This window comes from Stenella coeruleoalba, assembly GCF_951394435.1.
Source record: "Stenella coeruleoalba genome assembly, chromosome: 17".
NCBI classification, from domain to species: Eukaryota; Metazoa; Chordata; class Mammalia; order Artiodactyla; family Delphinidae; genus Stenella; species Stenella coeruleoalba.
Window position 1 is genome coordinate 44,263,234 of NC_137163.1, and position 144,179 is coordinate 44,407,412.

Here is a 144,179-nt window from a genome sequence, read left to right on the forward strand (position 1 = left end):
GGAACTCTACTCAGTACTCTGTAATGGCTTATGGGGAAAAGAATCTAAAAAAGAGTGGATATATGTCTATGTATAACAGATTCACTTTTCTGTATACCTGAAAATAACAGAACATTGTAAATCAATTATACCACAATAAATTTTTTTTAAAAAATTACAAATAGAACTATTACATGATCCAGCTCTTCTACTTCTGGGTATTCATCTGAAGAATATAAAAACACTGGTTTGAAAAGATATATACCCCCTATGCTCACTGCAGAATTATTTACAATAACATATATATATATATATATATATATATATATATATATATACTACTCAGTCATAAAATATAAGATGCAATCTTTCCATTTGCTACAACAATGATAGACCTTGAGCATATTATGCTAAGTGAAATAAGTCAGAGAAAGACAAATACCATATGATTTCACTCACATGTGGAATATAAAACAAGCAATAATAAAATAAAACAAGCAAAACAAAAACAAACACACAGATACAGAGAACATATTAGTGATTACCAGAAGGGAAGTGGGGTGGAAGAGGGTGAAATGGGTAAAGCGGGTTAACTGTATGGCAATGGATGGAAACTAAACTTTTGGTGGTGAGCACACAGCAGTGTATACAGAAGCTGAAATATAATGTTGTATACATGAAACTTAATGTTACAAACTGTTACCTTAATAAAAGAAAGAAAAAAAAGATGTTAGTGACACTTAGAAAATAAGAACTCAAATGAAATCATACAAATATAGTTGAACTATCTAGCACTAAAAAGTGATTCCTTTTCATTTGCAAAACATGCATAAAATAAACACTTGTCCCCATCAAAGTCCTTAATACTATTTAGAAATGGAGGGTGGTATTCATAAAATGACAGAAGAAAATAATACTCATTTTCCACATTGATCTTTATTTTTCCTTTTTTATTTTGTTTTTAAGTCAAAGAAGAAACAGCACACTTAGAGTCTAAACAATCTAAAGGTAGACTGTAATGCTTAAATTGGGACCTTCACAATTAAATTATTTTTCTTCCTTTACTCAAGGTACTGACAAAGAGAAGAGCATGGTATCCTAAGTAGGGCATAATCTGACTGTGCAGAGCTGATGCGGCAAGTCATGTGAGGCTCTAAATGAGCTTCTTACCTGCTCTACACTTGAGCAATTCCAAAGACATTAGGGTCACGTTGATTAAAACATTTGTAAGAACAAATTAATATTTGAAGTGGTACCAGCTGTAGATTTCTGCTTATTTTCCAGTTCTAAAAAGTAAAGATTAAAAATAAAATTAAGGCAGTACTCAATAAATATTTTTGAATAAAATAAATATTAACTATCTCAGAGATTTCAGAACATTGGTTTCTAAAGAACACACTAAAGTATTTATGCTTGATTTGCTCTTTTCCCACACACAAATAAACTTAACTAGCTAAGAAGGGCATACACAACACTAAACAAAATTCAATGATAAAAGATTATCTATGCTTTCATCCAAAGATATTATTACATTGCCTAGCTGTAAAGTGTTTGGGATGAAGGTGAAAAAATATACAGAATCCACACAAACCTGATTCTGATCTACAGGGATGTTAAGTTGATCAATCAGCAGAGACTAATTGAACACTCAGTAGACATCTCAGTTTTACCTGTCTAGCATCCATTTCTCATGGAAATTAATCTTGCTAATACTCTGTTCATTGTCTGCAATGTTCATTAAGATCTTCACTGGCTGGGTTTCAGGCAAGTTGACCAATATATGACTTAAGTTTTTGTACTTAAAATATCTCTGATCTTAACTTCTCAATGTACAAAAAAAAGACAGTCAAAAACCCTGTCAGCCAACTTAGTATACATGTCCTGACCACTATTTTGAAATAATGGCAACCTCAAAGCTTACTATTTATATGTTTTATAAACAACTTTTGAAGTTGTTTATAAACAACATAGCTCCCAGAGAGAGAATCCAAAACAGAGTCACAGTTTAATTTGTTGATAATGCTACTTAGTTTTATCATAACCCACTGGGCTATCATCATCACAATCCACAGTGAGAGATTTCATTATTGTTCTGTTCACTCTTCCATAAAAGAACTTTGAGGGCCTATTCAAAGGTTCAAGCACCTAAGCATAGTTATTAATCCATCCTTGAGAGAGTAATAACCTTTCAGCTCTGGTGATAAATCAATGGGGAGCCAAAGTCATACATCATATCACATTTACGCCCACCTCCAAAAGTGACTAGGAAGGGCTCAGAGAATACACGGCACTATTCTAACAAGTATTTTGGATGAAGGTGAAAAAATGGAATCTCTACAAATCTGACTTCTTTCCTAGAAGTTTATGTGATCAACCAGGAAACATTTACTGAAATTCCCAATGGGCATCTTGTTTTTGCCTGTCAGCATCCATTTCCCATCTGTCAGCACAAAAGCCCACCTTTTCCTTTAAGGAACTACCCATTCTCCAATTTCAGTGCAAATGTCATGAAAGAGAGAGGGCAACTGATCCCACCCCCCATCTCAAGACATAACCATGTAACTCAGGCCGAGCACATGACCCCAAACCAATAATCATCAGCCCCAAAGCTTTCCCTGAATCTACTGAGAGAAGGAAGCTCTTCCTCTACTACTAGAAGGCATACTTTAGGGAGCTCTCACCTGAGAGCAAAGCCAAGACAAAGGAAAGCAGGAGGACAAATTCTTGATGAAAAATTTGGATACCTGATCCAGCATGACTAAATATTTAGCCAGACCCATCCCTGGACCTTCTTCATTACTTGAATTAGTCTTCCATTTCTTTAACTTGCAACCAAGAGTTCTGAAAAATTACAAGCAACCAAAAACCTGCACCCTGTTAGACAAAGTGGCAAAGATACAAAGATATATAACAAACAATTCCTGCCTCTTAGAATCTTTCAGCATCTAGTTGGAAAGATAAGACATAAACACAAAAAATAACTAGAGGGCTTCCTTGGTAGCACAGTGGTTGAGAGTCTGCCTGCCGATGCAGGGGACACGGGTTCGTGCCCCAGTCCAGGAAGATCCCACATGCCACGGAGTGGCTGTTCCCGTGAGCCATGGCCGCTGGGCCTGCACGTCCGGAGCCTGTGCTCCTCAACAGGAGAGGCCACAACAGTGAGAGGCCCACATACCACAAAAAACAAACAAACAAAACAAACAAAAAAATAACTAGAAACATAAGGCTCAATACAATGATAGGTTCTATATGAGTACAGAGAAAGGAGACACCACCACAAGCTGCATATTAAGCAAGACTTTACAGTATAACAAAATGGTGAACTAGATGTTGAGGGATGTCCAGGATGTGGCTACCTGGAAAAGGTACGAAAGGACATTTAGAAAAGGTGAACTATGAGAGCAGTAATTCAAGAATGTGCTTTGGTAACTGGGGAAAAAATACAGTATAAACAATAAATGGATCATAAAATGTTGAGTCATGGGATATCAACAATAAACATATTAGTCCAGGGACAAAAAGAATTCATAAGTAGTTGTTCAATGATAGACACATTATGTATAATATTTCAGATCTACTTTATATGAGATCATATTGATTAATTAGATTATAATGGCTTAATGTTAAAATTGTGCTTGAAGAACTAGTGACAAAAGCCAAAACCTAAATGTGGCCTTTTCCTTTTCTGTATACATAGTAGATAACCCTCTCATCCAACAAGCTATTCTTGTCCACTACTGTAACCCATCTCATCTAGAACTAAAGGGCTATTAAAATAAACCATGCTACATGAACTTCACTCAACTTCTGTTTAAGAAACTAGGACAGAGGAGGTAAAAGACAAACATATACCAAGGAATTAAACGTGGCCATACAGCTATCAGATTTGCTTTGTCCAGTTTCTCCATGAGGTGAAAAGTTTATAATAGAAATTACTAAAGGCATTTTCTATTTCCACTGTGGTTTTAGCTATTTTCCCTTGGGTCATTAAGAAATTGTATGGGCAGTTTCCTTTGGCTCTTGTTGCAAGCAGAAACACAAAATGTCTGTGTCCCTCATTCTCCTACTTGAGGGTATTATTGTTTAGTTAATTAGAATACAATGTTTTATTAAACTTTTTTTAAATTTGTGGTACCAATCTGTATTTATAGTTGTCACATTCATGGTAATCTTTGTATAGGTTCAAACATTTTGACTGCTTCAAGCAGTCATTCACCAGTTACATTAATATTTTTTGAAACATCTTTATTGGAGTATAATTGCTTTACAACGTTGTGTTTCTGCTGTACAACAAATGAATCAGCTACATGTATACATATATCCCCATATCTCCTCCCTCTTGCATCTCCCTCCCACCTTCCCTATCCCACCCCTCTAGGTGGTCACAAAGTACCGAGCTGAATTCCCTGTGCTATGTGGTTGCTTCCCACCAGCTATCTATTTTACATTTGGTAGTGTATATATGTCAATGCTACTCTCTCACTTCGTCCCAGCTTACCCTTCCCCTTCTCTGTGTCCTCAAGTCCATTCTCTACAACTGTGTCTTTATTCTTGTCCTGTCACTAGTTCTTCAGAACCATTTTTTTTTAAGATTCCATATATATGTGTTAGCATACGGTACTTGTTTTTCTCTTTCTGACTTACTTCACTCTGTAGGACAGACTCTAGGTCCATCCACCTCACTACAAATAACTCAATTTCGTTTCTTTTTATGGCTGAGTATTACTCCATTGTATATATGTGCTCAATTTCTTTATCCATTCATCTGTCGATAGACACTTAGGTTGCTTCCATATCCTGGCGATTGTAAATAGTGCTGCAATGAACATTGTGGTACATGACTCTTTGAATTATGGTTTTCTCAGGGTATATGTCAAGTAGTGGGAGTGCTGGGTCATATAGTAGTTCTATTTTTAGTTTTTTAAGGAACCTTCATACTGTTTGCCTCAGTGGCTTTATCAATTTACATTCTCACCAACAGTGCAAGAGGGTTCCCTTTTCTCCACACCCTCTACAGCATTTATTGTTTGTAGAGTTTTTTCATGATGGCCATTCTGACAGGTGTGAGATGATACCTCACTGTACTTTTGATTTGCATTTCTCTAATGATTAGTGATGCTGAGCATCCTTTCATGTGTTTGTTGGCAATCTGTATATCTTCTTTGGAGAAATGTCTATTTAGGTCTTCTGCCCATTTTTGGATTGGGTTGTTTGTTTTTCTGATATTGAGCTACATGGGCTGCTTGTAAATTTTAGAGATCAATCCTTTGTCAGTTGCTTCATTTGCAAATATTTTCTCCCATTCTGAGGGTTGTCTTTTCGTCTTGTTTAAGGTTTCCTTTGCTGTGCAAAAGCTTTTAAGTTTCATTAGGTCCCATTTATTTATTTTTGTTTTTATTTCCATTTCTCTACGAGGTGGGTCAAAAAGGTTCCTGCTGTGATTTATGTCATAGAGTGTTCTTCCTATGTTTTCCTCTATGAGTTTTGTAGTGTCTGGCCTTACATTTAGGTCTTTAATCCATTTTGAGTTTATTTTTGTGTATGGTGTTAGGGAATGTTCTAATTTCATTCTTTCACATGTAGCAGTCCAGTTTTCCCAGCATCACTTATTGAAGAGGCTGTCTTCTCTCCATTGAATATTCTTGTTTCCTTTATCAAAGATAAGGTGACCATATGTGTGTGGGTTATCTCTGGGCTTTCTATCCTGTTCCATTGATCTATATTTCTGTTTTTGTGCCAATACCATACTGTCTTGATTACTGTAGCTTTGCAGTATAGTCTTAAGTCCATGAGCCTGTTCCTCCAGCTTTGTTTTTCTTTCTCAAGATTGCTTTGGCTATTCAGGGTCATTTTTTTTTTTAAGAAGATGTTGGGAATAGGAATATATTTATTTATTTATTTATGCTGTGCTGGGTCTTCATTTCTGTGCGAGGGCTTTCTCTAGTTGTGGCAAGAGGGGGCCACTCTTCATCATGGTGCACGGGCCTCTCACTATTGCGGCCTTTCTTGTTGCAGAGCACAGGCTCCAGACGCACAGGCTCAGTAGTTGTATCTCACGGGCCTAGTTGCTGTGTGGCATGTGGGATCCTCCCAGACCAGGGCTCAAACCTGTGTCCCCTGCATTAGCAGGCAGATTCTCAACCACTGTGCCACCAGGGAAGTCCTCAGGGTCTTTTGTGTTTCCATAAAAATTGTGAAATTTTTTGATCTAGTTCTATGAGAAATGCCATTGGTAGTTTGATAGGGATTGCACTAAATCTGTAGAATGCTTTGGGTAGTGTAGTCATTTTCACAATGTCGATTCTTCCAATCCAAGAACATGGTATATCTCTCCATCTGTTTGTGTAATCTTTAATTTCTTTCATCAGTGTCTTATAGTTTTCTGCACACAGGTCTTTTGCCTCCTTAGGTAGGTTTATTCCCAGATATTTTATTCTTTTTGTTGCAATGGTAAATGGGAGTGTTTCCTTAATTTCTCTTTCATATTTTTCGTCATTAGTGCATAGGAATGCATGAGATTTCTCTGCAGTGATTTTGTATTCTGCTTCTTTATCAAATTCATTGATCAGTCCTAGTAGTTTATGGTAGCATCTTTAGGAATCTCTGCATATAGTATCATGTCATCTGCAAACAGTGACAGTTTTACTTCTTTTTTTCTGATTTGGATTCCTTTTATTTCTTTTTCTTCTCTTATTGCCATAACTAAAACTTCCAAAGCTATGTTGAATAATAGTGGTGAGAGTGGGCAACCTTGTCTTGCTCCTGATCTTAGAGGAGATGGTTACCGTTTTTCACCATGGAGAATGATGTTGGCTGGGAACATATTTTACCAAAGGCCATTATCAGCTTTGTATTGAATAGGAAACTTTGCATGTGATTATTCTCTAACTTAATAATTACTATTTCTGATATAATATCTCTCATGGCTAGTAATTGTTTCCTGGAAATTTTACTGAGAAAAATGGACTCATCATAATTCCTTGGTAACATAGTTTTCCATCTAGAGTCATCGAACTCAATAATGTTATATGAGAAAAGAACGTCTCTAATACCTTGTCTCTTGATACCCATTTAAGTTTCTATTTTCATTTGTGGCATCATCTCCAGTATGACATATATTTCTACCAGTATAAAATATGTCCATTTGAAATAAGCTTTTACAAAGGAATTACAACACACATTCTTATAGTAGACATGTCTTCACAAACCTCAATTAACAAAACCTCACAACTCTGTCAAAGATAATTACTGCTTTGGTCATTGTTTACAGTTATAAACTGAAACACTAAAAGATCCTTTCTGTCAAGCGAAAGTCAGAGAAGAGGCAAAGGAGTTGGTCTATGATTAGACATACTTTTATATCTTTTTACCCAAAGCTTTAAAATGTGAAATGCTATATAAAGTCTAATTTTCATTCTTTACTCTTTACAGTGAAATGCATTATTTCCTGAAACAAATAAACATATGATTATAATCTTCTTGCTATTTTATGGAAAAGTAGTCTTGTGCTTTAAGTTTGAATATGCATGTTTACTAAGTTTTATATTTGTTGAATGGTGGAATTGAGAGATGTTTTTAAAATATGCCTAAGTGATAATCACTACCATATTTTAAACTTTGAGAAATCAAAAATTAACTACATATATATTTATATCATACAGTATATCATTTATATCATACAGTATAAAGTAAATCTTTGGATAAAGTTTCAATATTACATGAAGCACAAGGACTAGGAAAGAAGAGATAGATGGTTTCCTATTTTCTCAATAAAAGTTATAATGGTAGTCAGGATAAAGGCTCCCCAAAGATGTCTAGGTCCTGTGACTACATATGTTACCTTACATGGATAAAGTTAGTCACACTTTGCAGGTGTGATTGACATAACTTAAGTATCTTGAGAGCAGGGGGTTATCCTGAATTATCCAGCTGGACCCAATTTCATCACAAGGATCATTAAAAATGGAAGAGGGAGGCAGAAGAGAAGGTCCAAGGGATGGGGTCTGAGAAGAACTAGATCTGCCAATGTTGGCTTTGATAATGCAGGAAGGAGACCATGAGCCATAATGTGGGTAGCCTCTAAAAGCTGGAAAGAGTAAGAAAATGGATTCTCCCCTGGAGTCTCCAGAAAAGAATGCAGCCCTTTGATTTTAGCTTTGATTTTAGCTCAGTAAGACTCATATTGGACTTCTGACCTACTAAACTATAAGATAATAAATTTTGTTTTTAAGACTCCAAGATTATAGAAATTTGTTACAGCAGCAATAGAAAACTAATACTAGCATCATGTTCCAAATTAATACTAGCATCATGTTCCAAATTAACAGGACCAAGAAAGGCATGACTATGAGAGCCCCTCTTCCCATTATGGAATCAAGGCACTCTGGAGCTAGAAGAGACTTTGGTCTAATCACTTCATTGTCCAGATGAGGAAACTGGTCCAGATATAATGACAAGTAAGGTGACTTACCTTAGACCTCATAGTTCGAGGCAGAAACATGACTAGAATATAATTTCACTAAATTCTAGATTATTTTTAGTCATAGTATGCTTCCCAGCTTCTTTCACCAATGTAGTGTTTTGATTATAGTTTAATAATAATTTGCAGAACTGTTTGCAAGAATGAACAGTTATTGGAAAGTGCACATATTTTCAAATAAAGCATAGAAGAAGCATATTGCTTTGCTGTTCTGGTCTATCTCCAACTGATGGCTAAACATATTCACTTGAATTATCCACCCATCAATTGAAACTCAACAAGTCTAAAATGAAACTTGAGTTCCTGCCTCCCAAATCAGCTCCATGTGGAATCTTCTGGTTTTCTCCCTCACACCCTCTGAGGTTTCCCACATTCAATCAATCGCCAAGTTCTGCCATCCTTCCTCCCTCATGGTGCTTCCTTTCCTTGCATTTCTACTGCTACCCCTTATACCCCACTAGGCAAGCACTCTAACAGGTCTCTGTTCCTCAGTTTCTCTTCTCTTCAAACTACAATTAACCCAGCACAGTACGGCCAAATGATTCCTTCTAAAGTACATCTTTTTTTTTGTATCATTGACTTGTCCCCACACATTCAGGAGGACTCCGTTTCCAAACAGGATCAAGTTCAAACTCTTTATTCTATCCTTTGACAGGTTCATAGAATTTGACCCTAATTTTTTTTTTGTCTTTCTCCCACTCCCAGGCAAAAACAAACTTAATTGATTTACTTCCTTATGAACATGACTCATTCTCCAAATTGTTCTCTTCTCCTAAAATATTTTCTCAGCTTCCTTCTCCATGTATCTGAATTCTATCTATGTCAAGGCCCTGCACAAATTCCAGCACCTGCCTGGGCACTTCCTAGGCCTGACAACCTACAGCGATCTCACCTCACACTTTGAAGCCCTAAAGCAATTGGTCTCATTTTACATTTTGTTTTTATAACTAGTGTCTTTTACATCTTTACAGAGTTTAAACTCTTGGATTTTAGCCATGGGGACAAACTAGGTTCCCTATTTATTTGCATTGTACTTAGCACCCAGAGTTCCCTGCTTTAAACAGGTTCTCAAATATTTATGGAATGACTGAAAGTAATTTAAAAATACAAGATGAACATTCAGAATGACAATTCCTCTATTCCATCAGTGATAAGCGCCAGCAATGAGCACTCCTCTAAAGTTAACTGTTGCATTTAGGAAGTGTAGCCATACATTCAGGATTGCCTAGGACAGTCCTGGCTTCCTGATGATTTTCCAATTATTAATAATGTTGCCCACCTTCACTCTCAAACACCTCTTGACTTAGATGATACATTATATATGGTAATTCCACCCTTAGGGTAGTTTGGACTGTAGTAAGGGCAGAAACCAGAAAGAAAATCCTGCTCATGTTCCAGCCACCCATCCAGCTATGCAGCATTCACTCTACTACAAAGTGATCCTGCTCTTCATCGCCATCTTGGCATAATCAGTGTCCTCTGAATTTCACGTGGGAGGTTCAAACATTTTGGTTATGCACAGCTTCAGATAAATGCGCTGCAGTGAATACATCTTAAGATTCTTTAGCAGAAAAAAAAATCATATATACTGAATACAACTGTTAACTCTACCTAGCAGTTTAAGAACAAAAGGGAGAGTTCCCTAAAGGGAAAGGGGAATTCAGTGAATTCCCATAGAAGTAGAAGCAATCAAGAGACAGTGTGCGAGATCATTTATACTCTAATTGTTTTGCTGTTTTCTGAATAAAATGATAAGAATCATTCATGTCATCTCAATTTTTCTGAACAATAAATACACATTATTTTCAAGATTGTTTAGAATTAGAAATGTGATGCCTTCTGATCCTCTAGGTGTTCAATTTACATTAAATTAACTAACCATTGCATGTTTTAAGACCTACATTTATTTTCACAGTTGACTGGTTGAAATGATCAGTTTCATAAATGAATGTCAGTGGTATATAAACAGTAATAACTTTTTATTGCAAAGTAAGATTTTGCTCTGTAAGTAGTGAGTAAAATTATTAAATGTAATCTTATGTTTCATTACTGACAGCTTGTCATAAAAAAGGAATTAAGGCTGCAATTTTTCATTTATTTTCATAAAGTAGATCAGCTTTTTCACTCATTTATAGTGAAACCTACTCAGCCTAATCTCTTTTGAATGAAGTTTTAATTACATTACATCATTCAATACAGGGCTGAGAGTTCATGTTCCATACTGTTCCCTCCCTAAACAACTTTAAAGGAATCTAGGGAAATGTTACATTCAACTAGAGTAACTACGTGAAATGAAAATATCAAATTCATATATTGGGCACTGGATCACTCAAGTATTTGGAAAGAATTTTATGAGACTATTTAGTAACCTCTAAGTCACTGGTTCAATTATGACCCAAGTTGGTAGTAACTAAAAAGGATTAATTTTTGTTGCTGTTTTGAAGCATTATATCATTAGTAGTTAATACTTAAATATCAATTATATTGAAATTATTCACAATTCTGTAATTGCTAAGGACTAACTGAATGGCAAGGGCTATAACATTTGAAAAAGACAAAAGCATCTGAATGAATTATGGTAAAAGTTAATATTTGAGATTGTGTAAAATGTTTCATCAACTATTTCCAATCCTCTTCTCACTAATTCATAAGATAAGCATGGCATAATTTCACATTCACCTGAATAGAAGCAATTACAATTGGATATTTTGTTGTGTCTAGCCTTTTATATCGAGAACAAAGTCCCATTTGTCATCGTGTCTCCCTTCTTCAACTGTGCCCTCAGATAACAAACCCATCAGAGACAGAACATTCTGTAAAGCACAACAGGGTAACTAGATGTTGGCCTTATCAAATTGGGTTCTTCCTTCATGCTAAACTCTAAAGCTTAGCATCCTGAAAAGATAATAAAAAGCTGAATTTTTTTTAACAGAAAGGGAGGCTTCTAGACAAACTAGTCTTTGTATACTCTCCCTTTACTTAAATAGAAAAATAGCATAAAATCCTAAATGTATGTAAAAGCAACTTTTTAATAACATGGTTAATCTGATTATCATCTCTATGTATTTTCTGTATGTTCTCACTCTAGAAACAGGGAACTAAACAACTCCATTAAAATAATGTTTCACAGAAACAGACTCACAGACATGGAGAACAGACTTGTTGTTGCCAAGGGGGGTGGGGGCGAAGGATAGACTGGCAGTTTGGGATTAGCAGATGCAAACTATTATATATAGAATGGATAAACAACAAGATCCTACTGTATAGCATAGGGCACTATATTAAATATCCTCTGATAAACCATAATGGAAAAGAATATGAAAAATAAAAAAGAAATATACACATATATATATATATATATGTATATAACTGACTCACTTCACTGTACAGAAGAAATTAACACAGTATTGCAAATCAACTATACTTCAATAAAATAAGTTAATTAATTAAAAATAATTAAAAATAATATTTTGATTGCCAAGCATCTAGTAATATATATTCCAACCTAAATTTTTATCCAATTGTTAGCCATTTTTAAATATTCTTACATTTATTTAGCATAATTTATAAATTCATACTATACACTTATTCTAATTGTAATTCCATTGTCATGGAATTACATGACACATTTTTTCACTACATATACTTACTGTTACTTGTTTAACTTTTTCGATTATTTTAAAGGTTAGAATCAGTGATTGTTTCACAGCAATTTTCCTTTAGAAAATTTTCTTCTCCCCAATTTTCCAACACTTCCATGTACTCTGCCTGTCAACTTATCTAGGAATATAACTTTATATTTTGAACTATTTTCTCTTTCTACACTGAAGATATTATGCTATCTTTTTTCTGGAATCTGCTTTCAGTTCATTGTCATTTCTTTGTAGGTGATCTATTTTCTTAAAATTTTACCTTTTGCTCTAAATAGCTTCCCTTTGGTAGTGTACATTTTTACCAAAATGTGTCTAGGTATGGATTTATTCTTATTCTACCTGGCACTCAGTGTGCTTTTTCAATGTGAGGGATCAAGTCTTTCTTCAATATTTTAATATTTTATTCCATTAATAAGAATTCACACCCAGGTCTCTGTTTCTTTCTTTTTTTAATTGAAGTGTAGTTGATTTACAATGTTGTGTTAGTTTCAGGTATACAGCAAAGTGATTCAGTTATACAAACATAAATGTCCATCTTTTCAGATTCTTTTCCCTTATAGGTTATTACAAAATATTGAGTAAAGGTCCCTGTGCTATATAGTAGGTCCTTGTTGGTTATCTATTTTATATAGAGTAGTGTGCATATGTTAATCCCGAACTCCTGATTTATCACTCCCTTCACCGCCTATCCCCTTTGGAAATGATAAGTTTGTTTTCTGTGTCTGTGGGTCTGTTTCTGTTTTGTATATAAGTTCATTTGTATAATTGTCTTTTAGATCCCACATATAAGCAATATCACATGATATTTGTCTTTCTCTGGCTTACTTCACTTAGTATGATAATCTCTAGGTCCATCCATGTTGCTGCAAATGGCATTATTTCATTCTTTATTATGGCTGAGTAATATTCCATTGTATGAACATACCACATCTTCTTTATCCATTCATCTGTCGATGGATATTTAGGTTGCTTCCATGTCTTGGCTATTGTTAATAGTGCTGCAATCGATGCAAAAATACTCAGCAAAATACCAGCAAACCGAATCCAACAATACATTAAAATGATCCTACACCATGATCAAATGGGATTTAGCCCCAGGATGCAAGGATTTTTCAACATCTGCAAATCAGTCAGTGTGATATATCACATTAACAAATTGAAGAATAAAAAATATTTGATCATCTCAATAGATGCCAAAAAAGCTTTTGATAGAATTCAACATCCATTTATGATAAAAAAATACTCTCAAGAAAGTGAGCATAGAGAGAACATAATAAAGTCCATATATGACAAACCCACAGCTAGCATCATACTCAACAGTGAAAAGCTGAAAGCATGTCATCTAAGATCAAGAACAAGACAAGGATGTCCACTCTCACCACTTTTATTCGACATAGTTTTGGAAGATCTAGCCATGGCAATCAGAGAAGAAAAAGAAATAAAAGGAATCCAAATTGGCAAACAAAAAGTAAAACCATCACTATTTGCAGATGACATGGTACTATACACAGAAAATCCTAAAGATGCTACCAGAAAACTACTAGAGCTCATTAATGAATTCGGTAAAGTTGCAGGATACAAAATTAATACACAGAAATCTCCTGAATTCCTATACACTAACAACAAAAGATCAGAAATAAAATTCAAGGAAAAAATCCCATTTACCATCATATCAAATAGAATAAAATACCTAGGCATAAACCTACCTAAGGAAACAAAAGATCTGAACTCCAGAAACTATAACACACTGATGAAAGAAATCGAAGATGACACAAACAGATGGAAAGATATACCATGTTCTTGGACAGGAAGAATCAATATTGTCAAAATGACCATTGTATCCAAGGCAATGTACAGATTCAATGCAATCCCGATCAAATCGCCAATGGCATTTTTTATGGAACTAGAACAAAATTTTTTTTTAATTTGTATGGAAACATAAAAGACCCTGAATAGCCAAAGCAATCTTGAGAAAGAAAAATGGAACTGGAGGATTCAGGTTTCCTGACTTCAGACTATACTACAAAGCTACAGTAATCAAAACAGTATGGTACTGGCACAAAAACAGAAATATAGATCAATGGAACAGGACAGAAAGCCCAGAGATAAACCCACACACCTATGGTTAATTAATCTATGACAAAGGAGGTAAGAATAGACAATGGAGAAAAGACAGCCTCTTCAATAAGTGGTTCTAGGAAAACTGGACAGCTACATGTAAAAGAATGAAATTAGAACATTCCCTAATACCACACACAAAAATAAACTCAAGGGCTTCCCTGGCGGCGCAGTGGTTGAGAGTCCGCCTGCCGATGCAGGGGACACGGGTTCGTGCTCCGGTCTGGGAAGATCCCACATGCCACGGAGTGGCTTGGCCCGTGAGCCATGGCCGCTGAGCCTGCATGTCTGGAGCCTGTGCTCCGCAACAGGAGAGGCCACAACAGTGAGAGGGCCACGTACTGCAAAAAAAAAAAAAAAAAAAAAAACCTCAAAATGTATTAAAGACCTAAATGTAAGATCAGATGATATAAAACTCCTAGATGAAAACACAGGAAAAACACTCTTTGACATAAATCACAGCAATATCATTTTGGATACTTCTCCTAGAGTAACTGAAATAAAAACAAAAAATGGGATCTAATTAAACTTAAAAGCTTTTGCACAACAAAGGAAACCATAAACAAAATGAAAAGACAACCTACAGAATCTTTTGGGATTTTTTAACCATTATGTTTTTATCTCATGCTATATTCTTATGCCACTGTGTTGCAGTTTTTATAATGCACTCAGACATATTTAATTGATTAAAATGTATTCTTACTTTTAATTTTTAAAATGAAATTATGTAGATACAAAATCTCTTTATTCTCCTATTCTTTCTTCCATCCTTATTGTTTCTTCAGTGATGACTAATGTTAAGCTGTGCACACACTTGTGTGTGTGTGTGTGTGTGAGTGTGTGTGGGTGAAATCCTGAAGGAAAATTCTTCCATTTATGTGGTCTGAATACCAGTCAGTCTATGTTCCACTCCACAAGTCAAGAGAAGAAAAGCCTCATATCTCTTTCACATGATAGTCTTTTAAACATAAGAAGGCAGCTGTTTGAATAATTGTATTGATATCACCATCAATCAATGAATTTATTTACACTTTCTCTTATGGTTCAAAATAAAAACGTGCATGCAATCTACAGTGCAGCAAAAGTGACCTGAAGGTGGTATCAGGAGGTGTAAACTAAAGTTCTAATTCTGTTATTTCATAGATATTAAATTTGTGAAGAAACTATTTAACTAACTTAGTTGCCTCACCTGCGAACGGAGACAATGAAAAATAAGTCACAAAGTTAATAAAGAGGACCGGGACTCACATTACTCAAATGTCACCTTCTCAGGGAAGTTTCCCTTAAGCCTTCTGCTATAGGCTGAAGGTTTGTGTCCCCCACAAAATTCCTATATTGATATCGTCATGACTAATGTATTAGGAGGTGGGGCCTTTGGATCCAGCAGAAGAAAAATTAAAAATAATCTTATTTCTTGCACATCTGTCTTTGATAGCTTTAAAATTTGTGGGCACTCTACCTGGTTTTGCCCCTCCCCCACTGATTGCATTTTCTTATTCTCCTTTGCTGACTCCTGCTTCTGCCCACCCTTTAAATACTGTTGTTTTCAAGGGTTCTGTCCTTCTGGCCTTCTCACTTCACTGTGTAAATTTCCTCAGGCATGGCTTCAAGTGTCACACTTACATAAACAATCTTTTAATCCAAATCACCAGCTCCAACCATTCTTTGTCAAAAAACAAACAAAGCCTCATCTTGCTACTCCACTGCTTCGACAACTATAAGTAGCTGAATTGTATCCTCCCCAAAATTCATATGTTGTAGTCCTAACCCCCAGTACTTCGAAATGTGACTGCGCTTGGAGATCGTCTTTAAAATGGCAATTAAGTTAAGATGATGTCATTAGGGTGGGCCCTAATTCAATATGACTGCTGTACTTACAAGAAGAGGAAACTTGGACACACATTTGTAGAGAAGGGAGATAATATGAAGACAGAGGGAGAAGACAGCCATCAACAAGCCAAGGAGAGAGACCACAGAAGAAACCAAGCCTTCTGGCACATTGGTCTTGAACTTCTAGCTTTCAGAATTGTAAGAAAATAAATTTCTATTGTTTAAGCTACTCAGTCTATGGTACTTTGTTATGAGAACTGTAACAAACTAATATAGTAGCTTTTGAAATTAAGTTCAAACTTTACATACAAGAGCCATCCTGATTTCATACCTTTCTCTAACCTCATCTCCCATACTTCACACTCAGTGAGTTCCCTGTATTCACTGTACAATTTATTTGTACAATATTACCTTTGAACAGGCAGTTCCTGCACCTAAAATGCCTGTCCACTGGTTCTTTATCTATTCTTATGCCTCCCTGTCATTCAAAGCACATTTACAAGCAATGCCTATTAAAATAATTTTAATGTGTATTAGGTATTCTCCAAGTACCAAGCACAATCACTGTGCTAGGACTCAGGGATACACCAGAGAATGTTCCCATTTAATTGAGATTCCTTCTTCTCATGCACCCTGTGCACACCTCTATCACGATACCTATCACAAGAATATAATCATTCTATCTTGTCTAAAGGTATTGATTTTTAAGAATACCCTTATTAAGTAGCTACTATGTACTACCTTTATTAAGCACCTGCTGTACTAAGCACTGTCTACCTCATGTCTCACTCATAACAGCTCCGTGAGAGAGGTACTATTTTTATACCAATTTTAGAGATGAAAACTTAGCTTCAAAGAGGAAATTAAGGTGACACAGGTGGTAAATGGTAGGGCTGGTCATCAAGCCCAATTTGTCAGATTTCAATTACCTTACTATATCACTTCTCCTAGGAATATGTAAGTTCCTGGAGGGCCAGAGCTATTATAACATTGCAATTACCCTACTTGAAATGAGACTAGCAGCTCATCAGATGATTTTGACTTGGAATCTATCAGAGCAAGAACATCTTTCCCAAGAAAGATATTCATTGGGAAAAAATGAACATGGCAAGTTGTTGAAGGTGTTCATGTCATAGCCAGTGAAAAGTAGAGTGTTTTGGAAACTTTTGCCAAATAATATGACATGTTATACTCATTAGTGTAATAATTTACTCCAGAATATAGATTGGAATATAACAATCTATTCCAGAAGGTGATGTGAATAATTCACAGATAGGTTACATAAGCAATCAAGATTACAGATGTATTCCCATCTTGAGAACCAACATACATTTCAATTTTCATTTTCCACTGATGGTCTCTCTTATCTCGGTGTTTAATGTCCAACTGGTTTAACTTTTAAATTTCTCCTCAACCATTATCTCACTTTGACATTATCCCTCATTGGCAACAGCTCTGCCAGATTTTTCTCTACAATACATTTGATGTAACATATTAATAACCTAATAGAACACAGGAGCTGGTATTAAAATCCAGTTCTTGGGCTTCCCTGGTAGTGCAGTGGATAAGAATCTGCCTGCCAATGCAGGGGACATGGGTTTCATCCCTGGTCTGGAAAGATCCAACATGTCACAGAGCAACTAGGCCCATGTGCCACAACTACTGAGCCTGTGCTCTAGAGCCCATGAGCCACAACTACTGAGCCTGCACATCACAACTACTGAAGCCTCTGTGCCAGCCCACACTCTGCAACAAGAGAAGCCACCACAATTAGAATACTGTGCACTGCAATGAAGACTAGCCCCCACTCGTCACAACTAGTAAAAGCCCATGTGCATCAATGAAAACCCAACACAGCCAAAAATAAATAAATAAAAGAAAAAGTTAAAAAACAATTTTTTAAAATCCAGTTCTTGTGATTCATCAGTCATTCTTAGAAATAAAATATGTACCAAGCACTCTGCTAAGCTCTCTCTATATAATGGATGCCCATTCTAACCACTCCTATTCAACATACTACTTGAAATCCTAACCAGAACAGTCAGGCTAAAAAATAAAATAAAAGGCACCCAAACAGAAAAGAAAGAAGTAAAACTATCTTTGTTTGCAGATGATATGATCTTATATATACAAAGTCCTAAAGACTCCTCCAAAAAACTGTTAGAACTAATCAACAAATTCAGTAAAGTTGCAGAATACAAAATCAACATACAGAAAGTAGTTGCATTTCCATACACTAACAACAAAATATATGAAAAATAAATAAAGAAAACAATCCCATTCACAATAGCATCAAAAACAATAAAGTTCTTGGAATAAATCTGAGGAGTAAAAAAATCTGTACATGGAAAACTACAAGACTTTGGAGAAAGAAATTGAAGATGACACAAACAAATGGAAAGATATCCCATGTTCATGGATCAGAAGAATTAATATTGTCAAAATGTCCATATTATCAAAAGCTGTCTATAGATTCAATGCAATCTGTATCAAAATTCCAATGACATTTTTCAAAATTTCCAATGATATTTTCAAACATAGCAAATATAATCCTAAAATTTATATGGAGCCACAAAAGACCCCAAATAGCCAAAGCAATCCTGAGAAAGAAGAACAAAGCTGGACATATCATACTTCCTGGCTTCAAACTATACTACAAAGCTACAGTAATCAAAACAGCACAGTACTGGCATAAAAATAGACACATAGACCCATGGAAAAAAAATGAGAGTCCAGAAATAAACCCCTGCATATAAGGTCAACTAATATTTGACAAGGAAGCCAAGAATACACAATGAAGAAAGGATACTCTCTTCAATAAATGGGTTGGGAAAATTGGATAACTACATGCAGAAGAATGAAATCAGAGCCCTATCTTACACCATTCACAAAAAAAGAATTTGAAATGAATTATAGGCTCAAATTTAAGGACTGAAACCATAAAAGTTCTAGATGAAAACATAGGGGAAAAAACTCCTTGACATTGGTCTCAGCAGTGATTTCCTGGATATGACAGCAAAAGTACGAGCAAAGAAGCAAACATAAATAAGTAGGATTAAGCCAAACTACAAAGTTTCTGCACAGCAAAAGAAACTCAACAAAATTAAAAGGTAACCAATGGAATGGGAGAAAGTATTTGCAAATTATATACTTAACAAGGTGTTAATATCAAAATATAATAAGAACTCACACAACTCAATAGCAACAAATCTAACAACCCAATTTAAAAATAGGCAGAGGAACTGAATAGACATTTCTCCATAGAAGACATACAAATGGACAACAGGTATGTGAAAAAGTATGCAATATCACTAATCATCAGGGAAACGCAAATCCAAACCGTGATGAGGTATCACTTCACGCCAGCTAGAATGGCTATCATCAAAAAGACAGGAGATAACAAGTGTTAACAAGGATGGAGAAAAGGGAACCCTAGTGCACTGTTGGTGGAAATGCAAATTTGTACAGCTACTATGGAAAACAGTATGCAGGTCCCACAAAAAATTAAAAATAGAACTACCATATGATCCAGCAATCCCACTTCTTATTATATATCCAAAGAAACTGAAATTGGGATTTAGTAGACATATCTTCACTCTCATGTTCACTGCAGTATTACTCACAATAGCCAAGATATAGAAACAACCTAAGTGTCTGTTAACAGATGAATGGATAAAGAATATGTGGTATATATATATATATATATATATATATATATATATATATATATATATAACAATTGAATATTATTCAGCCAAGGAACATAAGGAAATCTTGCCATTTATGCCAACTTGGATGGACATTGAGGGAATTATACTAAGTGAAATAAATCAGACAGAGAAAGATAAACACTGCACAATAACACATATGTGGAATCTAAAAAAGACAAACTTAGAGAAATAGTAAAGTGGTAGTTACCAGGGGTTGGGGGCTGGGGGAAATGGAGATACTGGTCAAACTGTAAAAACTTCCAGTTATAAGATAACAAGTTAGAGGATCTAATGTACAGCATGGTGATTATGGCTAATAATACTGTATCACATATTTGAACATTGCTAAGAAAGTAGATCTTAAATGTCCTCACCACAAAAAAGAAATGATATCTATGTGACAGGATGGAGATAGTAGCTGATTCTACGGTGGTAATCGTTTTGCATTTATAAATGTATCAAATCAACACATTGTACACCTTAAACTTACACAATATTATCTGTCAATTATATCTCAATAAAGCTGGGAAAAAACCCATTATATCATCATAGAGGTCAATTCTTAGATACAAATGAAGTTAGTACTGGTCGACTTAGATAAGGACAAAGAATAAGAGGAGGTCTTATGCTCATATTCACACAAAAAACACCATTTACCTTTGATGGAGGAAAAAACTCAACACATTCCAGCCATGTGGTTAAAAAGGACTTTCCACATATTGCACATTTTCTTCCCTGCGAGATTATGTTCCTGACCTGTGGGTACCATTCTATGGCTTGCATTAGGAAAGGATCCTTTTCTGCTAGCTGATTCATTATAAATCTTGATGTTATTTCCTAGATTAAAAAAGAATATGGTTCCTCAGATTATTCTCAAAATAACTGGTTTATATTACATTGATTCCCATTTCACTAATTTATATTTTTGGCTTATTCCTCAGTTTCTGTTAAATTAGTTTTCAGTAGTATATATAATGAATTATATTGTCAATGACTGGCATTGTAAGTTTAGTGTTCAACATTATATGAAAAGGAAGTTACTTCCATTGTAATATCTCTATGTCTCTGACATACAGGAATTCAAGTTACAATAAATTTACATTATTAGATAAAGTTTAGGTTCAAATTTTGTACCTCTCATTATAATAGGCAAGGACAATACAAATATTCAGACTGGACCCAAAAACTGAGTCTGTCATATTTACTAAGTTCTAAACCCTTACTACTTAAACTGTAGATCATGGATCAGTAGAATCTGAATCACCTAGAAACTTATTAGAAATTCAGACTTTGCTGCACTTTCAGACCTACTGAACCAGAATCTGCAGTTTAGCAAGGTTCCCCGGGTATTCTGTATGTATTCTGTATGTATGTTAAAGTTTGAGAAGCACTGGACTAAGTTATCTACTGCATTGTCTGAATTGAGACAGACTGGTAAAGAGTACAGATTTCTATTACCCAAATCTCTGAATTCGGTATGTATTAAACCTACCCACATAAATATTTCCAGATACTTCACTTTAGATAATAATAATATTATAATATTAAATAATAAAAGGGGTGGTGAGGATGGTCACGATGACCATTAACATCATCAGCTTAAAGTAAAAATATATATATATATATATATATAATACATAACTATATCTTCACTGACCAAGCAAACAAAATAAACATTTGATTTACTCCATTAAATGCCCCTCATTGTTTGTGCCAATAGCATGAAGTTCTGTGTAAATGTTACAAAAACACTGCATGAATTTTAATAGTGTATAAGACTTTTTTCCTGGCCAAAGTGAAAGATTTCCCAGTGGTATTAAGGTAGTCCACATCAGGTTCTGATAGGAATCTTTGGAAATACATACCTACATACATACATATTGGGTTGGCCAGACCACTCATTTGTTTTTTTCTGTAAGATGGCTCTAGTAGTGCTTAGTTGTCTTTAACTTCATTCAAAACAGTTTTGTTAGATTGTATTGTGACAGCTGTCATATCAGCGTGCATTTAAAATAAAACTTACCAAAATTGGTGAGTTTTTGTGTAGCCATTTTAATACTGAAGATGGAAGAAAAAAAGCAACATTTTCAGCATCTAATGCTTTATTATTTCAAGAAAGGTAAAAATGCAACTGAAATGCAAAAAAAGATTTGTGCAGTGTATGGTGAAGGTGCTGTGATTGATCGAACATGTCAAAAGTGGTTTGCGAAGTTTCGTGCTGGAGATTTCTCGCTGGACGATGTTCCACGGTCAGGTAGACCAACTGAAGTTGATAGCGATCAAATCGAGACATTAATTGAGAACAATCAACGTTAAACCACATGGGAGATAGCTGACATACTCAAAATATCCAAATCAAGCATTGAAAATCATTTGCACCAGCTTGGTGTTGTTAATCGCTTTGATGTTTGGGTTCCACATCAGCTAAGTGAAAAAAACCTTCTTGACCATATTTCCGCATGTGATTCTCTACTTAAATGTAGCAAAACATTCCATTTTTAAAACAAATTTTGACAGGCAGTGAAAAATGGATACTGTACAATAATGTGGAATGGAAGAGATCACGGGGCAAGTGAAATGAACCACCACCAACCACACCAAAAACCAGTCTTCATCCAAAGAAGGTGATGTTTTGTATATGGTGGGATTGGAAGGGAGCTTCAAGAAAACCAAAGTATTAATACTAACAAGTACTCCTCCCAATTAGACGAACTGAAAGCTGCACTCAATGAAAAGGTCTGGAATTAGTCAACAGAAAACACATAATCTTCCATCAGGATAATGCAAGACTGCATGTTTCTTTGAAGACCAGGAAAAGACTGTTACAGCTTGGCTGGGAAGTTCTGATTCATCTGCTATAGTCACCAGACATTACACCTTCAGATTTCCATTTATTTCAGTCTTTACAAAATAGTCTTAATGGAAAAAATTTTAATTCCCTGGAAGACTGTAAAAGGCACCTGGAACAGTTCTTTGCTCAAAAAGATAAAAAGTTTTGGGAAGATGGAATTATGAAGTTGCCTAAAAAATGGCAGAAAGTAGTGGAACAAAACGGCGAATACATTGTTCAATAAAATTCTTGGGTAAAATGAAAAATGTGTCTTTAATTTTTACTTGAAAACCAAAGGAACTTTTTGGCCAACACAATACATACAGACATAATTTTTCACTCATCTATCCCAATTAAAATCTTTTAAATAATAACAAAATCCTATAAATTCCTGTGTCTCTTTCCCTTATTTCTCTATCCATTCCACTTAACAAACATCTGGGAAAGATGCCATTATACAAAAACAGCCCTGAGCATTGGTTCCTAACTGCCTGATCCTTCAACAGCATAACCTCCTACACACTTCAGCTTATTCTCAGGGATGGTTACATAATGAGGTCATCCTTTCTGAAAGAATTACCCTTTCACACTAATATTACAGGACTCCTAAATTAGATGTTTGTTATCACTCCTCTCTCTACTTACACAAAGCATAGGTTGTGATTCTGAATGAAACACTGATTTTAGAGGTAAGTTTTATCTACCAGAATTCAACGGTTAGTCTCACTATAAAGCCTCAGAAAACTAATAGACAAGAATTCAAACCCCAAAATAGCAGGTGGTAGAATTTGCTGAAGTACATGGAATGAATAAATAGGTCACAATTCATACAGTTCACTTTTTCCATTTATGATTTCTGGAACCAAACATGTTTGTCGCACTCAGTATGTCTCTTGACAACTCTTACATTACCCATTATTTATATCCTTCTCCTACTTGCTGCCAATGTGTTGCTGTGGAAGAATGACATATATCACTGAAATATAAAGTTATTACTTGAAAATACAAGTGTATATAAAATAAGATAGTTTTGGCATGAGCAATAGTAAATTTCAGGAAAACTCGTAAAGATACATGCAATGCAGTTTTTGAGGATACACAACTTAATGATGGCCTAATCTCGGCATTATTTAAAAGTCAAGAAATCTTCTATGATAAATAAATTGTTCCTTTTAAATAGTTTATATGCTATTCTGTTAGAGTATTTGTTAGATAACTATATGTAGGTCAGAGATTATTTCTATGTTTAAACCATCATAGATTAAAATTAGTTTCGGGTGTTTCTTTTATTTTTCCTTACATATGATGATTTCATTTGAATTATAAAATTATCCATATACAAATTATATTTATATAAATATAAAAAATTATAAAATGTAAAAACAAATGTGAATCCGTAGAAGGAATATTGAACTTTGGAACTATTATATGATCAATTGTTACTGTATGATAGGCACTAAAATGTAGCATGAAGAGCAAAGATACTGAGTCAGAGTCAGATAGATAAATAGGTACAAATCCTGGCTCTGTGACCTATTAGTGTGACCCTATTTGGACAAGTCCTTAACTTCTCTGATCTTGGATACCTCACCTGTAAAATAGGGATTTTTTTTTCCAATACTATCACATAGAGTTCAGAGAATTAAATTACATAACACAGGTAAAACTCAGTCCGGCATCTGCTGATGCAGTATATTCTAGCTAATATTTTGTTATAATGTAGTTATCAATATTAAATTTTAGTTCACAAATCTCTGAGGTGAGGAAAAGTCTTTAAAAATCCTTAACTAATGCAGAGCCTGAAACAATCCCTATAGTTTTTTGACAGCCCAAGTAATTTAATCAGTAACGTTAACCAAATATCCAGTAGAAATGGCTTTTACTTTAAGTACAAATATAAAATGTATAATAAATTTATCGCCTTTCTAAGAAAAATTCTTAGAGATACTTTCAAAAATACCCAAGTCATTTATACACTGTAAGTAAAAATCATTACTTCTACTAAATAAACAAAACAAAAACCCAAAACTGTTGTGTTCCTGGGTTCTTAGTTTTGAAATGAGAAGGAAGAAATATTACTCTCTCACCCTGCTCCTGGGTCCCAGGCACAAGGTAACATTCTTGCTCTCAAGTGCTCCCTGTAAGACACCTGCCACATTGGGTTAACCGCTCATCCAGTCCCCTCCACAAACCAGAACCTCTTCCAACCAGAGACTACCCCTGTTTCCCTTTCCCTCAGTTTCTGGCAGCCCCTTTCTGAGGCAATACTGCAGCATGGAGTCTGGAGCACAACTGCTTAGAATGGCATCAGCATTCCAAAACTTACTAGCTCTGTGAACTTGGACAAGTTATTTAACCTCTCCAAGTCTCAGTTTATCTATAAAAGGGGACAATAACAGTACCTACCTTTCAAGCGTTAATGGAGGACTAAATTAGTTCATTCCTGTTACTTGCTTAGAACAATGCCTTGCCCATGGTAAGCATAATAAATGTTAGCTGTCTATTATTATTGTTATTATTTTACTACTACTATTCTGAAATACTTGATTCAAGGAGATAATTAGGTTACAAGTAATTAAACAAATTAAATACTTCAGTTTTTTAAATTATTTACAATTAAAAGTCAAGTAAGTTTTTTTTGACTTGAGAGTGGGAAATAATACTGTTTGTGGAAATATAGATTGATTATCTGGAAAAGAATTTGGAAAGAGCTAATCAGACTTTAAAAGATGAAAGTTCTTTGGCCCAGGAATTTCACTCACAGGGATAATATAGACATAAGAAGAGGACAGTCATCGTAGCCTTGTTTATAAAGACCCAAAAGTTATAAAATTATTAATAATCTAAACAGCCAACAGTAGGAAAGTAGTTTAAAATATTATGGTGTAATCATATACCAGAATATTATTATGTATTCATCAAAAAAGATGTCATAAGTATATTTCTTATTGATTGGAAAGATATTCACAATATTTTGAGTAAAAAAAGCGAGTCTCTAAATAGTATGTGGAGTTTGAAATCATCTTTGATAACAGAAATTTCAGGATTTATGGAAAGTTCTAGCAGAATAAGTGTCAGAGAGAACAGTGATTGTAACTCTGCATATTGGATTTCTGAGTATTTTTTTTATCAATTTCTATTGCCTTTTTTCTAATTTCTCTAAATAAGTTTGTATTACTTTTATAATAAATTTTTAAATAAGTATGGCATTATAACTAATATTTTCTTCCTCACTCATCTGTATTTTCTACTTTTCTGTATTAAACATATATTACTTGTGCAATAAGGGGGAAATGTTATTTTTTTAAACTAAATTGTCAAACAAGGTTGGTTGTTTCCTGTAACCAGGAAACTTGAATCCTATGCAATTCTTGAAAGTTTTAAGACAATTCTGCATGTTCAGCTACAGACCTAAAAGGACCTGAGGAGTCCAAATTCACGATGGAGACTCATACTCAAATGTGGAAAGATCTGAAATCTTTAACTCATCTATCACTAAAATACTCACAAAGAAAGTCTCGTAATGTATTTCCCTATTCCTTCCTTTAATATCATCAACTTGTTGACTAAAGGGAACACAGTTTCTGGATCATATTCATTTATCCACTAGGAGTGGGGACAAGTGAAAAGGGGATGGAAGAGACAAAACACCCCAGTAAGAACTAATCAAATATATCCTTAGATAATACTGAAAAAATACTTGGAGGTTAAAGTGAAAACAAATTCCTTTGTTTTCAACAAAATGTTTTCATCCAATAAAATGTTTAAATGTCTCTGAATTTGGTCACTCTGGAAATCAGATAGGATTACAATGGATTCTGCAAGCAAGTCAAAAAGATTATGACTAGGGTCCACAATGCCAATGGATTATGGTTGTATGGATCGTTCGCTGGCTTGGCAAGAATGCTTTAGAAGAAAACTCTTTAAAACTTAAATCATGGCTTTAGTTTGAAGACCTGTGTGAATGCTATAAGGCTTCACCTGTAGACTCCAGATGTCCTCGTGTTTTACAGCATTAACTGGCTGCTTCAGGAACAGTGGGTTTCCCTCACAGTAGAACTCCCTCAGCTTCAGGTATTGAAACTTTCAAAACAAAATAAAAACTTCACTACACAACAAAATAAACTTCATTTCTGAGCCTACATCGTCAATAAAATTAGACTAAAATTACTTTATTTATGACATATTCCACATTAGTATTTTAACAGCAGGGTGTACTCTAGTTATAAGAAGCATAAGAATCTTTATGTTGGCATGGATGGCAATGACCTTAGAGGTCACTGGTGACATCCCCCATACTAGACAGCTGAGAAAAGTTGTTCAGGATCGGAGAATTGTTAGTAATAGAAGAGAGGTTAATTAATAAGATGCTGGGAACAGTTTGCAAATAATACGTTTTTTAGGAACCAAGTATGATGAAAAATAACACTCTAATATACACCAAAAATTTAGGTCTCAAATACTGTCTTATGATCCATTCATTTATGATCAGTGAGGAAGGTAAGGGAAACAGAGGAACATCAAAAAATTATCATTATATTGAAGTACAGTTGATTTCTCTGTTGTGTACAATGAAAAGAAAAAAGAAAAATATATAATTCACAAGGATATTGAATCTTCTATGAAGAAAACCTAAATTCAGCTGGATTCTACCCCTTGAGTAGAAAAAAAGTAATTCTCTTATGTTCATATTATATCTTTTTGAATTATGGTTTTCTCAGGGTATATGCCCAGCAGTGGGATTGCTGAGAAAACCATAATTCAAAAAGACATACGTACCTCAATGTTCATTGCAACACTATTTACAATAGCCAGGACATGGAAACAACTTAAATGTCCATAGACAGATGAATGGATAAAGAAGGTGTGGTACATATATAGAATGGAATATTACTGAGCCATAAAATGGAATGAAATTGGGTCATTTGTAGAGATGTGGATGGACCTAGAGACTGTCATACAGAGTCAAGTAAGTCAGAAAAAGAAAAACAAATATTGTATATTAATGCATGTATGTGGAATCTAGAAAAATGGTACAGATGAACCTATCTTCTGGGTAGGAATAGAGATGCAGATGTAGAGAACGGACATGTGGATATGGGGGAGGGAAGAGGAGGGTGGGACAAACTGGGAGATTAGGATTGACATATATACACTACCATGTGTAAAATAGATAGCTAGTGAGAACCTACTGTATAGCACGGGGAGCTCAGCTCGGTGCTCTGTGATGACCTAGATGAGTGGGATTGGGCAGGGGGAGTGGAAGGTCCAAGAGGGAGGGGATATATGTATACATATAGCTGATTCACTTCGTTGTACAGAAGAAACTAACACAACGTTGTAAAGCAACTATATGTCAAAAAAAAAAAAAAAGAACAGGATAAAAAAAAAAAACTGTGCCAGCAGAAAAAAAAAAAAATTACACCTTGACTCCCTTGAGTTCACATGACTTTGAGCTCATGTGGTTTTCAAAGTTAAACTCATTTAGGGAGTTACTTTTCTGAGACTTAGTTTCAGCTGTGAAATGGGGACAATAAGACCTATCTTCAGTGGTGTGCAGATAAAACAGTTCTCTGGAAAGAAAAAAAAAAAAAGTCCTGATTTGTGGCATGCTTTGATTCTATGGTGTAAATACTCCTACCATAGCTGATTCCAGTCACTGAACACAGAGTTGGGAAGAGATGTTGAAAATTGGTTCTTGTGAGCCAGGATGAGGTAGCGGCATTACACCACTGCACCTCACAGTTATGGAAGAGTTAGAGATTTCCTTGATTTCAGCCCATGGTTTGAAACACAGCACTCAACAAATTAAAAATAATTGATTTAAAACATCTTTCCAGGGCATCATGTCATCAGGTCTAAATGTCTCACGAAATTTCTACAACATAGACAAGGTTTAAAAATAAAATAAAGAGTTTAAGGCTACATTGGAATCACCTACAGACATTCTGACTTTCTTAATTCAGTTTCCTATGTTATCCACCAACAAGGAGCAACCTAGAGAGTTGAACTTAATGGTAGCCACAAGTCAGTGCTGGGTGTGCTGAAATGAAAAGAGCACTTCTTCTGCTTAATGGAAACATCATTTTTTCCTTCTGGCTCTAAAGAATAACATTCTATAATTTATACCTTAACTCACATTCCTTTTATAAAAATATGATACAAACTTGACTAACTTGGTATCTGCAAAAGCATTAACATATGTGAAACTCATTTCAAAGTTGACCACAGTTCAAAGGGCATACATTTTTCTTTAGGGGTCATGTTTCTCTTCCTTCAAATCCTATCACTATTCTTCCATCAAACATGGTAGTGAGTTACCCAGCTTGCTAACTTACTACACATAATATACCAGAAAGAAATTATCTTAATGAAAAGAAATTAATAAAGAAATTCATTAGCATGTGTTTTGCAGCAGGTAAGTTTCAATAACCTGAAGTCACACAATCTCTCAAAGTCCACTCTGAATATTCCCCAGAGCAACATTTTTTAATACCTTCTCTATATGCACTACTAGGTTTCCTGCCAGCCTAGCTTCTTAATAGAACAATATTCTTTGCTAGTCTCATCACTCCAGTAGCATAATCTCTTCTGCTAATAAAACGTTGTTACGGGGCTTCCCTGGTGGCACAGTGGTTGAGAGTCCGCCTGCTCATGCAGGCGACACGGGTTCGTGCCCTGGTCTGGGAAGATCCCACATGCCGCGGAGCAGCTGGGCCCGTGAGCCATGGCAGCTGAGCCTGCGCGTCCGGAGCCTGTGCTCCGCAACGGGAGAGGCCACAACAGTAAGAGGCCCGCGTACCGCAAATAAAAAAAAAAAATGTTGTTACAGCTTTTCAGAGTCTCTTTGCACAGGCTTACTCAAACTACCAGTGTTATGGGTTTAATATCAACAGGAACAATTTTGTCCCTCCCGCCCTCTCAGGGGTCTATGGATATTTTTCATTGTTACAACTGGGGGAGGGGGCAGTATTACTGGCATCTACTTAGTAAATACCAGGGATGCTGCTAACCATCCTAAAATGCACAGGATAGCTCCCACAGCAAAGAATTATCAGTCCCAAAAGAGGGTTGAAGTTGGGAAAACTCTGGTTTAGAGGTATAAGGTCATAAACATTCACTGACCATTTATCTGGAAAGGGGACTTGCAGCTGAAGAGAAATGACGGTTCAAATGAGGGTTTTTATTTTTTTTAACGTGAAGACTTGATCATGTAGAAGGTAAGTACCAACATAGAGAAATTAATTTAGAGGAGAAAGGAATAATTGAAAGAGTAACGATCAGGTGAAGAACACAGAAAGACTTTTGAAAATTAACATCTTTGAATTATCCTCTCCTCCGCAGCCAGAAGATGCAGGCATGAATGAGTTTGAAGGTGTGGAATTGGATGTGAAGGAATCAGACATGATCCCTTCAATTTTGTCTTTGAAATAGAGAATAAGACCATTTGCTAATTGAGTTGTGAAGCAAGGTGTCGATATGGAAGGAGGCATGAAGAAGGTGGTGAAAGTATCGAATAGGTTTTGGAAAATGAACCTGGCATGCAACAAGCAAAAATATTATACAGGGGTGCTGAGGGAACACACATTTGTGGCAATCCCTGTCCATAGATTGTGTGCTCTCCTTTAACACCCAGCAGTCTAGATACAACATTAAGAATCTGCAGAAGTATATGTCAGAAAGCAAGGGCATGAGCTCATACATATTAAAAAGTAACTGAATTGGACTGGGTCCTTTATGGTTTAGACCAGATAGAAAAAGAAATAGTACGAAGTTTCGATGGACTATGAATAAAAGAAGATGTAGAGCGACATGAAGTCTGTGATCTAAAAGGAAAGATATGGCTATAAAGCAATAAGAGAGCTGGAACATAGGAGGAACCAGGGGTCAAACTGCCATGCTGGACTTTAATTCTTCATATTTAGAGCATCTGAAGATGATGTTGTGATCTAGACATGACTGTGATGGTGGTTTGCTGAACTGAAGACCTGAAAAGCTCATTAAAATCAAGGAACTTTGAGCCTAAGTTGTTTATATTGACCACCTTTACAAAACAACTTCTTGAGTAATGTTCTCAAATATTTGGCTGCCTACTGCACAACTCCAGATGGGAGTCCCACAATCACCATAAATTCTAACATTCAAAAGTTGAACACTAATTTCCCCCAGTTTTCCTTGCTCCTTTCCCCACATCAAATCTCCTGCCATGTCCTGTCAATTCTACCTTCTTAAAACTTATAGAATTTATCCTTTCTTTCCATCCTCCTATCCACCCACCTCCTCGCCACATCTGCACAATCTCTTCTGTTACTCCCTGACCCAGCCACTAACCCCTCTGGCTTGATTGAGGCCCTCATCTTACAGGAATTATTGCAATAGTACTTATATTGGTCTCAGTGCAAACTTTTGCTGCCAAAGTGGTCTTTTAAAATGAGAAGCTGGTCAAAATACAACCTTGCTTAAAACTTTTCAAGGCTCCCTTTAGTCCATAGGATAAATTCAAAAGCCCTAGTATATCATACTTGGTTCTTCTTGGCCTGTTTTTCCAACCATATATCCTAGTAAGCTCTACTTTCACCCTTATACACCAGCCATCCTGTAGTACTTAGGGGTCTCATAAGAGGCCTGTGTCTTAACTTACAATTATTACTCATGCTGTGCCCATTACTCAGTCCACTCCTGGATCATCTCTTCACGACTAAAATATCACCCCTGTAAGCTTCTGCAACTTCTATCAAATGTTTCTATATCTCCTTAGGCCTAATTAATCATACCACCTGTAAATACTATGAGACAATCATTGTTGAAAAGTTTGTCTTCATCTCTCAGGTTTAGTCTCTTTAAGAGCTATATCTTAAGTGACTATTTAATGCTAGCTCTAAATTCAGTACCTAGTACATAGCTGAGGCCCAATAAATAATCAATCACACACAACTCTCCCTGGGCACTCAAGATTTGCAAAGACCTTCTTCTCCAGACTTGGTCAATTGTTATAAGTGTTCCTGCAAAGCCCCAGGACTCAGGAACAATATATAAGTTCAGCAAGCCCTTCTATTGCTTCAGGCCAGCCTTAAGTAATGAGGGAGATCAGAAGGGGGCTAATTTAGGAAGAAATTTGTTAATGTAAACAAGGAGAAGGGAGGCTGAGATTTCACATGAGCTCAAAAACAGAACTGATAAATAGGTGATGGCAAATAACCATGGACCCTTCAGACCATCTCAAAGCTCACAGGGTTACACTTTAGCAAGAATTGGAATTTATAAATATGCTAACAGTTGACTTGTGAGGAGAGTAAGGTTTTAAGTGTTGGGACTATGTCATCCAAAAACATATAATTAGCAATTCTAAAAAAAGGACATGAATAAGATCTGTGACCAATGAGAAATTCAAGAAAATGTATGATACACTTGATATCTAATCAGAACTGTGGAGTGATTCAGCTGATGATATCATTTGAACATAAGGAAGCCAAAAATTCTGTTGTGGGAACTCCTCTCTCACACACTGTGCATGAGTGGGAGGGAAAATAGGCAGAAAGTGACCTAAAATAAGAATCCTTCAGTATCTGCTGGATAGTTGACCCAAGAGAAGACCCCCGGGGAGTTGAAGAGAAGCTGCCAAGAGAAATCTGGAGGGAAGGAGATAACTTGAACCCCCAGGATCTAAACATACACACACACACACACACACACACACACACACACACACACACACCCCTTCCTCATTCTGGTGGCTAGGGAGAAGCAGCTGAAGGCCCTTAAGCTCATGCTTCTCCCTGCCTTCAATATCCTGGGCCTTATAGCTGATGGGACAGTAGCTCCAGCATCCTCTTCAGCCTCTTGATTTAAACATCGTAAAAAGGAAAATTGATCTGGGAGGACTTATTTGTTATTGCCTCACAATCCTCATCCATACCTGCTTAAGACCCCACTTCTATCCTTGAACCACCTGAGAACCGGTAACTGAAGAGGCCTCTGCTTCCACTCTGCCCTGTATGTTCCACCTCCAACAGTGTGATCTTACAATGTAAATCAGATCACAGTAGTACCTAGCTCAAAACCATCCAGCACTACCTTGCTCAAAACCATCTCATTTCTCATTCAGAATGAAATGCAAAGCCCCGAAGCTGGCCTACAGGACTCTGTTATGATTGGACCCTGTACAATCTCTTTGACCTTATATCCTACCATTCTGCCTATCCCTCTTCCTTCCCCTCCCCTTCCCCCTCCTCCCTCCTCCCTCCTCCTCTCCCTCCCTCTCTCTCTCCCTCTCTCTTTATTTCTCTCTCCCCTCTGGCAACATTGGCTTTCTTTCCAAGCGTTTTTTGCCTTGGGACCTTTGCACTTCCCTCTTCTTGGAACACTTTTGTCTCAGATTTGTCCATACCATTAACACTCAGAATAAAATGAAATCATATGTTTAGCAGTTTGAGAGGGGAAATATTTATGACCCAAGGATTTGATAACCAGACAAGTTTTCATTAATGTGCAGAGGCAATGGAAAGACATTCTCACATGCATGAGCTATGTACCTTAACCAAAGAAAATTACTCAAGACACAGTAACTGAAAGAGAGTAACAAAAACCAAGAATTTGGGTAATACATTCATTTTGCCTGTCAAAATGCAAAGAATAAAAAGTCGAACGCACACTGCCCCAATACAAACAAGATTGGGGCAATCTGTTTTTTGCAAAAAAAGAAAATTTGCAGTGTCATTAAAAAGTGTGAAAATTGTTTTTACTCTTTGTTAATTCTACTGATAGGAATTCATCCAAAAAAATATTTGAAATGGGAGCAAATATGTATACACGATATGTGTTTCTCAGAATTATTTAAAATTTTAAAATCCTTTCCTATATTAAAAAAATGTATGATAAGTTATATTACACATGTAATATTCAGGTATTCTGCCTTTTCATTCTCTATGTCTAGCAAAACCTAAGCCTGGGTCATCCATGCCATCAGCTTTCCCTGTCTCTGTACACAAGCAAATAAGTGCTGTTTGCAGTTACACCTTAGGGCAGCCTAGAATCACAATAAATTCATCTTCATCAACTTCCAATATGCCCTCAGTGATTGCTGGAAATTCTCCTCTAGTCAACACAACTCCATGTTTTCTTTGTTGGCTCATCTTTCTTTGCCCAACCATGAAATAGTTCTCCCCTGAGCCTAGCACATTCTCTTTTCACTTTATTTTTTTTCCCTTGGCAATCTTAACCATTTCCATGACTCAATGAAATCTCTATGCCAATGACTCTGGTTCCACACCCTACAGCCAACTGTTTACTCAAAATCTTCACTTGGATGTCTTAAATATATGTTAAATTCACTGTGTCCAAGATTGAACTCATGATCTGCCCTCCTAGAGTTGGTCTTTTTCCAGTGTTTTCTATCTTAGACTATAGAAAGTTCACAAGCCCATCACTGTTTCTAAATTTACCTCGTAAATGTCTCTTGAATCTGTTCAGGTCCTTCCATTCCTAATCATATACTCTTTGTGGAATTTGAACCAAGAAACATGGAAATTTGCCATTTAGCTCTGGAAACTGGAACAGAACAACTATTATGGCAAGGAGCTGGAGAGTCCACAGTGGGCTATGTATAGATTGATGTTAAAGGGGAACAGAAACAAGGTATAAGTAGAGCAAGCATTTGGAATATGGCTACATTATTCCAACAGTATAATAAGTGTGATGAACTAACAGTTCATGCTGCTAAGAATCCCAGAAGATTGTTGACCTGAGAACCACACACTTGCTTCAGTATCTCTGAGCTCTGCCCAGCTTTACCATATTCCCTGCTTGAATCCCCATGAGATCCTCCTTACTCTTCCTTCTGAAACTTTAATTAAACTCCATTTAAAATGCAGCCAAAGAACCAAAAGAAAACATGCACATTAATTTCAACATCATAGAATTCTCTTGCTCTACCATCAGCAGATAGACAATTCTAATGTCTCTGAATTGCTCAAAGTAACCTTCTTATGTGCTTTTCTGTGAATCCTCCTTTGCAAAACACAAAAATCTACCTCTTCCTTCTCTAAATCTAGATAAGACTTCCAAACTTTAGTCACTCACTCTTTAGAAGCAATCTTCTTTTCAGGTTTTGAAAGCAAAATATATAATTAGTACCTCTCCACTGGATAGGGGAGCCATATATCTAGAGATGCTTTTTCACCCATATTTCTAAACCTCACAGACCTGGTTACAGAGAAAAAGCAGAAAGTAGTAGTAAGCAAACTATAAAAGGCAGTAACAAAGAAATCAAAGTTCCCAACCCCTGCCCTGGGATAGTCTATGATTTAAACTGAAAAATTCCACTTTAAAATTTAGTCAGACCAGGCAACAATTCAGACCACTGAACTAGAAGAAAGATATTCAGAGTTTGTGAAAGCTGTTTATGGTCTGAAAACCAATTGTGAGATCTTTGATCTTCTATTTTTTTATTCTGACAGGAAATTAAAGTTTGAGTGACCAGATTCATAATGGGAACCTCAGAAAGAACGTCAGTTTGTAGCTTCTCCCTTGGTTTCCAAATGAGCCCCAATGCTGTTTTAAATAAAGCCTCTCAAAGGCATAACACCTTTAATTCCTCCTGATATATCTTTGTTCTTCTTCATTCATATTAAATATCACTGTTTCAAGGGATTCTTGACTGTTTTTATTTACCTTCTCTTAAGTGACTGCTGTTTTAACCAAACATTCTTTTCTTTTAAGCTTTTCATATAACTTCATCTATACTTAATAGTAGAATAGAGAAAACACTGGGCTCCAATGCTGGGGACTGGTTTCAAATCCATTTCATCCACACAACCCCTCCATACAAGTCATTCAAATATCTGAGCCTGTTCTCCATGTATAAATAGATATGATAATATCCATCTCACTGGATTTTAAAGATCAAATAAGGAATGTATTAAGTACTTGGTAAACTATGAGACATCCTAGAAAAATGAGGTACTATGCCAGCATGTAGTCCATTGTCTAAAGTAGGCAAGTCATATTTATTACTTTTCTCTCAACAGAAGAGTCTTGTTAGGGTCAGCCAATATTTTGTCTTCCATTTTTCTCATTACTTTGCTTCATTTAAGCTCTACCAGACAAGGATAAAGGCAATTTCATATGCTGCAAATCTGATTAGCAAACTGATACGTGTACTTCTAGTTTCAAGATGGCAAAACTAAGCACATTTAACACTCTTCCTCTTCCAAGCCAAATCCTAGAAATGATAAGAAGATAACTTTCAAGAAAATAAATAACCACTTAAAAACAGGATGATAAATTCTCACAGGAAGAGAAACTATGTGTAGACAGTATCAAGTGAAGGAGGAAGCATCAACCCAGGATGAACATGGAAGCCAAAGGAAGAATTCCTACAAAGAAATGGAATTGAGGTAACTCAATACACAGAGGTAGTAGAGGCCTCCAGAGAAGTATGGGATAGTAGAACAACAAACAGCAATATTACTGTACTCTTTCAGAAGCAGGAAGACACTGTGAACTCACCTACCCCCTCTCATCCTCATGGCCACACTCTACCTCCCACTCCTATAGCTCCTTTCCCTGAATCCCACACACCTATAGCCTGGTGAGAACAGTGCTTTGAATAGAGAAAGGTGGAGGAGCTTCAAGACGGCAGAGGAGTAAGACATGGAGATCACTTTCCTCCCCACAAATACATCAAAAATACATCTACATGTGTAACAACTCCTTCAGAACACCTACTGAATGCTGGCAGAAACCTCAGACTTCCAAAAAGGCAAGAAATTCTCCACATAACTGGGTAGGGCAAAAGAAGAAAAAGAGACAAAGGACCTGCACCTCTGGGAGGGAGCTGTGAGGGAGGAAAAGTTTCCACATGCTAGGAAGTCCCCTCACTGGAGGAGATGGGAGGGAGGGGAGCCCTAGAGGTGAGGGCAGCAACAGGGGTGTGGAGGGAAAGTGGAGAGAATCCTGCACAGAGGATCAGTGCCAACCAGGTCTCACCAGAGTGAGACGCTTATTGGTTCACCTGCCGGGGCGGGTGGGGGATGGGTGCTGAAGCTCTGGCTTTGGAGGTCAGACCTCAGGGAGAGGACTCGGGTTGGTGGCATGAAGACAGCCTGAGGGGTCTAGTGCACCACAGCTAGCTGGGAGGGAGTCCGGGAAAAAAACCAGGCCTGCCGGAGAGTCAGGAATCTATCGTTGTGGTCTGCATGAGAAGAGGGGTGGGCCCGCCATAGGAGCTTCCTGCTCCGTGTGCTCACAGACAGCTGGGCACCACCTACGTGACCTCCAGAGGTGGGCACAAACCATGGCTGTTATCTCTGACATGAGAGGGGGGCAATGGCTGCCACCGCTGCCACCAAGTGTCCTGTGTGTAAGCACAAGTCACTGCCCACACCTTCCCGGAAGCCTGTGCAGCCCACCACTGCTGAGGGTCCCAAAATCCGGGGCTAACTTCCCTGGGAGAACGCAAGGCACACCTCAGGCTGTAGCAACTTCACACCAGCCTCTGTCGCCACAGACACTCCCTGCATATCCCAATTGTGACTGCCGTATCCCTCCCTCCCCTCCCCTGGCCTGAGAGAGCAAGTGAGCCCTAATCAGCCACTGCTTACACAGCCTCTTGCCTGGGCAGGGAACAGACACCTGAGGGTGGCCAACAGACAGAGGCAGGGCGAAAACCAAAGCTGAACTCCAGGGGCTGTGGGACCAAAGGGAAATCTCTCCATGCAGCCACAGGAGCAGCAGATTAAACCCCTGCAACTGGCTTGGTAAAGCCTGCATCTGTGAAATATATGAATAGACAATGAGTGTTCCCACAATCGAGGCTGTGGACTTTGGGAGCAACTGTGGACTTTGGAAGCAATTACATGGGGGAGGTAAGGCCAGATCAGAGTCTGAGCTGGTCCCACAGTGCCCACAGCAGGGCCAGAGACCTACTTAGAAGTATTGGAGGATTTCCTGGGTAGGCAGGGAATAACAGTGGCTCACTGTGGGGGCAAGGACACTGACAACCAAGGCCACAGGAAAATATAACTACTATTACTATTATATATACTTTCTCTTTTTTTTCATTTTGTTCTATTATTGTTCTTTTTTTTATTATTCTTTTAATTTTTCAATTTACTTTTTCTTTTCTCTTTTATGCTTTTTTTAATTTTTTTTTATTTTTTGCAGTACGTGGGCCTCTCACTGTTGTGGCCTCTCCCGTTGCAGAGCACAGGCTCCAGACGTGCAGGCTCAGTGGCCATGGCTCATGGGCCCAGCTGTTCCGAGGCATGTGGGATCCTCCCAGACCGGGGCATGAACCCGTGTCCACTGCATCGGCAGGCAGACTCTCAACCACTGTGCCACCAGGGACGCCCCCCTCTTTTATGTTTTTATTTTTTAATATGTTTTTTATCTTATTGTTTTCCTATTCTACTGTACTTTTTCATTATATTGTGTTTTTTCCTTGTTTTTCTTTTTTCCTTTGTTTTGCTTTGTTTTTGTCTTATTTTTAACTAAATTTTACATTTTTCTATTTTTACTTTACTTCTTTGTTGTTTTCTATTTATCTTTTTATTTTCCTCTTTCTTCTGTTTTTACTTTTTTTTTTATCATTTTTGTGTTTCTTTTATGCTTCCTTTCCTTTTTTTAGTTTGCTCTGCATTTGATTTGTTTTAGATTTTTTGTTTTTGTTAGTTTAGTTTTTAGTGTTTGTTTTCATTATTGGCTTTGTTTATTGGTTTGGTTGCTTTCTTCTTTTTTGTTTTCTCTTTTTCTTTTTCTTTATTTCTTTTTCTCAGTGTGGGTGTGTGTTTCTTTACATGTTTTTGTCTGTTCAGTTTAGCTTTTACCACTTGTCTTGGGGTTTTGTTTGTCTGTTAATTTTCTTTTCTTTTTTTTCTCTCCTTTTCTTTTCCCTTTTCTTCCATGCCATGCAGCTTGTGGGGTTTGGTGCTCTGGGCCAGGGATAGGGCCTGAGCCTCCAAGGTGGGAGAGCCGAGTCCAGTACATTGGACCACCAGAGAACTCCCAGCCCCATGGAATATTAATCGTTGAGAACTCTCCCAGAGGTCTCCATCACAACACTAAGACCCGGCTCCATGCAATGGCCAGCAAGTTCCAGAGCTGGACGTCACATGCCAAACAACTAGCAAGACAAGAACACAACCCCACCCATTAGCAGACATGCTGCCTAAAGTCATACTAAGCTCACAGACACCCCAAAACACACTACCAGATGCGGCCCTGCCCATCAGAGGGACAAAATCCAGCTTCACCCACCAGAACACAGGCACCAGTCCCTCCCACCAGGAAGACTACACAAGCCACTGAATGAAACTCACCCACTGGGAGCAGACACCAGAAGTAAGAAGAACTAGGAACCTGCAGCATGTGGAAAGGAAACCCCAAAAACAGTAAGTTAAAATGAGAAGACAGAGAAATATGCAGCAGATGAAGGAGCAAGGTAAAAACCCACAAGACCAAACAAATGAAGAGGAAAAAGGCAGTCTACCTGAAAAGAATTCAAAGTAATGACAGTAAAGATGATCCAAAAATCTTAGAAATAGAATGGAGAAAATGCAAGAAACATTTAACAAGCACCTAGAAGAACTAAAGGGCAAAATACAGTAATTAACAACACAATAACTGAAATTAAAAGTACTCTAGAAGAAATCAATAGCAGAATAACTGAGTCAGAAGAACAGATAAGTGAGCTGGAAGATAGATTGGTGGAAACATAAAAAGAATAAAGAAAAAAGAATGAAAGGAATGGAGGGCTCTCTCACAGACCTCTGGAACATTAAGCTCACTAACATTTGAATTATAGGGGTCACAGAAGAAGAAGAGAAAGAGAAAGGGTATGATAAAATATCTGAAGAAATTATAGTCAAAACTTCCCCTAACATGGGAAAGGAAATAGTCAGTCAAGTCCAGGAAGTGCAGAGAGTCCCACACAGGATAGGAGAAACACGTCGAGACACATATTAATCAAACTATCAAAAACTAAATACAAAGAAAAAATATTAAAAGCAGCAAGGGAAAAGCAACAAATAGCATACAAGGGAATCCCCATAAGGTTATCAGCTGATTTTTCAGCAGAAACTCTGCAGAGCAGAAGGGAATGGCAGGACATATTTAAAGTGATGAAAGGGAAAAAAACTACAACGAATATTACATAGCCCAGCAAGTATCTCATTCAGATTCAATGGAGAAATCAAAAGCTTTACAGATAACCAAAAGCTAAGAGAATTCAGCACCACCAAACCAGATCTACAACAAATGCTAAAGAAACTATTCTAAGTGGGAAACACAAGAGAAGAAAAGGACCTACAAAAACAAACTCAAAACAGTTAAGAAAATGGTAATAGAAACATACATATCGATAATTACCTTAAATGTGAATGGATTAAAAGCTCCAACCAAAAGTCAACTGGCTGAATGGATACAAAAACAAGACCCATATATACACTGTCTACAAGAGATGCACTTCAGACCTAGGGACCATACAGACTGAAAGTGAGGGGATGGAAAAAGATATTACATGCAAACGGAAATCAAAAGAAAGCTGGAGTAGCAGAGCTCATATCAGATTAAATAGACTTTAAAATAAAGAGTGTGACAAGAGACAAGGAAGAACACTACATAATGATCAAGGGATTAATCCAAGAAGAAGATGTAACAATTATAAATATATATGCACCCAACATAGGAGCACCTCAATACATAAGGCAAATGCTAACAGTTAGGAAAGGGGAAATCGACAGTAACACAGTAATAGTGGGGGCCTTTTTTTAGGGTGCATTTGATCTTCATTGCTGCATGCGGGCTTTCTCTAGTTGTGATGAGCAGGGGCTACTCTACATTGCAGTGCAAAAGCTTCTCATTGTGGTGGTTTCTCTTGTTGCAGAGCATGGCTCTAGGCACATGGGCTCAGTAGTTGTGGCTCATGGGCTCTACAGTGCAGGATCAGTAGTTATGGCGCACAGGCTTAGTTGCTCCTTTGCATGTGGAATCTTCCTGGACAAGGGCTCGAACTTGTGTCCCCTGCATTGGCAGGTGGATTCTTAACCAGTGCACCACCAGGGAAGTCCAAAGTTTTTATTTATTTATTTACTGGCACCAGGTCTAAGTTGTGGCTTGGAGGCTCCTTAGTTGTGGCATGTGAACTCTTCATTGCAGCATGCATGTGGGACCTAGTTCCCTCACCAGGGATTGAACCCCAGCTCCCTGAATTGGGACTGTGGAATCTTAACCACTGTACCACCCCATTTACACCAATGGACAGATCATCCAGAAAGAAAATTAATAAGGAAACACAAGCTTTAAATGATACAATAGACCAGATTGATTTAATCAATATTTATAGGACATTCCATCCAAAAAAAGCACATTGCACTCTCTTCTCAACTGCACATGGAACATTCTCCAGGATAGATCACACATTGGGTCTCATATCAAGCCTCAGTAAATTTAAGAAAATTGAAGTCATATCAAGTATCTTTTCTGACCACAGTGCTATGAGATTACAAATCAATTACAGGAAAAAAAAACTGTAAAAAACAAAAACACATGGAGGCTAAACAATATGCTAGTAAATAACCAAGAGATCAATGAAGAAATCAAAGAGGAAATCAAAAAATACCTAGAGACAAATGACAAAAACACAACAACCCAAAACCTATGGGACACAGCAAAAGTAGTTCTAAGAGGGAAGTTTAGAGCAGTACAATTCTACCTCAAGAAACAAGAAAAATCTCAAATAAACAACCTAACCTTACACCTAAAGGAACTAGAGAAAAAAGAACAAACAAAACCCCAAGTTAGTAGAAGGAAAGAAATCATAAAGATCAGATCAGAAATAAATGAAATACACACAAAGAAAACAATAGCAAAGATCAATAAAACTAAAAGCTGGTTCTTCGAGAAGGTAAAAAAAAAATTGATAAACCTTTAGCCAGATTCATCTAGAAAAAGAGGGAGAGCACTCAAATCAATAAAATTAGAAATGAAAATGTTACAACACACACTACAGAAATAGGAAGCATCATGAGAGTACTAAAAGCAACTGTATGCCAATAAAATGGACAACCTGGAAGACATGGACAAATTCTCAGAAAGGTATAATCTTCCAAAACTGAACCAGCGAGAAATAGAAAATATGAAAAAAAAAAATCACAAGTACTAAAATTGAAACTGTGATTAAAAATCTTCCAACAAATAAATGTCCAGGACCAGATGGCTTCACACGCGAATTCTATCAAACATTTAGAGAAGAGCTAACACCCATCCTCCTCAAACTCTTCGAAAAATTTGCAGAGGAAGGAAGACTCCCAAACTCATTTTACGAGGTCACCATTTCCCTGATATCAAAACCAAACAAAGATATCACACAAAAAAGAAAATTATAGACCAATATCACTGAACATTGATGCAAAAATCTTCAACAAAATACTCCCAAACAGAATCCAACAGCACATTAAAAGGATCATACACCATGATCAGGTGGGGTTTATCCCAGGAATGCAAGGATTCCTCAGTATATGCAAATCAATCAATGTGATACACCATATTAACAAATTGTAGGAGAAAAATCATATGATCATCTCAATAGATGCAGAAAAAGCTTTTGACAAAATTCAACACTGATTTATGTTAAAAACACTCCACAAAGTAGGCATAGAGGGAACTTACCTCAACATAATAAACACCATATATGACAAACCCACAGCCAACATTGTCCTCAATGGTGAAAAACTGTAACCATATCCACTAAGATCAGGAACAAGACAAGGTTGCCCACTCTCACCACTATTATTCAACATAGTTTCGGAAGTTTTAGCCACAGCAATCAGAGTAGAAAAAGAAATAAGAGGAATCCAAATGGGAAAACAGAAGTAAAACTATCACTGTTTGCAGATGACATGACACTATACATAGAGAATCCTAAAGATGCTACCAGAAAACTACTAGGACTATTCAAGGAGTCTGGTAAAGTAGCAGGACATAAAATTAATGCACAGAAATCTCTTGCATGCCTATACACTAATGATGAAAAATCTGAAAGAGAAAGTAAGGAAACACTCCCATTTACTATTGCAACAAAAAGAATAAAATACCTAGGAAGAAACCTACCAAACGAGATAAAAGACCTGTATGCAGAAAACTATAAGACACTGATGAAAGAAATTAAAGATGATACAAACAGATGGAGAGATATACCATGTTCTTGGACTGGAAGAATCAACATTGTGAAAAATGACTATACTACCCAAAACAATCTACAGATTCAATGCAATCCCTATCAAACTACCAATGGCATTTTTCACAGAGGTAGAAAAAATATTTCATAATTTGTATGGACACACAAAAGACCCTGAATAGCCAAAGCAATCTTGAGAAAGAAAAACGGAGCTGGAGGAATCAGGCTCCCAGACTTCAGACTATACTACAAAGCCACAGTAATCAAGACAGTATGGTACTGGCACAGAAACAGAAATATAGATCAATGGAACAGGATAGAAAGCCCAGAGATAAACCCACACACATATGGCAGAGATAAACCCATGCACATATGGTCACCTTACCTTTGACAAAGGAGGCAAGAATATACAGTGCAAAAAAGAGAGCCTCTTAAATAAGTGGTGTTGGGAAAACTGGACAGCTACATGTTAAATAATGAAATTAGAACACTCCCTAACACCATACACAAAAATAAACTCATAATGGATTAAAGACCTAAATATAAGGCCAGACACCATCAAACTCTTAGAGGAAAACATAGGCAGAACACTCTTTGACATAAACACAGCAAGATCCTTTTTGACCCACCTCCTAGAGAAATGGAAATAAAAACAAAAATAAACAAATGGACCTAATGAAACTTAAAAGCTTTTGCACAGCAAAGGAAACTGTAAACAAGATGAAAAGACAACCCTCAGAATGGGAGAAAATATTTGCAAATGAAGCAACTGACAAAGGATTGATCTCCAAAATATACAAGCAGCTCACACAGCTCAATATCAAAAAATACAAACAACCCAATCCAAAAATGGGCAAAGACTTAAATCGACATTTCTCCAAAGAATACCTACAGATTGCCAACAAACACATGAAAGGATGTTCAACATCATTAATCATTAGAGAAATGCAAATCAAAACTACAATGAGGTATCACTTCCCACTGGTCAGAATGGCCATCATAAAAATATCTACAAACAATAAATGCTCTAGAGGATGTGGAGAAAAGGGAACCCTCTTGCACTGTTGGTGGGAATGTAAATTGATACAGCCACTATGGAGAACAGTATGGAGGTTCCTTCAAAAACTAAAAATAGAACTACCATATGATCCAGCAATCCCACTACTGGGCATATACCCTGAGAAAACCATAATTCAAAAAGAGTCATGTACCACAATGTTCATCGCAGCTGTATTTACAATAGCCAGTTCATGGAAGCAACCTAAGTGTCCACTGACGGTTGAATGGATAAAGAAGATGTAGCACATATATACAATGGAATATTACTCAGCCATAAAAAGAAACAAAATTGAGCTATTTGTAGTTAGGTGGATGGAGTTAGAGAATGTCATACAGAGTGAAGTAAGTCAGAAAGAGAAAAACAAATTCTGTATGCTAACACATATATATGGAATCTAAAAAAAAAAAATGGTTCTGATGAACCTAGGGGAAGGACAGGAATAAAGTCGCAGACCTAGAGAATGGACTTGAGGACATGGGGAGGGGGACTGGTAGGCTGGGACGAAGTGAGAGAGTAGCATTGACATATATACACTACCAAACGTAAAATAGATAGCTAGTGGGAAGTCACTGCATAGCACAGGGAGATCAGCTCAGTGCTCTGTGTCCCGCTAGAGAGGTGGAATAGGGAGGGTGGGTGGGAGACACAAGAGGGAGGGGATAAGAGGATATATGTATACGTATAGCTGATTCACTCTGTTATACAGCAGAAACTACCACACCATTGTAAAGTAATTATACTCCAATAGAGATGTTAAAAAAAAAACACACACATGCACCCCAGTGTTCATTGCAGCACTGTTTACAATAGCCAGGTCAGGGAAGCAACCTAAATGTCCATCGACAGATGAATGGATAAAGTAGATGTGGTACACATATACAGTGGAATATTACTCAGCCATAGAAAGGAATGAAATTGGGTCATTTTAGAGATGTGGATGGACCTAGAGACCATCATACAGAGGGAAGTAAGTCAGAAAGAGAAAAACAAATATTGTATATTAACGCATATATGTGGAATCTAGAAAAATGGTACAGATGAACTGGTTTGCAAGGCAGAAATAGAGACACAGATGTAGAGAACAAACTTATGCACCCCAAGGGGGGAAAAGGGGGTTGGGGTGAATGGCGAGATTGGGACTATCATATATACACTAATATGTATAAAATTGATAACTAATGAGAGCCTGCTGTGTAGCACAGGGTACTCTGCTTCACTTTGCTGTACAGTAGAAACTAACACAAGATTGTAAAACAATTATACCCCAATTAAAAAAAAAGAGGGACTTCCCTGTTGGCTTAGTGGTTGGGAATCTGCCTGCCAATGCAGGGCACACGGTTCGAGCCCTGGTCTGGGAAGATCCCACATGCCGTGGACCAATTAAGCCCGTGCGCCACAACTACTGAGCCTGCGCTCTAAAGCCTGCGAGTCACAACTACTGAGCCCACGTGCCACAACTACTGAAGCCCGTGTGCCTAGAGCCCGTGCTCTGCAGCAAGAGAAGCCACCGCAATGAGAAGTCCGCACGCGGCAGTGAAGAGTAGCTCCCGCTCGCCACAAATAGAGAGAAAGCCCGCGTGCATCAACGAATATCCAACGCAGCCAAATAAATAAATTTATTATAGAAAGACTAGAGGAAAGGTGAGATTGGGCCCTGCGGGGCTAGCAACACCAGGGAAGACTGAGGACCTTTCAGAATGCAGTATACCTGCTGGAATATCCAACCATTTTTGCACTCTCAATACACTGACCAATGCAAGCTCCTGTAAGAACTTTTTCTTCTCCCATAACTTGAACTGAAAAGACAGCTGGCAGTCTTTCAGGTAATCTCGAGTGTCTCAAATTAAATAAGCTGAAAATTGAAAAATGAAATTACCTGATAATCAGTGTGCCAATATCATTAGAGATAACAGATGCAAGAATTTATACCAGGAAATAAAACTAATAGGACAGGACTGTAAAATAGTATAATTAATATCTTCAAACTAGATATGTGAAACGTTGCTTGCTCAAAGGAAGAATAAGAACCAATTTTAAAACTTGGAAATGCTGAATTATATAAGCTTTCTGAATCAAAATTTGGCAATATTTATCAAGTCAGTAAAAGCATGCACAAGTTTTGATCCAGCGACAACACTTCAAGAAATCTTTCCTAAGGAAGTAATCAATGCCCTGTACAAAGGTTAGCTACAATGGCATTCATTGAAGCTTTTTTTTTTTTTTTTTAACATCTTTATTGGGGTATAATTGCTTTACATTGGTGTGTTAGTTTCTGCTTTATAACAAAGTGAATCAGTCATACATAAACATATGTTCCCATATGTCTTCCCTGTTGTGTCTCCCTCCCTCCCACCCTCCCCATCCCACCCCTCCAGGCTGTCACAAAGCACCGAGCCAATATCCCTGTGCCATGCGGCTGCTTCCCACTAGCTATCTACCTTACTGCGTTTGTTACTGTGTATATGCTTTTTTTTATTGTGGCAAGAAGTTTGAAATAGCCTACCTGTCAAAAAATAGAGGACTGCTTAAATATATACAATATCAATGCTATGCAGCCATTAGAAATAATGATATAGGAAAATACTTTAAACCATGGGGAAATGTTTACAATAAAAACTGAAAAGGCATGTTATGAAACACCTACGTGAATAATACACTAATACAATAATATTAATAATACTAACACATTAACATGTGTGAATACTCCATTTTGGGGAAAAAAACTATATGTGCATGTGTACACATGCATTCACAGACTTTAAAAAAAAAACCTGGAAGAACAGGAAGAAATAAACCACAGTGAAAAGAAATTTTTAAATGTTTTTCCAGGAATGATATAACTTACATTATCCTAATTCTGATTACCAATCTGCAAACCTTCAGAAGATAAATTTGGGAATGGCAGCAACAGACACAGACTCATCCTATACTGGGTTAAAAGACTGGAAATACAACTACCCCGAAGTGAATAAAATTTTCCCAGGGCTAAAACTATTTCAAGGATTTCAAGAAAGCTATCTCAACATCTGTGGTGATTCTAAGATTTTCTCAGAAGTTTGAAAACTCTCCCACGTATCTTGCCCATGAAGTATAAAAGTAGGAATGTAAGAAATACTTTGTCAAGTCCTGTGCTGGTTCAGCTCATACATTTCAACAGTAAGGGTCGGAGCTGACAGCACCCCCCAAGGAGGTGAAAATTGGTTTGGGGGGAGGAGATAAAAATATTACATATTACAATGGGTTGTGGCCCTCAAAGCTCAATACTGCCTGACAGTATAAACACATATACAGTATATATCTGGTACTAAAATTTAATGGGGTTGGGGAAGGGCTATTAGGGGGAAAAATGTCTAAAATGCTCCTGGAGGTGAGGAGGACAATGAAAAAAAGGCTGAGAAACACTGGTTCAGCTTTAGAACATAAAACTCAAATTCTTTTTTTTTTCTTATAACCTCTCTCTTGGTTAGAACTTAGAATAAAAGTATTCACTACTTTTATTTTTTAATTATACATGTGCACACACATACATGTACACATGTTTCTTTGTGTTAGAAAGCTCTATCATTTGCTCTTCAATAGCTCGCTTCTATATTGAACTTTCTAGACCAAAAAGAATATTTTATAAAGTGCTAGATTTTTTTCTAAGCATTGTATTGCTTTTTGTTTGCAAATATGTGTTTAAAGCTTTGAAGAAGTGTACACTTATAGCTATTAACATTACCCCAAGATCTTAAAGTTTTTTAAAGTTGACTCTGGAATCATTCACATTATTATGACTCCTGTAATAAAGCACAAATTAGGGGTTAAAAATATTTAACCATTTTTTATCACTTATTGAGTCCTTTATAATATGAAGAATATGAATTAATTAAGATATATTAATAAATTATAATATTGAGTATGCATTATAATATTATCTTCATGTTTGTCACTTTATAGTCTCATAATAGCTGATAATTCTCAATCAAGTCCAAGCAACTTAGAGAAGGAAAGATCTAAGTTGGCGAGAGGTAAGAGAGATTAGTGCGAACCAGATAAGTCTGTCCAATTTTACTGGGAAAATAAAAGTTTTCCTAGAAGTCTCACCCAAAAGATTTCTACTTATTTTTCTCTGGCCAGACCTATGACACATGGCCACTCCCCCTGTAAGTAGTTCAAGAGAAGAAGGTTGGAGATGGGGGCTTCAACCAGCTACCCAAAAGCACTTAAGTCTCTTTGATTACATATCAGCCCCTCAAAGTGCCTTTCTTGACAGTACCACTTAGAGTAGCAGACCCCTCCTTTATGTCCTGATTTGTTCTTGCACTGTTGTAAGCACTCAGAATAAAGAGGTGCACAAAACACACAAAATGTCCTCTCCTGGGCTTACAGTGCCCTATGTGTTTTCTTTATAAACTACCTAAAATTATAATATTTTTGTTTACTTGCTTATTATCTGTCTTCCCTCCTAGAATGTAAGCTCTAATAGGGTAAGGAGTTTGTTTTATTCAACTCTGTCTTCAGATTGTCTAGAGCAGTTCCTGGCATACAAAAACATGCAAATGCATACTGAATAAATGAAATACTGAAAGAGGAAATTAGGCTTGGGGAATTTAAGGGTTTCTACCCAAGATTAGACAGCTAATAAGTGGCAAAGCTAATATTTTAAGAAACTCTGACACAAAAGACATTATCTTTTAAAATTCATACCAGATCCTCCTTAACTCAATCAGCAGTGCCAAGGCTACTACTATTGATGTGCTGACTGGTATTGGCTCAGGAGAGCTAATTATGAGCATCAATTTGCAACCTAGCTTTAAGTGATATCATGTTGGTAACTTGAAACAGTCTATGTTGGAAATATTTACTCCCAGCAACTGGCAGATTCCACAAATCAGGGCTCCCTTCCCTGACCAGAGAGCTGGTTACTAAACATTTGCCAGCAAACCACTGGATATTTCCTTCCCACCCCGCTTCCTTGTCTCTATTAATGCTAAAAGCACATACGTGAGCTATCCAGATTTCTCTCCCTATGAGCAGTCTTTATTTGGCTGCTTCTGTGGAACTCACTGAGTTTTCAGCATGATGCCCTTCTTTTGCTTTCCCAAATTTCCAAATCTCTAAATCTTTGAACAAGAATCACAGCTCAACCAGGGTGGAGCAAATAAAAACTAAAAATTGTGACTATTCAACAAGCAAAGCGGGCGAGGTCACTGGGATATAGGTGGGGAAAGAGAGCAACAGAATTTATAACCATCTCTGTGTCTATGAAAATGGGCCGGAGCAGAACCTTTGAAAGACAGCTCATGGTTGGCAGTCCTGGGCTTACTCCAAGGAGGAGTTAGGGCTGGACTGACTCTATTTGTTATTCCCCAAAAGACATTCAATGGAACTTGTATTCTAAAACAGTGAATACCTGAATAAAAATTATATGGGAGTGCTGTAAAAGAATTTCATTAAGTGGCTGCTTCCACTCTAATATTAAACACTAGATATATGTTTGTTTTATTTTATCTTATTCTTGCTTTACAGAGTATGTCTTTGATCCAGGAACATAGATTATAATTCATCTTCCTGCCATACAGTTTTTTTTAAACTTCTAATATTAAATTAGATTTTCAACAATATTCATCCGGTGTTCAATTTTTTCCCAACCCTTTTTCCCATTCATTCGTTCACAGTCTGGGTCAGATTGACCCAGGTATATGTAAGGAATATGTAAGGAACCCTAACCCTAGGAGAAAAAGTAGGGGAGGAAGCAATAATTACACTTTCTAGCACAACTTATCTTAAGACCTCAACATCATGGTGGCAGTCTCATATCACTGTAATAGTGTATATGGGGTGGGAGAACATTCTTGTGCTTTGATGGTGATAGGCAAAGATAGGAATTAGGACTAAAATAACACATAAAGCACTAGTTATGTTTCTGGTGATTTATATTTGCTAGCACAGTCATTTATCATAGCAGCCAGTATCATCTGTATTAATATCCCATTTTTTTTGGATAAGGGAACTAAAGTTCAGGGCTTTAGAAAACTTGCCTATAGTCACACAACTAGGAAGTTCCAAAACTGGAATTCACATACAGCCCATGAAAGTTCATGTGTCTTCTACTACACAATGCTGCCTCCAGTGAAGACAGCACACTAGCTGCTCTTCATTCTGTTATGACCTAAAAAAGAAGTCACTACCAAAACCTTGACTCACCACATTTCCCTTGGAAAGCTAACTTGTAAATCCACCAAGAAAAACCTATCTTCTTCTATGGCCAACTCAGGTATCTCTTGCAGTGGCCTGTTATCTGTGGGAATCATAGGAAATCAAACATAAGTGTCAGAGCCAGAATTCAAAGCCAGGCTTGTCTGGTTCCAGATTCTGTCTGTCTGCTGTTTTTACCCATCATGCTTTTCCACTAATGTAAAAAAGAAAGATCAAAATATATCCAATAGGGTTTCCCTGGTGGCGCAGTGGTTGAGAGTCCGCCTGCCGATACAGGGGACACGGGTTCGTGCCCCGGTCCGGGAAGATCCCACATGCCGCGGAGCGGCTGGGCCCGTGAGCCATGGCCTCTGAGCCTGCGCATCCGGAGCCTGTGCTCCGCAACGGGAGAGGCCACAACAGTGAGAGGCCCGCATACCACAAAAAAAAAAAAATATATATATATATATATATATGTATATATCCAATATTACATGGAAATGGAATACTTATTAACTGCATGTGTTTATTAGAGTTGTGCATGTGACTTGATGCAGCTGTAATTCTTGGGACAGAGATACACATGGAAGAAAGTCTCAAGAACAGATAACCACTCAAACACTTGGAAGAATCTAGCCACCAAGCGATTTTAAGAGATTAGCACCAACACCCTACTTAAAACATAAGAAAGGGAAAGTAAGCAAAACTTTTATATTTTGAAACAAAAAACTACAATATCAAAAGCCTCACAGTCTTCCCACAGTGACACATTCAACTTTCCTCAGTGTCACCTACTGTCTTCACACCTTTGAGTCAGTTCCGTGACTTCCACTGCACAGCTTAATTGTCTAAGTCTTCTACTACCACAGTGTCTTCTGTTTGTAATTATTTCCTTGACTTATAGCTCTGCTTTCTTGTTAAGTGTATCCTCCTAGAAAGACACACCTGCAATCTCTTTGAAGTTCCCCTTTATGCCAGGAATGCCAGCAACAGACTCTCAGATATGGTGTCTGAAAATACTGTCCAGCTCCAATATCCTTTCTTCCTCTCAACAGTTAAATTTAGAGGTTCTTTTTGCAGGGGGGACTCCGGATGCTACCAACTGTTCCTCCTAATTACCAGGCACAAAAAGTCTGTTTCAGCAAGAGCTTTCAGAGTCAACTGCTAATCTCAACTCCTCACCTCAAATGAACCTATGTTTTTAGTTCTCCTAAAGAACACATTTCCAGGAGTCTTGACTTCAGTTTTCTAAAGTAAGCTAGAGACTATAGGAGTATAGGGGGCTAGGCAGCAGGGGAAAGAGGGTTCAGAGATCAGTCCTTTCTCTGGCTAGTTCAGCTCAGCCATGCCTTCCAAAATAATTAAAAGAACATACAATCTTAACAAACAGGAACAATATACGATAATCTGGCATGGTATGTTTCTAAAAGTACTACTAGTAATTAAGTATATTTTGGCTTTGAAGCAATCTAGGTTTTAATTTCAGTTCTGCTATATAATGTTGGGAAAAGTACATTAATCTTTTCCAAAGCTCAATTTTCTCATCTGTAAAATGTCAATAGTAATAGTACTTAGTTTATAGAACTATAATGAGGATTAAATAAGATGATGGTCCTAAAGTAATTAGCACAAAACCAACCACATACTTTTCAAAGAATATTATTTATTATTGTTTGTTTTTATACAGTAACTTTTACATATCTCCCTTGGCATATTACTGTTTCTAGCAAGCATCTGTGACCTAGGTAGATGAAACTCTCACTAACAATCCCGAGTATATCCCTCCTGTGATGGCCTTTGCCTATCCCTGATGGTTTTTCCCTAATTATCCATGGAATTTTCTTGCCAGAATTTCCTAAAGGAAAACTGCACTAGTTCTAACAAAAGAATGAACTATGTGCCTTCTGGGCCTAGTTCTCTGACACTTCTGGGTAGTTGTCTTCCTGATAGAGAAGTGACTTTTTCCCTTTTTTATGTTCTAGGACCTTCTGTCTTTACTGTCACTAATCACTATACCTGTTTCACCATTATGCCTTCTCTGCACACTACAGTGTGTTTTTCTGCTTAATGGCACTTAGAGGGAAAAGCAAGAGAAAGCTAAATTTTTGGAGTAGCAGGCAGTTTTCCATAAATTTATTTGATCCTCACTTCACAAAAATCCTGGGAATAATGAGAAAATTGATGCTCCTCCCTCCTACCCTGATTGCTGATTACAAATAAAATGTTCTGAAATGCCATGCAATTTTATACAGAGAGCTTTGAAATTCTTTTTTTCTTAAACATCTTCATTGGAGTATAATTGCTTTACAATGGTGTGTTAGTTTCTGCTTTAAAACAAAGTGAATTAGCTATACATATGCATACATATATCCCCATATCTCCTTCCTCTTGCGTCTCCCTCCCACCTTCCCTATCCCACCCCTCTAGGTGGTCACAAAGCACCGAGCTGATCTCCCTGTGCTATGTGGCTGCTTCCCACTAGCTATTTTACATTTGGTTGTATATATAAGTCCATGCCACTCTCTCACTTCGTCCCAGCTTACCCTTCCCCCTCCACATGTCCTCAAGTCCATTCTCTACGTCTGTGTCTTTATTCCTGTCCTGCCCCTAGGTTCTTAGGGATACCTTCTCAGTCAGAACTTGAGTTTTTATTTTTGTTTGTCTTTTAATATATTCTCAATTATCTTCCAAGAACTTTAGATGGTTTATTATATAAAGAAGACCTATACATTAATGTCAATAAAATTAGAGTTCAAAAATATAGGAAAAGATGATTCTAAAACTGTAATCTCTAAATTTTGTTCTGAACTTCTTGGCATCCAAGTCAAAAAGATTATTAAAGGGCTTCTATAATTTTTAGTATCTTTTAAAATTAAAAAGGAAATAGAACTTTAATAGAAATGTAATGCAGCTATTAAACAGAGATTTACCTTAAGTAAGTCTGGAAGACAGGAACACAGAGTCCTCTGGAGGATAAATGGAGCAGGAAAGCAGTATCTGACCAAGCAAATAAAGTAGAAGTTTAGGGACAAAATGCAGATAAGTGTTCTCACACCAAACAGAAGATTTATTGAGACCTTCTCAATGCTTGTGACTTATGGGCATTATAAGAAGAGTAGGAAAATCAAACAATGGCTAAGATCATGCCATTCAGTCACTTACTCATTCAACAAATATATATTGCATGCTTACTATTTGCCAAGCACTATTCTAGGCAATAAGGATATAACAATGAATAAACAGGAAAGTGTCCTGTTCTCATGGGAACTACATTCCATTGGGAATAAAAGAATGGAGCATGAAGACAAACAATAAACATGTAAACAAATAAATAAATAAACATATTTATAACAATAGTAAGTGCCATAAAGAAAATTCATAAACTGTTTTAACAGAATGATGAGATAGATGGCTACTTTGTTGGGTGGTCAGGGAAGATTTTTCCGAAGAGTTAATATTTGACCTGAGACCTGTTGTGATACAAAAGAGCCAGCAATAGGAAAATCAGAGAGAAGATTATTATTTCTCAGAGAGGCAGGAGAGAAGGAGACAATAATGCCACCAGATCTAGACCTAGTACCTATGCGTCCAGAGCCAGACCTAGTACCTATGCCACCAGAACCAGACCTAGTACCTATGCGTCACCAAGAGAATGGTTTGAGCCAGAGTAAGAGTGTTTTGCAACTTCAAATTTTGATACCTGTAGAACAGTCCTAGAAATGAGCAGAGGTTAGTGCTCATTAAAGAAAAGGAAATGTATAGGTTATTGAGGAAGGTAAGTAAGTTTTTCAGAATGAAGTTACTCAAGTTTTCTCAGTATCTTAATGAAATCTATCAAAAATGCCCAATTCTCAGTAACGGAAAACAAGGTAACTCAGACAAAACCTCCCAGTACATTTTACATAAGTAAAAATATATTAAAAATCTTCTTAAGGGCATCAAAGAGCTAATAAGACCATCAGGAATAACCAAGACAAAATCTAGGAACTGACAGATATCTAGAGAAATGAGTCCTACATTTAAAACCACTTTACCACACTGAGACCAGAAATGGATTTTCACATAAGAATAAAAGTAAATCAGCCCCCCACAGATAGAAGTCCAGCTTTGAATTTTCTAGGTGACTCTTAAGCATTGAAACTAGACTAAAGTAGTACCAAATTATTGTCTCCATCTTACTAAAGAGGTATCATATTGCTTCCACACGGCAAAAGCAAATGAAAATTTCTCTAGGAAGTTACATCTGAGGTCTCAAGTTATTTTCAAAAATAATGTTTCAAATACAATGTCCAGGACGCAATCAAATCTAAACAAGCATATGAGAAGAAAATATGGTGCACTGTGTTGAATACTGTCTCTCTGGAGAACTCTGATATGGATAAATGAAACTTCACAAATAACAGAGAAGAGAAATCAACCCAAAAATACTCTCTGATATTGGATCTACCAGACTCAGATATTAAAACAAATGAAGCAACTGACAAAGGATTAATCTCCAAAATTTACAAGCAGCTCATGCAGCTTAATAACAAAAAAACAAACAACCCAATCCAAAAATGGGCAGAAGACCTAAATAGACATTTCTCCAAAGAAGATATACAGAGTGCCAACAAACACATGAAAGAATGCTCAACATCACTAATCATTAGAGAAATGCAAATCAAAACGACAATGAGATATCATCTCACACCAGTCAGAATGGCCATCATCAAAAAATCTAGAAACAACAAATGCTGGAGAGGGTGTGGAGAAAAGGGAACCCTCTTACACTGTTGGTGGGAATGTAAATTGATACAGCCACTGTGGAGAACAGTATGGAGGTTCCTTAAAAAGCTACAAATAGAACTACCATATGACCCAGTAATCCCACTACTGGGCATATACCCTGAGAAAACCATAATTCAAAAAGAGTCATGTACCAAAATGTTCATTGCAGCTCTATTTACAATAGCCCAGAGATGGAAACAACCTAAGTGTCCATCATCGGATGAATGGATAAAGAAGATGTGGCACATATATACAATGGAATATTACTCAGCCATAAAAAGAGATGAAATTGAGCTATTTGTAATGAGGTGGATAGACCTAGAGTCTCTCATACAGAGTGAAGTAAGTCAGAAAGAGAGAGACAAATACCGTATGCTAACACATATATATGGAATTTAAGGAAAAAAAAATGTCATGAAAAACCTAGGGGTGAAACAGGAATAAAGACACAGACTTACTAGAGAATGGACTTGAGGCTATGGGGAGGGGGAAGGGTAAACGGTGACAAAGCGATAAAGAGGCATGGACATATATACACTACTAAACGTAAGGTAGATAGCTAGTGGGAAGCAGCCGCATAGCACAGGGAGATCAGCTCGGTGCTTTGTGACCGCCTGGAGGGGTGGGATAGGGAGGGTGGGAGGGAGGGAGACGCAAGCGGGAAGAGAAAAAAAAAAAAAAAAAAACAACTACACTTAACATGTTCCAGGAAATAAAAGCCAGGCTTAACAATTTCAGTAGATAACTGAAAAATATAAAAAGTAACATAGTAGGGATTTCCCTGGTGGTCCAGTGGTAAAGAATCTGCCTTACAATGCAGGGGATGCGGGTTCAATCACTGGGCGGGGAACTAAGATCCCACATACCACGGGGCAACTAAGTTCACGTGCCACAACTACTGAGCTCACATGCCTCAACTAGAGAGCCTGTGTGCCACAAGCTACAGAGCCCACGCACTCTGGAACCTGCTCATCACAACTGGAGAGAGAAAACCCTCACGCCACAACTAGAGGGAAGCCCACACGCCACAACGAAAGATTCTGCATGCCTCAACAAAGATCCCGCATGCTGCAACTAAGACCCGATGCAGCCAAAAATAAATTAAATAAATAATTAATAAATAAATCTTAAAAAAAAAGTAATGTAGTAGATTTGAAAAAGAACCAACCAGAAATTGTAACACTGAATAAAACTGAAATCAATAAAATTTAAATAGCACATTAGACACAGGTGAAGAGTAAATTATTAAACTGTGAAATATATCAGGAGGAACTATCTAGAATGAAGCACAGAGAGACAAAATGATCAAAAACAGAGAAGGGAAAGATAAGACAAAAAAAGATAAAGTGAGAAGTAATAACATATAGGGAATTAGAATTACCAAAGAAGGAGAGAGGAAGGCAGAGCAATACTGGAAAAGACAATGACTAAGGCTTTTTCAAAAATAATGAAATATATCAATCTACATATTTAAGAAATCAAATAAATTCCAGGCAGGATAAGTAAAATGAAATTTACACCTACACACATCATAATTGAAGTGCAGAATATAAAGATAATGAGAAAAATTGTAAAGCTGCCAGGAAAAGAAAAACAGATTAAGGAGGAAAAACAGTAGTGTTTGCAGCAGACCTATCAACATCAAAGATGGAAGCTAGAAGATAGTGAAATGAAATTTTGGAATTAGTGAAATATAATATTGTCAATTCAGAATTGTATACCATGTAAGAATTATTCTTCAAGAATAGGCTAAAATAAAAATAGTTTAACCCAAACCAAAACTGGAATAATAAACCATCAGTAGACTCATTCTAAAGGAAAGGCTAAAAAATGTAATTTGAGCTGAAGGTAAATATAGGATCCCTAAAGGAAGATTGGAGATACAGGAAAAAATGAATAACAACAAAAATGTTAAACCTGCAGATAAATCTAACTGAATATTATTTGTGTAAAATAATAACAAAATCTTTGGAAATACAAAAAGAATTATAATACACACCAAATATCAAAGAATGGAGGTGAGTAAATAGATTAAAACTGTCATAAAGTTCTTGCATTGTCTAAAATGAAGAGTATAAGTATCAATTAATAATTAACTTTCATAAAGCAAGTAATTTTTTTTTAAATTTTAAGGTAGTCAATTAAAAAAATAGTTTGTACAAAATTCCCTTAGACATATTTTAAAATGGATTTGTAACAATATCCAATCATTTCAAAAGGAAAGAAGAAAAATTAGAAAAAGGAATACAGAACAAGTGGAACAAATTAAATATATATAGGAATAAATTGATTTAGTCCCAAATAAATCAGCAATTACATTAAACTCATATGAACTAAATGCTGCAATTTAAATACAAATATTATCATGCTGGATTTTAAAAAATGAAGAGTCATATACTATTTATAGGGAATATATCTAAAACCTAAGGATATAAAAAGGTTGAAAGTAAGGAATTAAAATAGATGTATCCTGCAAATATGAATCAAAATAGAGCTGATATAGCAAATTAATATAAGAAAACTAAACTTTAAAGCAAAAAGCATTAGCCATATTCAGAATATATGGGCATGGGCCAAGGCATCAAAATTTTAATAAGCACCACTGATTCTTATGTACTCTAAAATCTATTTGATAATGATATATTTTATAAGAATTATAGCCTGGAAAACCATAGAAGAATAAATAGTAAATCCCTAAAACCAGGGTTTCATAGAGCTTACATTTACATTGTTGATGGGGGTATGCGGAGGAGGGGTCAACAGAAAGGACTCAACATCTAAATGAAAACCAATGCCTAAATAGGCTTCATAAGAGCTGCATTACTGGATTTCAATCAAAGCCTTTCTTTACAATTTTTCTCATTTTTTATTAGGTTTACTCCTTGAAAAATATTGGCACTCATTTTGAAGTCATTTAAACTCCACTTTTATCACAAAGCATAAAAGATAGCAGCTCTGACTCTCTTTATGAGCAAATAACCTTAACCTCCCTTTCTCCCAACAAGTGAAGTGGGTGTAGCTTAAATTTTGGAATCCCCATTTTGAAGATAAGCAGCGTCACTTTTACTTCTTGAACCATTTTCTTTATATACTTGACTAGAAGAAAAAAATTTCCAAGAATAACTAAATGATAGCTAAACACTGTTCACCAACCACCATAAATGTGGAATAGGGTCCTTTGAAGCACTTACAGGCATCCAGGACCAGCCTGTCTTTAATTCCATAGCACATATAGAAGTTGAAAGGCAGAACCCAGATTATTTAATTTAGCTAAACAGGGAAAAACATTTATACCCCCTAACTTAGATTTGTTTTAAGCCCTCAATTTTTGAATCAGAGTTTTAACAAAACCCTCATGGCATCCAGGGTAATATTTTATGGATTTTCTCTATGTTTTTCATTTCGAAACATCTATCTCATGAAATTTTAAAATTAGAATGGCAAAAGAAGCAATCACATATAATCCAACACCCTTCTCCTTGCCCACCGCACCCCCCCCCCCATATAAGAAAGCAGAAAACATGATCTCATTCTCGTAAAAGTAGTGACAGGCGAAGCATGTATTCAAGTTTTGGAACTCACTAATTCTATATTAGCTAAGCTTACATCACTTACATAAAACGATAGAGTCCACAAGCAGTTTTCATTAGTCAAGCATTGACTTGTGTCCCATTTTTTAAAGGTAATTGAATGTTGTTTTAAATGTGTATCTCCTAATAAACTGAGTCACTGAAGGCAGCACTGACAAGGAAAAATATACTATTTTCAAATTAAAGTCAAATTTTAGAGAGGATGTAATAAGCTTCAAGGATAAGGTATAGTCTTCCTTAATATTCAACTGAGACAGAAAATAAACTATAGACATGGAACAAGAAAAAAGTTGATCTCTAATGTTGCTATTCAAAAGAGGCAGAAAAGCAAAGGGGATGGAGGTAGACAACTGGAATATCTCATGGCTATTTGAGCAGAGTGAATACTTCAAACCAAATCACTAGAATGTGGAGATATTTGGAGACGTTCTTGTCCACAGCTTTATGAATGTTTCCCTGAATATCACTTTTTTTTTTTTTTTTTTTGCGGTACACGGGCCTCTCACTGTTGTGGTCTCTCCCATTGCGGGGCACAGGCTCCAGACGCGCAGGCTCAGCGGCCATGGCTCACGGGCTCAGCCGCTCCGCGGCATGTGGGATCTTCCCAGACCAGGGCACGAACCCATGTCCCCTGCATCGGCAGGCGGACTCTCAACCACTGCACCACCAGGGAAGCCCTCCTGAATATCACTTTTATACTTGCAAAAGAGTTTCAAAAGTCTTGATAGAAATTTTGGTACAAGTCAAACATCACAATTTCATTTTCCCAAGTGCCTTTCCCACAACTGTCTTGGGCTTTTGACCACTCAAGGACATTTTTGGTTATAGACATGTTGAAACTGTATATAACAATTCTCAAAGTGTCCAGTCTATTTCACAAAAATATTTATCTTAATCCAAAGCTAAATGACCTCCCTGTGTGTATGTGAACATATTTTTGTGTAACTGCTCATACTTGGAAATAATTCTACTGAAGCCAGTTGAGATCATTTGGAAACGATGAGAATCATACAAAAATAAAATGGCTTTCATCACTTGACTTTGGATTAAGCACAAAAAAGTAAAGAAGCAAAAGGCACTAGAACATTTGTGAAATATTTAGGCTTTAGAAATTAGACAAATATGAAGCCAAGAGCAACACTAAACCAGGTTCTATAGGGTGCAGTGGTTAAGAATCCACCTGCCAACCTGCAGGGGATGCAGGTTCGAGCCCTGGTCAGGGAACTAAGATCCCACAAGTCATGGAGCAACTGAGCCCATGTGCCACGACTACTGAGCCTAAGCTCTAAAGCCTGTGAGCCACAACTACAGAGCCCAAGTGCCACAACTACTGAGGCCTGTGTGCCTAGAGCCCATGCTCCACAACAAGAGAAGTCACCACAATGAGAAACCCATGCACTGCAATGTAGAGTAGCCCCCGCTAACCACAACTAGAGAAAGCCCACACGCAACAACGAAGATCCAGTGCAGCAAAAAAAACAAATAAATTTATTTTAAAAAAAAAGTCTACAAATAACAAATGCTGGAGAGGGTGTGGAGAAAAGGGAACCCTCCTACACTGTTGGTGGGAACACAAGTTGTTACAGCCACTATGGAAAACAGGGGAGGTTCCTCAGAAAAGTAAAAATAGAATTACCATGTGATCCAGCAATCCCACTCCTGGGGCATACACCCTGACAAAACTATAATTCAAAAACATGCATGCAGGCTTCCCTGGTGGCGCAGTGGTTGAGAGTCCGCCTGCCGATGCAGGGGACACGGGTTCGTGCCCCGGCCCCAGAAGATCTCACATGCCGCGGAGCGGCTAGGCTCGTAAGCCATGGCCACTGAGCCTGAGCGTCCAGAGCCTGTGCTCCGCAATGGGAGAGGCCACAACAGTGAGAGGCCCGCATACTGCAAAAAAGACAAAAAACAAAAAACAAAAAAACATGCATGCACCCCTATGTCCATAGCAGTACTATTCATACAATAGCCAAAACATGGAAGCAACCTAAATGTCCATTGACAGATGAATGGATAAAGAAGATGTGGTACAAATATACAATGGAATATGGCTCAACCATAAAAAAGAATGAAATAATGCCATTTGCAGCAACATGGATACAACTAGAGATTATCATACTAAGTGAAGTAAGTCAGAAAGAGAAAGACAAATACCATATGATATCACTTATATGTGGAATCTAAAATATGGCACAAATGAACCTATCTACAAAACAGAAACAGACATAAAGAACAGACTTGTGGTTGCCAAGGGGAAGGGGGGTAAGGGAGGGAAGGACTAGGAGTGTGGGATTAGCGGATGTAAACTATTATATATTGGATGGATAAACAACAAAGTCCTACTGTATAGCACAGGGAACTATATTCAATATCCTGTGATAAACCATAACGGAAAAGAATATATAAAAAAAGGAAAGTCTATGTGTATAACTGAGTCACTTTGCTACACAGCAGAGGTTGGCACAACTTTGTAAATCAGCTATACTTCAATAAAAAAAATCAATCAGCATTGCTTATGAACAGAGAAACCATTTTGTTTATTTTTTTTACTTTTAATTTTTATTTTCATTTTGAAACAACATTAGAATAACAGAACATTGCAAAAGAAGTACCAAGAAGTCCCATAAACCATTCACTAAAATTCCACAAATGTCACTATCTTACATAGCACTGTACATGGCCCAAGCCAGGGAATTATCAGATACAATACTATAGGTTGTACTAATACACAGGCCTTATGCAAATTTCACCAATATTCCCACTAATTTCCTTTTCCTAGTCCAAGGTTGAGTCTGGGGATCACACAATGCATGTAGTTGTCATGTCTCCATAGTCTCTCCAACCTGTGACCATTCCTCAGTCTTCCCTTCTCTTTTATGATCTCCACATAATTGATCACATATGATCTTCAATAATAATTGTCTATTTTTTAACGTCTTTATTGGAGTATAATTGCTTTACAATGGTATGTTAGTTTCTGCTTTATAACAAAGTGAATCAGCTATACATACACATATATCCCCATATCTCCTCCCTCTTGCATCTCCCTCCCATCCTCCCTATCCCACCCCTCTAGGTGGTCACAAAGCATGGAGCTGATCTCCCTGTGTTATGTGGCTGCTTCCCACTAGCTATCTATTTTACATCTGGTAGGGTATGTATGTCCATGCCACTCTCTCACTTCATCCCATCTTACCCTTCCCCCTTACCATGTCCTCAAGTCCATTCTCTATGTCAGAGAAACCATTTTAAATTAAAAGTATTCAAGGAAGGAAAGGACATAGAGATAAGTAGTAGGTGACAAGTTGTGTAAAGGGTCTAAGAAAAGGAGAATTCAGTTAACAAGGGGTCCTGTTTTCAGCGGGATCTCGTTTGACAATCAGAAACCAAGTCAGCCAGGAGGAAGGGGGAAAGGATGAGACAGAAATAAACAGAGAATCAAAGGTTAAGATCCAGGGAAAGAGGGACCTCTTTCAGAGAGATAGTTTATTAGTACTACTTTGTTGATTAAAGTAGGCCAGAAGAATGTATTGGACTGTAGAGGAAAATAACCCAAAATAGTGTGCTGCTAACAGAGACTGCACTCCCCCCCTCCCCCTATACCCTTGCATACAGAACAGTTTTTACCCTGCAAATTGCAAGTTAGAACCTTGCAGGTGCTCTCGTGGCTTTGAAAGACATCCCTGCATTTGGGATGGATTCAGCAGCAGGTAGCTCTGACCAAACTTTAAAATTAAAAGAAAATAACATTTAATATCTATCATGGGCCAAGCATTAGTAAAGGATTTATATATGTTATCTCATTTAATCATTTGTTTGTTCTATATTTGCTAAGCACCAACTGTTGTGTCATATACTTTCCCAGCAATGTTATGATACAATTGTTTATTACTATCCTCAAGTTACAGAGTGAAAAGGGGGGGGGGGGCAAAGAGTAATTGAGTTATGTGCTCAGGGTCACACAACTGGTAAATTGATAATCTAGGCATATTTAATTTTTGTTTGGGAACAGTATATTCAAATCTTCTCTTCATCCAAACGATTTGTGCTTCTAGGAAAGTTGCTTACATTTTTTTTTCTCTCCTGTGTTTCTCAAACTGTAAAAGGGAAAGTGCTCACACTATTCTCAAATTTGATTTATGATAACTCTGGTGTTTCCTGAAGGAAAAAAAGGAGCACTGATGAAATGGGCTAAGTACTATAACCATTATCCCCCTTAAATAATCCCAACATAATTTTTCTCATAAAAACACTATGTTCCCACACAACTTTAGGATATACAAATACTTTAGATTTTTAACTCTGACACAGAATCTGTTTATGGAGAGCACAGATTCAAATGAATATTGTTAATATGAATTTGAAATTGAAAGAGCAGCAACTTTAGAAAATGTAGCATTGGCTGTGATTTATATCTTTTAAGAACATTTCTTCAATGTCTATTCACCACAAAGTGCTTCTCACAAGTTGTCATATTTATACATGTCCTTGTAAATGTTTTAGCTAAACCTGAGTTTCACTTCTAGATCCAATGTAAATAGGAAACTTTATGAAGACAAAACTCAGAAACAACTAAAAGTTACATGGTAAAGATTTGGCCTTGCCAAACTTTCTCCAAAATAAAACTTAGTGTTTAAAGTCACATGCTAGAAACCTCTCCAATTTTTAGATTGATGAATACATATTTAAGAGGTTATGTAATGGCATATATGCACCAACTACATCCAGAGTGGCTGAAGAGGATTCAGCTTCCAACTTTATAGGCATTCCTTGTGCTCACATACCAAAATCCTAGTTTCTATGTAAAGTACTTTCCAGAGTACACAAGAATTCTATAGTTCCTTGAGTATCATTTTAGTCAAGGACACAGGGAAATCTTCAGAACCCAAATACTCACTGAGATGAAAGAAATGTCTTATTTATTTGTGTAACATAACAGGGATTGCCCCTGCCTGTCACTCCTGAGACAAAAAATAGATTCCTCAGCATTTATTTTCTCTCAGAGGCAGGCTTCTAATATGGGCTTGCAGCAAAAATCTTGAGTGCAAGTCCAAGCACTACCACAGCTCTATACGTCAGACCAGTGGCTCTCCAAGTGTGGTCCACAGGCTTAAAGCAATAGGATCACCTAAGAAATTAATGGAAATGAAAATTCCTGGACTCTCCAAACTACTGAATCAGAAACTCTAGGGGTAGGGCCCAGAAGTCTCGGTTTTAACAAGCACTCCAGAGATTTTTTTTTGGGGGGGTATAGTTGTTTTACAATGTTGTGTTAGTTCCTACTGCACAGCGAAGTGAAGTAGAATTCCCTGTGCTATACAGCAGGTTTTCATTAGCTATCTATTTTATACATATTAGTGCACATATGTTAGTCCCAATCTCCCAGTTCATCCCACCCTCCCCCTTCCCCCCTTGGTGTCCATACATTTGTTCTCTACATCTGTGTCTCTATTTCTGCCTTGCAAACCAGTTCATCTGTACCATTTTTCTAGATCCCACATATTTGCGTTAATATACGATATTTGTTTTTCTCTTTTTGACTTACTTCACTCTGTATGACAGACTCTAGGTCCATCCACATCACTACACATAACTCAATTTCATTTCTTTTTATGGCTGAGTAATATTCCATTGTATGTATGTGCCACATCTTCTTTATCCATTCATCTGTCGATGGGCACTTAGCCTGCTTCCATGTCCTAGCTATTGTAAATAGTGCTGCAATGAACACTATGATACATGACTCTTTTTGAATTATGGTTTTCTCAGGATATATACCCAGTAGTGGGATTGCTGGGTCATATGGTAGTTCTATTTTTTAGTTTTTTAAGGAACCTCCATACTGTTCTCCATAGTGGCTGTATCAATTGACATTCCCACCAACCGTGCAAGAGGGTTCCCTTTTCTCTACACCCTCTACAGCATTTATTGTTTGTAGATTTTTTTCATGATGGCCATTCGGACCAGTGGGAAGTGATATCTCATTGTAGTTTTGATTTGCATTTCTCTAATGATTAGTGATGTTGAGCATCCTTTCATGTGTTTGATGGCAATCTGTATATCTTCTTTGGAGAAATGTCAATTTAGGTCTTCTGCCCATTTTTGGATTGGGTTGTTTGTTTTTTTGATATTAAGGTGCATGTGCTGCTTGTATATTATGGAGATTAATCCTTTGTCAGTTGCTTCATTTGCAAATATTTTCTCCCATTCGAGGGTTGCCTTTTTCTCTTCTCTATGGCATCCTTTACTGTGCAAAAGCTTTGAAGATTCATTAAGTCTCATTTGTTTATTTTTGTTTTTATTTCCATTTCTCTAGGAGGTGGGTCAAAAAGGATCTTGCTGTGATTTATGTTATACAGTTTTCTGCCTATATTTTTCTCTAAGAGTTTTATGGTGTCTGGCCTTACATTTAGGTCTTTAATCCATTTTGAGTTTATTTTTTGTGTATGGTGTTAGGAAGTGTTCTAATTTCATTCTTTTACATGTAGTTGTCCAGTTTTCCCAGAACCACTTATTGAAAAGGCTATCTTTTCTCTATTGTATATTCTTGTCTCCTTTATCAAAGATAAGGTGACCATATGTGTGTGGGTTTATCTCTGGGCTTTCTATCCTGTTCCATTGATCTATATTTCTGTTTTTGTGCCAGCACTATACTGTCTTGATTACTGTAGCTTTGTAGTATAGTCTGAAGTCCGGGAGCCTTATTCTTCCAGCTCTGTTTTTCTTTCTCAAGATTGCTTTGGCTATTCAGGGTCTTTTGTGTTTCCATACAAATTGTGAAACTTTTTGTTCTAGTTCTGTGAAAAATGTCATTGGTAGTTTGAGAGGGATTGCATTGAATCTGTAGATTGCTTTGGGTATTATAGTCACTTTCATAATTTTGATTCTTCCAATCCAAGAACATGGTATATCTCTCCATCTGTTTGTATCACCTTTGATTTCTTTCATCAGTGTCTTATAGTTTTCTGCATACAGGTCTTTTGTCTCCTTAGGTCAGTTTATTCCTCGTTATTTTATTCTTTTTGTTGCAATGGTACAAGTGAGTGCTTCCTTAATTTCTCTTTCAGATTTTTCATCATTAGTGTATAGGAATGCAAGAGATTTCTTTGCATTAGTTTTGTATCCTACTACCTTACCAAATTCATTGATTAGCTTTGGTAGTTTTTTTGCTAGCATCTTTAGGATTCTCTCTATATAGTATCATGTCATCTGCAAACAGTGACAGTTTTACTTCTCTTTTCCGATTTGGATTCCTTTAATTTCTTTTTCATCTCTGGTTGCTGTGGCTAAAACTTCCGAAACTATGTTGAATAATAGTGGTGAGAGTGGGCAACCTTATCTTGTTCCTGATCTTAGTGGAAATGGTTTCAGTTTTTCACCATTGAGAATGATGTTGGCTGTGGGTTTGTCATATATGGCCTTTATAATGTTGAAGTAAGTTCCCTCTATGCCTACTTTCTGGAGATTTTTTTTATCATAAATTGGTGTTGAATTTTGTCAAAAGCTTTTTCTGCATCTACTGAAATTATCATATGGTTTTTATCCTTCAATTTTTTAATATAGTTTATCACACTGATTGATTTGCATATATTGAAGAATCCTTGCATTCCTGGGATAAACCCCACTTGATCATGGTGTATGATAGTTTTAATGTGCTGCTGGATTCTGTTTGCTAGTATTTTGTTGAGGATTTTTGCATCTATATTCATCAGTGATATGGGCCTGTAGTGTTCTTTTTTTGTGACATCTTTGGTTTTGGTATCAGGGTGATGGTGGCCTCATAGAATGAGTTTGGATGTGTTCCTCCCTCTGCTATATTTTGGAAGAGTTTGAGAAGAATAGGTGTTAACTCTTCTCTAAATGTTTGATAGAATTCACCTGTGAAGCCATCTGGTCCTGGGCTTTTGTTTGCTGAAAGATTTTTAATCACAGTTTCAATATCAGTGCTTGTGATTGGTCTGTTTATATTTTCTATTCCTTCCTGATTCAGTCTTGGGAGGTTGTGCTTTTCTAAGAATTTGTCCATTTGTTCCAGGTTGTCCATTTTATTGGCATAGAGTTGCTTGCAGTAATCTCTCATGATCCTTTGTATTTCTACCGTGTCAGTTGTTACTTCTCCTTTTGTGTTTCTAATCCTATTGATTTTAGTCTTCTCTCTTTATTTCTTGATGAGGCTAGCTAATGGTTTATCAATTTTGTTTGTCTTCTCAAAGAACCAGCTTTTAGTTTTATTGATTGTTGCTATCACTTCCTTCATTTCTTTTTCATTTATATCTGATCTGATCATAATGATTTCTTTCCTTCTCTTAACTTTGGGGGGTTTTTGTTCTTCTTTCTCTAACTGCTATAGGTGTGAGGTTAGGTTGTTTATCTCAGATGTTTCATGTTTCTTGAAGTAGGATTGTATTGTTATAAAATTCTCCCTTAGAACTGCTTTTGCTCCATCCCATGGGTTTTGGGTTGTTGTATTTTCATTGTCATTTGTTTTTAGGTATTTTTTGATTTCTTCTTTGATTTCTTCAGTGAGCTCTTGCTTATTTAGTAATGTATTGTTTAGACCACATGTGCTTGTATTTTTTACAGTTTTTTCCTGTAATTGATATGTAGTCTCATAGCCTTGTGGTCAGAAAAGATAGTTGATAATGATTTCAACTTTCTTAAATTTACCAATGCTTGATTTGTGACCCAAGATATGATCTATCCTGGAGAATGTTCCATGAGCAATTGAGAAGAAAGTGTATTCTGTTGTTTTTGTATGGAATGTCCTATAAATATCGAGTAAGTGCATCTTGTTTAATGTGTCATTTAAAGCTTGTGCTTTCTTATTTATTTTCATTTTGGATGATCTGTCCACTGGTGAAAGTGGGGTGTTAAACTCCCCTACTATGATTGTGTTGCTGTTGATTTCCCATTTTATGGCTGTTAGTATTTGCCTTATATATTGAGATGCTCCTATATTGGGTGCATAAATATTTACAATTGTTATATCTTCTTCTTGGATTGATTCCTTGATCATTATGTAGTGTCCTTCTTTGTCTCTTGTAATAGTCTTTATTTTAAAGTCTGTTTTGTCTGTTATAATATTTTGTTCTATACTTCACATCAAAAATAAACATTATATACCACCTGATGATGACCATTAAAACTTTTTCTCACTTTTGTCAGGTCAACTTTTTTTCAAATGACTGCAGTTTGAGAAATAACCAGTCTCCTGAGGGAAACAGGAGCCAGAGAAAAATCTTTCTTAAAGATAAATATATATATATATAAAATTGCTTCAAGGTAACTAAAAAACTCAGTGACTTACTTTTCTCCCTGTTGAAATGGCTGAATCATAACTACTTCAGACTGAGTTTTCTATTCTTTCTTTTAGAATCTAGAAAGAGGTTGGTAACCCTTTCCTCCTAGAAATCCCTCTATAATATCTTAATCCAAAGCCCTTCTGCAGCAAATCACAGTGTGGGTTTTTTTTTCTCCATCATTAAAAGTTAAAAAAAAAAGTTATTAAGGCAGCTGGTTGCTGTCTCCCTTCATATAATGAACTCAACAATGAAATTAACACTTACCTACCTCCCTTCTCTTTCCAAGATAATTAATGCCACGTTCTTTAATTTTTCTACTTTTAAATTTCTGTCTTTATATTTTTCTTATGATCTCTCTAAGGCCCACTTCAAACATGAAATCCAAAGTTCTTACAGGACAACATTCATATTTGTTTACTTGTCTCCCCAGAAATTCCTGAGGATAGAAATTCTTCAAATCTTCATGACCAAATCACAGAAGAGAGTTTAGCTTGGTTGAACTGAATTGTCATATAAGCCTCACTTAGGAGAGTTATATCTCTCACACATACAGGTGCTAGATAGAATACTAAAACTCATTGTTTTACCCAGATATAATGAGTTGTTCTACCCAAATATAATGAGACATACCCCCAAAATGTATGTCCACCTAGAACTTCAGAATGTGACCTTATTTAGAAAGAGGTTTTACAGATGTAATTTGTTAAAATGAGAGTATACTAGATTAGGGTGGGCCCTAATCCTAGGGCTGGTGTTCTTATAAGAAAACAAAGACATGTTATTTTAATGCCCAGTTTGTGGTACTTCATCACAGCAGAACTAGGAAACTCGTAAACCAAGCATCACTATTTCCCCCATCTGAGCAACTGGCAATGTTTCCTTATGGTTCACTATCCATCACAGGCCATGTCTCAAAATTGTTACTCCCCCCAAAAGAGATACAAATAAAAGACATTTTGTTTCAGATCATCCTTTTCCTCAAAGGCTTGTTCGTTCAAAATCCACATCCAATTCCATCAATATAATAAAAAATGTAAGAAAAAGTGAACATATGATTAGAAAAGGTAAAAGGGCACCCAGTCATTAAAAGTCACATATTTTAAGAACTTTCATTTAAGGAAAGTGCTCAATATATAATGTTAAAAGAAAAAACAAGATACATATTTCTTATGAAATATGCTTTCAATTTTTTAAGTGCACATATAAAAATAAGATACTTGAGGGAAAAAAACCAGCAATAAATACTCTTTGGGAGACAAACCTAAAGCTACCTTATATTTGGCTCTTTCTATCCTTGTTTATTTTCTGGATTTTCTACAATGAATTAATTACTTCTATGATCAGAAAAATGTTATTTACACAGGTTATTTGAAGACAAGAGAACTAAATGGGAGAAAAAAAAATTTATTTAAAAAAAAATCTTAACAATCCCTATTCATCCAAGAAGCACAGGACACTTTGCAAACTATTAAAATGAATAAGTTTGACATGTCTTAGATAGGAATTGGATATCAAATAATTTTATCTGAGGCACTGAAAATTTCCTCAAATTGTGCAATGGCATATCAAATCAAGAAATCAGCCCCAGAGTTTTGTTTTCTCTCTATTGATCTTTCTACTACCAATGACACCTTTTACATACTTGGATGGTACTTCTTTAAAAAGAAAATTCAGGGACTTCCTTGGTGGTCCAGTGGTTCAGAATCTGCCATCCAATACAGGGGACACGGGTTCAGTTCCTGGTCGGGGAACTAAGACTGAGTGCCACAACTACTGAGTCTGCATGCCACAGCTAGAGAGCCCACGTGCTGCTACTACAGGGCCCATGTGCTCTGGTGCCTGCACACTACAACTAGAGAGCCTGCACACTATAACTAGAGAGAAGCCCACATTCCACAACTGGAGAGAAGCCCACGCACCACAACTAGAGAGGAGCCTGTGTGCTGCAATGAAAGATCCCATGTGTCACAACGAAAGATCCCGTGTGCCACAACTAAGACCCAACACAGCCATAAATAAATAAATAAATAAGAAAATTTATACTGGGAAATTAAGTATCATGAAACCAATCCAGACATACCATAACGTGAAAAACGTATTATTCATTATTAACCACCTTCTTCAGTGCCCACATCCACACACTTTCTTTTTTCCATATATCTAATTCCAAAAATGGCACATCTAATCTCATTCAAATACCTATGCCCAACTGAAAATGTATCATCCTCTTCTCAAAGAAAGACACCAAAATCATGTCCAGTTTCTGAATTGTGCTCTGAGTTTAAGATCTCCATGGGCTGTGAATTCCTCTTGGTGGGTTTCAAATGTGGCTCCTCATGGTCCAGCAAATGGTAAATGGTCCAGCTAAATGATGAATGTGATCATCCCAACAAGCTCACAATACACAGGAAAGGATAAACAATATCATTATCACCAAAAGAGCTTCCATGTGAAAGATAGAGAAGGAGAAGGGCCATGGAGAGGTGAAGTGACTTCCTGCTCTGTATTAGAATGAAGTCCTTAGGGGACAGCCTGATTTTGAGGACCTTCCTGCCACACCTCAAGGAAGCAGGAGGAAGACTCCCTTTCTGGAACTACATTGCTTTGGCACCTCTCTGCCTGTTGGCATATTTTGAAAGGATGGTGATTACCTTTGCTTAGGAGCATTTATGGTTCTCTTTTCAGATGCTGGCACTTTCTGGCAATAAACTCCCTTAAAATTCTTTAAAATATATATATATGCTTTAACAGACTTTTCTAAAGAACACACATGTAGACATCCTGGAATGGATACTTTTATTATTATTCTGTATTTCTTTGTTGTTTGAAACTTTAAGAAGAATGTATAATTTGTACAACTTTCAAAAAAAGTTTTAAGTTTAAATCAAGAAGAGAAAAAAAGAGATAAGGAAAGAAATTAAAGTCTCAATGTACTAGATCTGACTACATGGTAATAAAAGGACCAATGCATTTCTAATACAGCTAACTCACTATCTGATCATGATGGCATTTTTCTTAATAATCTAGAAATTCTTTTTATTCAACACATATGAACAAATAATTATAACAGTCCCATTGTCTTACTGCAGATCTCCATCTAATGTATACTCTTATACAAAAATCCTGGTGAAAATTCAGTTTCAAATATTTAAAAGCCATATGAATAAAAACTAAATTTCTGTGAAACAACTGCATTTTCCAAATAGCACACCAAGTTTCAGGTCATAAAATAGCAACAGACTTAAATAAAGCCCTATTTAAAAAAAGAAAAAGAAAAAGAAAAAACAATAACTGTAAACAATAAGCCACTTAAAGAAACTTCTACAGAGCACATTTTCAAATCTCTGGGTTAATACTACACTTCAGGGCAATAGGTATATGGAATTGCCTTTTGCTTTTCTCTCTGTTTTTATGTATGTTTGAAAAATTTTATAATAAAAATAAGTTTTTAGAACATGCACCTCACAAGGTTAATTCTTCCTATTAATGCTAGTAGACAGTGGATGATCACTATAATTATACATATTAGTAGTATTTCACTATTGGTATATATTGTACATACAACATATAATCATTAGAGCTTCCATTCCTTGAATGCCGACTGTGTACAAAATGCTTTAAATCATTATGTAACTTAACAACCTTCCTAAGGTTAGTGGTATTAATATACCCATTTGACAAATAAAACAGCAACTCAGAGAAGTTAAGCCACTTGTTAGAGATTACAAAGTTAGTAAATAGAAAATTAGAACTTTAAACTCATGTGTATATGACCCCAAAGTCCATGTTCTTCATTTCTATACTATGTTGCTTCCTGAAAAGGATGGTCTAATTGTTTTTAAAGTGCACTACCATTATTTTGAAACTTACTCTCTTTCACTGATAATCATGGCATAACCTAGAGTCAGTCATTTATCCTCTGTGTTCATCATTTCCCCATTAGTTGTCCCATCTAATAAAATGTGGAAATTTTATTAACTTGAACCAGTTGGACCAAAGCTCAGATGAATTCACAGAATATCTTACTTCAGAGTTTTCAGAAAATTCTGAAATAGATGTTACAAAGGTGATACTAATTCAGATTCTGCCAAAATTACTCTAAATTAATGGGATCTAAATAATGGTGTTTTATCAAAATTGTAAGTACAGAATCACTGTAGAAGAAACTGTGAATTCACGATACTACGAAGGCAAATACTGAATGTAGTTTAAGAACATTATTTTTATTTATTTGTTTAACATTTATTCAATTGAAATTTAAGACACTGCAGGTATAAAGGTTAAAAAGAGTACTCCTTTCCTCTGTAAGATTACAGTCTAATGGGAAGACAGACTTAAAAAGAATTACTCTACTTTGTGGTATGTACAAATTATAATGGTACCAGAGAAGAATTAGTATCAGAAGGCTGCTTTGGCAATCAGAGAAGGCATCATAGGGCAGAAAAAGAGAACTAAGACATGAATAATATCTTGTAGCAGGATGAAAAAAATCTTGCATCATTTACCAGGTCAACATTAACAACATCCAGTGCTTATTAAACATTCAAAACTGTACTTTTGGAAAACAGTTTGGCAATTCCTTAAAAAAAACTAAAACATGGAATTACCATATGACTCAGCAATTCCACTGCTGGGTATATACCCAAAAGAAGTGAAAGTAGGGACTTGAACAGATATTTGTACCCCATGTTCACAGCAGCATTATTCTCAATAGCCAAAAGGAAGAAGCAACGCAATTGTCCATGGGCAGATGAATGAATATACAAAATGTGGCATATACATACAATGGAATATTATTCAGCCATAAAAAGAGGGAAATCTGACACAGGCTATAACATATACAGATTTTGAAGGCATTATACTATGTGAAATATGCCAGTCACAAAAGGACAAATATTGTATGATCCTATTCATATGAGATTCCTAGAGTGCTCAAATTCTTAGAGACAAGAAGTAGAATGGTGGTTGCCAGGTGTTAGAAGGAGGGAGGCATGGGAAGTTATAGTGTTTAATAGGTCCAGTTTCAGTTGAAAAGATAGAAAACTTCTGGAGACAGGTGGTGATGATGGTTATGCAACAACATGAATATACATAGTGCCACAGATCTGTACACTTAAAAATGGTTAAAATGGTAAACTTTATGTTATGTATAATTTACCACAAAAAAAACTCTACATTTTTTCTAAAACACAGAAATTACACTCATTTTTCCTATTTGAGTCATCTTCAGTGTAAAATATTGCTCAGTGGGTAAAAAGGACTGAAATCTCAATTTTGTGTTGATCAATCAGAAAAAGTAATTAATGGACTGACAACTATTTATTGAATACCTTGTGGATTGATGGGCTTCTAATTATTACCTTGCAGTGGAAACATGCTCATGCCAACATGAAAAACTGCCTTTTCTTTCCCAGAAGTTAAAAGTTGCTAAGACCAACTGCTTCTCAGTTATTTGAAATAAAGCAAAGTCAAAATTCATCTCCAAATGAAAAAAAGTGCATTTTTCACTGTTTATGGCTTAAAAACAACTAATAGTGGTGTCTCTTTTGGATTAATTGCAAGGGATAAAAATACGCTCTGGAACGTAATATTTTCAAAAAGTCTGAGGTGACCAAAAACAGTATATGATTAAAAAAAACACTTAACCATAGCTAGTATATTAAAATATTTATGATAACAATCAGAGTTCACTCAGTTCAAACAAGTTCAGCAGGCACAAAGGAAGAACACAAGCAGAACACAAAGGAAGGAATGGGAAAGAACAGGTCTTGAAATTCCAGAACAAAGCAAATCTTTGAGTTATCTGTATAATTCAAGGTTCCAATTAATATAGGTTTTACTGGCTGCCTATTTTTCCTATTCCCAATAGCATAAACAAAATTATTTTTCAATTATATTTCAAGTTGACTCTACTTACTCCTGGTGGAAATATCTGAATAACATTTCCAGCTATGTCTAGGATTCTTAGGTTGAAAAGATCACAAAGTTCCTGTGTCAGGAAACAAAAGAGGGAGAGAGCTTTTTAAAAGTCTAATATGTAGAATCACAAACATTTCTTGTAAGTTTAAACTTGATGAAGTTGACCACCTTTCCTAATTACCTGGTCAATTCTTCAGTATATCTCCCCAGGGAGATCACTAGGTCTGGATCACCAGATTCTTTCAATTCTCCATTTCCTCTGACCACTCCAGGGCAACATACATGGTGACCAAGAACTAGACTATTTGTAGTAAATATCTGTAGGTTCAAATTCACCTCCAACACTTACTATATATCTATAGGCAAATTTCTTAATCTTTGTACTTTAGTTTCTCCATTTGTAACATGGAAATGTTAATGGAAGCCACTATCTTCAATATGGATGCTGAATGCATTAAATAAATTACTAATCAAAAGTGCTTACTAAAGGGCTTAATACAAAGTGAGCACTTAGTAGACATTTCTATCATTAAAACAGAAAGAACCTTTGGGAGACAGAACACAGACGTAATCTTAGAGAGCTATATCTATCAACAATTCCACTGGTATTTATTTCACATCTACCTTTTGTGTGGCATTGTGCTAACACAACCTTTTCCTTATAAGGGAAATCTGTTAGTCTAGCCACATGCCCGATGTGACTGGATGGGCATATACCTTCATATGCATGTGTGCAGACATACACATAATTTATAATGTACCAGAAAATGATTCATAATATGTTTAGTAACAAAACAAATGAGTATTTTCTGTAATGTCTTATCATTTATAATTCAGACCAAAAAGAACAATGATAGACTGAAACGTATTAAATGTACAAGGACATAAATGATTATAGGCATTCTTTACATGATAATTCAGGACAGGACTTACTAGCATTCAAATTTTTTAAAGTCTAAATGCCTTGGGTTTATAAAATTGTGGTAAGACTATTGATTTGAAATACAGACTTTTAAGTTAGACAGACATGGATCTGAGCTCTTTTTCTGACTTTTGCAAACTATGTTCAAGTCACATAACCTCTTTGATCTTTATTCTAAAATGGGCATAATAAGAGATACATTATAAAGTTGCTATGAACACTAAGTAATGTAATGCTTCATGATGATCCTATTGCTGCTGTTATTGCTTTTCCCTCAAATGAGGGAGACATGCTTTTAATAGGTTTAATCTGTAATTCCAAGACATTTTCTTACTTGTTTATAGTAAGTCAAATTTTTAAGGAATATAAAAATAAAAATTTTGAAATATACTTATTTATAGCCTATACCTTGGTATATTTTTACATATCACATTACAGGGTGCACAGAACTTTTAAAGGGAATATATTCTTTTTTAAAAAAATTATTCATTTATTATTTATTTGGCTGCATCGGGTCTTAGTTGCAGCGCACGCTCTTCATTGCAGCACACGGGCTTCTCTCTAGTTGTGGCGCACAGTCTCCAGAGCACACGGGCTCAGTAGTTGCAGTAGGCGGGCTCTCTAGTTGTGACGCGTGGGCTCAGTAGTTGCAGCACACAGGCTTAATTGCCCCACAACATGTGGGATCTTAGTTCCCCGACCAGGGATCAAACCCGCATCCCCTGCATTGTAAGGTGAATTCTTAACCACTGGACCACCAGAGAAGTCCCAAGGGAATATCTTCTTGAGAGAAAAGTGAAACAGTAGGAATTAATCTGCTTTTTTTATTCCTCAAGTTACTGTATGACATGCATTTCCTCCTATCAAATTAATTCTAATTTGCATAAGTAAGGAAGGTAAACCCATTGACAGGTTCTTAACAGGAACCGGTACTCTTAAACTGGGAAATTTGAGGAGAGTTTAATAAAGCCACTATTTATAAAAGTTTGACAGGGTTCAGGGAAATCAACGAGGTTCCCTAAACCAAGAAAGGTAGTTCCCTAAAACCACAAGGTTCCCAAAAGCTAGCAACAGCAGGGAGTTCTTTAATACCACAAGCCTAAAGAGTCAAGGGAATGTAATAATGTCCATTGAGATTCACCTGACATTTGCTATGACCCTCCAGAAAAGCATGCAGGCAACTCACAGCACCCTATTAGAGAGAACACCAGGGGAAAACTATATGGTACTCAATATCCCCCTGCCCTTTCACCTCCTGCTACTGCCCCTCATTGGCCATATCCTAGAGGAAGCCTGAGGACAAAGGAGCTCATTGATGCCCATACGGGTCAGTCTCCCAGGCACAGAGCAGGTTGGAAAAGGATGGAGAGTGGATGTAAAGAAAAAATGGAAGATATCTAGCACATACTTGAAAACCTAAAAGTACTAATATTTTGTGCTGTATATAGAGTTGCCAGATAAAATACAGGACACTCACTTAAATTTAAATTTCAGACAAAAAAATAAGATTTTTAACACATATAAGTATGTCCCATGCAATATTTGGAACATACTTATACTAAAAGAAATTCTTCATCGGTAATCTGAAATTCAGATTTAAGCATTCTGTATTTTTATTTACTAAATCTGGCATCCCTAGCTTTGTGAAAAAATCCAAGTTATAACCTTCCTTTGTCATAGGGATTTGGGAACTGATTATACCTAATCAGAGGGAAAGCAAATGACCTCTTGTACTCAGATGCCCAAATCTATTCTACAACTGCTCCTTATCATGGTGTAATGAGTTCTTCACCAACAAAAGAAAATTTGGTTCCATCTTTTGCTTACCTCTGGCAAAGATTCAATGTTGTTCCTGACCAGAAGAAGCTTCTGGAGCTTCTTCAAGAAATTAATCTCTTTGGGTATACAAATGAGCTGATTGTAGTTAAGTTGAAGTTCAGAAAGATTCTTAAGGAAACAAAGTTCTCTAGGAATGCTGGCTAGCTGGTTATGATTTATACTCAGATATGTAAGGCTTTTTAATCTAAAAAATAAACAAAGTGTATGAATGAAATTCACAAGAATAAGAAAGTCCATTGTACAGACCCCACTTATCAGAGCCATGTATCAATTCATATTTTTTGTAGCTCACCTGAGCTTTTCTTCAGTCAAGTGTTCACAACTACTATGAATCATTTGAGCATAAAAAAACTTTGTTGTAATTTAACTTTTAAAGATTTTTATAATCAGATGGTTTATGTTAAAAGTTAAAATTTTATCTAATCAAAACTTATATTTAAGAAAAAAAATTCTATCTTTATTCTTTGTACATATACAGTAGCTATACTGAAGAGGAAGCCAGAGGACAAAGGAGAACATATACACACACATGGATATAGACAGGTATAGATTTAGATATAGATTATACATCCTGTACCACTGAGTTGCTGCGGAAGATGCAAAGACAGATCAGCCACAAATTCTGCCTTTATGTATATCATTGTCTAGAAGGAGATATTAGATAGAGCCATAAAATGAGGATAGAAAATGCCAACAAACAAGGAGAAAAGGGTTAAGATTTGAGTCTGTAATTGCAGATATAGTACCTGAGGTCCCTCAGAAGCATTTCGGAAGAAACAACATTTTGAACTTGGCCTTGAATAATAGAACCTGTAAAATTAGGGCAACAGGAAGGCATAACAAACTGAGAAAATATTAGTGTTTTGAATAAAGAAGCAGGAACAAATTAGCACTATTGAGCACCAACTATGTACTTGTGCATTAAATTTAATCTACAGCACAACCCTAAGGCTTGAGTTATCACCCTTAATCCAGAAATGAGGAAAATAAAGGATCAGAGGCAGTGAATAACTTGCCCAACTTAAACATCAGAAAACCATGTCAAGATTCAAATGCAGATGTGTCTTCTTGCAAAGCTAAGAATGAAGATTTATAATGCTCTTAAGCTGTTGAAGTTAAATTAGTAACATAATGAGGTGACATTTCTAGACAGTTTAAAATGGGGGACTGTTGCTTACAACAATAGTCAGTGCTAGTAAAAGAGATTTGGGGGAAGATTCTATGAATTCTATCGTGGAAGCGATGTGAATACATGAGACTGACAGAAAGAATAACAACTACAAAAGAGCAGAAGGAGATAGAGAGGAAGCAGATGGAAAGATTCTTGAGAAATATGAACATCTGACAAACAAATGAAAACCAAAGGCACCCAGAGAAGGCATGAGCAGAAAAGTAGATGAACCTGGTTAACAAGGAATTTCTAAAGGTATGAGAGGAGAGTATTTCAAAATTAAAAAGATAGTCAAAATGTTAAAGAGAGGTACTGCAAAAAAAAACAAACAAACAAACCTACTAGAACTAAAAGAAGGGTCACAGACTACAAAGTCACTATTAAAAAAATCTACTTTATGTCTATATTGTAGCCACAAACAACTGAAAATAAAAGTTTTCAAAATTCTATTTACAATAACATAAAAAAGCACTTAAAATAGTTAAGGATACATTTAACAAAAGACAATATTGTACTTTGTTCTCCAAACAGAGCTAAGCTTACTAAATTGTGAAATCATAACATGTTATAGCTCCAAGAATTTCAAAGTTCATTTCCTCACAATTCTTCCTTTAGAGATGAGAAAACCAAGGTCCAAGACAGTTAAATTACTTGGCCAAGGTCATGAGGCTAGTTGCACAAAGTTATGACCTGAACCTAGTTCACCAGATCTTCCAAGGTGTCCTTTTTTCATTACATGACCAACACATAAATCAGTTGATAAGCTGAATGAGTGAAAAAGTAAGCAGACAACTATTGGCATTTTCATTACCATAAATATTCCTCTTCTTCATAAATTAGATAGCTTCAAATTTTTTTCTAGTTGCTCTGATTTAAAACATTACTTTTTCTGTAAAAATCTATCTGGAGAAAAATACATTAGCTAGAGGTATAGACAAGTAAATTGGAATAGACTTTAGGTGTTGCAGAAAGCCCTTTGTTGAGAACTATTAATAGTTTTGTATCCTTTAAAAATCTGGATGTTCTTATGTTGTAATACATCTGTTTCTGTTTGACAGGCAATAAAGAGAGTCTCCAAAGTAAACCTGAGTAGGGTTCTGTCTCCATCTGTCAGAAGAAAAGCCCAAGAGGGTGTTTTGCCTGCAGAAGGACAAGGCCCTCAGCTGGCTCCAGAAAGTCACTGTAACAGCAGCCCATCTGTGCAAATGTGCAGGATAAGGAAAAATAGCATTTTGTTTTTGTTAATGATAATAAAATGTGTTTTTTTATGAAAATGACATGTTGGTTTTAAAGTCTTTGCTTTCGTATTACCTTTTCCATCAAGCTGAAAATGTTTTACAGTAAAGTTTAATGTCCCCAATTCTGTAACAGAGCAAGCTCCAAGAACCCCCCAGTTAGGAAATCAATAACACAATCAACTTTAGAACTTTGTTTCAAACCCTCACTTTTATACTTAGACTACCAAGTCATGCTGTTTCTCATTTCTCTGAAGTGTTTAAAGAATCGTCTGCTTAAAATCAGTAGCTTGCCTCAGTCCTTCAGGTGCCTCTTTCCTATGTATAAATCCCACAAGGACTAGAGGCTAAGCATACCATGTTAAAATGACCAGGATGGGGAGAAATGGCAGTTTGGGGGTGGGGGCATGGTGGGGAGTAGTGGTAACCAGCTCTCACTAGAAACAAAATTACCTGCTGATTTCTTGAGGAATCCATGTAAGCTGATTGTTGTTCAGATTAAGCAGGATCAAATTTTGTAAGCCATCTGTTAGAAAACAATTTTAGTCACTTTAGATATCCATTAGAAAATAATTTTTAGTCACTTTTCTGTACACCTTTGTTTTCCTTCTGGTTTCTTGCCTTGGCCAAGGCTCTTTGGGTTGCTGGTAACTGATACCCTCTCAGATTAGCTTAATCAAAAAGGCATAATTTATCCCAGTTAGAAAGCTAAGTCTTGGCACCTGAGGATAGAGGGCCAAACTCACCACAAACTGGAACCAGAAACTATTATAAAAGGCACTGGAACCCAGGGTTTTAGTTTTGTTTTTGAAACTCAGAACCGTAGTCCCACAAATGTTTGTGAAATGCATGAATGACGACCAAAGGGTCTTCCTGACAAGCCGAACTCATCCACCAAACAGGAAAACCGCATGGGAAACCAGCCCAATGCACCACGGCCCACAACTCCCTGGCGAAGAGGGTGAAGTGGACGTAGAGTGTGTTCAACTCTATTCCAGAGCCAGAGTCTCCTTGAAGTGGAAGAAGTAGATGGGCGCTGGTGCGTGAAACAGCTACTTGCTGATCTTCACCGGAGACTGGAAGGAGCTGGGGAATTCTCTTGCTGTATTTAGTGGGGAGCAGGTCCTCTTGGGTCACCAGCTTCTGCAGGGAGCTCAAGACAAAGTCGACGTACTAGGGGACTATGCACTTGAGTTTCATTTTTTGTGGAAAAATATTTCTGCAAGATACATGAGCTAATATTTTAAAGTACTTTAAAGAGATAGTACCAGAATCTACCTGTGCTCTTTCCTATATACCTCTAACCGAGGGCCCATGAAATAATACCCTTACTAAATGCTGCTCAATGATAACAATGATAATATATAGCACCCATGCCTCAAAAGTTCACAGAACTTTATAAATTCTATTATATAGTTCTAATTTTACTATTGGGGACACAAAGTAGTAAAATGCCTTACATGAGTTAATGAACCTATAAAAATTATCTGGATCTCTGTCATGTGTTCTGTCCTTAAGCATACTCTACCCATATTAAATAGGAAAAATGTCATATTAAATGGAGAAATTATTAGTTTAAGGGAAACACAAAGAAAAAAATAAAAAATGCCATTTATTGAATCTCATATCTTTTCTTTAAAATTCTCCCCAAGTTGATTTATGCTTAACATCCTGAGCAAAGATTGTGACTTAGTGTTTGAGACAGTGTAAAAAGTGTAAAGAACAAGGAGAGCTGTGCAGAGCTTTTCTTGATTTGATTTTCAACTAGTTTTCTCTCTGGGCCAGAGAAAGGGTGCCCAGATTTGAGAGTCTAAATGTACACTGATTCTGAAAAGGGGAAAATTTACTAACACTAATGCTTATTTATTTTCTTAGATCTATATGTAAAGAAATATATAATATGGTAGTCGGGAAAAAAGTTGTTCCCCAAATTCCCTAATTTCAAGTGTAAATATCTCCAACCAAAAAAGATTAAAACATGAAATTCCTTTTTCCCTTTACTTTCAAATTGTTCAATATAAGGAAATTAAGTTTGACACTATAATTATGCTCGTCTTTGACTCACCACATACTCCAGATGCAAATCTATGAATCTTATTTCCAAATAAATGGAGCTTCTTCAAGGATGTAAGGTATTTCATCTCTTCTGGAACTTCTTCCAAAAGGTTGTTTCCCAGATTTAGTGCTGTCAACTGCAAACATATAGAGATTTAATGAACTCGTACATTATCCACTTTACCTGAGAAAAAAGAAATAATTAAGCCCCTTCGTTGAGATACATACAACCTAAAAAAATCAAATAATCTTAATTATTTCACATGTACCTAAGATTATCTATATAAATAAAGGTCATTTGAGTTCATGTTCAAACAGTTTATGTTAATTTAAGCACAATTTAATTCTCAATTAAAGTACTTAACTTCATTAAAATTGTATTACAAACCATTTCACGGGTTCTCAAAAACACAATTAATGATCCATTCATAAGTCACTTGAGCAACTCAGGAGTATCCTAACATTAAAAATTCAGCAAAGGGGCTAATTTCCTGAAATCAGAAATTAGCTGAAGATCTGAGGTCCTTCTGTCATACTAATCCCAAATGAGCTTTTTCACTTAGGCCAATAAGATTTCTATAATACATGGATGGGGTGGGGTGGGAGGGTGGCCTTTAACATCACTCTGTGATCACAAAGTTCATAAGAGAAACTATTGACATGATATGGTAGGGTAGGGAAGATCTGCCCTATGTACCTACTAACATCAGATTGGTCAGACATAGGAAGGATACATGAAAGGAGTTAGAAAGATCCTCTAGATCCTCTAATCCAGGGGTTCCCAACACACTCCTATTTTAAGGAGGAAGATTCGAGTCAAATCCCAAAGGAAGGTTAAGTAAAATAAAAGCATACAAGTAACCACTGGACTTAGCAACATGAAAGTTATTGGTGACCTTGATAACAGGGGTGAAGTGCTGAGGAGGAAACTGAAGTATGCTGTGGAGAAAATGTGAGAAAGTGAAGACAATGACTAAAATACAATTCTTAAAGAACTTTCGTTATGAAGGGACACTAGAAAATTAGGAGGGAGCTGGAGGGTTTGTATTTTGTTTAAAATAAAATATAGTACAGCTTATTTATATGCTGATGAAAATAATCTTATAGATAGTGAGAAACTAATGATATAAGGACAGGGATAATTGCAGAATCAAAATCCTTTAGTAGACGAGCAAGGATAGGATCCAAAATACAAATGGGTGATAGCCTTGGATAAGAGCAGGGACTTCCCCCTGAATTTGTTCGATTCTTCCTTAACCATTTCCCTCGGGACATAATTTCCAGACCCTTTACCATCCTGGTTACACTCTAATTTTTCTAAGTACTCCTTTCTAGAAACATGGTACCTAGAGTGAGACAGGAAATGTGATCTCATAGCATAGATCTGTTGGGACCATGGAATCTGCCTCAGGCAGATGACTACACTTCTGTTGCAGCCTAACATGGCTACAACATGCACTCTTTCAGAAATGGGGCACATGGTTGGTGCATAATTAATTTTGTCTGTGGCCAAGAAAAAACTACTCTCAAGGAGATAACTCGCATCCTGAACTTGTGCAATTGAATGCTTTTCTTAACTTAAATGTAGGAATTTACAGTTATCCCTGTAAAAATGTCATCTTGTTGGTTTTGGCTCAAGAGACATAAGTGGATGTGATGCTGTCACTCTAAATTCAGAATCTGAACTAGACAATGTCAGTGGACAAATGAGATCTGTTTTTCCCCTCCCCACTTTGGTTAATGCACTCATCTTTCTCATAATCATATAGTAGCCAAACTTTGGAATCACCTAGAACTTCTCTCTCGCCACCTAAATTCAATCAGTAACCAAGTCCTATTCTCAAAATGCCTCTTAGATGCAACTTTTTCAACTCTCATTGCAATTACCCTAACACTAATCCTCATTACTGCCTGCCTATGGCATTACCTAACTTAAGAATGTAAAGAACGGGCTATTTTATCATTTAAACTCCTTTTACCTGTCCTACTGGATTATATATAAAGAGTTGCCCAAATAATCAGTCCATGAGGAATTTCCCTACTTAGTATGTCCTAAATGTTTCTTGTCTCCCTGTGGCCTTTTCCACATCTTTGTATGCTTGTCCCAAATAGTGTCTGTGTATCCCAACTCGTCCTAAATTTGATTTGATTTATTTAATTGCATTGGCCTACTCATACCTCTAAGTTATAACCTGTCTGTAGCCTGCCTTGAAATGGACGTGTGTGTTTCCTCTTACATTTTGGATATGAGGTAAGCATGTCAGTGTCCATTGATGCCTTTGGGTTATAGACTCTAGATTTAATGTGTAGCAATCTTTGGATAAAGAGAGAAGAGGATAAGAAGTTTGAGAAGAAAAAGTACTGATTAACTTATTAATACTAATGACTAACATTTAAATAGAATTTAATATATGCCAAATACTGTGCCATGCAACCTTGTACATTGCCTCAGGTGGACTTCAAGTTACCCTTAATTTACAGAAGAGGGATCTGAGGTACAGGCTGTGATTTATGGTGAAATAACATAGCTTCACTCAATGGCCTATACTCTTAATTTCTACATTACACTATTTACTTTAAACTGTTTTTAAAAAGAATTTATTTTTGCTCAGAATGATCATATATATGGACATAATATATACATTCATTCATACATACATACACCCATTACACACACACAATAGAATTGTATGCAATATATGGATTTCTCATTTTAAATATTCTTGTTCTGTGGGTTACACCATTTAGTCAGTATTTTGCAGTAGGCAAAAGCACAGGCTTTGGAGACCATCTGCTATGCAATATACTCACTATGGGATCCCAAGAAAGTCATTCAAATTCCTGTCTCCCTTTCTTTTCTTTAAAATGGAGATACTAGCATCAACTTCTCAGGGCTGCCTTAAGGATTAGAGACAATATAATGAAGTACCTGGCAAATAGTGGATATTATGAAACACTAACTATAATCTTTTAGACTCAGGAGAAGACCATGGAACAAGATGTTAGACATACATGATGCTAGGAATGCTTCATATAGTATATATGTTGACACTTTGACTCAGTCTTCAATTTTTAAACCTGTTTTCTTAATGATTTCTAACTCCTTTTTTCAAAGATTTCTAAATTCACAGCCACTTATGAATGATATTTTCAGGAAAGAGAAAATTATCTCTGTTATTCTGTTGGCCACAGGAATAATGACTTTCTGTTAATCAGTTAATTTTGCTGGAATTTTTTTTTATTATTTCTACAGTGATAATGTGGTCAGGATTCTCTTTCCATTAAACTATCACTATACCTTGGTTCTCCAAATATTATAATGGATTTCTGTGTTTAATGCTCCCCCTTGGAATATATCACCTTCTCCAGGAAGCCATCTTCCTTTTGTAGTTGCATAACACTGTGTACTTTCTATGGCCAATTATTATCTTCTGCTGTGTATTACAGTGACTCATGTATATATCTTACCTTTACTATAAAGTTGGAAATTTTGCAATGATAGGGTATCTGTAATTCATCCAGCATTCAAAAAACAGTGTCTGGAATACAATAGCTGTTCAATAAATGTTAGTTGAATGCTGTCTGCTTAGATCATTTCTTTAATAAGCTAATGGTTCAAACTGTGAAGATACTCATTATGGCTCCACACCATTTGTCTTTTTTCAAAATCAAGTATCTATTGAGCTCAGTCAGTGCCAATCTACCCAGCTGGATTCACTTCCTTCTAATGGGCTGCATGCCTTCTTTATTCTAACCATCTGCTCATTCTCAATAACCCCTATAATCAATTCAATGTGATACCTATCATATGTATGCCTAGAAATTGGACCAGGTAACCTAACATTTAATTATGCTGTGCTTGTAGCTATTAATTATCACTAGAAAACTCTATGCTATTTATTATATCTTTCAATTACTTTTTTGACTTTTAAAATGATTTCCATGACTAACTTGGATAAATTTTTTTTTTTATGTAAAAAAATACCAGCTCAAATGTCCATTTTTATCGGGAAGTCTTTCTAAACTAAACTATGGCTTGGTGATACCATTTTGGAACAAACTGTTAAATCATTCACCTGTAACATGTACAAATATGTTTGAGCTGGTATTTGAAATATTAATCCTTAAATTCCTTAAAAGACAGGGAATATTTCCATTCACTGTACCTAAATAGTACATAACATAGTGTCACATGCTGTAAGCTACTTAATAAAATAATTGAATCAAATTAATAAAAGAAAAATAAGACATTTACATTTTTTAATTAGTTATGTATATGGGCAAGGTATGTGGGACAGGGCAGCATTAAGGCTCATTCTACTAATTCTTTTTTTTTTAATGGACAATTTTTTAAAAATTTTTATTGGAGTTTAGTTGATTTACAGTGTTGTGTTAGTTGCATGTGTACAGCAAAGTGAATGTTATACATATACATACATACACTCTTCTTTAGATTCTTTTCCCATATAGGCCATTACAGAGTATTGAGTAGAGTTCCCTGTGCTATACAGCAGGTCCTTATTAGTTATCTATTTTATATATAGTAGCGTGTATATGTCAATCCTAATCTCCCAATTTATCCCTCCCCCCCTCCACCCTAGCAATCATAGTTTGTTTTCTACATGCTTATTCTCGGGTAATTTCAAAACTATTATTATTTAATTTTTCAGGAACTTTGTGTGTGTGTGTGCAGTACGCGGGCCTCTCACTGTTGTGGCCCCTCCCGTTGTGGAGCACAGGCTCCGGACGCGCAGGCTCAGCGGCCATGGCTCACGGGCCTAGCCGCTCCGCAGCATGTGGGATCTTCCCGGACCGGGGCACGAACCCGTGTCCCCTGCATCGGCAGGGGGACTCTCAACCACTGCACCACCAAGGAAGACCCTCTGCCCATTTTTTGATAGGGTTATTTGTTTCTTTAATATTGAGCTGCATGAGCTGTTTATATATTTTGGAGATTAATCTTTTGTCCATTGATTCGTTTGCAAATATTTTCTCCCATTCTGAGGGTAAAAAATCACCAATTTTGATAAGTTTTTTTTTTTTAATGCACGCTGATATTACAGCTGTCACAATACAGTCTAACAAAGTTGTCTTGAATGAAGTTAAAGACAACTAAGTGCTACTAGAGTCATCTTACAGAAACAAAAATGAAAGAGCTGTTTGGCCAACCCAATACATCAAGTCAGATTTCTCAAAACAATTATAGTTTCATTGGAAATAGTTTCAAGGTCCATCTAATCTCTAGAGAATCCCTGTGACCCCTAAGACCTGTTCCCTTAGAACCCAAAATTAATCCCAGTGTCATGAAATTGGCACGTCCTACTCAACAGTATTACAAGGAATCTCTGGCATTCACAGCAGAAGCATTAACAAGGCATTACCTTTTAGCATCCTGTCAGAAGCTTCTAAAGGAAAGACTAAAGAAGCAAGGATAAGAGTTTCAAATCTTGGAAAAGGGGAATTGCAACACAAAACTCATTCAAGTAAAATGTAAAACTTTCAAGTGTTTGGAAAAACTAAGCATTTGGATGTTTGAGTTGGGGTAGAGGCTAAAATTTTCTGAGTAACCAACATGGTTAAGACACTATACATGAGATAAATCAAGGGAGGCACAGAGAGATTATGTGCTCAGTTGGCAAGTCAGAGAAGAGGGTTGGGGCTCTTCTAGACATCTGACAGCTAGAGGAAGAAGCAGAAGTTCCAGTAGGGGTTCAAGAGGCTTAATGCAGGCTTGGGCATAAAAGCAGAGGCAAAGGAGGAATGAAAGTAGTGTAGAGAGAAGGAATTCACTAGGTGTCTGTGTGCCAGGACAGGATACAATAAACAAGTATAAGAAGGCCCTGTTTTTATAGCAAAGCCAGGCTTAGAAAACAGGAGGCGTTACCTACTTGATGGAGGAAGAGCGCATTTCCAGTGGATGGGACAGGGAAAGGACAGGCTTGATGCTGACAAACAGTACAAACAATGTCAGATCCTTTCTCTCTGCCAGACTTAGTGAGACCCAGAATGCCCAAGGAGGAAGAGATTGGGAAAGTTGTTGCATATGCTTTTCCTCTTGTGTTCCTCTGCATAACTCCCATCCTTCAGATCTTATCTCAATTGCACTTCTCAGGTCTACCTTCCCTGATTTCTCTGACTACAACTCCTCATAACACAATATAATTCTTCTTCATGACACTTTTCACAATTATAATTTTACATGTATTTGTATATTTGATTACCTTTTTCCACTAAACCTGAGAGTTGGGACACATGATGTTTTCATTCCTTTTTGTATTATCAGCATCTAGCAGAGTGCTAGTCTACTACTAGCAGGTACAATAACTATTTGTTAAACATAGAAAAGAAGGAAGGCATGAAGGGAGGGAGGGAAGGAGGAAGGGAGGGGCGTGATTGGGTTAGGGGGTCATCCAAAAGGACAGTAAAAGTATGAAAAGGAGAGACTAGGGATGCAATAACAATTTACAGACTACCCAACTCTGCTTAGAGTTGCCTTTATTTACTGTCAATTGTTTATGGTCAAATAAAAAGCTATGGCAGACCACATCTTTGTCCTGGGCAGCTACACGTGTGAACCACTTAAGGTGAACATTGCTGTACTACCATTGGACTTTATGATGCATGTCAACAATGCTGTACACAATTAGAGATAATGGCTATTTGTTTCTTTGGAGATTTTAAACCTATCATGATAGCTCTGTGTTTGACTAAGTTGGACTTTGAAAATGGCTTACATCCCATTTCACTCAAACTGACATTCGATGGTTTACTAAGTGCCAGGCACTAGGAACAAGACAAAGGTCTCCACCCTCAAGAGTTATAATAAAGTGCATCTTTGAAAATTGTTGATATACCAGCACTTCATTAGTCCTAGGCCAAATGCATTCACCATAAATTATAGGACATTAATCCATTTTTATCATGTCATTAGAAGTGAGTGAAAATTTCCAGTTTCATTAGTCAAATTAGCAAAGAAAAAAAGAATAGAATCTGTATTCTCTAAAGAATCTCCTTCCATTTTATCATTGTTGCTAGTTAGACCACCATAGCAACTCTAATTTATTTCAAAGTTTCATGTTGCTAGTTAGACCACAATAGCAACTCTAATTTATTTCAAAGTTTCAGTGTCAGGCATTGAGCTTACATATATTAACATTTAATTTAATTCCCAAATGAAGACAAAGACCTTACTTTTTTTTCACATCTGTGTCCTCAGGACCACCATAAACACAAGAAGATGAATGGTAAATATTTGTCAAAAGAATGGATATCTAAACAAATGAAGAGTGGGAACAATTCATGTATTGTTCAAACCTGCCACCTTTAGGCAATCCAATTTTTGTTTTTAGGAACTATAAATTGAACAACACACCCTGGTGAATTTCACACAAAGTGTATAGAATAATAAGACAATACAGCTGAAAACAACCTCAAAAGAGACCTCAGGGCTTCCCTGGTGGTGCAGTGGTTAAGAGTCCGCCTGCCGATGCAGGGGACACGGGTTCGTGCCCCAGTCCGGGAAGATCCCACATGCCGCGGAGCGGCTAGGCCCGTGAGCCACCGCCGCTGAGCCTGCGCGTCCGGAGCCTGTGCTCCGCAACGAGAGGGGCCACAACAGTGAGAGGCCCACGTACCGCAAAAAAAAAAAAAAAAAAAAAAAAAAAGAGAGAGACCTCATTTTATACATGTATTCACCGGTTGACCTTGGCAAATGACTTAACCTTTCTGAATCATAAATTTTATTAACCATATGAGAGTGATAATTATAACTTCCTTGAAAATGAACAAAGAGTTTCCTAGCATTGTGCCTGGCTCTCAGTGTATGGTGGATGCCGTTATTCCATTTGATACCATTTTGTGAGTGCAAAAATTTTCTAAGTATTACTTTTGTTTTAGGAAGTTAAATATCAAGACTATTTTAATGCTGTGCATTCTGTGGCAAATATAACCCAAAAAATCAGTATATTGGGGCAAACTGGACTTCCTATAATGATAAAAGAAAGACTAACCCAAAAGTCAAGCAGAGTATAGACCCAAAAGAAAAAAAAAAAAAGATAGGGGGAGTTTCAATCATTATTGAAAGCACAACCTGTAGCACCACAAGAAAGAATTCAAACTAACTTTTAAAAAACACATTCGGGGATTTTATAGAAAATTGTTAGAGTAAGAATCATGATCATCTTTGAACTATGACATAAGTATCATCAAGATATGAAGACCACAAGGATACTTGGCAGCATTTCAGCTGAATGCCGCAATGCACCCTGCCTGCTTTATCTGCTATATTTTTCTCCTTAGCACTAATACTACCTCCCACCTGTTTTGCATGTTTCTTTCTTGCATCTCTTCTGACTAGAACATAGCTCCATGAAGGCAGGTATTTTCATCTGGTTTTTTTTTAATTGCCAAATTACCTGAGACATAGATGGTGCTCAGTGTGGCTTTGAATAAATGAAGGCAGAAATTGAGACCCAGTGAGATTAAATATCTTATGTTTAGTTGGTGAGTGGCTGAAAAGGTTGAAGTATCAGGACTTGCAGACACTCTTCCAGGGCTCTTTGCAGCTCTCTAAGCTCTCTCTTTTCTGAGAGTTTTGTCTTCCCTTTCTATTAGCAGCTGGGAGAATGAGCAGTATTTCTGAACTGTGTAAATAATCTCTATCCATCTTTTGAGGGTTTCTAGCACATTTTATTCAAGCTGCTTCTAGAACTCCCATTATAAAGGGAAAACAGATTTTCTTCAAAACTCCACAACATTGGAAACTCTACATGAAAAAAATAGCTAGTTCATAGCAGTGAAACAATAATGCCATTAGCCTGAGTCTGACTTGTAAAGCACTTTAAAGATAGACCACAAGAAGCCTAGTTTCTAATCAGTTGAATTCTTCTTTAAAAGTAAAATGTGACTTCTTCTTTCAAAGTAAGGGCTGAGCTGAGCCAACACCCTGTTTAAGGAAATTGAATTGGGAAGTCAAAATTTAGGATCTCTCCTAAATAGTCAAAGGATGAGGAGGAGAGTAATGCGGGAGCCACAAGAAGACAAAGTGATAATGATCAGACTCTTCGGCTTTTTTTCCTGAGGGAGTATAATTTACAATCTGTAACTTTTTTACTAAACAACTATTAAACAGGAGAGAAGGATGCACATGTTTTCAGATATGCAAGAGTTCAAAAAATTTAATTACCACATACCTAGACTAGGGTGCTATCTGGAGAGTTATTTCTACAAAATAAGTGAGTAAACCAAAAAAGAGGGAAAACATGGTTCTAGGTAACAATGGGTCCAAGTCAGGAGCCGCAAAGGGATATCCGGGCTGACAGTATTCAGCAAACCTAGATAGTAAGCAGCTTAAATTGGGGCAGGAGGACAGAGGCTCCTGGAAGGAAGTTACTCAAGGAAAAAGCACATTTGATAGGGTATGTAATATGATCACATTTAAAATAAAATGAGGCCATGATAAAGGCAAAGGCACAAGAATAAGTGAAAGACAATTAGAAACCCCAAGGAAACAAAAATGGTATATGAGGAAGAAAATATAATCATAGTATATTAATTGGTTCCATATAAATGAGATTTACTTATTAACAGTATATGTTTTAGAATTTTAGAATTCTCCATGAGACAAAGATTTAATCATGGTGATAACTGAATAGATTATAAATACTATACATCTCATAAAAGTAAGAAGTTTATAATTTGTGAAGAGGAGGAGGGAAGGAGAGCTGAAACTGGATTACAGATGCCAACATTGCCATCTTACCAAGTGGGGAATAAAAAGAGATTGTAGTTGATGAAGAAAGAAACAAAGGTTGGGAGATTGGGATTGACACATACACACTACTATATGTAAAACAGATAACTAATAAAAACCTACAGTATAGCACAGGGAACTCTACTTGATACTCTGTAATTACCTAGATGGGAAAAGAATATAAAATAGAGTGGGTATATGTATATGTATAATTGATTAACTTTGCTGTCAGCAGAAAATAATACAACATTGCAAATCAACTATACTCCAGTAAAAATTAACTTAAAAAAAGAAACAAAGGTGTAATAATATTAAATATAAAAGATAACTATGGAGAAACTAAACATATTAATATAAATATATTTGGAAGATGAAGGAGTGTGATATCTAAAATGGACAAATCAAGAAAACAAAAAAATTAAAAGTGGTTATAAATAGAGGTCAAAATTGTGGGTGAGAGGGAGTGGAACAGAAGAGAGTTACTTTTTATTATAAACCTTTTATATTATTTGATTTTCTTAAAACAATGCACTGTTACTTTAATGGAAAAAAATTCAAGCAGAGGTGGAGAATTGGCTCTTGGTTCAGTCAAATTTTAAATTCCTTTGCAAAGAAACTCCTCTGTCTCATTAGAAAAGTCCATATCCCAAGGATATCCACTCTCACCACTATTATTCAACATAGTTTTGGAAGTCCTAGCCATGGAAATCAGAAAAGAAATAGAAATAAAAGGAATACAAATTGGAAAAGAAGAAGTAAAACTGTCACTGTTTGCAGATGACATGATACTATACACAGCGAATCCTAAAGATGTCATCAGAAAACTACTAGAGTTAATCAATGAATTTGGTAAAGTTTCAGGATACAAAATTAATGCACAGAAATCTCTGGCATTCCTATACACTGAAAAAGAAAGATCAGAAAAAGAAATTAAGGAAAAAATCCCATTCACCACTGCAGCAAAAAGAATAAAATACCTAGGAATAAACCTACCTAAGGAGGTAAAAAATCTGTACTCAGAAAACTATAAGACACTGATGAAAGAAATCAAAGATGACACAAACAGATGGAGAGATATACCATGTTCTTAGATTGGAAGAATCAATATTGTGAAAATGACTATTCTACCCAAAGCAATCTACAGTTTCAGTGCAATCCCTATCAAATTACCAATGGCATTTTTTACAGAACTAGAACAAAAAATCTTAAAATTTGTATGGAGACACAAAAGACTCCAAATAGCTAAAGCAATCTTGAGGGAACAAAATGGAGCTGGAAGAATCAGGCTCCCTGACTTCAGACTATACTGCAAAGCTACAGTAATCAAGACAATATGGTACCAGTACACAAACAGAAATATAGATCAATGGAACAGGATAGAAAGTCCAGAGATAAACCCATGCACCTATGGTCAACTAATCTATGACAAAGCAGGCAAGCATATACAATGGAGAAAGGACAGTCTCTTCAATAAGTGGTTCTGGGAAAACTGGACAGCTACATGTGAAAGAATGAAATTAGAACACTCCCTAACACCATACACAAAAATAAACTCAAAATGAATTAAAGACCTAAATGTAAGACCGGACACTATAAAATTCTTAGAAGAAAACATAGGAAGAACAGTCTTTGACATAAATCATGCAAGATCTTTTTTGACCCACCTCCTAGGGTAATGGAAATAAAAACAAAAATAAACAAATGGGGCTTAATAAAACTTAAAAGCTTTTGCACAGCAAAGAAAACCATAAGCAAGATGAAAATACAACCTTCAGAATGGGAGAAAATATTTGCAAATGAATCAACAAAGGATTAATCTCCAAAATATATAAACAGCTCATGCTGCTCAATATTAAAAAAACAAACAACCCAATCAAAAAATGGGCAGAAGACCTAAATAGACATTTCTCCAAAGAAGACATATAGATGGCCAAGAGGCATATGAAAAGCTGCTCAACATCACTAATATTTAGAGAAATGCAAATCAAAACTACAATGAGGTACCACCTCGCACAGGTCAGAATGGCCATCACCAAAAAATCTAGAAACAATAATTGCTGGAGATGGTGTGGAGAAAAGGGAACCCTCTTGCACTGTTAGTGGGAATGTAAACCAATACAGCCACTGTGTAGAACAATATGGAAGTTCCTTTAAAAACTAAAAATAGAACTACCATATGACCCAGCAATCCCACCCCTGAGCATATACCCTGAGAAAAACATAATTCAAAAAGACACATGCACCCCAATATTCATTGCGGCACTATTTACAGTAGCCAGGTCATGGAAGCAACCTAAATGCCCATCAACAGATGAATGGATAAAGATGTGGTACATATATGCAATGGAATATTACTCAGCCATTAAAAAGAAATGAAATTGGGTCATTTGTAGAGACGTGGATGGATGTATAGACTGTCATACAGAGTGAAGTAAGTCAGAAAGAGAAAAACAAATATCATATATTAATGCGTATATGTGGAATCTAGAAAAATGGTACAGATGACCGGGTTTGCAAGGCAGAAATAGAGACACAGATGTAGAGAACAAACTTATGGACACCAAAGGGGGAAAGCAGTGTGGGGGGGTGGGAGATTGGGATTGACATATATACACTAATATGTATAAAATAGATAACTAATAAGAATCTGCTGTATAAAAATAAATAAATAAAATTCAGGGGAAAAAAAGTCCAAATCTGTTCTACAAATGCACTTTTGGAAGTTATTATTAAAGGGGGAGTTTTTGAGTATTACCATATTTCTTGGAAAGATATGGCCACAGACTACAAACTCAAATAATTTTGGAAACCTAAGAGGAAATGAGGTAGGTGAAGGTAAGAAACTAGAGTTTTGTTTTGTTTTGTTTTTGTAACTCTGAACTCAAAAGTAATGAACTATAATGAACTACAATGACTTGGCTGGTTATAAGGTTGTTTCAGTGCTGATGACAGTTTAGAAGTGAAGAAAAAGAAAACTGCAAAGTTAATATCCCTTGCCTTCTCCCAACCTCAAGATTTTAGCAGCTGGAGTTTCACATTGTTCAGCAGAAATGTTTAACACAAGCATCTGGGATTCATCCTGTTGCTCTTTAAGGATATTCTTTATTTAAAATACTAACCTTCTTTTAAAGACTACTTCAGAAAAAATGAATGTTCCCTCCTTCCCATTTCCTGCCCACACTCCATTTCAATGTTCAGCCTGCTCCAGGAAATTGAAAAGAACTCCTTTCTTACATCAGAAATATCTCTTCATTCCATATGCAAAAGCTTCAGGATGGTCCCCAGGGTGAACAGCATCTCCAGGATCCTCAAACCCACTTCCAGATGGAACCCCCAAGGTAGACAAGTAGATCCAGGCTCCCCACCCCTTTCCAGATGGCAGCCTCCAGAAAGATGAGTATAGCAGAGACCTAACCCTCTGATTCCAAATGTGGGTCATAGAACACATGGATAAGTTGAAACATCTTCTCTCCCTACCATATGTAATTCACTAAGGGAGAAAGCCTTCTGATCCCTTTCCAGCAACCATCCACATTAGTCTCCAGGGAGCTAAGTCTCCAGAGACTGAAGGCTTCTTGTTTTCTCAACTCTTTTCTCTCCTCCTATTTTCCATCCTCAATTGAAAAAGATAATGCTGTTCCTCACCTGGGTCAAGGTGCTTATCTCTGGGCACACTTTGGGGATTCGGTTATTCTGAAGGTGTAGAGTCTTCAAGCCAGGCAGTTTTTCTAACACTGAGGGCATCTTTGTCATGTTCTTTCCATTTAAGGTAACAATTTTAGTGCTTTTACCACCCTTCAGTGCTCTTATTAACAACTTTTCAGCCATGGGCTTGGAAGAGAAATAGCTTCCTTATTACACATCTTTAGAACCTCTAATTGTAGAATTGGTGTGTCATGGAAACAAAAACATTCTGAGATCTACCATGTTGAAGGTGGGAGGCATTAGATAGTTTCCTGTGTAAAAGGTACGGAGGGAAAATAACTGATTCTGGGTTTGGGGCAGGAAATGTACAAGATGAGCCTAGAATATCTTGTGCCAGAGACAAAAGTTACCAAGGACTAATGAGATCACATCAAAGGACACAGAAGCCACTTCTAAGGGCTCCCACTAGTCTAAAATGGGAATATTTGAGTATCAGAAAGAATGATGAGTGGACCGAAACATCAAAATAATTAAAATCTAAGAACTCATAATGGTATTATAAAAATAAAAGAAACCCATTGACTACCTTGGGACTTGCTAGGGAACCAACTCATAAGACTGAAAAATGATAAAGGAAAAAAAATGAAGCATTTATTCTGCTTTTCCAGTACAAACTGCATTTTGGTGTAACCTAATAAAGTTCTTACTCATAGAAAAATAGAAGCCAATAAATGAGGAAGAAAAAAAATGATTTAGAAAAAAATCACCATTTTGGTAAATCTAATGAAATAATGGATATACGTAAAGATCATAATTGGGTGCTAAAAGCATTAGGCGAAAGGTTGATGAGGAAATTTGCAAGTAAGAAATCAGGCTAATAACTTAACCTACTAATCAATTTTAGCACCACTAAAATTGAGACAATCATATATTGTTTTTAAGTCTCATGATGTCATACAGTAAAAATTACACAGTGCCACCTATAAAATATTCTTGCCTAAAAACTGAATCTGAGTTTAATCATGCTTCTATATCAAAATACCATTTACAGAAAATATGAGGACTAGAAAACAAGCTAAATTAATCTCAGACAAGCAGTCAGCCAAATCTAGAACACGGGAAATTCTGCAAGGCAAATGACACAATGTTTAACCAACAAATCAATGTCATTAATAAAAAGAAGGGGAAACTGTTATGAAATGAGACTTAAGAAAAGTAACAGCCAAATGCAATTTGTGAATCTTGTTTGGATCCTTATTTGAATAAAAATATTTCTAAGTCGACTGAGGAAATTTGATCATGGACTGGGTATCAGGTGATAGGAACTGCTACTTCTGTTATGTGTAATAATTACATGGTGGTAGTATTTTTTTTAATGTACCTAACATTTAGAAATGCATCTGAATTTTCAAGTGAAAAGCCATGATGTCTTGAATTTTTTTTTGAAATAAGCAGGGCAGAAACGTGGGTGGAAGAAACAGATCAAATAAGATTGACCAAACATTGGTAATTATTGATGCTCAGTAATGGGTACATAGGGGTTGATTATACTATTCTTATTATATTTTGTATAATATTGGAAAATTTCCAAGTGAAAGATTCGGACAAAGACAAAAGAGTTAAGGGAGAGGAGATGAAGCCAATGATATTTGATTAGAACCCCATTTGGGCCAGTTATGAGGCTTGGAGGCATTTGGGCTACATATGTATATCACATTTAGACTGCTGATTTTCAAAAACATGAATACTGTAAAATGTATTCCACATTGAAAGTAGTCAGAACACAATTCCATCTTCCATTGTAATTCACAAATCCCTTTATTCATTCATTCAACAAACATTTAGGAGTAGCTACTATGTGCGACACTGTTCCAGACACTGGGGATAGAGGAGTGAATTAAAATGACAAAAACCCCTCTCTCAATGAAATTACATTCTAGATAGGGGAGAAAAGAAAGCAAGATAAATAAGTAAACTTAGTACATTAGATGGCGTTGGGTGCTTAGGAAAAAATAATAAAAACAGGTAAAAAAAAACTAGGAAGTGTGGGAGTGAGGAGTTTGCAAGTTTAGGATGACCTGAGAAGGCTTTACTGCGAGGGTACTATTAGAGACAGGAGCTTTTCCAATAAGAGGGCAAAGCAAGTGCCAAAGTCCTAAAGAAGAATCATTAAATTTATAACAGGCTATTATAATGAACATCAATATTATAACAGTAAAAAAAGAGGTGCTGATTAATAGATTTCCAATTGCTAAAATGATAAAATCATTTTTCAGATACTTAATCACTGCTCTTTTTATCTCTTCCAAACCTATCTTCCAATGTCTTTGTTTTGATATTCTTTTAGTTTCCTAAGAACAATCATGCTATTACTATCTAAACAAAGTGATCATAAAGCTTTGGTTCTTTTTTTTTTTAAAAATGTCTCATGGACACTCATCTCCTCTAAAGTAACACTGTATGGCCTGTACCGCAGCTGACACTATCTAAACACTGGTGATTTCTTCATGCTTTAAATGGGTAAAGAGGCCACCACAATCGAATACTGCTTTTTTATTAATTTGCTTAACACAGAAAATCTGGTAAACATTCTTAATTCCTCCTCCTGTCTTACTTCCAATATGCAGTCAATCCTATTAATACTGCCTGTTCCAGTTATTTATTGCTAAATAACAAACTGCTGTGACACTTAATGGCTTAAAACATTTATTTTAATGTTCAATGGGGACAGCTTGTCAATGTTCCTCTTGGTGACAGCTGGGGTCTGGGGCAGAAATTAAAGGCTCATTCACCCATATCTGGTGGTAGGTGCTGGTTGTTGGCTGGAACTTTAGGGCAGTTAGCCAGAACACCTACTGTAGCCTCTCCTATGTGGCCTAAGCTTCCTCCCAACACAGTGGCTTGGTTCTAATGGAGAGCATCCCAAGAGAGAAAATGGAGCAGAAGTTATATTGCCCTAGCTTCAGAAGTCATGCAGCATCACTTCTGCCACATTCTACTCATTAGAAACAAGTCACTGAGGCCAGCCCATATTCAAAGGAAGAAGAATTAGACCCAGACTCTTGATGGTAAGTAGACATGTCTTAAAACCCAAAACAGTCTATCCCCGGCCATGAGTTACATACATTCCTCCGACACACAAAATAGAGTTGCCTTCTACCAAGAGCCCACCTCCCCAAAAGTTTCAGTTATTTAGAGCATCAAATCCCAAAATCTTGTCATCTAAATCAGGTACAAAGTGAATGTGGCTTCTCAGGGGCAGTTCCTTAAGTCCAGCTCAAGTACAGTTCATCTTGATCTGAAGACCTATGAGCTAAAGAGCCAAGATATCTGTCCCCACATAACCAGAATTTAACAACTGGTGAAACATGGAACAGGACATAGACAGTTCCACTCAAAAAAGGAGAAAATTAGAGGCACAAAGCAGCCACTGGATCATAGCAATTCTGGAACCCAGCTAGATATATGTTGCCAGTTCCTTGATTAGGGCTCTTGAATTGTTTTTCTCTTTCCATAAAACACAGCCCATGTTTGCTGAATTTCCTCAGACTGCTTCCTGTCCATAGAGGGGTCCAAAGGCCTCTCCTCATTTTCTTATTTTTTTGTAACAACTTTGAATTATAATTCACATATCATACAATTCAGCCATTTAAATGTATAATTCACTGGTTTAAGTATATTCAACAAGTTGTTCAACCATCACCACAATCAGTTTTACAATATTCTTATTACTCCAAAAAGAAACCCTGGATCCTTTAGCAATCACTTCCCCATTCTTCCCGTCCACCTAGCCCTAGTAACCACTACTCTCCTTTCTGTCTCTATAGATTTGCCTGTTCTGGGCATTTTATATAGATGAATCATATAATATGTCTTTTATTCAACATAATGTTGTCAAGGCTCATCCATGTTATAGCATGTACCAGTACTTCAGTCCTTTTTATTGACTAAAAATATTCAATCATATGGCTATACTATATTTATCCACTTATCAGTTGACTTACATTTAGATTGTTTCTACTTTTTGGCTATCACAAATAATGCTATGAACATTTGTGTACAATTCTCTTGGGCATATATATAGGAGAGGTCATATGGTACCCTTTGAGGAACTGTCAGACTGTTTCCCAAAGTGGCTGCATCAGTTTATATTGCTACCAGCAATGTATGAGGGTTCATCTTTTCACTTTATACTGTCACTTTTGACCCAAACTGATACAATCCCTTTAAAAACTTTGTATATTTGCCTTGAAACAGTTCATAATTCACTCCATCAGACAAAAGCAACACCCCAAAATCTCTTTGCAATAGCCCTTCTCTATTTTGGGTTCCCATGTGAAACTACTGTTGGACAATAGCCTTAAGAATTTTAGAAGCTCTCTCACCTGTTGTTTAGAAAATGTCTTTAATCTTCCTGAGGTCTTAACAAAGCGTTTTACAGTCATGCCTTTGGCTTCATCTTTGGAGTTCATTTTCGTGACAGTTCCCTATCTGGAATTCATTCCTTAATTTTAGCATCATTTACTGTCTGGAGAGGCTAGGAATGAGAAAGTTTTGTTTTGTTTTTCAAACCCCAAAATTCGTGGCTCATTTATATTTAATAATTTGTCATCTTGCTTGTCTTTTCTGTCATTTACTATAGGCAGCTAGAAGAATCCAGATAGTTCCTTAGGTAGATCATCCAGTTGATGAGATATACTTCTTATTTTCCATGTTAATGCTGCTGGCATCACTGCTAAACTTTCTTCTACTATGTAAGAGAAGTCACCTTTCTTCCAGGTTCCAATAACATTTTCCTCATATTCCTTTAAACCCTCACCAACAGCCTCCTGGACTGACAACAGGCCCCTGCTAACAATCTCTTCAAGGCCTTTCTTACTTACACCTGAGGCCCAGTCCCAAAGCCCATTACGTGGTTTAGATAATTTGTTATAGCAGCAAATTCTGTTATCAGGGTTCAATCAGAGAAAAAGACCAACTAGGAATCATATAGACTTTGACCTTAGGTAATTATAGAAGCTGGTTAAACCATCTGTGTAGGTCTGTTGCTTTTGTGTCTGGTGCTATGCCTGCCCCAGAACTGAGATGCTTAAGGAAATATCCAACAGAAGTGGGAGAAGCTACAGGCTCAACTGTTAGTTCACACTAGTGAAGTGAGCCAGTAGACTAGAAACAGGATGCGTGATATTAACACTAGATGCCTCCAGTTTTTCCAGTTAACATTGTAAGCTTTCCAGTTAACATTGTAAGTTTTCCAGTTAACATTGTAAGTACGTAAGTTTAAGGTGTACAATATAATGCTTTGGTATATGTATATGTTGCAAATATTACAATAATCACATATTTATCAAGTGCCCATTACATGCCTAGGCAGCATTACAGCACTGTGGCATGGGGGACATAGTAAGGAACAAGATAGGTCATTTCTTTCATGAAGCCAACATTTCAATATAATAAATGCTAATTTAAATAAATACACAAAGTGGCAAAGAATCTGATTTGTTGGTTCAAGGAAGATTTCCTGCTGTTGACTGCTGAGTCCAGTCATAATGTGTTTAAAAGGACTAACTAGTTGATGAAATAAATGTGAGGGGGGAAAGAATTTAAACAAAAGGAGCATGAAAAAATGTTCATGGCATGAAATACACAGGGCCATGGGGAATATAAATAATTCTAGTGCATAAGTCTAAAGAAAGGAGTGATGGAAGTTGATGCTAGAGAGGTATGTAGGACCAGTCGTGAAGGACCTCCTTTAAATGCCACAATAAGGAATGTGGACTTCATCCCATAGGAATGGGGAGCCACTGGAAAGTTTAGGTAGGGAAAACAGTAGCCAGATTTGCATTTCTGGCAGTTCACAGCAGCATGAAGGGAGAGTTTATGAGAGTTAAGACTGGAGGAGGGACAGCAATTATGAGGCTTCTGTACTATTCTAGGTGAAAGAGAAAAAGGGATAGAGAGGAAATGATAAAGCATAATGTGGGTAAGATTGTGACTAGAACCTGATCTCATAGGTACATTAGATGGGGTGAACCATAATTTAGGATGTGAGTGGGGAAATAAGAGTTGGGCAGGGTCAGGCTGTGGCACAGGTCCAGCTTTATGAAGACATAGGAAAAGTAAAAAAGATGGGGTTTACCATTTCAACGTTTTGAGTTTTGACCTGCATCTTAAACGCATTCCCTATGGAAGCCCAGCTGAAAGGGTTGCTAATTTCTTTGCTGTATGTGTTAGCTTTGTGGAATGTCAGCATCCAGAGCTTTCCTAGCAACCAGAAATCAATCTATTTGGCAGGATAATCTGATGAAAAATCACCAGGTTTTGAGACAGCATCATCCTGTGAATTCAGCACAGGACAAGGAACCTTAAATTGAATGTTAATCTAAACGGCGCAATTGACTTATTATGGAAACTTAAATAAGTCAGTCAAACTAAGCTATATCTGTCTTTTCATCAGTAAAACAACAAGAAAGAATACCAAACTATTCCACCGAGATGTGTGAGAAATATCTAACTAATGACTGTAAACTACTGTGGAAGGATAAAGTGCTATAAGAATGCTAAACTATACAGCATTCTAGAATCTCAAGGACCTTAAAGTTAAAAAATTCACTAATTTTATTAACACAGAGAGGGCTTGTTCCATTTATTTATACTCTATAATACAGAGAACCTGGGTAATTCCTACTCTTATAGGGGTCCCTATGACAAATTAAAAAGGCTTTGAATGCTACAAAAATGCATGGAAAACTGGAGTTCATAAATACAGGTTATGGCAGAAACCAATACACTTATTTGATTTGTTTTGGCAAGCTTATTTTGTGATGAAAATGTGGTCTGAGACTTGGGGCACAGGTAGAAGTTTCCAAACATAAGCAGATGCTTCATGCACTAGAAATCTACTGTAGAAATTCTCTCTTCTGTAATAAACAAGGGTATTGTATTTCTCTTGGTTTTCTGTTTAAATATGGAAATGGAAGTTTTGATTTAAAGGGTTTTGGATTCTCAAAGGCCTGCCTTCTATGGTCAGCCTTGCCATTTACTAGCAGTATGGTTTAGCAAGTTATCCATTCTTAACCTCTTCAAGTCTCATCCCCATTATCTATGAAAACAGGGTATTGGGCAAACCAACCCCTGCTGGACCTTAGCTCCACTATCCTCTTCCTTATCCACCACTACTTCAACCTAACACACAGCAGGGAGACAAGTCCTTGGTGCAAGAGGCATATGTTAGCACCTTCTATCAGTCCCAAGAGTAGTACTTGCACACTTTAGATTTAACAAAAGGTGAAGATCTTGATTTAAATGTCTATGTGAAGCTGTACAAAAGAAAACATAACTACCTTTACTGAGAATTTACTGTGTCAGGCAGTGTACTAAGTTCTTTATATAAGTGGACTTATTTAATCCTTACAGAAGGCAGGGGTTGGTATTTTAAGCAAAATCAGGAGAAAGATTATAAGTCATTCCTGTTCAGAAAAATAATAAATTCAGCAGGCTTGTACAAAGGCAGTAATTTGTTTCAGTAAGGTATACTAGTCATCCTGATTACAATGAAATAAGACAACTGTAATCTTCTTCCTGGTCAGTATATTAACCAAGGTTTTCTTTTTGGTCTGTATACTTATTTTAGAGGACCATTATATTTTTTAGATTCGTTAAAATCAAATTGTCATAATTGACACATGAAGGTAAATTAACTGTAACACACTATCAGAAGTTAAGAAAAAAGAAAGCTCTCTTGGGTTCCATTCTTCCTTTCTTGGGTTCCATTCTTCCTTTCAACTAACTAGAAGACTTAAGAATTCATCCAAGGGTAATATAAATTAGAAAGCAGCCCTTCTGTGAGCAAGCAGAATTCTAAGTCACTATCTTGTCCTATTCCTAACAGCCCATTAGCCTAATGAAACTCCTCAGAGTCATATCCTATCCTCTCAGCTGATCTTACAACAATCAACAAACATTAAGCACTTAATATATAGGCCAAGCAATGTGCTACATATTTTAATAGTAATCAGCAAGTCCTTGTTTCTAAGCACTTAAAGACTAAGGGGAAATAATAACAACAATAATAATAATAAACAACTAAATGTAAATAACTAATTATAAGTGTATAGTTACTAGAAAGCATCCTGCATCAAGTGGGGTACCTAACCTAGCCCAGGTAGGAGAACTCTGGGGAGCTTACCTAGGTCGGTGCTATTTAAGCTGAGACCGGGACAGTAAGCTAGGTGAAGCAGGTTGCACCCAACTCCGAATGTCAGTTCAAAGGTCTTACAGGAGGGAACAAGATGGGGTAAAGAACAAGAACTGATGTTTCTAAAACTTACTTTAAGAAATGAATTAGAAACCCTGTGAGTTCTACTTTTTCCATAAGATAGAGAAAGATATATTTCAAACAAGACTTAGAAGAATCAACGTATGTAAAAACACACGGACATGAAGAAACATCCCTCTCTCATTTGTTCAGTAAAAGTAAAAACAGTATGAAATTACAAACTAAATTTTCAGAAAAAAACTGTCTTTCAGCTAGTTCATGACCATCTATACCAAGACAATGTATTAACAAATATGTGGCAGCACTAATTTGCACAGATTTCCTTCTTACTGCTTCATATTCTTACACACAGATGTTTATTCATTTTTCTTTTCTTCTTTAACACCCAATAGTTTTAGATATTTTTCTAATTAATTTGCCTTTCATAATTTTAAAATAATAAAATAATATAAATGTTATAAATATTAGAATCTGTGACTATTATTTTCAATTATATATGAGGACAAAATAAAAGCTGAATAAAATTCTAAAACAAAAGTTTTCTCTACTTCTAAAATTATAAAAGAATAACAATTTGAACAAATGTTGATTTAATTCACTCATCTTTTATTTTAGCAAACATCAGATAATATGAACAAAATTTTATTGCTCACTATAGTTACACACATTCTCTTTTGCTTTATATAAGTTAAAAAACATATTTAAGTGGATAAAATTCTTGGCTAAAGACATATTCCAGAACGCTAACATATACTTTTCTGAGTTAGGACAAAAGAAAGCTTATCAAACTTCCCTAAGAGACCAGCATCATACAGCAAATTAAATTAGTATATGCTGCTATTAAGTTAACATCTGCCATTTTTTAAAGACTTTAATTTTAGTGTTTAGGTTACAGCTAAAATAATTTTTATCTCAAGTTTTAAGAAAGAAGAGAAGCTGACCATACAAACCCTGTTCATTACCATATTGGCCATTTAAAAAATAATAAAAATTAAAAAATATATCTACAATCAAGACAATTCTACTCATCCTGCTAGAAAAAAAATAGCTACCAATAAGTTATTTTAGAATACTTTAAATATAGATGGAATTTATAATAACTAGATATCTTTGTATCTTGTTTTATTACTTCTTAATGCTTCTCTTTTAAAGTAACAGATTACTTCAAAATAAAGCCAAGCTGCTTAGTATTTTACAATATCATTATTTTATAAATTTCAGACCCCCAAAAAAATTCAGATCAAGGATTACAAAGCAAGCAGCCTTCAGAATATATTTTGTTTGGCAAGCAGAATGGTTTTAATCTTTGGCAGTTGAATACCTTCATGTAGTACTTATTTGCTCTAGATGACCAGAACAGCTCCTGCCAGGTTCCCACACAGTCACCTGCTGGGCATGTGATACTGATACCCTGTTTTTAATATTATAAAACCCAATATTTACTTATAAAAATTAGTCGCATTCATGGAGAAAAAATTCAAATTTTATAAACTTGATGCAAAATCTTACTAGTTATTTTCTTATTTGAGAAAAACAGATCAAACCAGAAAGGTTTCATTTTTATAATACCCCCTTACATAACAAATTATCAGACACATTTGTACATATGGGTACTATCTTCTTAGAATACTGTTACAAGTAACCTAAAATCTGAGCTAGACAAATCATTCAACTGAAAAGTATTGTACTGATTTTATTATACAGTCTTGGCTCAACAGTGGCTTTCAGCCACATAAAAAATGCCCAAATACTTGAGACAAATATTTGAGGAAAGGTGACATTAATAAGGCTAACAAAATAAGTTAACGAAGGCATTCTGTAATCCTAGAGAATGAAGCAAAGGGAGAGATCTTGTAAGACAAATTGTAAAAGAGGAAGAATTTGAAGTAAATTTGGCCTTGGACCCTTTTATATTGCTACTCCTTCAATTTTCACAAGTTAAAGAATAAGGGAAACTAAAAACTATTTCTTAGTGTAAAAGACTGCAAGGCAAGCAAAGTAGCTGAGTAGTGATGGAGAAAATACAACAAAGATATAAAAGTTTATAGTTAAGAAGATAATCAAGAAATGATGGTACAACCATTCTGAAGTTAAGAAACAGAAAGGAATAACAAATGAGTTAGAAAAGCAATAATCTGCTGAGTCTTTTTAAGTTATATACAAATAAAAGACATCTGTACTTCTTTAGAGGTTTAAATCTGATTGGAAACATATTTACCTATGAATTTGTCTCATTTCTTAAAATATAACAACTGATTCCCATCTGAATAAATATTTTTTAATTCTTTATTAAAGCAAGCTTCTTAGCTGCACTTTGATGGGGCTATATAAAAAGCGTCAGAGCATTAATCCCATCAACACCAAAGTTACTGCAATCACGTTCATTTATAAGCACTCATTAAATTTGCTATCACCATCACCACATTATTGCAATGTCAAAGAGACTGAGTCATTTCACTTCTTCAAGAAAAATTACACTGACACGGTTACTGAAAGCTTTCAGTAATAGGGAGAAAAAAATTTTTTAACTATTTCAACACAGAACAGAATGTTCAGGATCCTATATTTAATAAAAATATCAGCAAACAGGGTACCATCTTGGTCTATAAATTATGTTCTCCACAAGGGACTTACAACTGTTTTTTAAAACACCACTAAGGGGACATTGGTGAAAGTTTATCTTTGACACATTTTTAAAAAACCTGTTAGTAGCTTTGCCATAAAACTGGTTTAAGGTAGTTGTTTTTTTTCCAGAAACATTTAGAACAATCCAACACTTGGTATTAATACTCAGATCAGCACGCTGTACTAAAACATAACAGCAACATTTTATAGACTAGCTGCAATTTTCACTAGCTGTGTTCACCAACCGTTTAACAGAATTGTAGTGTTCTCCTAAGCCATATGCATGTCTCATATAACTGAAATAAAAAAAGGAGAAATAAGTAATTTAGATAAAAGTAATTCAATTCACTGTATATAAATGTTTATTATGTATATAAAACCAAGTAATTTGAATTAATCACTTCACAGGGTATCATTCAATAGACTTCATTACTTAAAAGTTCAACACTATTTGAAAAGCATCAGCAGTCAGTAAGATCTGGTTCAATAACTCTGTCTGCTGAGTTTGTCAGGTAAAACACAATCATTGGAGTGAAAAAGGAAAAACTGAGATGCTGAGTGCTCAACAAGCTTAAATTATTACCTAAACCCAAGCCATTAATGACTACCTTAGTAGGCTTAGCTTATGAACACTAAAGCCAATGGCAAACTCTCCATGCTGTTTCAGAGAACTCTCAATTATGTAACATGTTTTTACAATATGAAGAAAAAAATCTCTAAGGAATAAACCATCGGGCAACATGAATGTATTTCAGCTTTTACACCTGTTGAAACTTTTAGCATTACTGTCAAACCAGAACAACATGAGAGCTAATCCTAAAATTTTGTAACCTTTAGAAATGACTTTATTCTTAACTCATATACAAGATTAAATCATTAGAGGTTTAAACAATTATCTAAATCACATGTTTTGACAATGCTTTCTAATTCTGTAATTGCCTTTTACATAAAATAAGCATAATTAATGCTGCTGAAGATGGACTTGTTTCGATTAATCAACATATATAACCTAAAATTTTTTCATAATCCTTTTTGTCTTAATCATGAAAAATATTAATAATAGGAATTTCTAGGTACTTACACAAGTATTAATGGGTTTTTTGGATATTCTTCACCAACTACAAGAGGAGGAGAATCTGCCTGTATTATCTCTATTGGTGTTCGTAAAATGTGAGACAGGGCTCTTAGCTATAAAAGAGAAAATGTAAAACCAAAAAACAAACAAACAATATATATATTAGTAAGGGAAATAAAGAGGTAAATCTTATTCAAATCATAAACTACTGAATTTATGCATGAATAGGGCAACCAGTCAGAGCAGGGATCTACTCTTTTTCCTTAATGTACACCAAGAGCCCAGCACATAGTGGGCACTTAACACGTATTTGTTAAAAATCAAATAAATATAATGTTTACTAAATCAAATGCATAAGTTTCAAGCCCTGGATGTACAACAGCTTTTTGGAAATATCTATGCCATAGTTAATGAAGCATGGGGATGAGTAAATTGAATTCATTATACTAGTCTCTCTACTTTTGAATATGCCTTGAAAATTTCCATAATAAAAGATTTTTAAAAATACTGTTACTCAGGCACCAGATCAAATCAATTACAATTGAGAGGGGGTAGGGGAAGGACAGAGGAAGCAGGAAAGAATAGGAGGTTTATTTTTTTAAAAGCTTTTCAGATGACTCTATTGTACTAATGCTGAGAACAACTGCTCTATGATTTTCAAGGCATGAGTAGAATGAGCTTAGGAACTGCACTATCCTTTCATGGAATTTCCAACTGATTAACATATAATTTTAAGTTCATGACACATGATATAAAATTAGAGCTTAAAGTTGGATGAATAATAGTTAATAATGAATATTGGTAGTAACGTTTTTTTAGACTTACTTTGACCAAGCATTCTAAGTGCTTTATGTGTATTAATTCATTCAGTCTTCACAATAACCTTACGGGATAGTTACTACTGTTATACATTTTAAAGACTATAATTACAGGTAGAGAAAGGTTAAGAGAAGTCAAGCACAAGGAAACAAAATGACTTGCAACTGAACTGAGAAGTCTGACTCTAGAGCTCAAGTTCATAGACAAATTAATCATTTAACAGTTTTCAGTCATAATGCACTGATCTGTTTATCTGCCCCATTATAACAGAACATGGACCTTTTAGGAAATTTTAAACGAAGGTAAGAAATTAATTCAAGAATATGGAAAAGGTTCTGTGCTACACAGTAGCAAATTTAATCCCATGTTCTATCTCGTAAAATATTCCTTTGAGGTACTTTTTTCTTATACCTCAAATAACATTTTTTAAAAGGCAGCATGGAATGGAGGGTGCAAAACAAGCTCTGGAAATCTTAATATCCCATCTAAGTCTTCAGAAATCATACAAAGAATTTCTCTTTAATAATTTAAATTTACCCCATTGTGAAAACAGAAACTCATTTCAAATGAATTCACAAACAATTTATGAGAAAATGTCCTTCAAAAGATGTTTTAAAAGGTTTTTCTCAATTTAAAAAGAGTCACTTAGGTCTCTAGAACTCAAATTAATTTGAGATTCTTATTAAAAAGTTCAAGCATCTTTAATTACTCCTAATGTAGTCACAAAGCTAACCTTCCCGAGTTTCAGAGACCCAGGAGAGGCATACAAAACAAGTGGACACAGTTCCCTCTGGTGGCTCAGAAGAGGTACAAATATAGCACTGCTAAGAAAAAGACTTTGAAGAAGCAATTATGTCATATCTCCAAACAACATAGTTCTTGAAGTGAAATAGTCAGAGCCACAAACTATTTAAGATGACTAATCATAATTACACAATAATATTAATTATACTGCTAGATTCATCTATCTGGCACTTTAGCTTACAAACTTCTATGCATATACTCTTTGCCTTATTTAATATCCACAAATGGCCTACCATATACACATAGGGGTTTTATTATCCCCATTCAATAAGGAAAATGGAGCTCAGGAGGTTGGCTGACTCCCCCAAAGTCACAAAACTGAGAAGCACAAGGAAAAACCACGACCTAGGGCTTCGCTGGTGGCGCAGTGGTTAAGAGTCTGCCTGCCGAAGCAGGGGACACGGGTTCGTGCCCCAGTCCGGGAAGATCCCACATGCCGCGGAGTGGATAGGCCCGTGAGCCATGGCCGCTGAGCCTGCGCGTCCGGAGCCTGTGCTCCGCAACGGGAGAGGCCACAACAGTGAGAGGCCCGCGTACCACAGAAAAAAAAAAACAAAAACCCACAACCTAGCCCCAAGTCTTTCCCCCTTACTCCCTGACTTCTAATACCCCAGGCTATCTCATCACCACTTGGACCACTTAGGTGTTTTATTTTGCTTTAATGAAACAAAGTTAACAGTAAGATAAATAATTAGAGCTTAAAAAAAATCGTGATTAACTCCCTACAAGTGACTAAATATATTGTTTTCTTACAAGTGAATTTTAATGCATCAAATACTGCTTTCAAGTCAGTCAGTATCGACTAGGAACTCAAGACACAATTGTAATTGATGTATTGTGGGAGGATTTGACGTGTATTCTCACATTAAAATATTGTTTTCTATTTCTGATGTAAGAGATGTTACTTTTCCAATAGTGATTTTCATCAGTTGAGCCACTTGGGTAAATTTTACTGTACTTGAGTAAAATCTTCACTTTCATATGTCCATAAATTCAAATATATGGCCAGTAGCAATATCACAAATGGAAATACGCAGATGCAACACTAGCCTCACCAACACAATGATCAAACACTGGGCTATTTAAAATGAAATAGTGCTTCAGTTCCCAAAGGTACATACTTAAATTAAAGGCCTAAGAATATTAACTCCCTTTTTCAATGCTTCAGTAGAGAAACAGCAAATATATAAAGAAAAGGAACCTTGAAAGGGAAATTTGGATCATCTGAGAAATATGTCTGAAAACTACAGAAGGGATTTTTTAAAATAATTTAACAATGCCACTATGAATAATAACAAACTTACCTCAAGCTGACCTCCCCATGAAGCGGTGTTTATGATATCATCACAGTATTTTCCAAACTCTTCTGTAGAAAATAGATCAGAATATAGCACTTAATAATTTTTAGAACTCATGTTAGTCCCTTTTATACCTCCCACAATTTCTGATGAAACTGCCCAAGTTATGAACTTCCTCCTTCTCTACCTATATTCTCCAGAATTTAATCCATTTCCCAATCCAAATTTAATTCACTCAAACTTTCCATCGAAGAGCAAAGCAATTCATCTCTGCTTCTCTCCCTCAGCCTAAGGCCCAGCGACCTCAACTACATTATAAGCCTGCCTCTCTCTTGACCCAAGCAATGACCCCAAGATTGCCACCATATTCACATTTTAAAGTCCAAATCTGCATCTGAAGGAATATGTTGAAAGACTAAAAAATGCATCCTTTATAATATCAGGTTCACTATAAGACACTGTAAGAAATGTGAGAAGAGAATCAGAGTAAAAGTAAAATGAGTTGAAACTCCTTTCCCAGTGATAGCATCAAATAGTGCCTTCACATATTTTGGAAACGTCTACCTTATTTGTTATCAGTATCAGTTCTAGCCAAAGAAGGGTCTTCCTAGATCAGTCCTGAGAGGACATAAAAGACCTAACTGCAGAGTTTAATGGCATATCTTGAGCATACACACTTTTATACAGAAAGTTAACATGGGAAACTAACACCTCTAACTTCCTGTTTAGAGAAAGGGGAAAGAATTATGGGCATCTAGGAGAAAATATGTCCCGTGTATCTGTCTCATTCACTGTCTCATATCCAGTGCTCAGAACAGTGCCTAGAGTAGTTCTTGCCACACTGTGGCCTTCAATAAATATTGTCTAAAGTCTAAAGGAATGAAGGTAATTAAGTCTTTTGTCTTTTTCTCTGATTCACCATGCTGAGTTGCCACCTCCTCTCCACTGCCCTACAACTAGCAGTTGGGGACTCCATTAAACAAGTCACCCTTAACCATCCCCTCCCTCTTCAATACATCCTGGCCATATGACTTGCTCCCAGTAGATACTGACACACCTGCTGTCTTATCTCAAGGACTAACTTTCTCCCTTACTCCCCTTTCTCTTTAAGAAACTTTTTCAGATTTTCACTTGCTCTCTCCTTTATTTGCTCGTTGTACATTTTTTTACCTTCCCAACTATCAAAGGTATTATAGAGAATAATAAGGCAGGTTATTAACTCATCTGTTTTTGGTTTTGCAAAGTCAAATTTTGCCTGAATATTATAGCTTATTGAGAATAAAATTAAATCTCCCAAACTACAGGATAAAAGGAGGAATTAGTTTTCCTAATCATTCTATACTGGTGGTCTTCAGGCCCTATACTTCCAGAGACTAGTCAAAGCTTAACTTTGTGAAATAGAACTTATTAACACACTTTTAAAAATAGTAATAATGAATCCTATTCCTATCTTAGATAAAAGATTAATATATTTTAACTACAAAATAGTTAAGTACTTAAAAGATCTTAATAAACCAAAATGTGCTAGTATCTATTAAAGTTATAGAAAATAATTTTGCCTAAATGTTGAGATTTTTTTCCCCCATAAGGACCATTCAGGTTATTTTTATTATCAGTTCCAGGAAGCACTTTATTTAACAACCACCACAACCACAACAAGACATAGTAAAGAAAAATAAATTACCTGAAGTATACATATCTCCTGTATTAGGATTTGTTAAAAATGGCAGAAAGTCTTCCACGTGGCTTTGCATATAGTCAGCAGTCTGACATCTTAAGGCAGCCACAGTCAGACTGCAGTCCTGTTCTTTCAGTTGATCTTCAATGGCTCTATACATACAGTGGCCATCAGATGGAATCTGTTTAATTTCCAACTGTCTAGCTGCCAATATTTGAGCAAGTTTTTCACTTTCTACATGTCTAGCTCCAGTTAAGTTTTCAATTTCAGCTTCAGCTATCCTTTCTTCCCGCTCCTTTTCCAGTGCAGCTTTTTTGTCCTATGAAGAGGACAGTGTAGGAAAGTTAATTCCTAATAATTAGGACTAATTTACATTTATTATGGGGATGAAATATAAAATTCTCAGAAACATTTTTCTCCCATCTCCCACAGGCATTATCATATTGATGATCTCATCACTTGTAGAATTTTCTATATTGTGAACTCCTTTAAAGGCAAATGTTATTTCTCATCTGTGTGTACAGCACCTAGCTCTGTACTAGGACAAAAGAAAGCCCTCAAATTTTTCTTTGAAGTCTATTTAAAAACTACATGCCGGACTTCCCTGGTGGCGCAGTGGTTGAGAATCTGCCTGCTAATGCAGGGGACACGGGTTCGAGCCGTGGTCTGGGAGGATCCCACATGCCGCAGAGCAACTAGGCCCGTGAGCCACAACTACTGAGCCTGTGCTACGCAACAAGAGAGGCCGCGATAGTGAGAGGCCCGCGCACCGTGATGAAGAGCGGCCCCCGCTTGCCACAACTAGAGATAGCCCTCGCACAGAAACGAAGACCCAACACAGCAAAAATAAATAAATTAATTAATAAACTCCTACCCCCAACATCTTCTTTAAAAAAAAAAACTACATGCCAAGTATCTAAAAACTTTACTTACCGATTTCAAAGTACTATCTTAGGACTGAGTTGTCCTAGGCCTTAAAGCAACATCATTGTCATACTTAAGTCCAAGCTAATCCAAACTTTTTAACTTATCACTCCACCAGTGAGGTCTTAATGTGCTAAATCACCAGCTCACCAGCGAGGCATTAAATGGCTAAGGTCTTTAGAAGGGTACAGGAGCTCTATATATCCAGCTTTAAAAAAAAAAAAAAATGTGTACATACAAACACACACACATTTAACTAAAGTAACAGATAAAAATATTCTTCTCTATAAAAAAGTTAGAATATTATAGATAATCTAAAGTTCCCCTGCCAATCCCAGTGCCTGCTCTAGAGGTCTGATGTGTATCCTTCTAGATTTTTTTTCTATGTATTTTAATAAATACAGATGTACTCATAGAAAATGTACAGAAAACAGTATTTTAACAAAAGTCCTATCATACATTACACTCTGCAGCTTGCTTTCCTTATTCAAATGTTATAATGGGATGGGGAGAGGGTAATGAGAGATTTGTGACATGAAGGGTAGATAAGAAGTAGAGTGGGAAGGTTGGGAAAAAAGAGAAAAAACTCCTGACACTTGGAATAGCAAGGATCAAAAGACAGAAAGCACTATATGTTTCATAGCTGAACACGGTTCATATAGCTAGAGTACCAGATAAAAGTGTCAAAAGATGAGGTTGGGGGGCCAAAACGATGGTATACAGTTAATATATATTAAGTCTATGCATACATAGTTTAAGAAACAACACTAGAAGGAGATACACAAAATATTTACAGTGCTTTTCTCTGGATGGCAGGATTACAAAATAAGTTTATTTTGCTTTGTGTGTGTGCCTGCATGTGTGTGTGTGTGAACATCTTTCTAACTCTCTATGGTATGTTTTACTTGTATACTGGGAGCAAGTGCTTTTCAATTTAAGAGAATAAAAATTGTTAAACTACATTCTATCAATATAAATCTTGATATTGGTAGCAAACTACAGTGAAGCATTTAGATAAGCCAAGAAAAAGAAGGAAAAGGTAAAGATTTTTATTTCCCCAATCTAACCTTTCCTTACGACAGAAGATGTGAATGGAAAGGCAAATTTCAATTTCACTTAATGCCACCTGCTTCTACTACATGCCTGTTATGTGCTGTGCCAGATAAACCTAAAGTGATTTCTAAGTTACCTGAATCAAAAGCAGTATTATCTTCTTAATAAAACATAAACCTATTTGCTTTTTCTTCCCAACTCCAACCATGCCAGAAATACCATGAAACAATTTATTTCACTGCATACCTACAACTGTGGATCACAGTGGCATAAAATCTTAAAACACAAGATGGCACTATTACTTTTTAAAAGACTATAAAAAACATTTTCAGAGGGGAGAGGAAGGATAAGCACCTTGAATATCATCTAATCCAAAACCCCTCATTTTCCTCTTCTGAGGAAACAGCACGTAGAAAGATTTCCAAAGGCCATACAGCTGGTTAGAAGCAGAGCAGGGACCAAGGACAACACAGAGAGCTCCTTCTATCCAGGCACCTGAATCAGAATAAAAGTTGGAGTAGATGGGAGCTGGAGTTAATGACGTCAGGTACTAGTTACTGGAAGAGTGGAACTTTATACTATCTGTAAAACCTTAATTTAAGCCTCTAAAATACTAATCCAATCATTTCATTTTTTCCCTCATGCTCTGCTTCAATATTACAAAGCAATTGTATTTCCTTTTCAGGGCACTAGGTGGGAAACACATTGCATTGTTTTCCCAACCATGCAGAGTTTTCCAGTGGCATGAGGCACTTTCCTTTCTACAACCCTAGTCCTGGAGGTAGAATGGCACCAATAAATTCTAGTGAAAATGTATGTATGATGAAAATAGCACATAAATCATAAATATATTGTCAGTAAAACTAGAGCCATGTGGTAATAGTATAGTAATAGAGCAAAAACAACTCTGAAGAGAAATCTTAAGAGCCGGGTACTAGTGCAGGGGTTATATTAAACTTTCAGCATGCCACTGAGACAACCTGGGCCTCAGCTTTCTCATTTATAAAATAAATTGAACTAGATCTCATTCCAGCTCTCAAATTTCTTATTTTTGGAACCCAGTTCTTCTAAGTTCTACTTTGGGCTCTTTCCACCATACCAATAAGTTTTCACTGAAGTTCTTTGAAGTAAATAAAATACTCCCTATGCTTTTCTAGATTGAAAATATGGGATTTGCTCTACAATATTCCAATAATAAACCTTCATAACGTTTTGTCATGTTTTTCTACCAGAGAGTTGTATCTCTCCCATAGATGACATCATTAGTTAGCTGACTTTTTATTCCTTGGTGCCTCTGGGGGAGAATAAAAGTGGTTTGGCATAAGTCTAATACCCAATTATCTACCCTGTCTTCAGGTTCCATTTTCTTAAATACTATAAACTTTCAGTGTTTTCTGTCCCCAAATCCTATTAATATAACAAAGCAATAAGAAACTTTGGCCATTACTTATAGGGTGTTTTCTCTGCCAAGTGTTGACTCAGCAGAGAAGTGTTGCCAAGCAGCTGACTATAAAAGATACTACATTTTTTGAGAGTATAGCTGGAAAAGGTACGCATTTCAGCTATGCAATATTTTAGGAGAAAAGTAACAAAATGTTTGAGAAACGTAAGGGAATTAGTTTGTTTTGTTGCCTAAGGGACCAGGTAGGGTGAACAAGTGTTGATAAAGACAGGAAAGAGTTGTGTCATGTTTGCCAGAATTAAATAGTTGCTACTCTAAGATATAGCAATTACTAGGTAGAGGCAACTCCAACAAATATTTTGTTATGTTTCTGCCAAGCAAAACTTCTGCCCTTCACTTTTGATCTACAGAAAATAGATGACAATAATAAGGCTATAACAGAATACATATCATAAGTATAGAGGTGGTGAACTAAATAACCTCCAAAATACCATGAAACCTAAATTTCATCAGTCTATGAAATTCACAGTTATAATAATTACTCAAGAACAAAATTTTACAATAGTATGAGAAATGTATGACAATGTGCAACTTAAGCAACTTTCAAGCAAACAAACAAAAAAACTTGTCTTAGGTTGAATTTCTTAAGAGGTGTACCATGCAGTATTTAACACAGTGAACAATACTATCACTTGTTGACCCAAATGATAGTAAAAATGTTGTTTTAGGGCTTTGGAAACAGTAAATTATTTAATATTCACAATAACTCTATGAAGTAGGTATTATTTTCCCCCATTCTATACATGTGAAACTGAGGCTTAAAAAGGTTAAGAATCTTACCCAAAGCCACCACAATGGGATTAAAACCTCCATCTGACTGACACCAAATTCCATGCTCTATTAAATTATGTACTAAATTATAAGACGCAAAGCTCGTGTAAACATTTAAATCCTAGAAAACATCAAGTGTTAAAACAATATTTGGGAAAGAAAGATTGGATTTAAACCCCTTGTTCTTTTTCAAAAGCCCTTACCTATCTAATCTCACGCCCATAATTTTGATATCATAAACTTATTACGTCCAATAAATCAGTTTCCTTACAGATCTTTAGTGAGGCAAAATTTCATTCCCATATTTTTTTTTGTGCATGCTGTTTCACTGACTTTAAATATCCTAACTAAATAACTATATTTCCTTAAATACCAACTACGTAACACTTAGTACAATGAAATTTTCCTTCTCTGAATTTTCATCACAACTAACCAATACATATATAACTACATAATTCTGATATTTTTATATCTTGCTTAACTTCTAGATTCAAATTCTTATTTTACCACTTAATACCATAGTTTTTAACCAAAGCTATACATCAGTATCACCTGGGCTCACACTCTTCAAATTCTGAATTAAGTCTGGAATAACATATTTGTAAAAAATATCCTTTGCGGGCTTCCCTGGTGGCGCAGTGGTTGAGAGTCTGCCTGCCGATGCAGGGGACACGGGTTCGTGCCCCGGTCCGTGAAGACCCCACATGCCGCGGAGCGGCTGGGCCTGTGAGCCATGGCCGCTGAGCCTGCGCGTCCAGAGCCTGTGCTCCGCAACGGGAGACGCCACAACAGTGAGAGGCCCGCGAACCGCAAAAAAAAAAAAAAATTTATCCTTTGCACATCCCCTTTCCTAGCCCCACTCTCCTATGAGAACTGCAAACTGGACATGTTATTTTATACTGTTTCAGGGCTATTTTCTTCTCTATAAAATGGGGATAAGAAATCCTACTTCACAGGATTACTGTCGGGACTAAATGAGATTTCATATAATCTAAAGCCTAATAAATATTAGTTCAGGTCCTCTGGCAAGGAAATCCATTTTTTTTCTATTCACTTCCAATACAACACCTAAGATAGTATTACACACACAGCACTAACAAATACTAGGTGACTTTCATACCCGTCTCTTTTGTGCTTTTGATATCCGAAACGGCTGATTCTCAAGAACCAAGTTTGAAATATTGACAGCAACAGAATCTATCTGAGGGAAACAAAAAACATTAACAAGTTAATGAAAAATACCTTTAAGTTATTATTCAAAGTATTAGATTATTAAATTATTATCAAAAGTCACAAATATGTGTCATCCCACAATTCAAATTTGAATAACAGCACTAGATACAGCACAATACTAAATGAGACATGGTTCTGTCTACTTTCTCTGTATTTAAGGGAGAATTGTCAGATTCCGAAGAACTTTCCTTAGAGCTCTTCAGAGACAATGCTCATTCCTGCATGGTTTCCTTCCTTCTTAGAATGCCTACTCCATTCATCTAAATACTTCCTATAAGGGCCACAACTCATTCAGCATTCCACCCTTCCCTTCTCTAAATGTTATAGAATATGTAAGGTTCTGTCATTACTACTTTCATAACCTCAAATGTGGTGGCAAAGGCCTTTCTCTACCTTAATTAGCCAGAACCTGATGAGCACTGCTTCTTGACCCTGGTAGGAAGTTGAGATTTTTCTATCCTTTCCCATCTACAAACTGAAAAACTTTTAGGTAGAAAATTTAATCTATAATTATTGTTAGGATATTACAACTAATCTTAATCACCAAATGGCTGTTATGTGTTTGCTAAAGAATAAACTGCTAGACTTACAACTATCAGGATTAGTAGCTAGTATTTTATTACCACAAGTATAAGTTAAGCTAGTTTTTAGTATGACACATACATGAAACATATCAAGGCCTCTAATACCAGAGTCAGCAGTCCCTAAGGCTATGGACCAAATGATTAAAATATCAAAATCAGATTAAGACTTCAAAGAGCAGTTATCAACTTTAGTGAAATTAGGATTCTTATATTTTTCAGAGGAATGTGCTAATTTTACAAACTGCCATACTGACAACAGGCAAGATACAAAAAAGCATCTGGAAAAAAAAGGAGAAAGCAGTGACAAAAGAATTCAGGTGACATTTAGAAAGAAAACAGGCTTCAGTTTAAGAAAAAAAAGATAAAGTAAAGTGAGAGTTTGTATTTTAACAGTTGGACAATATGTAGCTTAACAATTAAACATTTTTGTCCTTGGAAACCTAGGAAAGAAATCTCAAAATTGAAAGGCCTGAGAGAGCAAACAAAATTATCTCACTAATAGAAAAGATAGGGAGACAATTAGGAATACCATGATTGTAACAACACAAACACGTAGAGCATCATGCCTTGTTACTTGGAAATAAAAGGCACGGAAAGCCACGCTCTTGACAAAAAAGTTAAAGAAAATAAAACTATGTTTAATACAATAACTGTAAATCAGTACAGACAAGCTGTTTTCCCTGTCAACAGCAGACCAAAAATGAACCAAATAAAATAAAATTTATCTATGGTAGACAAAACTTTGCATAGATATAAGAACTTTCTAACTATCAATAATGAGAATGAGGTTATGGAGTCTGTGATCTTTGGTATCTAAAACCCATGTAATAAGCTACCACTCTAGATAAAATTATAACAGAATTCAGTATTCACATTCTGGAGTAAGACAGCTCTCATTTTGAATTCAGGCTTTGGTACTCAATGGCGGTTATAAATTTATAACAAAGTTTTAAATCTCTCTGAGCCTGTTTCCCATTTGAAAAATGGGATTATCTACACTTACTTCAGAGGTAATACTTTATAGTGTGTTATTATGAGAATTATGAGAAAATTAATGTAATATATTAAACAAAGTGTGTGGCATACAACACATTGTGTATGGCTACGATGATGAAATAAATATTAGCTAAAATGATGACAGTTAACATGCTACAATTTACCCAAGAAACATCAGTAAATTTCATCTTTTACAACTTGTTCATAAAGCACTTTTAACTTAAAAAATGATTTCACATTTGTTATCCCATTTCTTAAAAAAAATCTTGTGCTTAAACAGCAGTACTATTGGTATCATATGATATGTGAAGAACTTATGCTCAAGAAGATTAAGTAAATTTGCCCAGGTTACAATCCTATTTAATGGCAATTCTGAGACTAGGAGACTGGTCTTCCAACTTTCATTTGGTAAAGCTTCTTTTAGTCCATTTTATCAATCTGTTCATCTTTGGGGCAATAGTTTTCTTTGCTGGCCTTCCTTAAAAAACACACTACCATGTAAACCTGGTTGGAAAAATATCAATGAAAGGTGATGGCATGAGCGTGACTAAGTGACTTCTTTCCCTCCGATTTTATGATTTTATATAATAAACAGTGTAGTAGAAGTGGCAGTTGCTTTCAAAGGTAGACAAAGAGAAACATTACTTCACCTACTTTACTCTCCTTAGAAGTCTGCTTCAATTGCTCCAGCTCCTCTTTATGTTTCTGTTCCATTTCTGCTTCTAACTTAGCAACATCTTCAGTAAGTTGCTTCCTCCTCTTTTTGTCATTCTTGGGGACAGCATTCTTCATACCCTGAATTTTGGCTGAAAAGCCACCAAAACCATTAAGTCATAAACCCTGGGATTAAGAATAAATATGAAATAGTAACAATAAGGGGATGGTAAACGGTGAAGAGTTTAGAAAAAGTAATTATGAAAGCAAGAAGAGTAATTACACAACAGATAGTTACAGAGAAGGGTCCAGATGAAGCTAAGACACCCCCTCAAAAAAAAAAAAGAAAAATTTTATTAACATAACCGTGAGTTTGTTTGGTGTGGGAGGTGGAAAAACTTAAAAAAAAAAAAGTAGATTTTTAAATCTTTCAAGTACCCCTTCCGAGTCCTCAAAATTTAGGTGAGATATTTCAAAACGCACCGAGTAGGGCAAGTGTCGGCAAGTAGGGTAGGAACAGGAAGAAGGGGAGACAGGAAAGGGGGTCTGGGTCCAAGACGGTGGCTTCCCGGTGTTTTCAGAAACCCACACCCGGGCGGCGGCGCGGGGTAGGGGGAACGCGACGGACCGGAGAAGAGGAAGCTTCTGAAGGTCTGGGGGATTAAGGGACCTTGGAAAGGCGGGAAGGAAGAGACCACTGGCTACTTTGGAAAAGCGTTGGAGGATCCAGATCAGAAACCCCTCAAGATTTCCCAGAAGCGACCCGCCACGCACCCTTCCCTGGGTCCTGGCGACTTCTAGGTTCCCATTCCCCCGTCACCTTGCAAATCCTTCTTCTCTTTGCGATGCCTTCTCACCAGCTGCTCCTCCTCATCAAGCTCCTCAGTCAAGACTGCCTCCATGACGACCAGGTAACCCAGCACAGTAGTTGAAAGGAACCAGCACAACCGGCAAGGAGCACCTTCCACCCTTCAACCCTCACCCCGTGCGCCATTGGCCGCAGCTAGGATCCAGCCCCGCCTTCAAGGCGGTACCGGATCCAAGCTGAGTCATCGGAGAGAGGAGGAAGAAGAACCGGATGCTGCGCGTGCGCACTCCCGTGACCCGCGCTGATGCGGCAGGGCCGGGCAGGTTGGGGCGGGGCGGGGCGGGGCGGGGCGGGGCGGGGGTGGAGCGCGATGGCGTGCTGGGGTTTGTCTTAGCAGGCTGAAGTTTGCAGCCTTGCAATTGATCCGCGCTACAGCCCCTTCAGCAATAAAGCTACACCAGTCTATTGGCCCTGACGTGAGGCGGGCAGAGATGACGTACGAGCACTGTTTTGGACGTTTGTTTTGTTTTGTTCGGTACTTCGGAACATCTACTTTAATGGGACCACTTTTGGTCCCATTGCTAAGAAGTACTATTCAAAAGGTAAGAAGGAAAAATAAAACATTTCAATAAAACCGTGAATAATTATCGGTGAGAATCTTTGTGCTGATTCAATCAAACAGTCGGGAATTAAGTTCTGTTTATTATTTTCAAGGTCGTAATACCGCATTTCGGAAGAAAGACAACTAAGTAATTGAGAAAATGACGCCTCTTGAATATAGCGGTGGAAATAGATGAGGTAGTAAGGATTGAGTATCATATCACACAGGAGCCTAAAGACCTATGCTCAATGATAAAGAGGCTATTGCCAGAGAGATTGAAAAGTATCAGGAAGCTCATAGAGATAACAGAAATGTGCAAGCCTCATAGGGCACAAAATGGAATTACTGAAGTTAACGCAAAACAAGAGAAATTTTCATGCAGAAAAAAAGAGAAAAGAAATCAAGTAAAGAGAAGAAGAGAGACCTAGAGCACCTGCCCAGGAGATAAAATCTACGTCGAATAGGAATATCTGAAACAGAGGACAAAGCAAATGAAGCTGAAACTATAAGGAACTAACTGAAGAAAAATGTCCAGAGTTGAAGAAGGAGCTAGATCTGCAAATTGAAAAAGTTCACAGGGTACCATTAAAATTTAATGAAAAGAAAGCAACACCCAGACATATCCTGGTAATATTTTTTAATTGGAAGGATAAATAAAATATTCTACAAGCATCCCAGACAGAGAAGGCAAGTTACTTATAAAGGCGCAAAGTTAGGCTGACCTCAGATTTTTCTCTTGCAACTCTAAATGCCAGAAAACAGTAGAACAATATCTACAGTTTTAAGGGAAAATAATTTTAAACCAATTATATACCCTGCCAAATTATATCTGTACCAAGGCAACTGGAAGACATTCACAGATACGCAGGGGTTGAGAAAGTATATCTTTCAAGTACCATCCTTGAAAAATTTGCTGAATTATGTACTGCAGCCAACAAAGAACATGAATTAAAATAACATAAAAGGAGGCAATTGTATGAAAAAATTAGTGGTAAGCATTAGTTAAACAGCATTAAGGTTACATTGTTAGGTAGAGTTATAAAACTAAATGCTAAAATTTGTAAGTTGGGTCTAAAATTTCAGTTTATAAACTGTGAAAAGGCATGCTAAACGTTCAATATATAGAGCAAATAAATACTGTTTTATTTTTAGCATGCATTGTAGATAAAGATATTCATGTTCTTAAGCTAAACATAAGTAAAATAAAAGGACTTTGTCACTGTGCACAGAACCTGTAGAATAAAGGCATACCAAATGTTAATCCGGCAAAATGGGAAAACCAGTCAGTATAGTTTTGTTTTCCCTAGTTTTAATTATAGAAGGGGGAAAAGTAGCAAATTTGTGTGTAATGCTAATACTGGTAGTGTACAAAGAAAATTTTTTTAATTACTCATTGGAGAGATCGTGAATTAAAACCTTGTTTGATGTGCATCTTGCCCTCAGAAAATCAATACCTACTGCTTCATGTAGTAGTAGATCATTGTAAGTGAATTTGACAATGAGATGTGTTACAAATAAAAATAGAGCACATATTCCAATTGTTTGGATTGTAGAGGAAGTGGTGAAAAACAACAAGGAAGCATTAAAATTGGCATAAGATAGATTGACACAGGTACTGATGAGTCATCACATTCGTAAACAGGTTAAATAGTCCTATTTAAAGAGATTAAAATTGGGTCAAAAATCAATCTATAACCCTGGATACTCACATTTGTATAAAGCAAAGGATAAAAGAGTTTAAAGATAATGGAAATGATAAGTCATAGAAATGGAGGTAGGGAGCAATATTTTTATTAGAACTCAAGCTATAACATATTTATAAAACATACAGTACAGGTGGTAACATTTAAGAGGCTTTATGTGGCAAATAACATGGCATTCATATGTAAAATAAATGTTCAATACCTTCATGTGAGTGATAGTTTTACTGATGTATATATGTTTTAAAAAATTGTACATTTTAAATTAGTACATTTTAGGTACTTAAAATTAATAAAGTAATCCTTTAATTAAAGAAAATACACATGGCAAAAATTGTTGGACTATGACTTCAGTACTTACAATCTACAATCTTTAATAAGTCAAGTAAATGAAAAGTTGAGATAGTTAAGGAGTAGTTAAGTAATTCAGAGGTGTGTGTATTTGCATTCTTTTCAGATTTTCCTGAAACATTTCTAAGTGACATATTAAGGTGCAGGGAAAACTTTAATATATTTCTAGAAAGCACAATGATCACATTGCAAAAAAGCCTAGGAACTAAATCCAAATGCTGAAAAATCACATATTTGGAATTTTTTTTAATGTTATGAATTACCTTTGGGTCAAAGAGGAGATTATAATAAATGTGATAATTTAGGATCTGCAACAATAAGGACATTATGAGTTATATGTTATGTGATGGATGTACAAAAGTCAAGGAACTAGGAATGAAAACACTAGATGAAGAATGGAATATGCACATAAGAAAGACATAGTTACTGGACTTTCTAAATTTTGCTACCTTCCAATTCTAAGTAGTGGATTTACTTCAATATAAGCTATTCTAAGTGCCATGGTTAACTTCTTAGTGACAGATTTTTCCCAACTGAATTTTACCATAATGGATTCTAAGGAGCTAACAGTTGACTCTCAAAGAGAGAGAAGCCAAATTCTCTTCTCTCACCACCACCTACTGCCCTCCTCCCCATCACTGTTTTTGTTCTTCCTTTCTCAGACTTCCATGTAATACTTCTTGTTCCACAATCTTTTTATTGAAAAGTATGGTCCTCAGAAAAGCAGCATAAGCATTGCCTGGGAGCTTGTTAGAAATGTGGTATGTCAGGATAATAGCAACACAAGATTATATTATAAAATGTATTATTAAGCATCTATAAGCCTTCTCAGTTCACACAGTGCATTGTATATTATGAATGTTTAATAAACGTTAAGTAGTATTAGAATCTAGAAACAGTTTTGCTTAAGCAGTGTTATTGTATGAGAGATTTTGTGCTTGAATTGTAAGCTATTGTGGCATCCCTATTTGAATCAAAGATTTGGTTGCATTTTCCAAATATTTCAGGTGAGAACTGGTACTTCTATTTTTCCTTGTAAGGATGGGACACAAAGAAAACTTCAGATTGAACAATCCAAATTTTAAAATGTTGAGGGAGTACAATTTAAAATGGTAAATGAAGAATGAGCCTTTCTCTAGTGAATAAAATAAACATGGAGTCAATTTAAATTAGATATTTCAAGGTTTCTGGTTAAAATCAAAGATCCATTTACAGCAGCTATATATAGTTGATAATGGGTGGATAAACAGGAGCATTGGCAATACTTGGAACAGTAGCTCTAGTAAGTTATAGACAGGACTTTTTCTATTCTTGAATGATCTACTCCCCTGAAGGTGATGACACCCTTGTATTAGCAAGGGTGGGCAAGACCAGCGATGCTCAAATTTAAATATGCAAACCATTTGCCTGGGAAGATCATATTAAGTCGCAGGTATTGATTCACCAAGTTTAGGGTAAAGTTGATATTCTGTATTTCTTGCAAGTCCCTGTGGGCTGTTGATGCTGCCACTTTGGGTACCTACCATACTTTCAAGTAGAACAATAATAAAACCTATGTTGTATCTACTGTCCATGAAAGTGAGGCTCAAAAAAAAGTAATTGGCTTAAGACCACACAGTAAGTATCAGAACCAAATATGATTTCAAGACTAATTCATGTCATCTGTACAACCCTGCCCTCATCCATACTACAGCACCTACTTAGAAGATTGTTGTGAGGATAAACTTTATATAATAAGGAAGAAAGCTCATTACTTCAGGTAAGTTACATATTGCAGAAAACAATGGCTCATGCAGGGGAAAATGAGTTTTGTTTGTAACATGTTGAGCATGATTTGTGACAGGGACATTTGTGGATAAGTCAGACAGGTATTTAGAGATTCAGGTCCAGAGCCAGCAGAGATGTCATGGTTGGAAATTTTGGTTTTAGTTTTCTGACTTGTAGGTGGTATTTGAGGCCATGAGAAATCACCCTGGAAAGAATGATAGGAAATAGAAGAGAAAAGGAAAGGAGGTTAAACCTTAAGGGCCACACCTATATTTGATGGGTAGGTATTACAGAGGAATGGAATATTTCGATTTATAGTTCCAACTGAATTAAGCATCAAAAATAAGGCACTTCCGAGAAGAAGTGTCTGGAAAGAGAGAGAAATCTAATGAAACATGAATGGTTGAAGAAAGTGTGTGCATGTCATCTGCCCCAGGATTGGAATGTGTGTGATTCACCCACCGTATGACTTGGGGACAGATAATCAAGCCTCTGTGAACCTCAGCTCCTTCACAAAGTGGGATGGGCAAGTGGCCTCCCACCCAGGAGTTTGTGAGAATCCCTTTTCTTTGTGTTCCTCTGTTTCTCTATCCCTCTCTCTCCCCCTTTCTTCCGTCCGTTGAGTATCTATTACATGCCAGATACCTGGAAGAGCCCTGGGAATGCAGCTTAAACGGGGCTGGGTAAGGATGAGCCCCAGTGCTGGGGCCCAGGTGACTCAGCCTTGGCTGGCCAGTCAGAGAGCACTTAGTTCCAGGTGTGAATGGGCCAGTGGTCCTCCAGGGAGCCCGGGGCACCACAGGATGTTGACAGCAGGCATCCCTGTGTCAGAGGGATGCCTTTCCTTCTGTATTTCTCTTTGACTCTCTCTCTACCTCTCTGTATCTCTTGATCTGTCTTGCCATCTCCCTGTTCTCTTGGTTTTTATTTCTTTCTGTGTCCTTACCTGTCATCTTCTCTCCTGGATTAACTCTCTCTCTTTTTAAAAATAAGTCTGGCTTCCTCATTCTTTCTCTGTTGACTCTATCTTCTGTATGTTCTCTCTTCCTGCTTGATATCTTCCTGTCTGTATTTCTGCTTCTTTGACTCTATTTAGGCCTAGCTTCTCAGTCTATTTCTCTCTCTCTCTCTCCCCTTCTCCCTCTCCCTCTGTCTGTTTCTGTCACAGTCTCTCTCTCTGGCTCCCTCTCCTTTCCAATCTCCTGTCCAGACACCCAGAAACAGGACTTGTCCAAGGGATGGGAACCAGCCAGAGACCCAGCTGCCTTCTCCCCTGTGACTGGACCTACCAGTAACCAGTTGCAGGAGCTTTACAGCAGGGCTCACTCACCCTTCAATGAGGTCATTGATTTGAACTTGAGTTGTATGCCTATCTTCTGGAGTATTTCTCTCAGTAGCTCTGTCTAATCAGGTTTGGGTGTTAATTAAATAACTGATATTTGCATGTTTGGTGGCAACTTGATGTCATATTAAATTTTAATTTGGTCTAAAAAAAAAAGCACTACAGTCAAACCTATACTTTGAGTTGAATAATGAGCAGGAGGGTCTTTTATCTTTGTACTAAATTTTTTAACTTATAATTTGCAAACTATAAAAAAATCTGTAATAGCACACATTATTCCATTATAGATTCTAATTTTTTAGTTCACTGCTACATATCTACATCTAGTTGATTTTTGTTACTGGTGGTAGTTATGTTCTTTAAAGTTTCTCAAACACTGAATTAGTGAATACTATATCATTGTCCCTAGGAGAAATATAGCATTAGGTTTCTGCAAACCTCTGGTCACATTATTGTCACCAACAGATGAATACATAACCTTAGGGTGTCACCTTATTTTAAGATACCTTATTTAATATCTGTTGTTCATTCACTAACATTGAACTCATGGCCAACAGAACTATAACTCATAGCCTGAATGAATCTTATCTAACACATATTTTCTCTGTAAGGTACTTAGGAACAGTACACAGCACTATACTTAGGGACCATTTTAAAGAGTAAAATCACCCATAAAAAGCACAAAATTGCAAAAAACACACTAAATATATCCTGAAAAGGACACTAGTTTACAGTATGAGAACTGAGACAAGATAGGGTGTCACCGTGTTCCACTTCATCAGGGATTATACATGTCAGATGACAAATTTTTTTTTGCTGCTCTGCACATGCACATACCCATGAACGGGCCATTAGTTTTGATTTGGGGGTTACTAATCTTAGTAAACAAATTCACAAATACAGATTCTGTGAAAAATAAGTATGGACTAATTCATTCAATGTGTTTTGTTCAGAATTTTTCCAACTTGAGTTTGGGAAGCCATGTTTCCACTAATGAAGCTTAAGAATTCTGGCTTTTTTTTGAGAGCGTACAGCACTCCCATAGAATTAAGGATTGCTACAAAGGTTCTGAAGGACTTATACATGGTTACCATGAACTGCTCAGAAGACTCTGCTGTGTTCCTTTCTGTTGGCACTGAGCCAGAAAGTCTAGATTGCCAGTAACCATTATTTTGTTGTCCTCTCTGGGACAAAAGGAGAAGAATATTCCTAATGTGAAACAGGACAAATTGAAATCTAGAATACCTGTCCCAAATGTTAATTTCAGAGAACTCTCAACAAGACTAAAGGATGGTACAAATCTATATGCCAAAAAAGATACAGGAAAATTGAGGGTTTCCATTTTCTGTTTGGTTGACAAGACTGCATATTTGAGAGATATCATGTAACCATTTATGAAACAAGATTAATATTCAACAGTCACAAGTTACCTCAGCAGGGTTACACACACAGCAGAAGGAAATCAGGCCTCAGTTTTGATTAACTGGAAATTTTGAGCCTCTCATCCTAAAGGCTATCATAATGATAAAAAAAGAAATATGTTTCTTAGTCTATGTGGGCTGCCATAACAAAATACCATTGATTGGGTAGCTTAAATAGCATACATTTATTTCTCACTGTTCTGGAGGCTGAGAAGTCCAAGGTCAAGATGCCAACAGACTCTGTTTCCGATGAGGGCTCTCTCCCTGGCTTGTAGACAGCTGCCTTATCATTGTTTCCTCATATGTTTGGGGGTTGGAGGGCAGGGAGGGCAAGGTGTGGGAATGGGAGAGAGAGTGCTCTCTGGCATCTTCTTAGGAGGATGCTAATTCTATTGAATTAGGGTTCCACCCTTATGACCTCATTTAACCTTAATTACATCCTTATGCAGCCATACTGGTGTTAGAGCTTCAATATATGAATTTTGGGGGAGACATAATTCAACCTACAGCAATATGGGAAGGCAATAATATATTTTGAGACATGAAGCCTAAAACAACTGCTAGTTTACCAACACTGAGCTCTTAGGCAGCACCTTTTTACTCAGCTATTATATGCTAAATATTTTATAATAATAAAATGTTGAATGAAAATCAACTTGGAAGTGTGAGTTTAAGAGCTTTTTGGCTTCTGAAAAAAAATTATTTTAACTGGACTTCTACATTGTTTTCTTTTAAAGAAGAGCTGAAATATTCAATTTATTTCCATAATATACCTTCTACGATTGCTAAAATGGACACAGTGCTTTATGATTAAAAAATCCTTATATATTATTACTATTTTAAAACCTCAATTCATTAAGATAAGAAAAAACTACTACCATCATCAACTCTATGTTAGAGATAAAGAAAATAAAGTCCAAGAGGTTCAAAATGGAGCAACTAATATAACAGTGATGAAATGATCAATAAATTCATTCAATGTGATTAACCTTTTACATTTTTTGAAGGCAGCTTAATAATTCATACCAAAACCAACAATTTAATTTCTATAAATTTATCCTGGAAAACAATAAAAGAATATACAAAATTTGGAAAAATTGGAAACAATGTTTATGTCCAGTTATAAGGACTTAGTTAAATACATTAATGTATAACCATTAAAAAGAGTAAGATCTATACTGATTGATAATGGAAAGGGCCTCATGACATGTAGGAAGGAAAAAAGCCAGTTAACAGCAAATATAATAATACTTTTTTTACAAGTTTTTTTGTGCTCATATATCTTTGTCTCTCCATCTATCTAGAAAATGTAGAAAAATATTTGGATATTGTAATGTTAACAGTACTTACATCTGAGTGGTAGCTTTTTGAATAATTATTTTCTTCTTTATCTTTCATTAGCATGTTCTTGTTAACAGAAAAATAAAGCTATTTTACTCTTTTTAATTAAAACATTTCTGCAGAAATTTTGAACAAAGTATAGATGATGATAAGTGTTATCCATTATCCCACCATGCAGAGATGTCCTGAGAACAGGATATTTCTTTCTGGAAATTAAATTACTTTTCATATTTAGAATAATACTACATATAAATTTCTGCTTTTTGTTCACTTGCAATTATAGTAATTTCTCTAAGTCATTTACTCTTCAAAAGCATTTTTAACTGCTGCATATTTTCCCATCACATAAAACAGCTGGCAAAATCACCACTTTTCAGCCTATAACTTGCTTAATTTCTCAGTAATATTGGACACTATTGACTATCCCTTCTGTCCACATTTCTACTCAAATGTGAGTGAAGCCTTCCTTGTCCCTGCATATAAAAAGAAAACAATGTGCTCTCCCCACCCAGCTTTCCTATTTCCCTCTTTAACCTGCTTAATGTCTCTCCATAACAGTTATCACCATCTGATATATATATTCCTCTTGAGTGTTGTCTCTCTCCTCCCTTAGCTTCCATGACACACCCTCTCCTGCTTTTTCTCCTTTGATTTTGGCTGTTCCTCTATCACTCACTGAAATTTGCTGGATCCCTAAGCGCTCTGTCCCAGAAACATTTATCACTCTATACACTTTCTGCCAATTTCAATTCCCATGGTTTAATTACTACATCTATGTGCCAATTGGACCTTTCTTCCAAGTGCCAGGGTCATACGTACATATACAGCCCCCTGGGTGACTTCACTTGGATTGCCTCTCAGGTACTTTGGACTTAACATGATTAAACTCATCTAAATTTGTTCTCCAGATTTTTTGTTTGTTTTGGGTTTTGTTCTTTTTTTGAAAAAATTTACACATTTACAGAATTTTTTTTAAAAAAATCAGTAAACGGCATCACTCCACATCCTAGAAGACCCCACCTGTTTTTGTTCCTGCATTTATGTCTGATCTCATTTACTCCCAACCCCAGACTTCAGCAATTTTGGTCTTTTTTTCTGTTTCTTCTTGCCACAGGCGTTTTTCCCTAAGTGCTTTTTCAACTTGGGAAAAATACTCACCAAATTTTGTAAAACTGGCCTTTTATCATCATTCAGGTAAAAATTCATATGTTTCACTTTATCAAAGTTGCCTCAACTACACAACAGCCTACATGGCACCCCTGCCATCAAGTATATAGCACCTCTCTCAAGGCACTGCCAATCACTTTACCTGCTATATCACTGTCATAGCCCTAATTACTCTCTAATAGCATCTTCTTTTAACCTTTTATCTTTTTAAAGTTTTATCTATTGAAGTATAATTGACATACAATAAATTACAACCAATCAACCAATAAATGGCACCACTGTTGAGAGGACAGTTGCTTACATCAAAAACCTGGGGATCATTCTCGACTACTTTTTTTCCCGTACCCTTTACTTGCAACAAATCATTAAGTCCTACCTTTTAAATATATCTCATATCAATCCACTTACCTCCAGTTCCACTGGCACCACTCTAGGTCCAAGCCTGAATCATTATTCACCTGTATTACAAAAACATGCCTCTCTCAAACTTATTCTTTATAACACAATAAGAGTTATCTTTAAAAATTCAAGCCAAATTTAAGATTCAACTCTTAACTACTTTTCCAGTAAGTGTATACTTCTTAATATGCTTCTCAAGGCCATCTCCAGTTTCATCCCATGCCACACTCTGTTATAATCTGTTTAAGCCATCTGGACTTTGGTATCTTGAAGTCCCATACTTTTTTTTACGAGGAATGGGATACCTTTGGAAACAGTGATTTCTCACCACTGCAAATATTGATCTGTCATCACTCCCCGACCACACTATCTAAAGTAATTCACAATTCTTATCCATTCATTCTCTATTGGAAGTACCCTATTTTTCTCCTTTGTAATACTTTTACTTGTCTTCTCTGTTTCCTGCACTTGAATATACTTCCATGAAGCAAGTACTAACTAGATCTGTCTTCTTCACATTTGTGTCCTCAATACCAAACATGGTGCTTAGCATATAGAATTCCTTCAGTAAACATTTAAATAAATCAAGCATGGACAGGATAATAATTTAGCAATAGTAAAGGCAGATAAAAGAGCATTTAAGGTTCATTTCATCTTTGAACTATACAGTTATGGAAATATTTTCTTACATTTTATCTTCAATATTTCTCAGTGGTAATTATAAGATGAAAGATCAGATCTTGTCCCTGTGATGAGGTTTTACCCAATGGCAAATAACAGAATACCAGTAAATGAAAATAAACACCTTACAGAACTTTCTCTTTTGCCCTTTTAACTTTCTAGTATGTCTCTTAATTTATATTGTTTCACTTTCTTCAAATATTTTCAGTTGCAATGTTTTAAAATCTCTCAGTTTTGTTTTCTCACCCATTTCCAAATCCTTTTTGCTAAGTTATTTTTCTGCTTTTTTCATGAATCTTTTTTGGCCTGTTATAAAAAATTATGTGACATTGAGCAAGAATCGTAACATGGTGGAACCTGGTGTGGTGGATACGGCAAACTTGTACTTAGCATCCATTCCATCTTCTCCCTAGATGTGAAAGAAGTTTTCAAAGACTTGAATGTTAAATACTATACTTCTCATATAGGCTTCTGGATGCAAATTTCCATCTATTAGAGACACTTGCCCAAGGCTAAATTAGGTGTGCTCTTTTTTCTGTTATTTCAGCTGTCATTACTAATTAGGACATTTATGGAAAAGTTGGGTGGAACTGCAACAGTGTTGCAGTGTCCAGTGCTTTAGCCTCATCTCTGGGTATCTTTAGGGTCTCTGATCAAAGCCACAGCTGTATGTTCTTAAATTGAACATATCTTGTGGCAGCCTCTGTATTAGCCTCTTTACACCTCAGTTTCCTATTTTAAACTGAGGGGGTAGAAAGATGAAAAGTCATCTGTTTTGAATTATTTTTGACTATAAACCTATTTTTTCAAATGAAATCTTATACAGAGGTCCAATATATAAAACAGATTAAAATGGAGCCAATGAAACTAAAAAGAATGAATAGTGTGGACTCCTACCTACTCTTCAGTAAACTTCAGGCACCTTAGGAACCTATAGAAGTTTAGTTTGAATATCACTGGGTAAATCTAAGGCAGAAGTTTTTAATCATCTGTACTTTGGAATCAAATGAACAGCTTTGCTTTGATTAGTTTTATTTCTAATACTGATGTCCTGGTCTCTCTCCCAAAAAGTCAGCTATTGAGAACAGGCAGGTATATTCTTTTAAGAAACTCTCCAGTGACTAATGGGATTGGAAATAATGTCTCTGGATAGAGTTTTCCTGATTCTGAGTGCTTGTCTTTTCACTGATTTTCATTAAGGCAAGTCTCTCATCTCAATCTGGGTACTTATTTGTTTCCTCCACCTACAACATCTCCAAAAGTCCTTGGATTTCCCCAAATTCTTATATTCCATTATACCTCTATTCTTTATTACCTAACTTATCCCAAACCAGCATCATCTTCCAAAACAAAACACTGTTTCTTAGGCTTTATTACGAGCTTGTTGTTCTTCATACAAATACATAGAATAATTATTAGAAGATGAGCCTTCGAGTCATTGTTGAATTATTTTATATCTCTTCCCCATATTAACTCTAAAGCTTATTAACTCTTTGGACAAGTTAGGGAAAAGTGATAGTATTACTACATAGAATTATCATAATAATTTGGTAGGGTGAGGCCTACAAATTGTTTGCATGGTGACGAGCACATGGAAAGTGCTCAGGTTGTTAACAATGGTTCCCATACTAAATGCTCCAATCAAAAGATGAAGGGTGAGACAAAGGGTGTCTGATTGGAATAACAAAAACAAGACCCGGGCTTCCTTGGTGGCACAGTGGTTGAGAGTCCGCCTGCTGATGCAGGGGACACAGGTTCATGCCCCGGTCCACAAAGATCCCACATGTCACGGAGCAGCTGGGCCCGTGAGCCATGGCCACCGAGCCTGCGCGTCCGGAGCCTGTGCTCCACAATGGGAGAGGCCACAACAGTGAGAGGCCTGCATACCGCAAAAACAAAAAACAAGACCCTTCTCCATGCTGCATAAGAGAGACTCACTTCAGAGCTAAAGACACACACACACCAAAAGTGTAGAGATAGAAAAGATATTTTATCCAAACAGAAATAACAAGAAAGCAGGGGTAACAATACTGATATCAGACAAAATAGACTTTAAAACAAAGGCTGTAACAAAAGACAAAGAAGGGCATTATATTACTATAAAGGAATCAATACCAGAAGAGGATATTACACTCATTAATATGTATGTACCCAATACAGGAGCACCTAAATATATAAAGCAAATACTAATAGACATAAAGGGAAAAATTGAAAATAATACAAAAATAAAAGGGGACTTTTATTTTTTGCAGTATGTGGGCCCCTCACCGTTGCAGCACCTCCCACCGCGGAGCACAGGCTCCAGACGTGCAGGCCCAGTGGCCATGGCTCACGGGCCCAGCCGCTCTGCGGCATGTGGGATCCTCCCAGACCAGGGCACAAACCCGCATCCCCTGCATCAGCAGGCGGACCCCCAACCACTGTGCCACCAGGGAAGCCCAAAAGGGGACTTTAACACCCCATTTACATTAATAGACAGAACATCCAGACAGGAAATCAATAAGGCACAAGTGGCCTTAAATAACACAAGAGAACAGATGGACTTAATAGATAGCTACAGGACATTCAATCCAAAAACAGCAGAATACATTCTTTTCAAGGGCACATGGAACACTCTCGAGGATAGATCACATCATGGGCCACAAAACATGTCTCAGTAAATTTAAGAGGATTAAAATTATATCAAGCATTTTTCCAACCAGAACTGTATGAAACTAGAAATGAATTACAGAATGAAAAATGGGAAAAGTATAAACGTGGAAACTAAACAGCATGCTATCAAAAAACCAATGGATCAATGAAGAAATAAAAGACAAAATCAGAAAATATGTCAAAACTAACTCCAAAATCTATGACATTCACAAAAAAAAACAGTTCTAAGAGGGAAGTTTGTAGTAATACAGGCCTTCATCAAGAAATAAGGAAATCTCAAAAAAGAAAAAAAGAAAGAAAGAAATAAGAAATCACAAACAAGCTAACCTACCACCTAAAGAAATTAGAAAAATAACAAACAAGCTCAAAGTAAGAAGAAGAAAGGAAATAATGAAGACCAGAGAGTAAATAAATGAACTAGAGTCCAAAAAGGCAATAGAATAGATCAAAGAAAACAAGAGCTGGTTTTTTGAAAGGATAAAAAAAATTAATAAATCTTTAGGCAGGCTCATTAAGAAGAAAAGAGAGGACCCAAATAAACAAAATAAAGAATGAAAGAGGAGAAATAACAACCAATACCACAGAGATACAAAAAACATGAGAATAATATGAACAGTTATATACCAACAAATTAGGCAACCTAAAAGAAATGAGCAAATTTCTAGAAACATACAACATACTAAGACTGAATCAAGAAGCAACAGACAATCTTAACAGATCAATTACTAGAATTGAAACTGAATTTTTAATTAAAAAATTCCCACCAAACACTCTTCCACTATTGGTGGGAATGTAAATTGATACATCCACTATGGAGAACAGTATGGATGTTTCTTCAAAAGCTAAAAATAGGACTATGACCCAGCAACCCCACTACTGGGCATATACCCTAAGAAAACCATAATTCAAAAAGAGTCATGCACCACAATGTTCATTGCAGCACTATTTACAATAGCCAGGACATGGAGGCAACCTAAGTGTCCGTCAACAGATGAATGGATAAAGAAGATGTGGCACATATATACAATGGAATATTACTCAGCCATAAAAAGAAACGAAATTGAGTTATCTGTAGTGAGGTGGATGGACCTAGAGTCTGTCATACAGAGTGAAGTAAGTCAGAAAGAGAAAAACAAATACCATATGCTAACACATATATATGGAACCTAAAAAAAATAGTTCTGATGAACCTAGGGGCAGGACAGGAATAAAGATGCAGACGTAGAGAATGGACTTGAAGACACGGGAATAGGGAAGTGTAAGCTGGGACGAAGTGAGAGAGTAACATTGACATATATACACATATATACCAAATGTAAAATAGATAGCTAGTGGGAAGCAGCCGCATAGCACAGAGATCTGCTCAGTGCTTTGTGACCACCTAGAGGGGTGGGGTAGGGAGAGTGGGAGGGAGATGCAAGAGGGAGGGGTTATGGGGATATATGTATACATATAGCTGATTCACTTTGTTTTACAGCAGAAAGCAACACAACATTGTAAAGCAATTATACTCCAATAAAGATGTAAAAAAAAAAAAAAATTCCCACCAAAAGAAGTCCAGGACTGGATGGATTCACAGGAAATTCTGCCAAACATATAAAGAAGAGCAAATACATATCCTTCTCAAACTATTCAAAAAATTGAAGAGGACAGAACACTCCTAAATTCATTCTATCATTCCCCATTACTCTAATACCAAAACAAAGACACTTAAAGAAACAATTACAGGTCAATAACTTTTACTGAAACATCTTCAACAAAATGTTAGCAAACCAAATCCAACAATATATAAAACGTACACCATGATCAAGTTGGACTTATTCCAGGGATGCAACAATGTTTTAATATTCACAAATCAATCAATGTGATACACCACATTAACAAAAGGAAGGATAAACATCACATGATTATTTCAATATATGCAGAAAAAGCATTTGAAAAAATTCCACATCAATTCATGATAAAAACTCTCATTGAAGTGGGTGTAGAGGGAACATATCTCAACATAATAAAGGCCATTAATGACAAACACACAGCTAACATCATACTCAGTGGTGAAAAGCTGAAAGCATTTCCACTAAATTCAGGAAGAAGAAAAGAATGCCCACTTTTGCCACTTCTATTCAATATAGTACTGAAAGTCATAACCATAGCAATCACACAAGAAAAAGAAATAAAAGGCATGCAGATTGGAAGGGAAGAAGTAAAACTCTCTCTATCTGCAGATGACATGATACTGCTAAAGTATGCACCAGAAAAACGATTAGAACTAGTAAATGAATTCAGCAGTATTGCAAGATATAAGATTAATAAACAGAAATCTGTTGCTTTTCTATACACTAATAATGAACTAACAGAAAGAGAAAGTAAAAAAGAAATCCTGTTTAAAACCACATCAAAGAATAAAATGTCTATGAATAAACTTAACTAAGGAAGTGAAAGACCTATACTTTGAAAACTATAAAACATTGATGAAAGAAATTGAAGATAATACAAAGAAATGGAAAGCCAACCTATGCTCTTGAATTGAAAGAATTAATATTGTTAAAATTGCCATACTACCCAAAAAAAGTTACACATTTAGTGCCATCCCTGTAAAAATACCCATAACATTTTTCACAAACTTGAACAAATAATCCTAAAATTCATATGGAACCACAAAGACCCCAAATTGCCAAAGAAATCTTGAAAAAAAAAAAAGAACAAAGCTGGAGGTATCACCCTCCTAGAATTCAGACTACACTACAAAGCTACAGTTCTAAAAACATCATGGTACTGGTACACATAGCTCAATGGAAGACAATATAGAACCAGAAATGAACCCTCACACCTACAGTCAATTAATCTACAACAGAGGAGGCAACAATATACAATGGAGAAAAGACAGTCACTTCAATTAGTGGTGCTAGGAAAACAGGACAGCTACTTGTAAAAGAATGATATTAGAATATTCTTCATACTGTATACAAAAATAGAGTGGATTAAAGACATAAGTGTGAGACCTTAAACCATAAATCTCCTAGAAGAGGACACAGGCAGAACATTCTTTGACATACACTGTAACAATACCTTTTGATCTGTCTCCTAAGGCAAAATAAATAAAAGCAAAAATGAACAAATGGGACCTAATTAAACTCAAAAGTTTTTGCACAGCAACAAAAACCATCAACAAAATGAAAAGACAACCTATGGAATGGGAGAAAATATTTACAAATGATATAACCAACAAGGTCATATAAAGATAAATATACAAACAGCTCATATAACTCAATATCAAAAATAAACAACTCCAATCAAAAAAAGGGCAGAAGATCTAAAGAGATACTTTAAAAAAAAAAACCTGTCCATGGCTATCAGACACATGAAAAGATGCTCAGCATTGCTAATTATATAGTGAATAGTGAATCAAAATGACAATGAGATACCACCTCACATCTAGCAGAATGGCTATCATCAAAAAGTCTAAAAATAACAAATGTTGGCAAGGATATGGAGAAAAGGGAATCCTTGTACACCACTCGAGGAAATGTAAATTGGTGAAGCCACTGTTGAAAACAATACGGAGATTCCTCAAAAAACTAAAAATTGAAATACCATATGATCCAGCAATGCCAATCCTAGGTATATATCCAGAAAAAATGAAACCACTACTTCAAAAAGACAGGTACACCCTAAAGCTCATAGCACAATTTACAATAATCAAGATATGGAAACAAGCCAAATATCCATCAACAGGTGAATAAATAAGATGTGGTATGGAATATTACTCAGCCATAAAATAGAATGAAATACTGCCATTTGCAGCAGCATGGATAGACCTAGAAAATATTGTGCTAAGTGAAAAAGAGTCAGACAGAGAATAACAAATACCTTATGATTTCACTTGTATGTGGAATCTAAAAAATAAAACAAATATACATAACAAAACAGAAAGATATACAAAACAAACTTGTGGTTACCACTGGGATTAGGAAAGGGGAGAAAGACAGGGGTATGGGATTGAGATACAAACTACTATATATAAAATAAATAAGCAACAAAGATATGTAAGACAGACTTCCGGGAAGATGGCGGAAGAGTAAGACGCGGAGATCACCTTCCTCCCCACAGATACACCAGAAATGCATCTACGCGTGGAACAACTCCTACAGAGCACCTGCTGAACGCTGGCAGAAGACCTCAGACCTCCCAAAAGGCAAGGAACCCCCCACGTACCAGGTTAGGGCAAAAGAAAAAAATAAACAGAGACAAAAGGATAGGGACGGGTCCTGCACCAGCGGGAGAGAGCTGTGAAGGAGGAAAAGTGTCTACACACTAGGAAGCCCCTTCGCGGGTGGAGACTTCGGGTGGCGGAGTGGGGGAGCTTGGGAGCCGCGGAGGAGAACACAGCAACAGGGGTGCGGAGGGCAAAGCAGAGAGATTCCAGCGCAGAGGATCGGGCCGACCAGCACTCACCAGCCGAGAGGCTTGTCTGCTCGCCCGCCGGGGCGGGCGGGGCTGGGAGCTGAGGCTCCGGCTTCTGTCGGAGCGCTGGGAGAGGACTGAGGCTGGCGGCCTGAACACAGCCTGCAGGGCGTTAGTGCACCGCGGCTAGCCGAGAGGGAGTCCGGGCAAAAGTCTGGACCTGCCGAAGAGGCAAGAGACTTTTTCTTCCCTCTTTGTTTCCTGGTGCACGAGGAGAGGGGATTAAGAGCGTTGCTTGGAAGAGCTCCAGAGACGGGCGCGAGCCGCGGCTGGAGGTGCGGAGCCCAGGGACGGGCATGAGACACTAGGGCCGCTGCTGCCGCCGCCTGGAGGCCTGTGTGCGAACACAGGTCACTGTCCACACCCCCTTCCGGGGAGCCTGTGCAGCCCGCCACTGCCAGGGTCCCGCGATCCAGGGACGGCTCCCCCGGGAGAGCGCACGGTGCGCCTCAGGCTAGCAACGTCACGCCGGCCTCTGCCGCTGCAGGCCCGCCGCAGGGCCGCCCCACACTCCGTGACCCTCCCTACCCCCCGGCCTGAGTGAGCCAGAGCCTCCGAATCAGCGGCTCCTTTAACCCCGTCCTGTCTGAGCAAAGAACAGACGCCCTCCGGCGACCTTTACGCACAGGTGGGGCCAAATCCAAAGCTGAGCCCCTGGGAGCTGTGAGAACAAAGAAGAGAAAGGGAAATCTCTCCCAGCAGCCTCAGAAGCAGCGGATTAAAGCTCCACAATCAACTTGATGTACCCTGCATCTGTGGAATACATGAATAGACAACGAATCAGCCCAAATTAAGGAGCCCTGTGGATGAAAGGCTCTTGGTGCTGCAGCCAGGAGTCAGTGCTGTGCCTCTGAGGTGGGAGAGCCAACTTCAGGACACTGGTCCACAAGAGGCCTCCCAGCTGCACATAATATCAAACAGCAAAAATCTCCCATAGATCTCCATCTCAACGCCAGCACCCAGCTTCACTCAACGACCAGCAAGCTACGGTGCTGGACATCCTATGCCAAGCAACTAGCAAGACAGGAACACAACCCCACCCAGAGAGGCTGCCCAAAATCATAATAAGTCTACAGACACCCCAAAACACACCACCAGACGTGGACCTGCCCACCAGAAAGACAAGATCCAGCCTCATCCACCAGAACACAGGCACTAGTACCCTCCACCAGGAAGCCTACACAACCCACTGAGCCACTGGGGACGGACACAAAAAACAACAGGAACTACGAACCTTCAGCCTGCAAAAAGGAGACCCCAAACACAGTAAGATAAGCAAAATGAAAAGACAGAAAAACACACAGCAGATGAAGGAGCAAGATAAAAACCAACCAGACCTAACAAATTAAGAGGAAATAGGCAGTCTACCTGAAAAAGAATTCAGAATAATGATAGTAAAAATGATCCAAAATCTTGGAAATAGAATATACAAAATGCAAGAATCAGTTAACAAGGACCTAGAAGAACTAAAGATGAAACAAACAATGATGAACAACACAATAAATGAAATGAAAAATACTCTAGATGGGATCAATAGCAGAATAACTGAGGCAGAAGAACGGATAAGTGACCTGAAAGATAAAATAGTGGAAATAACTACTGCAGAGCAGAATAAAGAAAAAAGAATGAAAAGAACTGAGGACAGTCTCAGAGACCTCTGGAACAATATTAAATGCACCAACATTCGAATTATAGGGGTTCCAGAAGAAGAAGAGAAAAAGAAAGGGACTGAGAAAATATTTGAAGGGATTATAGTTGAAAACTTCCCTAATATGGGAAAGGAAATAGTTAATCAAGTCCAGGAAGCACAGAGAGTCCCATACAGGATAAATCCAAGGAGAAATACGCCAAGACACATATTAATCAAACTGTCAAAAATTAAATACAAAGAAAACATATTAAAAGCAGCAAGGGAAAAACAACAAATAACACACAAGGGAATCCACATAAGGTTAACAGCTGATCTTTCAGCAGAAACTCTGCAAGCCAGAAGGGAGTGGCAGGACATATTGAAAGGGTTGAAGGAGAAAAACCTGCAACCAAGATTACTCTACCCAGCAAGGATCTCATTCAGATTTGATGGAGAAATTAAAACCTTTACAGACAAGCAAAAGCTAAGAGAGTTCAGCACCACCAAACCAGCTCTACAACAACTGCTAACGGAAATTCTCTAGGCAAGAAACACAAAAGAAGGAAAAGACCTACAATAACGAACCCAAAACAATTAAGAAAATGGGAATTGGAACACACATATCAATAATTACCTTAAATGTAAATGGACTAAATGCTCCCACCAAAAGACACAGATTGGCTGAATGGATACAAAAACAAGACCCATATATTTGCTGTCTACAAGAGACCCACTTCAGACCTAGAGACACATACAGACTGAAAGTAAGGGAATGGAAAAAGGTATTTCGTGTAAATGGAAACCAAAAGAAAGCTGGAATAGCAATTCTCATAGTAGACAAAATAGACTTTAAAACAAAGACTATTAGAAGAGACAAAGAAGGACACTACATAATGATCAAGGGATCGATCCAAGAAGAAGATATAATAATTGTAAATATTTATGCACCCAACATAGGAGCACATCAATACATAAGGCAAATACTGACAGCCATAAAAGGGGAAATTGACAGTAACACATTCATAGTAGGGGACTTTAACACCCCACTTTCACCAATGGACAGATCATCCAGAATGAAAATAAATAAGGAAACACAAGCTTTAAATGATACATTAAACGAGATGGAGTTAATTGATATTTATAGGACATTCCATCCAAAAACAACAGAATACACATTTTTCTCAAGTGCTCATGGAACATTCTCCAGGATAGATCATATCTTGGGTTACAAATCAAGCCTTGGTAAATTTAAGAAAATTGAAATTGTATCAAGTATCTTTTCTGACCACAACGCCATGAGACTAGATATCAATTACAGGAAAAATCTGTAAAAAATACAAACACATGGAAGCTAAACAATACACTACTTAATAACGAAGTGATCACTGAAGAAATCAAAGAGGAAATCAAAAAATACCTAGAAACAAATGACAATGGAGACACAACGACTCAAAATCTATGGGATGCAGCAAAAGCAGTTCTAATAGGGAAGTTTATAGCAATACAATCCTACCTTAAGAAACAGGAAACATCTCGAATAAACAACGTAACCTTGCACCTAAAGCAATTAGAGAAAGAAGAACAAAAAAACCCCAAAGTTAACAGAAGGAAAGAAATCATAAAAATCAGATCAGAAATAAATGAAAAAGAAATGAAGGAAACGATAGCAAAGATTAATAAAACTAAAAGCTGGTTCTTTGAAAGGATAAACAAAATTCATAAACCATTAGCCAGACTCATCAAGAAAAAAAGGGAGAAGGCTCAAATCGATAGAATTAGAAATGAAAAAGGAGAAGTAACAACTGACACTGCAGAAATACAAAAGATCATGAGAGATTACTACAAGCAACTCTATGCCAATAAAATGGACAACCTGGAAGAAATGGACAAATTCTGAGAAAGGCACAACCTGCCGAGACTGAATCAGGAAGAAATAGAAAATATAAACAGACCAATCACAAGCACTGAAATTGAAACTGTGATTAAAAATCTTCCAACAAACAAAAGCCCAGGACCAGATGGCTTCACAGGCGAATTCTATCAAACATTTAGAGAAGAGCTATCACCTATCTTTCTCAAACTCTTCCAAAATATAGCAGAGGGAGGAACACTCCCCAACTCATTCTACAAGGCCACCATCACCCTGATACCAAAACCAGACAAGGATGTCACAAAGAAAGAAAACTACAGGCCAATATCATTGATGAACATAGATGCAAAAATCCTCAACAAAATACTAGCAAACAGAATCCAACAGCACATTAAACGGATCATACACCATGATCAAGTGGGGTTTATTCCAGGAATGCAAGGATTCTTCAATATACGCAAATCAATCAATGTGATACACCATATTAACAAATTGAAGAAGAAAAACCATATGATCATCTCAATAGATGCAGAGAAAGCTTTTGACAAAATTCAACACCCATTTATGATAAAAACCCTGCAGAAAGTAGGCATAGAGGGAACTTTCCTCAACATAATAAAGGCCATATATGACAAACCCACAGCCAACATCGTCCTCAATGGTGAAAAACTGAAAGCATTTCCACCAAGATCAGGAACAAGACAAGGTTGCCCACTCTCACCACTCTTATTCAACATAGTTTTGGAAGTTTTAGCCACAGCAATCAGAGAAGAAAAGGAAATAAAAGGAATCCAAATTGGAAAAGAAGAAGTAAAGCTGTCACTCTTTGCAGATGACATGATACTATACATAGAGAATCCTAAAGATGCTACCAGAAAACTACTAGAGCTAATCAATGAATTTGGTAAAGTAGCAGGATACAAAATTAATGCACAGAAATCTCTGGCATTCCTATACGCTAATGATGAAAAATCTGAAAGTGAAATCAAGAAAACACTCCCATTTACCATTGCAACAAAAAGAATAAAATATCTAGGAATAAACCTACCTAAGGAGAAAAAAGACCTGTATTCAGAAAATTATAAGACACTGATGAAAGAAATTAAAGATGATACAAATAGATGGAGAGATATACCATGTTCTTGGATTGGAAGAATCAACATTGTGAAAATGACTCTACTACCCAAAGCAATCTACAGATTCAATGCAATCCCTATGAAACTACCACTGGCATTTTTCACAGAACTACAACAAAAAATTTCACAATTTGTATGGAAACACAAAAGACCCCGAATAGCAAAAGCAATCTTGAGAACGAAAAATCGAGCTGGAGGAATCAGGCTTCCTGACTTCAGACTATACTACAAAGCTACAGTAATCAAGACAGTATGGTACTGGCACAAAAACAGAAATATAGATCAATGGAACAGGATAGAAAGCCCAGAGATAAACCCACGCACATATGGTCACCTTATCTTTGACAAAGGAGGCAGGAATGTACAGTGGAGAAAGGACAGCCTCTTCAATAAGTGGTGCTGGGAAAACTGGACAGGTACATGTAAAAGTATGAGATTAGATCACTCCCTAACACCATACACAAAAATAAGCTCAAAATGGATTAAAGACCTAAATGTAAGGCCAGAAACTATCAAACTCTTAGAGGAAAACATAAGCAGGACACTCTATGACATAAATCACAGTAAAGTCCTTTTTGACCCACCTCCTAGAGAAATGGAAATAAAAACAAAAGTAAACAAATGGGACCTAATGAAACTTAAAAGCTTTTGCGCAGCAAAGGAAACCATAAAGAAGACCAAAAGACAACCCTCAGATTGGGAGAAAATATTTGCAAATGAAGCAACTGACAAAGGATTAATCTCCAAAATTTATAAGCAGCTCATGCAGCTTAATAACAAAAAAATAAACAACCCAATCCAAAAATGGGCAGAAGACCTAAATAGACATTTCTCCAAAGAAGATATACAGACTGCCAACAAACACATGAAAGAATGCTCAACATCACTAATCATTAGAGAAATGCAAATCAAAACTACCATGAGATATCATCTCACACTAGTCAGAATGGCCATCATAAAAAATCTAGAAACAATAAATGCTGGAGGGGGTGTGGAGAAAAGGGAACCCTCTTACACTGTTGGTGGGAATGTAAATTGATACAGCCACTGTGGAGAACAGTATGGAGGTTCCTTAAAAAACTACAAATAGAACTACCATATGACCCAGCAATCCCACTACTGGGCATATACCCTGAGAAAACCATAATTCAAAAAGAGTCATGTACCAAAATGTTCATTGCAGCTCTATTTACAATAGCCCAGAGATGGAAACAACCTAAGTGTCCATCATCGGATGAATGGATAAAGAAGATGTAGCACATATATACAATGGAATATTACTCAGTCATAAAAAGAAACGAAATTGAGCTATTTGTAATGAGGTGGATAGACCTAGAGTCTCTCATACAGAGTGAAGTAAGTCAGAAAGAGAGAGACAAATACCGTATGCTAACACATATATATGGAATTTAAGGGAAAAAAATGTCATGAAAAACCTAGGGGTGAAACAGGAATAAAGACACAGACTTACTAGAGAATGGACTTGAGGCTATGGGGAGGGGGAAGGGTAAACGGTGACAAAGCGAGAGAGAGGCATGGACATATATACACTACCAAACGTAAGGTAGATAGCTAGTGGGAAGCAGCCGCATAGCACAGGGAGATCAGCTCGGTGCTTTGTGACCACCTGGAGGGGTGGGATAGGGAGGGTGGGAGGGAGGGAGCCGCAAGCGGGAAGAGATATGGGAACATATATGTGTGTATATATATATATATATATATATATATATATATATATATAACTGATTCATTTTGTTGTGAAGCTGAAACTAACATACCATTGTAAAGCAATTATACTCCAATAAAGATGTTAAAATGAAAAAAAAAAGATATATAAGACAGTACCCGGAATTATAGCCATTATCTTGTAATAACTTTTAATAGATTATAATCTGTAAAAATAATGAATCACTATGATGTACAACTGAAACTAATATTATAAATCAACTATAAATCAATTAAAAAAACTATTACAGTTACCAAATATGTCAGTAAACGTATTCAGGTTTCTCTCTTCATATAATTTAATAACTGATTTTTTTGAATTTTATTTATTTATTTTTATACAGCAGGCTCTTATTAGTTATCTATTTTATACATATAATGGATATATGTCAATCCCAATCTCCCAATTCATCCCACCACAATAACTCCGAATTTTGAACCATATAACAAAGTGTGGATGATTTCTTCATTTAGCCTAGTCAACAGAATTTATTAAGTACCTGTTATGTAATGTGAAAGGAACTCAATAGTCATTCTCTCCTTAAATATCCCAAGTATATGTGATCAAAGGTTCTATCAGCTGAAACTGAGAAATACCCATTAGGATGGAGGAAGCATACATTTTGAGGGATGCATCTAGTGTAATAGAATATGTGTTT

General features: G+C 36.5%; 2 protein-coding genes across 4 annotated transcripts; both read right to left on the bottom strand.

Moving 5' to 3' along the window:
• Nucleotides 1-432: 432 nt before the first annotated feature.
• On the bottom strand, nt 433-94,406 carry LRRC69 (leucine rich repeat containing 69; the record flags this gene model as incomplete). 2 transcript variants are annotated; one of them, XM_079902333.1, is made up of 8 exons in its annotated part: nt 433-1,265; nt 20,427-20,606; nt 26,581-26,682; nt 73,592-73,663; nt 76,343-76,538; nt 79,214-79,286; nt 80,826-80,952; nt 94,212-94,406. In XM_079902333.1, 8 exons carry the CDS (start codon nt 94,392-94,394, stop codon nt 1,155-1,157), a joined length of 1,044 nt encoding a protein of 347 aa, XP_079758459.1. In that variant the 3' UTR covers nt 433-1,154. The 2 variants fall into 2 exon arrangements, with proteins under 2 accessions (XP_079758459.1, XP_079758458.1); XM_079902332.1 differs by lacking the exons at nt 73,592-73,663; nt 76,343-76,538; nt 79,214-79,286; nt 80,826-80,952 and having other exon boundaries at nt 94,212-94,394.
• Nucleotides 94,407-103,140: 8,734 nt separating this feature from the next.
• OTUD6B (OTU deubiquitinase 6B) lies at nt 103,141-119,497 on the bottom strand. 2 transcript variants are annotated; one of them, XM_079902330.1, is made up of 8 exons: nt 119,286-119,497; nt 118,466-118,617; nt 116,119-116,199; nt 110,795-111,107; nt 109,117-109,178; nt 106,196-106,302; nt 105,360-105,410; nt 103,141-103,900 (listed from the first exon to the last, which is right to left on the bottom strand). In XM_079902330.1, the coding sequence occupies exons 1-8, from the start codon at nt 119,365-119,367 to the stop codon at nt 103,813-103,815; spliced, it is 936 nt and encodes a 311-aa protein (XP_079758456.1). In that variant the 5' UTR covers nt 119,368-119,497; the 3' UTR covers nt 103,141-103,812. The 2 variants fall into 2 exon arrangements, with proteins under 2 accessions (XP_079758456.1, XP_079758457.1); XM_079902331.1 differs by having other exon boundaries at nt 103,141-105,410.
• Nucleotides 119,498-144,179: the final 24,682 nt, after the last annotated feature.

Excerpts from the sequence above, each read along its gene's own strand:
- OTUD6B (XM_079902330.1), bottom strand. The coding sequence starts at position 119,367 with ATGGAGGCAGTCTTGACTGAGGAGCTTGATGAGGAGGAGCAGCTGGTG. Across the intron at positions 116,200-118,465 it reads AGACTTCTAAGGAGAGTAAA|ATAGATTCTGTTGCTGTCAA; the intron begins GTAGGTGAAGTA and ends TGTTTCCCTCAG. Across the intron at positions 106,303-109,116 it reads CATGGGGAGGTCAGCTTGAG|CTAAGAGCCCTGTCTCACAT; the intron begins GTAAGTTTGTTA and ends TCTCTTTTATAG.